The sequence below is a fragment of the Erythrolamprus reginae genome, chromosome 2 (assembly GCF_031021105.1).
Source record: "Erythrolamprus reginae isolate rEryReg1 chromosome 2, rEryReg1.hap1, whole genome shotgun sequence".
In the NCBI taxonomy this organism is placed as follows: Eukaryota; Metazoa; Chordata; class Lepidosauria; order Squamata; family Dipsadidae; genus Erythrolamprus; species Erythrolamprus reginae.
The window spans coordinates 34415695-34546287 of record NC_091951.1 but is presented as its reverse complement, the minus strand read 5'-3'; the positions used below and the strand labels follow the sequence as shown (position 1 = coordinate 34546287).

At 41.7% G+C, this 130593-nt stretch overlaps 5 protein-coding genes across 14 annotated transcripts; 1 reads left to right on the top strand and 4 right to left on the bottom strand.

Annotated features, from left to right (window-relative positions):
- Window positions 1–30641: 30641 nt before the first annotated feature.
- LOC139159312 (vomeronasal type-2 receptor 26-like) lies at window positions 30642–31931 on the top strand. The gene is made up of 2 exons (XM_070736634.1): window positions 30642–30669; window positions 31357–31931. Exons 1-2 carry the CDS (start codon window positions 30642–30644, stop codon window positions 31929–31931), a joined length of 603 nt encoding a protein of 200 aa, XP_070592735.1.
- Window positions 31932–34293: 2362 nt separating this feature from the next.
- On the bottom strand, window positions 34294–50835 carry TRIM31 (tripartite motif containing 31). 5 transcript variants are annotated; one of them, XM_070737726.1, is made up of 8 exons: window positions 50739–50835; window positions 48930–49456; window positions 48366–48461; window positions 45165–45395; window positions 41909–41931; window positions 39795–39913; window positions 36889–36927; window positions 34294–34996 (listed from the first exon to the last, which is right to left on the bottom strand). In XM_070737726.1, exons 2-8 carry the CDS (start codon window positions 49344–49346, stop codon window positions 34938–34940), a joined length of 984 nt encoding a protein of 327 aa, XP_070593827.1. In that variant the 5' UTR covers window positions 49347–49456; window positions 50739–50835; the 3' UTR covers window positions 34294–34937. The 5 variants fall into 5 exon arrangements, with proteins under 5 accessions (XP_070593827.1, XP_070593826.1, XP_070593828.1 ...); XM_070737725.1 differs by lacking the exon at window positions 50739–50835 and adding an exon at window positions 50579–50715; XM_070737727.1 differs by lacking the exon at window positions 50739–50835 and adding an exon at window positions 50617–50700.
- Window positions 50836–52725: 1890 nt separating this feature from the next.
- On the bottom strand, window positions 52726–79207 carry LOC139160127 (E3 ubiquitin-protein ligase TRIM7-like). 4 transcript variants are annotated; one of them, XM_070737678.1, is made up of 8 exons: window positions 79089–79207; window positions 70816–71335; window positions 68269–68364; window positions 66012–66245; window positions 62295–62317; window positions 58614–58726; window positions 57123–57155; window positions 52726–53819 (listed from the first exon to the last, which is right to left on the bottom strand). In XM_070737678.1, exons 2-8 carry the CDS (start codon window positions 71230–71232, stop codon window positions 53299–53301), a joined length of 1437 nt encoding a protein of 478 aa, XP_070593779.1. In that variant the 5' UTR covers window positions 71233–71335; window positions 79089–79207; the 3' UTR covers window positions 52726–53298. The 4 variants fall into 4 exon arrangements, with proteins under 4 accessions (XP_070593779.1, XP_070593782.1, XP_070593780.1 ...); XM_070737681.1 differs by having other exon boundaries at window positions 79093–79137; XM_070737679.1 differs by having other exon boundaries at window positions 70816–71355; window positions 79089–79112.
- Window positions 79208–84037: 4830 nt separating this feature from the next.
- On the bottom strand, window positions 84038–107362 carry LOC139160144 (E3 ubiquitin-protein ligase TRIM39-like). Of its 3 annotated transcripts, XM_070737722.1 has the most exons (8): window positions 107189–107362; window positions 101883–102423; window positions 99502–99597; window positions 96870–97100; window positions 96515–96537; window positions 92407–92525; window positions 88657–88689; window positions 84038–84895 (listed from the first exon to the last, which is right to left on the bottom strand). In XM_070737722.1, exons 2-8 carry the CDS (start codon window positions 102288–102290, stop codon window positions 84378–84380), a joined length of 1428 nt encoding a protein of 475 aa, XP_070593823.1. In that variant the 5' UTR covers window positions 102291–102423; window positions 107189–107362; the 3' UTR covers window positions 84038–84377. The 3 variants fall into 3 exon arrangements, with proteins under 3 accessions (XP_070593823.1, XP_070593824.1, XP_070593825.1); XM_070737723.1 differs by lacking the exon at window positions 88657–88689; XM_070737724.1 differs by lacking the exon at window positions 99502–99597.
- Window positions 107363–112854: 5492 nt separating this feature from the next.
- LOC139160147 (16 kDa beta-galactoside-binding lectin-like) lies at window positions 112855–118186 on the bottom strand. Its single transcript, XM_070737730.1, has 4 exons — window positions 117955–118186; window positions 114977–115053; window positions 114307–114478; window positions 112855–113047 (listed from the first exon to the last, which is right to left on the bottom strand). Exons 1-4 carry the CDS (start codon window positions 117961–117963, stop codon window positions 112901–112903), a joined length of 405 nt encoding a protein of 134 aa, XP_070593831.1. The 5' UTR covers window positions 117964–118186; the 3' UTR covers window positions 112855–112900.
- Between the last annotated feature and the right edge of the window lie 12407 nt (window positions 118187–130593).

The following is a 130593-nucleotide window of genomic DNA, read 5'->3' as shown; positions in this document are numbered from 1 at the left end:
TCAATAACGCAATCAGTCAATGAAATTTCCCCTTACAGCCAGCTATATCCCCTCCTCCTTGAATTCAATAACACTATCAGCCAAAGAAATTTCCCCTTACAGCCAGCTATATACCCTCCTCCTTGAATTCAAGAATACAAACTGTAAACAGCACTATTTTCCTCTCCTCTTCCTCTGTGTTCTGGAAGTGCAGTTTAAAATGGCTTTTCTGACCCTTTTATACTTCCCAATCTAGTCCCCTCCTCCCTGAATTCAATAACGCAATCAGTCAATGAAATTTCCCCTTACAGCCAGCTATATCCCCTCCTCCTTGAATTCAATAACACTATCAGCCAAAGAAATTTCCCCTTACAGCCAGCTATATACCCTCCTCCTTGAATTCAAGAATACAAACTGTAAACAGCACTATTTTCCTCTCCTCTTCCTCTGTGTTCTGAAAGTGCAGTTTAAAATGGCTTTTCTGACCCTTTTATACTTCCCAATCTAGTCCTCTCCTCCCTGAATTCAATAACGCAATCAGTCAATGAAATTTCCCCTTACAGCCAGCTATATCCCCTCCTCCTTGAATTCAATAACACTATCAGCCAAAGAAATTTCCCCTTACAGCCAGCTATATACCCTCCTCCTTGAATTCAAGAATACAAACTGTAAACAGCACTATTTTCCTCTCCTCTTCCTCTGTGTTCTGGAAGTGCAGTTTAAAATGGCTTTTCTGACCCTTTTATACTTCCCAATCTAGTCCCTCCTCCCTGAATTCAATAACGCAATCAGTCAATGAAATTTCCCCTTACAGCCAGCTATATCCCCTCCTCCTTGAATTCAATAACACTATCAGCCAAAGAAATTTCCCCGTACAGCCAGCTATATACCCTCCTCCTTGAATTCAAGAATACAAACTGTAAAACAGCACTATTTTCCTCTCCTCTTCCTCTGTGTTCTGGAAGTGCAGTTTAAAATGGCTTTTCTGACCCTTTTATACTTCCCAATCCAGTCCCCTCCTCCTGAATTCAATAACGCAATCAGTCAATGAAATTTCCCCTTACAGCCAGCTATATCCCCTCCTCCTTGAATTCAATAACACTATCAGCCAAAGAAATTTCCCCTTACAGCCAGCTATATACCCTCCTCCTTGAATTCAAGAATACAAACTGTAAACAGCACTATTTTCCTCTCCTCTTCCTCTGTGTTCTGGAAGTGCAGTTTAAAATGGCTTTTCTGACCCTTTTATACTTCCCAATCCTAGTCCCCTCCTCCCTGAATTCAATAACGCAATCAGTCAATGAAATTTCCCCTTACAGCCAGCTATATCCCCTCCTCCTTGAATTCAATAACACTATCAGCCAAAGAAATTTCCCCTTACAGCCAGCTATATACCCTCCTCCTTGAATTCAAGAATACAAACTGTAAACAGGCACTATTTTCCTCTCCTCTTCCTCTGTGTTCTGGAAGTGCAGTTTAAAATGGGCTTTTCTGACCCTTTTATACTTCCCAATCTAGTCCCCTCCTCCCTGAATTCAATAACGCAATCAGTCAATGAAATTTCCCCTTACAGCCAGCTATATCCCTCCTCCTTGAATTCAATAACACTATCAGCCAAAGAAATTTCCCCGTACAGCCAGCTATATACCCTCCTCCTTGAATTCAAGAATACAAACTGTAAACAGCACTATTTTCCTCTCCTCTTCCTCTGTGTTCTGAAAGTGCAGTTTAAAATGGCTTTTCTGACCCTTTTATACTTCCCAATCCAGTCCCCTCCTCCCTGAATTCAATAACGCAATCAGTCAATGAAATTTCCCCTTACAGCCAGCTATATCCCCTCCTCCTTGAATTCAATAACCACTATCAGCCAAAGAAATTTCCCCTTACAGCCAGCTATATACCCTCCTCCTTGAATTCAAGAATACAAACTGTAAACAGCACTATTTTCCTCTCCTCTTCCTCTGTGTTCTGGAAAGTGCAGTTTAAAATGGCTTTTCTGACCCTTTTATACTTCCCAATCTAGTCCCCTCCTCCCTGAATTCAATAACGCAATCAGTACAATGAAATTTCCCCTTACAGCCAGCTATATCCCCTCTCTCCTTGAATTCAATAACACTATCAGCCAAAGAAATTTCCCCTTACAGCCAGCTATATACCCTCCTCCTTGAATTCAAGAATACAAACTGTAAACAGCACTATTTTCCTCTCCTCTTCCTCTGTGTTCTGGAAGTGCAGTTTAAAATGGCTTTTCTGACCCTTTTATACTTCCCAATCTAGTCCCCTCCTCCCTGAATTCAATAACGCAATCAGTCAATGAAATTTCCCCTTACAGCCAGCTATATCCCCTCCTCCTTGAATTCAATAACACTATCAGCCAAAGAAATTTCCCCTTACAGCCAGCTATATACCCTCCTCCTTGAATTCAAGAATACAAACTGTAAACAGCACTATTTTCCTCTCCTCTTCCTCTGTGTTCTGGAAGTGCAGTTTAAAATGGCTTTTCTGACCCTTTTATACTTCCCAATCTAGTCCCCTCCCTCTCTGATTCAATAACGCAATCAGTCAATGAAATTTCCCCTTACAGCCAGCTATATCCCCTCCTCCTTGAATTCAATAACACTATCAGCCAAAGAAATTTCCCCTTACAGCCAGCTATATACCCTCCTCCTTGAATTCAAGAATACAAACTGTAAACAGCACTATTTTCCTCTCCTCTTCCTCTGTGTTCTGGAAGTGCAGTTTAAAATGGCTTTTCTGACCCTTTTATACTTCCCAATCTAGTCCCCTCCTCCCTGAATTCAATAACGCAATCAGTCAATGAAATTTCCCCTTACAGCCAGCTATATCCCCTCCTCCTTGAATTCAATAACACTATCAGCCAAAGAAATTTCCCCTTACAGCCAGCTATATACCCTCCTCCTTGAATTCAAGAATACAAACTGTAAACAGCACTATTTTCCTCTCCTCTTCCTCTGTGTTCTGAAAGTGCAGTTTAAAATGGCTTTTCTGACCCTTTTATACTTCCCAATCTAGTCCCTCTCCTCCCTGAATTCAATAACGCAATCAGTCAATGAAATTTCCCCTTACAGCCAGCTATATCCCCTCCTCCTTGAATTCAATAACACTATCAGCCAAAGAAATTTCCCCTTACAGCCAGCTATATACCCTCCTCCTTGAATTCAAGAATACAAACTGTAAACAGCACTATTTTCCTCTCCTCTTCCTCTGTGTTCTGGAAGTGCAGTTTAAAATGGCTTTTCTGACCCTTTTATACTTCCCAATCTAGTCCCCTCCTCCCTGAATTCAATAACGCAATCAGTCAATGAAATTTTCCCCTTACAGCCAGCTATATCCCCTCCCTCCTTGAATTCAATAACACTATCAGCCAAAGAAATTTCCCCGTACAGCCAGCTATATACCCTCCTCCTTGAATTCAAGAATACAAACTGTAAACAGCACTATTTTCCTCTCCTCTTCCTCTGTGTTCTGAAGTGCAGTTTAAAATGGCTTTTCTGACCCTTTTATACTTCCCAATCTAGTCCCCTCCTCCCTGAATTCAATAACGCAATCAGTCAATGAAATTTCCCCTTACAGCCAGCTATATCCCCTCCTCCTTGAATTCAATAACACTATCAGCAAAGAAAATTTCCCCTTACAGCCAGCTATATACCCTCCTCCTTGAATTCAAGAATACAAACTGTAAACAGCACTATTTTCCTCTCCTCTTCCTCTGTGTTCTGGAAAGTGCAGTTTAAAATGGCTTTTCTGACCCTTTTATACTTCCCAATCTAGTCCCCTCCTCCCTGAATTCAATAACGCAATCAGTCAATGAAATTTCCCCTTACAGCCAGCTATATCCCCTCCTCCTTGAATTCAATAACACTATCAGCCAAAGAAATTTCCCCTTACAGCCAGCTATATACCCTCCTCCTCTGAATTCAAGAATACAAACTGTAAACAGCACTATTTTCCTCTCCTCTTCCTCTGTGTTTCTGGAAGTGCAGTTTAAAATGGCTTTTCTGACCCTTTTATACTTCCCAATCTAGTCCCCTCCTCCCTGAATTCAATAACGCAATCAGTCCAATGAAATTTCCCCTTACAGCCAGCTATATCCCCTCCTCCTTGAATTCAATAACACTATCAGCCAAAGAAATTTCCCCTTACAGCCAGCTATATACCCTCCTCCTTGAATTCAAGAATACAAACTGTAAACAGCACTATTTTCCTCTCCTCTTCCTCTGTGTTCTGAAAGTGCAGTTTAAAATGGCTTTTCTGACCCCTTTTATACTTCCCAATCTAGTCCCCTCCTCCCTGAATTCAATAACGCAATCAGTCAATGAAATTTCCCCTTACAGCCAGCTATATCCCCTCCTCCTTGAATTCAATAACACTATCAGCCAAAGAAATTTCCCCTTACAGCCAGCTATATACCCTCCTCCTTGAATTCAAGAATACAAACTGTAAACAGCACTATTTTCCTCTCCTCTTCCTCTGTGTTCTGGAAGTGCAGTTTAAAATGGCTTTTCTGACCCTTTTATACTTCCCAATCTAGTCCCCTCCTCCCTGAATTCAATAACGCAATCAGTCAATGAAATTTCCCCTTACAGCCAGCTATATCCCCTCCTCCTTGAATTCAATAACACTATCAGCCAAAGAAATTTCCCCTTACAGCCAGCTATATACCCCTCCTCCTTGAATTCAAGAATACAAACTGTAAACAGCACTATTTTCCTCTCCTCTTCCTCTGTGTTCTGGAAGTGCAGTTTAAAATGGCTTTTCTGACCCTTTTATACTTCCCAATCTAGTCCCCTCCTCCCTGAATTCAATAACGCAATCAGTCAATGAAATTTCCCCTTACAGCCAGCTATATCCCCTCCTCCTTGAATTCAATAACACTATCAGCCAAAGAAATTTCCCCTTACAGCCAGCTATATACCCTCCTCCTTGAATTCAAGAATACAAACTGTAAACAGCACTATTTTCCTCTCCTCTTCCTCTGTGTTCTGAAAGTGCAGTTTAAAATGGCTTTTCTGACCCTTTTATACTTCCCAATCTAGTCCCCTCCTCCCTGAATTCAATAACGCAATCAGTCAATGAAATTTCCCCTTACAGCCAGCTATATCCCCTCCTCCTTGAATTCAATAACACTATCAGCCAAAGAAATTTCCCCCTTACAGCCAGCTATATACCCTCCTCCTTGAATTCAAGAATACAAACTGTAAACAGCACTATTTTCCTCTCCTCTTCCTCTGTGTTCTGGAAGTGCAGTTTAAAATGGCTTTTCTGACCCCTTTTATACTTCCCAATCTAGTCCCCTCCTCCCTGAATTCAATAACGCAATCAGTCAATGAAATTTCCCCTTACAGCCAGCTATATCCCCTCCTCCTTGAATTCAATAACACTATCAGCCAAAGAAATTTCCCCTTACAGCCAGCTATATACCCTCCTCCTTGAATTCAAGAATACAAACTGTAAACAGCACTATTTTCCTCTCCTCTTCCTCTGTGTTCTGAAGTGCAGTTTAAAATGGCTTTTCTGACCCTTTTATACTTCCCAATCTAGTCCCCTCCTCCCTGAATTCAATAACGCAATCAGTCAATGAAATTTCCCCTTACAGCCAGCTATATCCCCTCCTCCTTGAATTCAATAACACTATCAGCCAAAGAAATTTCCCCTTACAGCCAGGCTATATACCCTCCTCCTTGAATTCAAGAATACAAACTGTAAACAGCACTATTTTCCTCTCCTCTTCCTCTGTGTTCTGGAAAGTGCAGTTTAAAATGGCTTTTCTGACCCTTTTATACTTCCCAATCTAGTCCCCTCCTCCCTGAATTCAATAACGCAATCAGTCAATGAAATTTCCCCTTACAGCCAGCTATATCCCCTCCTCCTTGAATTCAATAACACTATCAGCCAAAGAAATTTCCCCTTACAGCCAGCTATATACCCTCCTCCTTGAATTCAAGAATACAAACTGTAAACAGCACTATTTTCCTCTCCTCTTCCTCTGTGTTCTGGAAGTGCAGTTTAAAATGGCTTTTCTGACCCTTTTATACTTCCCAATCTAGTCCCCCTCCTCCCTGAATTCAATAACGCAATCAGTCAATGAAATTTCCCCTTACAGCCAGCTATATCCCCTCCTCCTTGAATTCAATAACACTATCAGCCAAGAAATTTCCCCTTACAGCCAGCTATATACCCTCCTCCTTGAATTCAAGAATACAAACTGTAAACAGCACTATTTTCCTCTCCTCTTCCTCTGTGTTCTGGAAGTGCAGTTTAAAATGGCTTTTCTGACCCTTTTATACTTCCCAATCTAGTCCCCTCCTCCCTGAATTCAATAACGCAATCAGTCAATGAAATTTCCCCTTACAGCCAGCTATATCCCCTCCTCCTTGAATTCAATAACACTATCAGCCAAAGAAATTTCCCCTTACAGCCAGCTATATACCCCTCCTCCTTGAATTCAAGAATACAAACTGTAAACAGCACTATTTTCCTCTCCTCTTCCTCTGTGTTCTGGAAGTGCAGTTTAAAATGGCTTTTCTGACCCTTTTATACTTCCCAATCTAGTCCCCTCCTCCCTGAATTCAATAACGCAATCAGTCAATGAAATTTCCCCTTACAGCCAGCTATATCCCCTCCTCCTTGAATTCAATAACACTATCAGCCAAAGAAATTTCCCCTTACAGCCAGCTATATACCCTCCTCCTTGAATTCAAGAATACAAACTGTAAACAGCACTATTTTTCCTCTCCTCTTCCTCTGTGTTCTGGAAGTGCAGTTTAAAATGGCTTTTCTGACCCCTTCTTATACTTCCCAATCTAGTCCCCTCCTCCCTGAATTCAATAACGCAATCAGTCAATGAAATTTCCCCTTACAGCCAGCTATATCCCCTCCTCCTTGAATTCAATAACACTATCAGCCAAAGAAATTTCCCCTTACAGCCAGCTATATACCCTCCTCCTTGAATTCAAGAATACAAACTGTAAACAGCACTATTTTCCTCTCCTCTTCCTCTGTGTTCTGAAAGTGCAGTTTAAAATGGCTTTTCTGACCCTTTTATACTTCCCAATCTAGTCCCCTCCTCCCTGAATTCAATAACGCAATCAGTCAATGAAATTTCCCCTTACAGCCAGCTATATCCCCTCCTCCTTGAATTCAATAACACTATCAGCCAAAGAAATTTCCCCTTACAGCCAGCTATATACCCTCCTCCTTGAATTCAAGAATACAAACTGTAAACAGCACTATTTTCCTCTCCTCTTCCTCTGTGTTCTGGAAGTGCAGTTTAAAATGGCTTTTCTGACCCTTTTATACTTCCCAATCTAGTCCCCTCCTCCCTGAATTCAATAACGCAATCAGTCAATGAAATTTCCCCTTACAGCCAGCTATATCCCCTCCTCCTTGAATTCAATAACACTATCAGCCAAAGAAATTTCCCCGTTACAGCCAGCTATATACCCTCCTCCTTGAATTCAAGAATACAAACTGTAAACAGCACTATTTTCCTCTCCTCTTCCTCTGTGTTCTGAAAGTGCAGTTTTAAAATGGCTTTTCTGACCCTTTTATACTTCCCAATCCAGTCCCCTCCTCCCTGAATTCAATAACGCAATCAGTCAATGAAATTTCCCCTTACAGCCAGCTATATCCCCCTCCTCCTTGAATTCAATAACACTATCAGCCAAAGAAATTTCCCCTTACAGCCAGCTATATACCCTCCTCCTTGAATTCAAGGAATACAAACTGTAAACAGCACTATTTTCCTCTCCTCTTCCTCTGTGTTTCTGGAAGTGCAGTTTAAAATGGCTTTTCTGACCCTTTTATACTTCCCAATCTAGTCCCCTCCTCCCTGAATTCAATAACGCAATCAGTCAATGAAATTTCCCCTTACAGCCAGCTATATCCCCTCCTCCTTGAATTCAATAACACTATCAGCCAAAGAAATTTCCCCTTACAGCCAGCTATATACCCTCCTCCTTGAATTCAAGAATACAAACTGTAAACAGCACTATTTTCCTCTCCTCTTCCTCTGTGTTCTGAAGTGCAGTTTAAAATGGCTTTTCTGACCCTTTTATACTTCCCAATCTAGTCCCCTCCTCCCTGAATTCAATAACGCAATCAGTCAATGAAATTTCCCCTTACAGCCAGCTATATCCCCTCCTCCTTGAATTCAATAACACTATCAGCCAAAGAAATTTCCCCTTACAGCCAGCTATATACCCTCCTCCTTGAATTCAAGAATACAAACTGTAAACAGCACTATTTTCCTCTCCTCTTCCTCTGTGTTCTGAAAGTGCAGTTTAAAATGGCTTTCTGACCCTTTTATACTTCCCAATCTAGTCCCCCTCCTCCCTGAATTCAATAACGCAATCAGTCAATGAAATTTCCCCCTTACAGCCAGCTATATCCCCTCCTCCTTGAATTCAATAACACTATCAGCCAAAGAAATTTCCCCCTTACAGCCAGCTATATACCCTCCTCCTTGAATTCAAGAATACAAACTGTAAACAGCACTATTTTCCTCTCCTCTTCCTCTGTGTTCTGGAAGTGCAGTTTAAAATGGCTTTTCTGACCCTTTTATACTTCCCAATCTAGTCCCCTCCTCCCTGAATTCAATAATGCAATCAGTCAATGAAATTTCCCCTTACAGCCAGCTATATCCCCTCCTCCTTGAATTCAATAACACTATCAGCCAAAGAAATTTCCCCTTACAGCCAGCTATATACCCTCCTCCTTGAATTCAAGAATACAAACTGTAAACAGCACTATTTTCCTCTCCTCTTCCTCTGTGTTCTGGAAGTGCAGTTTAAAATGGCTTTTCTGACCCTTTTATACTTCCCAATCTAGTCCCCTCCTCCCTGAATTCAATAACGCAATCAGTCAATGAAATTTCCCCTTACAGCCAGCTATATCCCCTCCTCCTTGAATTCAATAACACTATCAGCCAAAGAAATTTCCCCGTACAGCCAGCTATATACCCTCCTCCTTGAATTCAAGAATACAAACTGTAAACAGCACTATTTTCCTCTCCTCTTCCTCTGTGTTCTGAAAGTGCAGTTTAAAATGGCTTTTCTGACCCTTTTATACTTCCCAATCCAGTCCCCTCCTCCCTGAATTCAATAACGCAATCAGTCAATGAAATTTCCCCTTACAGCCAGCTATATCCCCTCCTCCCTTGAATTCAATAACACTATCAGCCAAAGAAATTTCCCCTTACAGCCAGCTATATACCCTCCTCCTTGAATTCAAGAATACAAACTGTAAACAGCACTATTTTCCTCTCCTCTTCCTCTGTGTTCTGGAAGTGCAGTTTAAAATGGCTTTTCTGACCCTTTTATACTTCCCAATCTAGTCCCCTCCTCCCTGAATTCAATAACGCAATCAGTCAATGAAATTTCCCCTTACAGCCAGCTATATCCCCTCCTCCTTGAATTCAATAACACTATCAGCCAAAGAAATTTCCCCTTACAGCCAGCTATATACCCTCCTCCTTGAATTCAAGAATACAAACTGTAAACAGCACTATTTTCCTCTCCTCTTCCTCTGTGTTCTGAAAGTGCAGTTTAAAATGGCTTTTCTGACCCTTTTATACTTCCCAATCTAGTCCCCTCCTCCCTGAATTCAATAACGCAATCAGTCAATGAAATTTCCCCTTACAGCCAGCTATATCCCCTCCTCCTTGAATTCAATAACACTATCAGCCAAAGAAATTTCCCCCTTACAGCCAGCTATATACCCTCCTCCTTGAATTCAAGAATACAAACTGTAAACAGCACTATTTTCCTCTCCTCTTCCTCTGTGTTCTGGAAGTGCAGTTTAAAATGGCTTTTCTGACCCTTTTATACTTCCCAATCTAGTCCCCTCCTCCCTGAATTCAATAACGCAATCAGTCAATGAAATTTCCCCTTACAGCCAGCTATATCCCCTCCTCCTTGAATTCAATAACACTATCAGCCAAAGAAATTTCCCCTTACAGCCAGCTATATACCCTCCTCCTTGAATTCAAGAATACAAACTGTAAACAGCACTATTTTCCTCTCCTCTTCCTCTGTGTTCTGGAAGTGCAGTTTAAAATGGCTTTTCTGACCCTTTTATACTTCCCAATCTAGTCCCCTCCTCCCTGAATTCAATAACGCAATCAGTCAATGAAATTTCCCCTTACAGCCAGCTATATCCCCTCCTCCTTGAATTCAATAACACTATCAGCCAAAGAAATTTCCCCTTACAGCCAGCTATATACCCTCCTCCTTGAATTCAAGAATACAAACTGTAAACAGCACTATTTTCCTCTCTCCTCTTCCTCTGTGTTCTGGAAGTGCAGTTTAAAATGGCTTTTCTGACCCTTTTATACTTCCCAATCTAGTCCCCTCCTCCCTGAATTCAATAACGCAATCAGTCAATGAAATTTCCCTTACAGCCAGCTATATCCCCTCCTCCTTGAATTCAATAACACTATCAGCCAAAGAAATTTCCCCTTACAGCCAGCTATATACCCTCCTCCTTGAATTCAAGAATACAAACTGTAAACAGCACTATTTTCCTCTCCTCTTCTCTGTGTTCTGGAAGTGCAGTTTAAAATGGCTTTTCTGACCCTTTTATACTTCCCAATCTAGTCCCCTCCTCCCTGAATTCAATAACGCAATCAGTCAATGAAATTTCCCCTTACAGCCAGCTATATCCCCTCCTCCTTGAATTCAATAACACTATCAGCCCAAAGAAATTTCCCCTTACAGCCAGCTATATACCCTCCTCCTTGAATTCAAGAATACAAACTGTAAACAGCACTATTTTCCTCTCCTCTTCCTCTGTGTTCTGGAAGTGCAGTTTAAAATGGCTTTTCTGACCCTTTTATACTTCCCAATCTAGTCCCCCTCCTCTCTGAATTCAATAACGCAATCAGTCAATGAAATTTCCCCTTACAGCCAGCTATATCCCCTCCTCCTTGAATTCAATAACACTATCAGCCAAAGAAATTTCCCCTTACAGCCAGCTATATACCCTCCTCCTTGAATTCAAGAATACAAACTGTAAACAGCACTATTTTCCTCTCCTCTTCCTCTGTGTTCTGGAAGTGCAGTTTAAAATGGCTTTTCTGACCCTTTTATACTTCCCAATCTAGTCCCCTCCTCCCTGAATTCAATAACGCAATCAGTCAATGAAATTTCCCCTTACAGCCAGCTATATCCCCTCCTCCTTGAATTCAATAACACTATCAGCCAAAGAAATTTCCCCTTACAGCCAGCTATATACCCTCCTCCTTGAATTCAAGAATACAAACTGTAAACAGCACTATTTTCCTCTCCTCTTCCTCTGTGTTCTGGAAGTGCAGTTTAAAATGGCTTTTCTGACCCTTTTATACTTCCCAATCTAGTCCCCTCCTCCCTGAATTCAATAACGCAATCAGTCAATGAAATTTCCCTTACAGCCAGCTATATCCCCTCCTCCTTGAATTCAATAACACTATCAGCCAAAGAAATTTCCCCTTACAGCCAGCTATATACCCTCCTCCTTGAATTCAAGAATACAAACTGTAAACAGCACTATTTTCCTCTCCTCTTCCTCTGTGTTCTGAAAGTTCTGATGATGCTTTTGAGCTATAAATGCAGCCTTTCAGGAGGGGAAATTTTAAGGTATCTGGTAATAGTTCTGCTAGCTTCATTCAAAGCAATATCTATTTTCCCAGCATGTGCTGATTTATACCAGACTGTTCTCAATATATGCCAGACTGGAATAATGCCCCCAAATAGGACAGTATTCAGAAAAGGTGAAAGGGCTCAATTAGAGTCTCATATTGTCACTGAGATACTTAAATGGTCATGTTGCAGAAGGCTCCATGTTGGAGAAGATCTAGTTATCATGTCACTAGTTGTTGATACCTAAATGGGCTGCCTATAATCAATCAATGCCTGAGTACCTACTCATATTACAAACCCATATAGGGCAATATTCAGAAAATATTCAGAAAATAATGTTGGTATTAGTATATATCATAATAGAATAGAATAGAATTCTTTATTGGCCAAGTGTGATTGGACACACAAGGATTTTGTCCTAGTGCATATGCTCTCAGTGTACATAAAAGAAAAAGATACATTTGTCAAGAATGTTGGGGTAATCTCCTGGAACATCTTATCTTTGTTCAGAAAGAAGGTTTCATCAGTACCAAACAAAGTGAATTATAATGTCCCCACTGGCTAGTGGAAAAGTATTCCATTGTTTTACCATACAACAATCTTTAGGACATCAAGAATAGGTTTTTAAGATAAAAGGCAGTCAAAGGTCCCTGAATTGTTCCCCACCCAACCAGCTATGGGATTCAAATTTTTTTTACTACTGGTTCTGTGGACATGGCTTGGTGGGCGTGACGTGCCTTGGTGGCGTGGCAAGGAAGAATACTGTAAAATTCCATTTTCTTCCCACTGCAGGGGAAGGATACTGCAATATCCCCATTTCTTCCCAATCAGCTGGGACTCAGGAGGCAGAGAATAGATGGGGGAAGGGCCAATCAAAGGTGGTATTTACTGGTCCTCCAAACTACTCAAACTTTCCTCTACTTGTTCTCCAGAGCTGGTTAGAACCTGCTGAATCCCACCTCTGTTCCTTACTCTTAAATCCAGACTCTACTCCTGAGCCATGTAAAATTATTTTCTCCAACTACACATGATTGTTGCATTCCCACCTCCCATTCTAATTACTAAAATCATTGTGATTTATTCTATTTTTAAAAAGGCTTATGGGATTTCCACCACCACATTTAGCTTACATGAATGCAACAAAAACTGTACAACAACTGAGAATTGTATCTACCTCAAACACTGCTGAGTGAAGAGGTGGAATTAGGCGAGCACTGTGCCAATTTCAAACTGTGGGTTCCTCTTCTTTCTGATCTGGGACAATCTGGAAAAATCTTCACTGCACAGAAATAACTTTGTGAGCTCTGAAATCCCACACTGTGAAAGAGAGGACAATGTAGGACCTTGATCAATATACATCAAATGCTACTGTTTAAAAAAATACAGCTTTTTCTGCTTCTTTCCCAATTCCCCTGTGCAACAATGCAGGTGAAATGTTCATTGAAGACGGCAGTGGAAGGATTGAAGGAGTTTAATTTCTACAAGCCAGGAGACTACCTGATTACTTGAATTACTTCTAAAATAATTTCTCAATTTTACCCATATGTTTTCTCCAAGTCTCCAAACCACAGTTTGAGAAGGTAATTTGCTGGCATGGACAAGAATTCAAGGTGATTGAGTTCACCCTCCCCAAAGTTTTCCCTTTTCCCAACTCCTCACCCTGAGAAGGACAAGTCATTAGTGCTTCTCCCAATTTGCTTTAAGAGAAAAGATTCTGGGGCACATGGATTGATCTTTAAAAGCTGACCATTGCAAAGGGCCTTTTCAGGTTTCTTCTGCAAGGGTCTGTTTTAATCAATCAATTTTGGCAGAATTCTTCTAAGATGGCTCTTTCCTGGGTGGGTTCTTCCTCTACTCAAAATGATTCCCTTAATACTATAGAGGTTCAGGGGAAAATGTTTATATTACATAGTTATATAATTGCCCAGAATCTCATGGTCAAATGGATCAAGGTGACCTCTTGAGCTTGCTTCCCACAATCTCTTCTCCTTTCCTATCTTGCATTCAATCCTTCCTGCTTCTGTTTCCAACATTTTATTTCCAACCAATGCCTATTACCTGTTTTATAAACTTTTGGGGCTTCCATTTTACTTTTGCTTTAAATAGTAATTGCATTTAGACTTATATACCACTTCAAAGTGTTTTTATAGCCCTCTCTAAGCAGTTTACAAAGTCAGCATATTGCCCCCAACAATCCGAGTCCTCATTTTACCCACCTTGGAAGGATGGAAGGCTGAGTTAACCTTGAGCCTGGTGAGATTCGAATTGCCAAATTGTAGGCAGACAGCAGTCAGCAGAAATACCCTGCAATACTGCACTCTAACCACTGTGCCCTCATGGTTCATAAGAATAATAATTTTAAAGGCAAAATGAACAAAGGGTAGAGACCTCACATAATAAACTAATGTTTTAGCTTTATCACATGAAATATTTTTAACTAAAGGGCATTAACTCCAAAGACATCAATATTCTGCAACACAACAGTCCCTTGGTTCTAAAAATGGTTTGTTGAGTAGTGGACAGTCAGTAATATTATTTACTGAATGAATCCAGCACTTGATCCATCCATACGTCACTTTCTAGGTGATATAAGAGGATGAAATAATGTAATGTTATGAGAACCTATATGTGCATATGACAAAACTCTTCTTTGAGAATTCTGGAGGGGTGCAAAGACCTCACTCTTTCCCAGTGAAGGGCTGCCAAAAATTTTACTACCACACTGTGGATGTGGCTTATGCAGGATGCCATGCATTTTTTTTCAACATCTTTCAGTGCAAATTGGGTGCTCTAGGGTGGAGCTCCATTTTCACTACCTCACTGCGTCCACACACACCCATCTGGGTAGCAGCCCACCCCTGCTCTTTCTTCAAGGATTGGGCTATGATGGATGGAACCAGAGGTGGGCTTTACATATGGTAGCAACTGGTTCACCTAGCACTGGAAATATGAGCACACGCGCATGTGTGTGACATCAAACAACACGGCAATTCACTCATGTGCTCTGTCTGCAAATACATGTGGTGGTCAAAACCACAGTGATACAGGACAGGATTTCACCCAGGTTGGTGGTCTTCCACAGCCACAGGTCACCACTACCAGTTCGCCCAAACTGGCTGAATCGCATCTCTGGGTGGAACTGTGAGAATATCTGGCCTGGCTCCCAGAGTAGGGGAAAGTTTTAACCATGTTTTATCAATGTTTCTGAGCTGCCCAGAGTCATTCTATACAGTTGATGTTATTTTGAAGTGAGTCGAAAATATTCCATGACGTCCTGCTTTTCTTCTTGGCTGTTCATAAGATCAACCAGAATCCTAGGCTCTTACCCAACATTACTCTGGGCTACAACATCTATGATAACTTCCTCAATGCAAGAGTAACATACGAGGTTATGATGGATTTGCTCTCTACAGGGCAGGAGAATGTCCCAAATTACAGATGTGGAAGACAAAGGAATCACCTGGCAGTTTTTGAAGAGACAGATTCTGAACTCTTTCGTCATATTTCTACTGTCTTGGGCATCTACAAAATTCCACAGGTATGAAGCTAAAAATTATTCAAACTTATTTATTTATTCAATTTTTTTAATGCCGCTCTTCTCGTTAGGGCAGCTTACAACATGTCAGCAATAGCACTTTTTTTTAATAAATAATTTTTATTAAATTTCTTCATTAAAAAACATACAACATATAATAAAAAAACCTAATACAATACACAAATATAATACACAGATATACATAATCAAAAAGAAAAAACGGAAAAAAGCAAACAACAAATACAAAAAAGAAAAAAAACCTAATCACAAGTACTTAATAACAATATATTAACTTATAGTTATTTCATGCTTTGTGAGGAGAAAAAACTAAGTCTTTTTCTTGTCTTTCATCTGGCATTGGGTTATCAGTGTTCAATCATTCATCTTGGTTTATTAAAGATTTGTCCATAAGCTCATTATTTGCTTACCGCCTTATGTTAAGTTTATATTTAATATTGGTAACTTAAATTTTTTTATTTCTATAAATATATTACAAATACATAAATAATGAAATCCATTGTAATTTCCAAAACGAAGCAATAAAAAGAAAAGATATATTAGATTATTAGATTATTAGTTGTATTGTAATTTTAGTTTTCTTTTCTTTTTGCAAACCAATCATAAAAATACTTCCAAATTTTATAGTAGAACACCTCCAAAGTCCCTTCCAAATATGTTATTCTGAAAAAAATAATTGGGGGTTTATTTATTTATTATTTATTTATTGGATTTATATGCTACCCCTGTCCAAGGACTCCAAGGTCACTTCCAATTATGTTGTTGTTGTTGTTGTTGTTATTATTATTATTATTATTTATTGGATTTGTATGCCACCCCTCTCTGCAGACTATTATTCTGAATATTTATTATTATTTATTTGTTTGTTTGTTTATTTTTTATGCTGCCCTTTTCCTTAGACTCAGGGTGGCTTACAACATGTTAGCAATAGCACTTTTTAACAGAGCCAGCATATTGCCCCCATAATCTGGGTCCTCATTTTACCCACCTCGGAAGGATGGAAGACTGAGTCAACCTTGAGCCAGTGATGAGATTTGAACCACTGATCTGCAGATCTAATTACCTGCAAATCAAATTACCCTAGAAGGCAAACCCAGATAAACCTGGGGGCGAAGATTATATATTAAAAGATCTAAAATATTTTTCTTTCCATAAAGTATATACTGTAATTCTTGTATCTCCCTGCCACAACATGGGTCAAAAACAATGCTTAGGCTTTCTGACTTCTCTTTTTCTGCCACTGAAGAGTATTTTTTCAAAGAAGCAAAACCAGAATGAAGATGATCTTGGATCCCAAGGTAGACTGCCTACTAAAGTTGGAGAAAGGATGAAGAAATGTTAAGGCACTCAAATCCTTAAAGAGAATAGTAGAATGGAACCTGTTCCAAAATATGTGTTCATTGGCAACCCCACAATGGTGGGCTGTAATATTTGGGCATTTGCCAACTTTGGGAAATAAAAGTGTGAATTGACTTTGTTTCAAGTGACATTAAAATGAATTGGATGAATGGCAATTGGAAAAAAGAGAGCCAGGAATCTATGGGTTAGTTTAAAAATTGGAAAGTCAGTGACCAGTACTAAAGAGGTGGGTTTATTCATAGAAACATACAGTGAAAAACTTAAAAGATGCTGTACATTTCTTCTAGCCTAATTCCCTGCCCAGAGCCAAAATCCTCAAATACTGCAAATGGGTTTATAAATTTTCTTTCAAAACCTCCAGTAATGTAGATCCAGGAGGTAGGCTAGATCTAGCAATAATTCTCATAATCATGAACATTCTCATTTCTTTAAAAAAAAGATGCATCTGAAACTCAAAATGCAAAAGAATGCTATAAAGGAAAAATGAATGGATGATGGAAAACTGTTTAAGAGCTTAGAGAGTCATCAGCTTCAATATACTTTCTGCAATTTCATAAAACTGTGAATAGTATCTCACCATAAATTTAATCTTTCCTTTATGAATAGGAGCTTGCCAAAATGACAGCTCTCTAGAGTGCTTTAGAATGAAGTTATAGCATGAGAAATCAAGGAACTACCAAGAACAGCCCCACCAACACTGTCAGGGCAAGTCACTTGGATATAAACAGATCAAATCCCACTCCCTTCTAGAACTGATGATATTACCTTGTTGGGTAATGAAATGTCTGCAAGAAAGCAACCAACTCAGAGACCATGAAGGATCCCACATTCCATTGTAAAATTAGAATGTACCAAAGCAATGGACTGAATAACATCTATCTTCAGTTTATTATTTTATTATTTATTTTATTTTATTTATTGGATTTGTATGCCGCCCCTCTCTGTAGACAAATTGTTCAGTTGCCTATTGATGTGCAAATTGACCAGATATTGTAGATTCATAAAGTGACTAGAAACTCACACTTGAATGTTGGATTTAGCCATCATTCACAATTGGATATTTCTTTTAAAAGGGGAATGGCTGTTTTACAATTTTTTGCATAGTTTTAGTGATTCCTGGTGCTGTCCTTTTGTTTATTATTTATTTATTTATTTATTATTTGGATTTGTATGCCGCCCCTCTCCAAAGACTCGGGGCAGCTCACAACAAGTGAAAAAACAATCCAATACATAATCCAATTAATTAAAATATTTCAAAAATTTAAAAAAACCCTATACTAACATACACACACACAAGCATACCATGCATAAATTCAACGTGCCCAAGGGGAGATGTTTAGTTTCCCCATGCCTGACGGCAAAGGTGGGTTTTGAGGAGTTTACGGAAGGCAGGAAGAGTAGGGGCAGTTCTGATCTCTGGGGGGAGTTGGTTCCAGAGAGTCGGTGCCGCCACAGAGAAGGCTCTCCCCCTGGGACCTGCCAACCGACATTGTTTAGTTGACGGGACCCGGAGGAGGCCCACTCTGTGGGACCTAATCGGTCACTGGGATTCGTGCGGCAGAAGGCGGTCTCGGAGATATTCTGGTCCGATGCCATGAAGGGCTTTAAAGGTCATAACCAACACTTTGAATTGTGACCGGAAACTGATCGGCAGCCAGTGCAGACTGCGGAGTGATGGTGAAACATGGGCATACCTAGGTAAGCCCATGACTGCTCTCGCAGCTGCATTCTGCACGATCTGAAGTTTCCGAACACTTTTCAAAGGTAGCCCCATGTAGAGAGCATTACAGTAGTTGAACCTCGAGGTGATGAGGGCATGAGTGACTGTGAGCAGTGAGTCCCGGTCCAGATAGGGCCGCAACTGGTGCACCAGGCGAACCTGGGCAAACGCCCCCCTCGCCACAGCTGAAAGATGGTTCTCTAATGTGAGCTGTGGATCGAGGAGGACACCCAAGTTGCGGACCCTCTATGAGGGGGTCAATAATTCCCCCCCAGGGTAATGGACGGACAGATGGGATTGTCCTTGGGAGGCAAAACCCACAGCCACTCCGTCTTATCCGGGTTGAGCTTGAGTCTGTTGACACCCATCCAAGCCCCAACAGCCTCCAGGCACCGGCACATCACTTCCGCCGCTTCGTTGACTGGGCATGGGGTGGAGATGTAAAGCTGGGTATCATCGGCATATTGATGATACCTCACCCCATGTCCTTGGATGATCTCACCCAGCGGTTTCATGTAGATGTTAAATAGCAAGGGGGAGAGGACCGACCCCTGAGGCACCCCACAAGGGAGAGACCTCGGAGTCGACCTCTGACCCCCCACTAACACCGACTGTGACCGGCCAGAGAGGTAGGAGGAAAACCACTGAAGCACAGTGCCTCCCGCCCCCAACCCCTCCAACCGGTGCAGAAGGATACCATGGTCGATGGTATCGAAAGCCGCTGAGAGATCGAGGAGCACCAGGACAGAGGATAAACCCCTGTCCCGGGCCCGCCAGAGATCATCCATCAACGCGACCAAAGCGGTTTCCGTGCTGTAACCGAGCCTGAAGCCCGACTGCTGGGGACCAAGATAATCGGCTTCTTCCAAGGACCGCTGGAGCTGGAGTGCCACCACCTTCTCGACAACCTTCCCCATAAAGGGAAGGTTGGAGACTGGACAATAGTTGTTGAGTACGGCTGGGTCCAGGGAAGGCTTCTTGAGGAGGGGGCGCACAAGCGCTTCTTTATAGAGTGTTGGAAAAACTCCCCTCCCCAAGGAAGCATTGGTAATCTCCTGGGCCCAGCTCCGTGTCACCTCCCTGCCGGCCGAGACCAACCAGGAGGGACACGGATCCAGTAAACAGGTGGCGGAACTCACAGCTCCAATGGGCTTGTCCACTTCATCAGGTGTCACCAGATCAAACTCTTCCCAGACAGGTGGACAAGTACGTGCCCCAGTCACCTCGACTGACTCATTGTCAGTCGACTCTGTTTTACAATTGGAGTCGAGGTCGGCCCGGATCTGAGCGACTTTATCAGCGAAAAACGTGTTAAACTCCTCGGCACTACTCTGCAAGGGCTCCCCAACTCCCCCCTGGTTAAGAAGGGAGCGGGTCACCCTAAACAGAGTGGCCGGGCGGGATTCCGCTGATGCAATCAAGGCGGCATGGTACGTGCATCTTGCCGCCTTGAGCGCCACTTTGTAAGTCTTAATAAAAGCTCTTACAAGTGTTCGGTCAGATTCAGACCTACTCTTCCTCCATCGCTTCTCTAGACGTCTCTTTTGGCGTTTCAACTCCCGGAGCTCCTCGTTGAACCATGGGGCTCTACGGGGTCTAGCGCCACGGAGAGGTCGCAAAGGCGCAATCCGGTCGAGAGCCTCCACAGCAGCCGTATTCCAGGCCTCCGCAAGAGACTCCGCCGAACTGTGGATGAGTGCCTCTGGAATAACCCCAAGCGCCGTCTGAAAGCCCTCTGGGTCCATCAAGCGTCTGGGGCGGAACATCTTCATTGGTTCCGCCTCCCTGCGGGGAAGGATTGGAGCCAGGAAGTCAAGCCGTAGTAGAAAATGGTCTGACCATGACAAAGGCACTGCTTCTAAGCCCCTTAGTCTCAGACCATTACTCAATTGCTCGGAAAGGAATACCATGTCAGGTGCATGCCCCCCCTCATGAGTCGGACCCCATACTACTTGAGTCAGGTCCATGGCTGTCATGGTGGCCATAAACTCCTGTGCCAACCCAGAGGTTTCACCGAGTGACGGCAGGTTGAAGTCCCCCAAGACAATAAGTCTGGGGAACTCCACCGCCAACCCGGCTACCTCCTCGAGTAGCACAGGCAGGGCTTTTGACACGCAGCTGGGAGGCAGGTACGTGAGAAATAAGCCCACCTGAACCCCTAAGTCCAACTTCATCAAGAGTGACTCGCAACCCGCAATTTCCGGAGCAATGAGTCCACGTAGGCAAAGGCTCTCCCTGGCTATAATAGCCACTCCTCCCCCCCTTCCCTGGGGTCGAGGTTGATGCCATATCTGAAACCCAGCTGGGCAAATTTCAGAGAGAGGAACACCTCCCTCTGGGCCCAGCCAGGTTTCAGTAATACATGCCAGGTCGGCCTCCTCATCCAGGATCAGATCCCGGATGAGGAGAGCTTTGTTTACCACCGACCTGGCATTAAGCAGCAGCAACCTGAGCCCAGGGCCAGAGTTACACTCATCACCAGTACCCAAGATTGGGCTCACAGAGCCAGAACAAGGGATCGTTATTAAGCAACGGTCCCTCGTTCCCCTGGAACGGCTAACTCCGTGGCCCCCGCTATATCTGCCTCTCCCCAGCAACACAGGAATATTCCGACCCTCTGCCACCCCAGAGATCGGTGCCCCATATCCTCCCGCCCCTTGAGCGTCAGGTGGGCCAAATCTACCATTCATACTCTTACCATTCATCTCATCCATACCGTAGCCCCTCCCACCCCAGTCATCCCAATCATACCAGCCATTCAACTCATGCACACAGGTAATTCTGTCCCAGTCATCCATTTAAATTTAGAACCCCCAATATTAAAAATAGATTAAATTGATAACACTTTAAAACACTAATAAATATGTAAAAAAAGCAATTCCCAGGTAATTAATTAATTAGTTAAACATTAAAACAGATAGAAATATAAAAATATAAAAATAGCTAAGAATAAAATGTATTAAGATGTATTAAAAATATAGAAAAATATAGAAAAAGGAGTCAGTCAGCAGTTCTTAAATAGTCAATAGCGAGATGGTACCAAAGTCTAGGTAAATGGCTTCTTAAGATTTTATATAATTGTCCACTTAGCAATTTTCCAGGTTTCTGGGGGAAAAGATCACCAAAGTGCTGGCCCTGACCACTGACCAGCATCCCCAGTCCAAGTCTATATGGTTTAGTTGTTATTTCCCCCAACTTTCTCGACCTTATGTTCTTCTTTTTTCTTGTCGTTTGTTTCAATTGCCTTCCAATGCCCGCTGTTCTTCCTGGGTGGCATCTCCCCTCACAATAGTCTCTCCGGCTCCAGGCCTGCACCATGGCCTCCGTTTCAGTAGTCCCCCCGACGACAGGCGCCCCCACCATTTGGTGCCACAGCGTCCCGGGAACAGATTTAACACTGGAGTACTTCCCTCATTCTTTTTGAAAACTTCTAGTGATGGAGTACCCATAACCTCTGAAGGCAAGCTATTCCATTGGTTGATGGGTCTCAACCTTAGGAAATTTCATGCTTTGGAAAAAAGATTGACTCCCTCCTCTTTGTAGCAGCCCCTCAAATTTCCTGACAAAACAATTACTGTATTTTTTGGTGTAAAAAGTGCTTTAAAATTGAGTGCGTCTTATACATTGAATGTTGGCAACTTTTGGCGGGAGGCTGGCAGATAAGCTCTGGGGATGGGCAGGATGCCGGGCATAGCACTAACAGCAAAGCCTCTCTTTCCAGGCAGCTGCCAGGAGTTAGCCAGTGCCAGTGGAGGCAGTGGTGGTGGCAGTGGCGGCAACTACTAAGGCAGCTCTGGTGGCTTCCCTTCGAGGAGAAACAGCACTGAGAATGTCACTTTCACGCCCCAGGCCCCTGCCACCAAATCGTGAGGCTGATGAGGTTGGCGAACAGCCCTTGAAGGGGCAGAGCCATTGTCCGCACCAGTGCTGTGTTATTGGGTGGTGAGCTCACCTCGGGCAAGCGGCTGTGGCAGGGGCCGGACAGGGGCTGGCTCTCCCTGGCTGAGGCAGCTCCGTACACAGACTTCCTCAGCCTCACGATTTGGAGGCGGAGAGGCCTGGACCATGGACGTGACATTCCCGGTGCTGCTGCTCCTCAAATGAAAGCCACCGCAGCTGCCTCAGCAGTTGCTGCCTCCGCCGGGATCATCTAAGTCAGGCGGCGCACCTGCCTTGTGTTTTCCAATTACTTAGTAAGTTTGTGGAAAAAGGATGTTGTGGGGCAGGTGGAAGTGGGGGGAGAAATTCAAGTTTTTTCTGGCATTGCAGAGTGGTATGGTGCAGCATGCATAAGCAAATGTGTACAACTCTTAAGCTCACATTTTGTGGAAACTAAACTGAGGTTCTTTCCTCTCAATCTTGCAGAATTTGGCTCTATTTCATGTGCAGGAAATGCAGAAGTTCTGTGGTAGATTTCTCAGTTGGTACACACAAAAACTGAATATTCTGGCTTTGAGCCTATGTGCATTCAAAGACTGGCAGGCAAGCCTTGACTTAAAACATAACCCTTCCCCAAGTATCTCCAACCTGGAGAGCCTGAAAAGCATAGACAGATAAATTTTCTCAACCATATTTCAGAAAAAGACAAAAACAGGCTTTTCTCTGTTGCAGAAGAATATTCAGGTTTTTTCCATTTTAGATTTTGGATATATCCACAAATGAAAACCTTATCTTTCTGAGTCCTATGCAGGTAGTCCTCATTTAACAAACACCATGAGCCAGCAACTTTTTCATTAAGTGAAGCGGTTATTAAGTGAAGACAACTTGAACTTTCTTTTGCTTTATAGACCTATGGAAGTTGTAAGTGCAAGGATTGATTACCAAAGTTATTTTTCATTGTTGTTATAGGTAACTGTGAATGGTCACTAAACTAACCAGTTGCCTGTAAAACAGGCAGAGGAGAATTTAGAAAGAGGAGCCTCTTGCATTGTGATTTAAAGAAGAAATTTCTTATCACAACTTAGTTAAATTCTTGTCATTATTTCATACCATATTTTTTATTTTAAAAATTTATAAACCTTTTGCATCAACTGATTTTTTAAAGGCAAATTATAAGACACAGAAAAAGAGCCTTAATCCTTTTATTAAAGGCATCCCTCTTATTTCTTTTAGTTCTTCATTCCCACAGCAAGAGGCAGAGCTGGGGCTGTTATTTTTCTGTGGTTCACAAAAGACTGCTTCATGCTAGCCTAGTGGTTTCACCAAATGTCCTCTGAATTTAGGCAGAAAGAAGACATGAAAAAAGTATTCTGCTACACTGGTATTTTATTAAACAATATAATACTACACCATTTGGTTCAGAATACTTTTTTCCTTGTTTTCCTCCTCTAAAATCTAAGTGCATCTTATACACCGGTGTGTCTTATACACCTGGAAAGAGACTCTGGAAAGGGTGCAGAAAAGAGCAGCTAAAATGATAAAGGGACTAGAGACCAGGCCATACGAGGAAAGGTTGCTGGAACTGGGCATGAATAGTCTAGTAAAAAGAAAGGCTAGGGGGGACATGATAGCTGTATACAGGTACTTGAGGGGTTGCCAAGGAGAGGAGGGGGACACATTATTTTCCAGGTCACCAGAGGGCCGGACGAGGAACAACGGTTGGAAGCTGACCAAGGAAAGATTCAATCTGGAGATAAGCAAGAATTTCCTGACAGTGAGAGCAATCAACCAGTGGAATGGCCTGCCAGCAGAGGTTGTGAACTCCCCAACTTTGGACATTTTCAAGAGGAAATTGGACTGCTATTTGACTGGGATACTGTAGGATTTCCTGCTCAAGCAGGGGGTTGAACTTGATGACCTGTAAGGTCCCTTTCAACTCTAATAAATAAATAAATAAATAAATAAATGAATGAATGAATGAATGAATGAATGAATGAATGAATGAATGAATGAATGAATGAATAAATAAATAAATAAATAAATAAATAAATAAATACTGTAATCAGTGGAACAACTTGCCTCCAGAAGTTGTAAATGCTCCAATACTGGAAGGTTTTAAGAAGATATTAATTAATTAATTAATTAATTAATTAATTAATTAATTAATTAATTAATTATACTGTAATCAGTGGAACAACTTGCCTCCAGAAGTTGTAAATGCTCCAACACTGGAAGGTTTTAAGAAGAGATTGGATAACCATTTGTTTGAAGAGGAACAGTGCTATTTTATTGTGATATTGTATAGTTGGACTAAAAAGAAATTTCCTAAGGGTGAGACCAATCAAGCTGGCCATGCCCACCCAGTCACATGGCCCATTTCCCACAGAAAACACTGGGAGCCACAAAATCTGGGTAGGTATGGCTGATGGGGTCGTGTGACTGGGTGAAAGTGACATTGAGTTAGCCATACCCACCCACCTACGCCCACCCACCCACTTACGCCCACCCACTCACATGATCACTAAGCCATGGCCACTAAGCCACCGCTACACAAACAGTAGTAAAAAATTGAATCCCACCATTGATAAAGACCACCCATGAGGTTCATTCATAGGTTACAACAGAGCTTGCTAAGGTCAAAGGGAGCCAACAGGACAAGAATAGAGAGCACCAAGGGAGTCAGCACATTTCATAACGTGAGGGAAAGTGCTAATGTGTAAATATTAAAAGTATTACAAAGTATTACAGATAGTGTTGGGCGCACCCAACGAAGTTCGGGTTCGGCGAACTCACCCGAACTTTCTCATGAAGTTCAGGTGAGTTTGCTGAACCCAAACTCGAACCCGAACTTTTGCTTGCAGCAAGCCGCTGCGGTGTCCTTTTCTGTAAAAATAAACGAGGAGGTGGGGAATTCCCCACCACCTTTGGCTTCCTTTTATTTTTACAGAAAAGGATGCCACAGTGGTGCTGCAAGCAAAAGTTCAGGTTCGAGTTCGGGTTCAGCAAACTCACCTGAACTTCATGAGAAAGTTCGGGTGAGTTTGCCGAACCCGAACTTCGTTGGGTGCGCCCAACACTATACCCGCCAACCTGCCTTATTGCCATGCACTGAAAAGCCCAATTGGCCTTATTGTCAAGGGATGCCTTATTTTGGGCAAAACATGGTAGGCTCAAAGTTGACTTAAACTTCCATCCTTCCAAGATTGGTATAATGAGGACCTAGATTGTTAGGGAAATATGCTGACCCTGACTCTTAGAGAGCTATAAAGTCTGTGGAGAGGGGCGGCATACAAATCTAATAAATAATAATAATAATAATATTAATAATAATAATAATAATAATAATAATAATAATAATAATAATAATAATAATAATAAAGCTCTATGAAGTGGTATAAACAGTAACCTATTGCTAAAGTACCATTATCTTCTTTTTTACAGATCAACTGTGCTGCTATCAACCATATTATTCAGCAAAGTCATCATTTTCCTTTTTTCTACCGGATGATCCCAAAACAAGAACCTCCCTACTCACCCATTATCCAGTTGCTCCTGCATTTCCAATGGACATGGATTGGCCTCTTTTCTCAAGATAATGAAAGGGGAGAAAACTTTAAAAGAAGCCTGGAAACTCTAGCTGTAAAAAACAGGATTTGCATTGTCCTCTCACAAATCATCCCAGCTGCAAATCTGAATATATATACTGGAGATTTTTTTGTGCAAGAACAAAATAAAATGTTCCTTCTCCTTATTAATATCCAGATAAGAATTATAGTCTGTCAACTAGATTTTCATGCCACAGCAATGCTAATGACAGTTATAATTATTAATGAAAAGAAGAATATATTTATTGAGGGAAAAGTGTGGATTGTAACAACTTTGTCCTATTTAAGCATAAGAATGTTGTCCAACAAACTTGATCTCCAACATAAACATGTTTTGTTTTCCTTCCTCACCCGAACAAACAGGGGGCAATATTATAACTTAAATTCACATTCCTTTACTGAGAAACAGTTTGTAAAGAAAGCATTTCAGTGTTCATATTCAAAGCCTAAGTTGTCTAAAAAGATTTGGGAAAGATGTACAGAAAAAGAGAGCAGGCTATTGCCACTCCATGATATGATTACAAAAATGATAATTGAGGATGGCGCCGGTATTTCCAGAGCAATACATGCTGTGGCCTCAATCCTCAATGCTGCCTCTTCCTCCCAATTGATTAAGAGGAGGAGGATTGAGGACCATCAATCATCCCAGATTGTACAGCCATGGCAGGTAAAACATTTAAGGTTTCACTTCATACATGTTAAATTGGATGTGGCATGTGATATTCTGAAAAGCAGTTGCCCAGTTTGTAGTATTTGTAAGTGAGTGAGAGAAATTATAAGGATAACTCTTCCAAACTGAAATTACCTGTGTTGGTTTGAGATGCTGTAATGACAGATATCTCCATGGTGAAGAAATAGCAATAGCATTTAGCTTATATACCACTTCACAGTGCTTTACAGCCCTCTCTAAGTGGTTTACAGAATCAGCATATTGCCCCCAACAATCTAGTTCCTCATTTTACCCACTTTGGAAGGCTGGAAGGCTGAGTCAACCTTGAGCTGGTGGTGAGATTTGAACTGCTGAACTACAGCTAGCTATTAGCTGAAGTACTCCCCCCACCCTTTGCAAATTAAATAAGCTTCAGGATGCTCCAACAATTCTCAGATCAGGTACCAGTGATTGATAAAATACAGATCTATCCAGAGGTGGTATTCAGCTGGTTCGCCCAAACTGATATTGGAAATTGCAGGTGGGCCGGTCCACCTGCCACTGCTCTATGATTGATTGATTGATTGATTGATTGATTGATTGATTGATTGATTGATTAGATTTTAAACAGGCATACCTACAAACATACCATACATAAATTATACAGGCCCAGGGGAGATATCTCAGTTCCCCCATGCCTGATGACAAAGGTGGGTTTTAAGGAGTTTGCAAAAGGCAAGGAGGGTAGGGGCAGTTCTAATCTCTGGGGGGAGCTGGTTCCAGAGAGTCAGGGCCGCCACAGAGAAGGCTCTTCCCCTGGGGGCCACCAACTGACATTGTTTAGTTGACGGGACCCGGAGAAGGCCTAATCGGTCGCTGGGATTCGTGCAGCAGAAGGCGGTCTTGGAGATATTCTGCTCCGATGCCCTGAAGGGCTTTATAGGTCATAACCAACACTTTGAATTGTGACCGGAAATTGATCGGCAACCAATGCAGACTGCGGAGTGTTGGTGTCACATGGGCAAACCTGGGGAAGCCCATGACTGCTCTTGCAGCTGCATTCTGCACAATCTGAAGTTTCCGAACACTTTTCAAAGGTAGCCCCATGTAGAGAGCATTACAGTAGTCGAACCTCGAGGTGATGAGGGCATGAGTGACTGTGAGCAGTGAGTCCTGGTCCAAATAGGGCCGCAACTGGTGCACCAGGCGAACCTGGGCAAACGCCCCTCTCGCCACAGCTGAAAGATGGTTCTCTAATGTGAGCTGTGGATCAAGGAGGACGCCCAAGTTGCGGACCCTCTCTGAGGGGGTCAATAATTCCCCCCCAGGGTGATGGACGGACAGATGGAATTGTCCTTGGGAGGCAAAACCCACAGCCACTCCGTCTTATCCGGGTTGAGCTTGAGTCTGTTGACACCCATCCAGGCCCCAACAGCCTCCAGGCACCGGCACATCACTTCCACTGCTTCGTTGATTGGACATGATGTCCTATGTAAGGACATTTTTGAGGATGGGCACATGCATGAAAGGCATGTGCATGCAAAAAGTGCATGTTCTGAAGGACGGGGGCATTTGTGGAAGGCAGGTGCATGTGCAGAGTATGCATGGGGAACCTGTAGCTGCAAAATGGAAAATTCACCTTTGGAGTTATCCCATTACACAATTCAGTTTATTTACAGTTCATTAAGAGCAGTTTGTTACACATGTATATCTATTAAAATAAGAACCTCCAACCTAGTCATTTCAAGTATTTTTATTCTGTATCAGAATAAGTTCAGTAAGGAATTAAATTTTCAGTATTATTAAATTTTTAATTTTCCTTTAAATTATTATACTGAGCTATGGTTTAACAAGTCAGTTTAGTGATTTCTTCAATAAAATGAAAGGCATAACTGAAAAAATATTGTGTTCCAAAGAAGGAGCAAAAGAAGTTTCCACGAAAATCCCAAATCATCCTTTTCAAACAAAAATACTGAGCTAAGATGTATGAATTATTCAATACATTTCCAGAATAATAGCCAGAAGAGGTTCAAATGGCAATGTTTATGCTACTTGTATGATTTTCTATGTCTTTGCAGCTTCATCAATTCATGAGAAACTTTCAGCTTCGTAATCTTTCCAATGACGGCATTTATTTGGATGAAAATGGGGTTCCTGCAGTTGACTTTGATATCATGCACTTGAGAATGTTTCCCCAAAAGTCTTATCCTGCAGTTCTACAGTTGGGACTGTAGAAAGGGAAACCTCCTCTCAAGTCAAGGTGTTCATCAATCAGAGTGCCATCCAATGGCCAATATCATTTAACAAGGTAGCTGAAATAACCTCCAAATAAGGGGAAATAAAAATTCAATAATTCATATAATTTTAAAATAAGGGAACACGATGGATCAATGGCTAAGATGCTGAGCTTGTCAATCAGAAAGATTGGCAGTTTAGCAGTTCAAAACCCTAGTGCCGCATAACAGAGTGAACTCCCATTTCTTGCCCCAGCTTCTACCAATCTAGCAGTTTAAAAGCATGTGAAAACACAAGTAGAAAATAGGGATCACCTTGATGGGAAGGTAACAGTGTTCCGTGTGCCTTCGGGTTTTAGTCATGCTGGCCACATGACCACAGAGATGTCTTCTGATAGTGCTGGCTCTTTGGCTTAGAAATGGAAATGAGCCCTGCCCCCCAGAGTCGGGAACAACTAGCACATATGTGAGGGGAACTATAGATAGATAGATAGATAGATAGATAGATAGATAGATAGATAGATAGATAGATAGATAGATAGATAGATAGATAGATAGATTAGTTAATGGTTGTAGATTAGGCGTGATATCCTGAGTAGTTGGAACTTGCAGGCTACTTGATTGTTTTACAATGTGTGTTCTGAGTCTGGTTTCTATGGCTGGGATACGTTTGAGGGCTGGTTTCCAGATGTCTGGTAAGCGAGAGGTATCATCCCGCTTGTTCATATGAAACATATCCCAGCCATAGAAACCAGACTCAGAACACACATTGTAAAACAATCAAGTAGCCTGCAAGTTCCAACTACTCAGGATATCACGCCTAATCTACAACCATTAACTAATCAGCATACCTCAGCTACATCAACGACCCAAATTGTTACCCCACTGACTCACCAGGAAGTTTCTACACAGCAGGCAATTGCTGAGCCAGCAAACCACACCCAGCCACCAGTATTTATAGAAGGAATGCAGCTCAGGTCTTGCAGTGTTCGCCTGAGAACAAGGACAGAAACACCAGCCTGAAGATGACGAGTGAGACCTCGTCGAAACGTCGCCAGAAATTTCCAAATCCTACATGGGAAGAAACCCGAACATACCAAGACCGTCATACCTGTACCCGTGAAAATCTACGAAAACAAATATATATATATTCTCTCCTTATCTCTTATATCATATATATTCTCTCCCTCCCATCTACTTCTCTTCTTTTTTACTTTCTATTTTTATATATATTACTTAATGTCTATTCTCTTCCATATGTATTGTATATTGGACAAAGAATAAATAAATAAATAAATAAATAAATTTACCTAATGTTAAAATTAGTTTGTCACAAACTGGAACCAGCTACACTATCAGCTACACTACCAATTGCATAGAAGCCCTTACTGTCTACATTATTAAATATGATATTTTGAATTACATGAAAAAAGATGTCGGGTAAAGAATCTGTTTGGAAAAATATTGGTAGTTGTTAAAAGTCATTTTTATATGATGATACAATGTTCAACTAGAGGAGAAGAATGCAGCAACATTTGCAGTGACAAAGCCAGATTTTGGGGGTTTCCTACCAAAACAAAGATAGAGAAGAAAACACAATGTATAGCATTCCCACATGTCAGAACTACTTTTCCAATTTATCCCAGGATCCTTTCCTGAAAAATCAATGGTAGATAGTACCTTTTAGAATGAGAAAGGAAACACAATATGGGAACAGATCAGTAATTGTTATGTCAGTACTCCTTGTTTTCGGAGAGGGGCGGCATACAAGTCTAATAAATTATTATGATTATGATTATGATTATTATTATTATATCTCCATTTCTTTCCTGAACTCCATGGTTCTTTAAACAAATTCTTTGAAATAAACCCCTCTACTGTAACTTATGTGGTACCTTTATTTCCATGTTTGTTTTTTAATATTGAAGACAGTGCCTTCTTCTAGATGTACAAAAAGTTGTTACCCAGGATATGCCAAGCTCATGAGAGAAGGAGCACCTATTTGTTGCTATGACTGTTCTCTGTGTATGGAAGGAACATTCTCAGTGGAAGAAGGTAAGTGGCTCTAGAGACAAAAAGGAAACCAAGAATTTCTAATAGGATTCAAAATGGAGCACTACAGTACTTCATTGTTCAGGAGATACTCAGCTCTCTGTCCCATAGAACATCTTCCTTATTACACATTGTTAATTCATCGTTCATGATTTTCTTTTCTTCATATTCCAACTTAGGCTTTCATGAAGTCTTCTGGGAAAGTATTTTGTAGTAATATCCCCAATATCCTCTCCTACCCCATCACTTTTAAAAATGTTTTTTTTAATATTGTTTTTTAGATATTGGTTCCAGTTGCATTTTTAAAAAATGATTAGTTGCAGAAACATTTACATATAGCAAATGTTTTTTCAGATGCAGCCCATTGCAGCAAGTGTCCAGATGATCAGTATTCCAATGAGAAACGAAATCAGTGTGTTCCTAAAAATACAAGCTTCTTGTCTTATAAAGAAACTTTGGGACTCGTCCTAGCTTCCTTCACCCTTACTTTGTCTCTAATCACTGCTTTTGTTTTGGGAATCTTCACTAAATATAGAGAAACTCCCATAGTTAAAGCCAACAACAGGGACCTTACCTACATTCTTTTGAACTCCCTTCTCATTTCCTTCTTGACCGCTTTTCTATTCATTGGACGCCCCAAGAAAGTGACCTGCCTTCTTCGACAAAGCATCTTCAGTGTTGTTTTCTCAGTTGCTGTCTCTTCACTGCTGGCCAAGACTATCATGGTGGTGGTGGCGTTTCTGGCTACAAAGCCAGGCAGCAAGATGAGGAAATGGCTAGGAAAGACTCTGGCCATCTCTATTCTTGTATCCTGTTCTGGGATTCAGGTGGTCATCTGCATGATATGGCTTGGAATCTCTCCCCCATTCCCAGACGCTGATATGCATTCTCAACCAGGCTTTATCCTGCTGCAATGTAACGAAGGATCAATTGTCATGTTCTACACTGCATTGGGTTACATTGGCCTTCTGACTGCCATTTGCTTCTTGGTGGCTTTCCTAGCACGCAAGCTGCCAGGGACCTTCAATGAAGCCAAGTTGATCACCTTCAGCATGTTGGTTTTCTGTAGTGTTTGGGTCTCCTTTGTGCCCACCTACCTGAGCACTAAAGGAAAATACATGGTGGCTGTGCAGATCTTCTCCATTCTGGCTTCCAGCCTGGGCTTAATGGGCTGCATTTTTATCCCAAAATGCTACATCATCATCCTAAGACCTGACATGAACACCAAGGAACACCTAATAGTGAATTCTAAAAAGGGAACATAATGTCAATAGAATAGAACAGAATAGAATAGTATTCTTTATTGGCCAAGTGTGATTGGACACAAAGCAATTTGTTCTTGGTGCATATGCTCTCAGTGTACATAAAAGAAAATATACATTTATGAAGAATGATGAAGTACAATTATTATTGTTGTTGTTGTTGTTGTCATAGGGGTCAAATAATCAGGAAACAATCAATATTAATAAAAATCTTAAGAATACAAGCAACAAGTTACAGTCCTACAGTCATAAATGGGAGGAGATGGGTGATGAGAAAAAATTAATGGTAGTAGTAGATTTAGTAAATAGTTTGACAGTATAGAAGGAATTATTTGTTTAGTAGTGATAGTGTTCAGAAAAAAAACTGTTCTTGTGTCTAACTATCTTGGTGAGCAGTGCTCTGAAGTGACATTTTGAGGGTAGGAGCTGAAACAGTTTATGTCCAGGATGCGAGGGGTCAATAAATATTTTCACAGCCCTCTTTTTCACTCGTGCAGTATACAGGTACTCGATAGAAGGCAGGTTGGCAGCAATACATTTTTCTGCAGTTCTGATTATCCTCTGAAGTCTGTGTCAGTCTTGTTGGGTTGCAGAATCAAACGAGACAGTTATAGAGGTGCAGATAACAGACTCAATGATTCTTCTGTAGAACTGTATCAGCAACTCTGGGCAGTTTGAGCTTCCTGAGTTGGCGCAGAAAGAACATTTTTTGTGGTGCTTTTTTGATGATGTTTTTGATGTTAGGTGACCATCTTAGGTCTTGAGATATGATAGAACCTAGAAATTTGAAGGTCTTTACTGTTGATACTGTGTTGTCTTGTATTGTGCTAGGTGGTAGGATGGGAGGGTTTCTCCTAAAGTCTACCACCATTTCTAAGGTTTTGAATAAACATAATATCAATAAATAAACATAATGTTAAGACAATAAAAGCAGAGGTGGCCTTGGACTTCCAGATTGCAAGCTCTATCAAACAGCGGCAACATTAACGTGGATAAGGTATTGGGTTAATTTGGATAATACCCGTTTCTTGACATTAGAGGGCCATGATTTATTAACAGACTGGCACTCTTTTTTTATGGAATAAAGAAAAAATTCCAATTACTTTCAAAGGAACCTGGTTAGAGAGACATTTATTGCAACTATACCTGAATACTTTTGATAGAAATAAAATGTTGAAATACAAGGACATTTTAGATAAAAATGGGAAACTTAAAAATAGAGAAGAATTAAGCAACCAAATCTAGAAAGAGATTGCTGGCCATATGCCCAAATACAATCTCATTGTAAGACAGGTGAAAGATAATGTAACTGGAACTGAATGAAATACACTGCTCAAAAAAATAAAGGGAACACTTAAACAACACAATATAATTCCAGGTAAATCAAACTTCTATAAATAATTCTCACATCTGGTTTGTCTAATATACTGTATACTGATTTTTAGCTTTTATTCTCATGGTCTGGGGAATTTTTCTTACACCAGATTTTATAATTATCTGTTACAATACAAAAGAAATGAAGACCTAGTTAAAAGACCCATGATTGCATGGGAACAAAATATAGGACACTTGGCAGATTGGAAACAAATACGGAACAGAAATCTCAAATTATAGAAATTAGTATCACACAAAGATAACTATTATAAAATGTGTTACAGAGAGTATTTGGCTCTAACACGATTGGCAAAGATTTATCCAAATTTAAATCTGATTTATTGGCAAAGCAGAAAAAAATCAAGGCACCTTCTTTCACATGTGGTGGTTATGCCCCGAAACAAAAGGATTTTGGATTAAGATACACAAATGGAAATCACCGCATCACAAATAGAATTTACACCGGAACTCCTCCTCTTAGGAATATTCAGCAAAAATTACACTAAGAGCATCAAGTACTTAATACTGTATTTCATATCACCACGGCAGCTAGGATTACCTCTGCTCGTTTTTGGAAAGACTCAGAACACCACCACCCCGAAAGTACAATTCATGCGCCGAAATGGATAGGCTAACAATAGACTTGCGAGGCTAGAAAGATTCAGAATATTATGAAATCTGGGATAGATGGTATCAATGGATTGAGCATGGAAAAATAAACATGAAAAAAGAGAGCTAAAATAGAAGTATAATATATAAATATGTAAATAGAAATGTACAAGTATTCTAACTTTTGTAACAAAAATAAGATTAAGTATAATGTGGTTAAGTTTATAAAATGTGATGAAACTCAAACGAAACAAATGTAACAATGTAACAATGCAGAATTACTTATTGTACTTATTGTATTACTGTTTTTAAAGAATGGAAAATAAACTCTATTAAGAATAAGGAAATAAATGTAAATAATCATATGAAATATATGACACAGTACTGTTAAAAATGTTTATTGATATGTAAATTGGAAAAATGAAAATTAAAAGAGAAACTCTTCATTGATGAGGGATTCCATTAAAGAACATGCAGTAGATGCCCATATAACCTATACTGTTATTCAGGCCACTTAGCTGCAACATTTCCAGGAATAATCCTGTTTAGGGAGGGAAGCTGAAATGAAAACATGGGCATCTGCAAGGAGTATGAAAAAGTCAAGATGGTGGCCACAACCATGGAATAGGAGTCCCATCTTTTTTAAAAAAAATATGGGTCACATTGAACACACAAATAAAAAGGAATGGATTGTCCATTGTACAGTCACAGCTGTAATATCATGACCTCCTCCACACAAACATGCTCCGAATGGCACTGAAAAAAGAGAGAAAGTGAAGTGGAAATCATAAGCAGGGATAAAAGGCCCCTAGAAAAAAAAGCTCCGGAGAAGGTTAACAGATTTAAAAAATTTCCCTAATTTTTTTTTTTTTTAAAAATGTGATCTTAACAAACAGGTGCACCAGCCATTCATTCCAAACATGGCTTTCTCCCTTCACTGAAGTTTTTGAAAATGTACATTGCAGACATCCCACTGTGACTCCTTATCTGCCTTCAATTTCTTTCATGGATGTTGACAGGTCTCTCCTACTCCCCTAGCCTCAAGCGTTTCTCATGAATTGGGTCTGCCTCCAAAGTGGTATTTTCTGCAAGAGTTAAGAAAGAAAAAAATTAAGCCCAATAACAGGCATGGAAGGACCTGGATTTGAAGATGTTTGCTCCTCAAAAAAGAAACTAGTGTCAAAATTAAGCAGCATCAAACCTGCTAATGCTGGGAGACCAGTAAGAAATCTCATGGTTGCAGACTAAACTACAATGTCAACATCACAGCCAGGAGGAAAGCAATGGCAATCCATTTCTGCAATGTTGGCAATTTCTGGCCTTAACTAGGAGCTGAACTCAACTTAAAGCACAGGTGTTTTATCTCAGTCCTTATTTTCTAGTCCAGTGTTTCCCAACCTTGGCAACTTGAATATATCTGGACTTCAACTCCCAGAATTCCCCAGCCAGCATTTGCTCTTTGCTCACGCCAAGTGAATCCACAAATGTTCAAGGGCTGCCACAAGGCAGTTTTTTAGAGGATTCAAGATTTGTATTTTAATAGGGCTTCCTTCTCCAGAGCAAACTTTAGTATTTTGTGAGATTTGTAATCCCTTATGTAATCATAAAGCCTTCTCTATAAATAACCCTCAAATGAGCAGTGACAGAAAACCTGGGCTATATTTAACTCATAATTCAGTAATTATAAAGCCCTTCATGGCATTGGACCAGAATATCTCCGGGACCGCCTCCTGCCGCACGAATCCCAGCGACCGATTAGGTCCCACAGAGTTGGCCTTATCTGGGTCCCGTCGACTAAACAATGTCATTTGACGGGTCCCAGAGGAAGAGCCTTCTCTGTGGCAGCCCCGACTCTCTGGAATCAGCTCCCCCTGGAGATTAGAACTGCCTCCACCCTCCTTGCCTTTCGTAAACTCCTTAAAACCCACCTCTGCCATCAGGCATGGGGGAATTGAGACATCTCCCCCGGGCCTATACAATTTATGTATGGTATGTTTGTGTGTATGTCTGGTTTAATAACGGGGGTTTTAAATGTTTTTTAAATTATTAGATTTGTCATGAATTGTTTTATTGTTGTTGTGAGCCGCCCCGAGTCTACGGAGAGGGGCGGCATATAAATCTAATAATAATAATAATAATAATAATAATTATTATTATTATTATTATACATGATAATAACTGAATATATACTTTTTCTTTTTATAGATTAATAGGAGTATCACAAATTTTATAGATGCATAATCTTAGGTAATATTTTATTCATATTATTATTCATATTATTATTCATATTATTATTATTATTATTATTATTATTATTATTATTATTATTATTATTATTATTATTCTTATTATGCACTGATACCTGTTGTATTCTTTTCCCTCCTGGGAAATCCTTTCTTTAAAACTTTACTATCCAAAAAATTGGATTCAGTTTTTTCCCTCACTCTCCACTGACATCTTTTTATTATTATTATTATTATTTATTAAATTTGTATGCCGCCCCTCTCCGTAGACTATTTTTGCCAAACCTTATCCTCTTCTTGAGGGAGGGAAAAGAACATTTTAAAGCTTTAGTGGCATTCAGCCCCTTCATTTATCCAGCATCACTGGAGCTTTCAAGAAAAGACTGGCCAGCCGCTTGTCAGAAATGGTATAGGGCAGGAGTGTCAAACTCACATCGTCATGGTCCAAGGTCCCTTAGCTCTATTATTCTTTTATTGATTTATTTTTTAAAAATCCATAATGCTACTTTCTAAAAGTTGTGTTAAAATAGTCTCAACTGCCTTCAGGAAATATGGCCATTACCACCTTGTTGTCCATCTGATGCCTACAAACCCCAGATATTTACCATTTTGTTTTTAAAAATCCATAATGCTACTTTCTAAAAGTTGTGTTAAAATAGTCTCAACTGCCTTCAGGAAATATGGCCATTACCACCTTGTTGTCCATCTGATGCCTACAAACCCCAGATATTTACCATTTTGTTTCTTCAGCTGATATCCGGATGTCAGAATTTCTTGGAAAGGGAGAAGAAAGAAATGTATTTATTAGGTTTGTGTCCTAGTGTAATACAGTATATACTGCCCTTGCTGCTGCTGCTGTTGTTGTTGCTCTTGTTGTTTGCCTTAAAATTACCCCTCACAATAAGTTGGGCAGATAGTGAAAAAGCAACATTGACCCCAGACATTCTATAGACCTGTTTTGGATCCAAGATTTTCACTATCTCACGCTGACTACACCAGTGTGACACTAAAAGGAGTTTCCCACTCCATACATGTAAGCTGCATTCACTACTAATCCTATAAGATAACACACACACACACACACGCCCCATAGCTTAAAGTGCTCCTGTAACAAAACAGTCACAAAACGCTGAATTGATCTTGAATGGCAATATAGTGAAGAATCAGACAGGGATTGTTTATATTCACTTATTGTTTATATTCACTGATCATCATATCTCAAAGATAATATAACTGCCATTTTGACCTAATAAGACATCATATGTCACGCAGAAAAACTATCAAATCTTTTGAATAAAAACCATTTGCTACGCAGTAATACACAAAGGGGTAGACATTGTGTAATGTTGAGTCAAAGGTGCCTAAGGTACATTCTTTGGGACCGCTTCCTGTCACAAACCTCCCAACAGCTGATAAGAGCTCAGAGAATTGGCCTTCTTTGGGTCCCGTCAGCCAAACAATGCCTGCGGGCGGGCCCGCAGGGAAGAGCCTCCTCTGTGGGGACACCGACTCTATGGAACCAACTGCCTCCAGAGATTCGACCCCTTCCCACCTTACCATACTGCTATTCCAGCAGGCCTGAAACTGTTGAGTGAATGGAATCCTAGATTTTGTTAGGAATGTGAGTGAGAGTACTGTATGTATGCTGCCTGGGTTTTATAAATGTTTTTATACTGTTTTTATGTATTTTTTATTCATTGGAAGCTGCCCAGAGTCATTCGAGAGTTGAATGGCATACAAGAACAACAAACAAACAAACAAACAAACAAATTCTGGGTTTTTTATCAGGGTAGCTCAGTAAGCAGCTAATATACTGAAAGACCAATTTATACTATAGTTTGCATGCTTAATAAATTTTATCATCATTGCGATTTGGTTGCTTTAAGTAAGGCGTGTTTTAGTCAGGAAGCAGAACTTTTTTCCAATGAAGGAGAATATTTGTAACCCAGGGTTGAAATGAGAGTTCCTTGGTGCTTTGGTTGTTTTCTTGCAGACATTACATCTCCCAACTAGGTAACATTATCACTGCCACCAGAATAACTTACTTTCTCCTTCCACAACAAATACAAGTTTCCCTCCAATCAAAGGGACAAAAAAGTAAATGAAGGATTCAGAATGGGATCAGTGGAAGAAGCTCTGTGCTCTTTCCTCTCTGCTTCAATCAACACTGGCTTCTCTCCTTCCCATAGAAAGTCTCATCCCCAAACAAAAGCAAATGGGCTGTTTTGAGATTATTCTTAATGAGGAAAGATATGAATTGGACAATAGCCTAGGGCAGTGATGGCGAAACTGTGGCACACGTGTCATAGGTAGCACAAAAAGCCATATCTGAGGGCACGTGAGGAGTTGCCCTATATAAGCTCCAGTGTACTTCTGAGGGCTGGTCAGCAGATTTTTGGCTTTTTCGGGTGTTTTCATTCTCCTCAAGCTTCAGAAAAGCCTCCTGAACCCTGAAGGTGAAAAAAACAGTCCATCGGGCCAACCAGAAGTTTACCATGACGACCAGGTCATAAAGGGGCCCCAGACAGTAACCAGTAACTTCACTTCTGTCCTTTGCTAAGAGGATGCTACCTAGCTCTCTCTCTCACACGCTTTTGTGAGGACCAATCTGATTGGTTTCCCAAATTTTTAAGGATTACCATGTTGTGAGGCAGGAAGTTCCACCAGCCAATTTAGCAGCCCAGAAATTTGATCTGGAGACCAATTCTCCTTCTTGTGAAGAGGGTTGGACTAGATGGCCTGAGGTCCCCTCCATCTCTATCATTCTGTATCAGTCTCCTGCTTGAGCTGGGGGTCAGACTAGGTGGCCTCTGAGGTCACCTTATCTCTATCATTCTGTTTCAATCTCCTGCTTGAGCTGGGGGTCAGACTAGATGGCCTCTGAGGTCCCTTCCATCTCTTTCATTCTGTTTCAATCTCCTGCTTGAGCTGGAGGTCAGACTAGATGGCCTCTGAAATCCCTTCCATCTCTATGATTCTGTAACAGTCTCCTGAATGAGAAGGGTGTCAGACTAGAACTGATGTGTGTGTGTATGAAAGAGCTCCCAAAGCCCCCTCCCTCATTTTTGGGGACCCTCAAGATGAACTGGTGTGTGTGTGTGTGTGTGTGTATGAAAGAGCGAACTGTCCCATTCTTTCCTTCCCAAAGTAGCATTTTGTTAGGACCTTTCTGATTGGATGGTGGCGAAGTGTCCCATGTGGCCAAAAGGCTGTGGCTGAATGTGGATTTTTGTGATGAAAGGGCTGGGACAAATAGCTAGCGGCCTTTTTGCAAGGGAGAGAATGCAGCGGCCGATCAGCTGCAATGGAAGAAAGAGCTTCATCCAACTGGCGGAGGCAAAAAATCCTAAACCCCTATGGAAGTCCAGAGGCTTCAGTGTGGCCTGTGTGCATGCGTTGCAGGGGAGGTTATGCGCATGCACAGGAAGAAGATTGGGGCTTGTGCGCATGTGTGGGAAGGGCATTGCATTATGGGCGTGGCCATGCTCATGCACGCTATCACGCATGCTCTCTTTTGGCACGTGAGCCAGAAAAGGTTCACCATCACTGGCCTAGGGAGTAAGTACAGTCCATTTTGTAAACTATTATTGACTTTCTAATTGTGGCATCCAGTTAAAGTAGGACAAAATCCTTCCATTACCCTTAAGTTGTTTCACAGCATCAGGCAGAAAAGCATTGAAGTCCTGCAATCCCCAGATTTCATGTTTAATCTCTGGTGGAAAGCCCATCGGATTCTCAAATTTCTTCTTCTTCTTATACCTGCAGAGAAACAGACAGCAATCAATTGTCCTTCCAGCCTATAATTATCAGAAGCTTTCTTAAAAAGTGAAGAACTAGAGTTTTCCCAAAAACATGACCATCTTATTTTCTTTTGGGCCCCAAAATAAGCTCCAGCTCATTTTTTTTATTTTTTTTATATATTTTATATTTTTATTTTGATTGATTGATTGCATTTATATGCCGCTCACTCCAAAACGGGCTCATTTGGGGGGAATGTCTTAACCCCTTACCTTAGGACCACTGCAGCCAGGACTCCCATGTCCCTATATCTCTCGTGCCACTGCCTGACTTCTGTGGCTGCTCACGGCCAGATGCTGTGCAGCTTGTGCCAGTGCTGCTGCTTGTGGCAGGTTGTATGATATACTGTTTCACATGCGAGTGGCAGCACCCGTGCAATACGCCATGTGGCATTCAGCCCCAAGTGGCCACAGAATACATCAGGCAGCAGGGCAACAGGTGTCAGGGCATGGGAGGCCCAGTTGTAGCTGCATATGGGGCAGCTCCAGCTTCCAACCCCTGCTCTAGCTTGATTTTTATGCATAGCACCTCGCCCTACCTTGTACAACCAGGTGGCGGGCGGGACTTATTTGGGGGTGGGGGTAGGAGTAGACTTATATTAGGCAAAGGTGTGAAAATCAGGGTAGGGCTTGCTTTTGGGATACATTACATTTTCAAGGAAACACAGTAGAAGACAGACCTCGGTTTAGTATGTCTGATCCAGAATTTCTCCAGAGAGATAGAAATGTGTTTCTCTCTCTCTCTATTTCCTTGTTGCATAGAAGAAATGAAGCAAGAAAAGGAGCCACAACTGGGAAAGCCATACTGCGTTAAATATTTCCAAATCCAGATATTGTAATCCTAAATTTTGGTGAATGTTCACAAGCACATATGGGCCTCTTACAAGACCTGATAAACCAGGATCAGTCAACCTGACTTTTTTCCGTACATTTCTACAAATGTTAATTGAGCACTTCATGTAATCATGAACATTTAATTAATTAATTTATTTATTCAATTTTTATGCCGCCCTTCTCCTTAGACTCAGGGCAGTTTACAACATGTTAGCAATAGCACTTTTGAACAGAGCCAGTGTATTGCCCCCACAGTCTGGGTCCTCATTTTACCCACCTTGGAAGGATGGAAGGCTGAGTCAACCTTGAGCCGGTGATGAGATTTGAACCGCTGACCTTCAGATCTACAGTCAGCTTCAGTGGCCTGCAGTACAGCACTCTACCTGCTGCGCCACCCCAGCTCTATGCACTATTCAGTCTATAGGTTCAATTAATCCTTCCTTGTTATGGCTATAAAATATGTCCTGCACAAAGCTATAGATAGTGGGTTGCTAACAGTACACTAAAGGGTCGTGCACCAGTAGCGATAGCTGTGCATGCAGCTTCAATTATCGTGCGTGCGTGCACATCCCAATATGTTTTTACTTCTCCACATGCACAGGAAGCAAAATCTCATGAGGGGACACATGCAAGCATGGGATTTTTTGCGCAGAAGCAAAAAAATCACTGAAATTACACATACACACCCATGTCCCTTTGCGAAATTTTGCTTCCTGCGCATGCACAGAAGCAAAAACACACTGGGACGTGCTCGCACGTTAACCCAAGCTGCATGTGCAGCACACCTGTAAAGATGATAATAGGAATCCACCCCTAATAGTGGTTTATATCAAAGCTTCTAATCCAACTCTGATTCATACTTCTCTTTGAAAATAACATATCCTCTGTTTCAGCCAAACCATTTAACTTCAAATCATTTTCACCCCAATTTCTAAGGTAAGCAAATTGGTTACACTTTCTTATACTCCCATCTAGATGAATTACTATATTAAAATGTCATTTTTGTATATCAGAGAACCTGGCAGCTTTCAATATGTATCCATGTATCCATCTATGTATCCATCCATTCATCCACATACAAAATAATTATTGACCTGGCCATTTCAAGGAGAGATCAACTTACTGTTCCAAGATGCTTTGGACATCCTAAAATTAAAAAAAAAGAATGAACACTCATTACTCGCTTGTTCTGTCTGGGTGCCCCCAGACTTCAACACCAACTGGAAAAAGCAGCCAGACACGCTGGTAAAAGCAAAAGCACTTTATAGTTTGAAAAATAAACACAGAGAAAAACCTGTTCTTCCCAACAGGCAGGCTATGAGGCTTCACAGCAAAGTCCTGATGGCCAGACAATACAACAGACTTCTTGCTGGCACACACACCACTGTAGAGAATAAGCCCCCACGCCTTTTTCCCCAAGGTTTCAGCCTTCAAGGCCACAAGCCAGAATCAGAGACGCCAAAGATCACAGCCAGGTCCCAGGACTCCCAAAGATAATACTCCACAATACAGGAAGGGTGGGTCTGCCTTTTCAGCCTTTCTGGGGAGAACCACACCCAAACCCAGCTGTTACCTATTTAGGACTGGAAGTACCTGGCTAATTGTCCCCTTCGTTGTGCTGCTCTTCTCTGCCTGTGATCGATGATGGCTTGAGCATTTTCATCCTTAGGACTCCAGGCTGCTTGCTGGGGAGAGCTCCACCCCGGGAGATTCTGGCTGTTCTCCCTCTCCCTCGGCCTGATATTCCTCCTCCCCTTCTGCCTGGGCCTCCTCCTCCTCCTCCTGTTCCTCATCCTCCCCCTCTGAGCAGGGAGCCGGCAGAGGTTCAGCCATTCCCTGAGGAGCCTCAGACGGAATCACAACACTCGCTTGTCCAAAATCCTTCTTAAAAGCAGGGCTAATAACTAAAAAGCCTTCTAACTGTTGCTATGCAAGAGCAACCAATATTTCTCACTACAAAGACTTCTAGGAACTGTAGTTCAGCAATATATTGTATTTAGCAATGTCCAGATTCAATATCAAAGATTCTAAAGGCATCCTTTAAAATTTCAGTAATACGCTGAAACTCTCCACCCATAAAGACTAGGAAAACTCACTGACCATCTTAGATAAACCAGATTTTGAAAGGCAATATTCAAACTTTTAAAAAGTAAAATAAAATGTTCTTGGGGAAAAAATAGGTTAAACATGTTCTGCAAATTGGGTTACACTGACTGGGAACTAGAGAACGAACTCACTGAGTCAGTCCTGTACCTACAGACTAACATTGTAAATCACACTGAAGCCTGAATGAGTAAGAAAGTACCATATTTTTTTAGAATATAACACGCAGCTTTTTCCTCCCAAAAGAGACTGGAAGTTTAGATGGGTCTTATGGTCCAAATGTAGCTTTTTTGAAGCTGTTTTTCCAGCCCTAATGAGGTGCTAGTGATCTTCCCTGCTTGCAGGCTTGTTTTCATTACTACTCCAAAGTTTTTTCCAGCCCTAAGTCTTCGCAGGCTTGTTTTCATTGCTATCCCCTCCAAAAAAGGTTTTTCCCCCCCAGCCCTAACCAGGGGGTATAATGATGTGCTGAAGCTGACCAGACTAAGGATGCTAGCAAGCTAAATACCTTGGTAGGCAGATTTCCCCCCCCTATTTTCCTCCCAAAAAACTAAGGTGTGTCCTATACTCTGAAAAATACGGTAATACCGGTAGTTCTTGACTTTGATTCATTGAGTGACGATTAAAAGTTACAACAGCATTGGAGAAAGGGACTTATATGATTATTTTTCACACTCATTTGGCAACTGGCATGTATTTATGATGGTTGCAGTGTCCTGGGGTCATGTGATCAATCACCTTTTGCAATGTTCTTAGCAACAAAGTCAATAGGGAAGCCAGATTCATTTAATAGCCATGTTATTAACTTAACTGCAATGATTCACTTATTTATTTATTTATTTATTATTTAGATTTGTATGCCTTAACACTTAACAATTTAGGGTCATAAAAGAGGGCAAAATTCACTTAACTCTTGCTTCAAAAGAAATTTCGAGCTCAGTTGTGGTCGTAAGCCAAGGACTATGTATATGAAGGTGAATCCAATTTTTTAAAATATACCCAAACAATTTAATGTTAGGTATGTCTGTAAATTTATTCTGTGGATTAAATATAGAACTAAGAATGATTCCTAGGTGTAGAAAGAACATCTGGTTATATTATCATTTCGTTTTGTAGCACATTCCCCGAACATGCAAATTGATTGTGTAGGTTTTCATAGAGCCATGATGGCGAACCTATGGCACATGTGCCACAGTGGCACGCATAGACATATTGGAGGGCACACCAGGCATTGCCCTATGTTAGCTCCAGCATGCATACGTGGGGAAGGTTGTTCCCTGAAGCCCCAGAGTGCAAAAAAACGCCCAATGGGCAAACTGGAAGTGCTGTTTTTTTCACCGTCCCAGGCTTCAGTAAGGCCTGTATGCGCAGGGATGGGGAGATTGTGTGCATGTGCAGGAGCAGCATGGGGGTGCGCATATATGGGGGATGGAATGGGTGTGAGCTAGCGCACACACACACACACACTTTGGGCACATAAACCAAAAAGGGTTTGCCATCACTGTCATAAAGTCTTCTGTTTCAGATATGTTCATCAATACTTCTTTGGAAGAATGAATCAAGCCATTGGCCTATCTAGTTCATCAATTTAACACTGGAAGTAACTGTCCAGATGTTTAATCTTATCTGCAGATGCCAAAGACTGGACTTAGGTCTATCGTGAGTAAGACTCTACCTAAAGTGAAGACGTTAGCTGAAACACAAGGAAACATGCTAAACATGGTGCCTGAAGGTATCAAGTGACCATAGATCCCTTTGTTGGTATCTACCAAGCTTCCTGCTTCATATCCTGCCTTTCTTATGCACTCATCGCATTTGGGCTACCATTTTGTAAAAGTACACACAACAAATTCTCAAAATACTAAGTGTGCTTACAAAGATGGAAGAATGAATGAGCCCACTTACCCGAAATTCCTCTTTGTTTAAGCAGGGTCCTTCGTTTGTCTATGGAGATTCTCAATCATCCAGGTCATGATTGTCCCATGACAATTTTTTCAAGATGCAACTGGATTTTGTTTTTTCTTGAAATTCAGAGCTGGAGAAACTTCTTGGATGAGAAGCAAAATGTTTTCAAAGAAAAACCAGAAAGTCCAGTTGCATCTTGAAAAAAAAGCACCTTTGGGACAGGGTCCTTTCATTGTTGACATATTCTATCATGAAAGCCACTTCCCCAAGCTCAATAACAATGGTAACAACATTAACTAGCATCTCTTTCACTCCACAATCAGGGATAAAAAAATGAGAGCACCCTCTACTACTGTCCTAAATTTTCTTACCTCTAGTAATTCCAAATTTGGCTGATCACATTTCTCAACCATGTCCCGGATGATGTAATCAAGAACAAACAGCTCCTGGGAAATTACTGCCATCTGGTCATTTGTTTTCAATGTGATCTCTGTTGTTACCTCTTCAACCTTAGCAAGCCAAAAGGTGCTTTCTTCCAATACAAGTTCACGCAGATGTTCAAACCCATCCATCACTTTCTTTTTCTCTGCTTCTGCTAGTTGCTGCAATTTAAAAAAAAGATTGGGTGGGGGGAGACCTTTTTTATTAATTATTAAGAAACATGGATGTCACTTCCAGCAGAACAATCACTGGCTGGGTTCAATCAACGTTCTAACCACGCAGTCCAGTTTGATAACATTCTGCTCCTGGGTTCATCTAACCTGCTGACTTGATGGTCCTGTTCACACAGGATACTGAGGAATCAAAACATTTTATTTTAGCTTCTTTACCTACCATGTTTCAGAATAAAATACGTACCCTTTCCCCCCCCAAAAGAGGCTGAAAATTTGGGTTTGTCTTATACCCCAAATGTAGCTTTTTTGAAGCTTTTTTCCTCTGCCCTGACAAGGTGCTAACTTTTTTTCCTGGCTTGCAGGCTTGTTTTCCCTCCAAAGATTTTTTTTGTTCTAACCAGGGGATAAAATAATGTGCTGAAGCTGATCGGACTACGGACGCTAGCCAGATGAATACCTGGTGGATAGATTTCCCCCCTATTTTCCTCTCAAAAAACTAAGGTGTGTCTTAACTCTGAAAAATACCATATATTAAAGGTAACAGTAGCAGGAACTATTAGCTTGGGAATACTCTGCCTTTAGCACCAAAGACAAGTCTGAAACAGGAAATCACTGATGGTTATATTTAATAGTTAGACGTGGGTTCAATCACTTGTAGTTCTATTCGTTCCAGTCCATATTAATGTGGCAAACATAATCATTATTGTCTCCAAAGCTTGAGAAAGGGGTCAGCCTGACCTCAGTCCGACTAAACAAATGCATAATGGGACCAAGATAAGGGAAGGGGAGTACTGAAGTGTCAGCAGAAAGTTATATATGGGTCCTAAATCTGCTTAAGCAAGGCAATTGCAACAAACAGGATGTCTGGCTTGTCAATGCATGTGATGTATACTGAAATCTGTTAATTTCCTAATTTCCCGTAATTGTATTACCATATATGGGGAAACATGTTATGCTGAGATACTGTATATTTGAATAAGTATATAAGGAAGACTCTGTAATTTGTTCGGGGTTCAGGCCGTTTATTTTGTAGTTTGTGCTTTGAACCTGCGCAATAAACTTTCCTTTGCTGAAAGAGCTGGCTTATGTCTCATCACTTCTACAACAATATAGTGAGAGATAATTGTTCTTTGCTAAAAAGAGTTATAAAAAGGATATTGTGCAGTCCTTGATGCTCTCGGAGCTTGGTTGCTTGCTTGCAGGTGTTTCATTATCCAACTAAGTAACACTAACATTATCTGGCACTGCTGATATTACCTGGGTATAAACTCCTTGCAAGCAAACAACCAACCTCAGAGAGCATCGAGGACTGCACAATATCCTTTTTATAACTGTTTTTAGCGAAGCAAAAATATCTCTCAGCATATCAATCAAACAACTTCAGAGAGCACCAAGAACCCCGTGGTTCGGGGGGTGGACGCATTTCCACTTAGGTTTGCCACCGGTTCACACTGCAATATTTCACTTGCACACAAGCATCCCCTCATGCAATTTCATTCCCGCACATGCTCAGTAGCAGGAGTCAGTCCAAAACACAGCTGAGGAGTTGATCAGCTGTGCTTTGGGTGAAGAAATAAATTAACCTGGAGGCAGGCAGAAGGGCTCTAGAAGAGAAGTCATCCAAACATGGAAAAATTTGCCAAAAATTTCCCCCAAAAAAATGGTGTTCACAGACCAGCACCGACTGAACCAGATCCACGACACCATTGTCATGTTACCAGTGGGTCACATGGTCTGAACCTGGAGGAACCAACCCCTGCCACGGTTCAAAACCCTGTCACATCTTTTGATAGTATTGGAAATATGATACAGTAATACCTCATCTTACGAACTTAATTGGTTCCAGGACGAGGTTCGTAAGGTGAAAAGTTCGTAAGATGAAACAATGTTTCCCATAGGAATCAATGGAAAAGCCAATAATGCGTGCAAGCCGATTAGGAAAATCCAAAACATTAAGGCTTAAAAAAAAAAAAAAGCTGCCGGCAGACGAAGCTGAGGCGAATGGAGTGGGGGGAGGGAAACCCATGGAGATCCAGAGGGGAGAATGGGGCAGGACAGGGTGGGGAAAAATGGGAGGAACCCATGGAGATCCAGAGGGGAGAATGGGGCAGGACAGGGTGGAGAAAAACGGAGGAAACCCATGGAGATCCAGAGGGGAGAATGGGGCAGGACAGGGTGGAGAAAAACGGAGGAAACCCATGGAGATCCAGAGGGGAGAATGGGGCAGGACAGAGTGGAGAAAAACGGGGGAAACCCATGGAGATCCAGAGGGGAGAATGGGGCAGGACAGGGTGGAGAAAAACGGGGGAAACCCATGGAGATCCAGAGGGGAGAATGGGGCAGGACAGGGTGGAGAAAAACGGAGGAAACCCATGGAGATCCAGAGGGGAGAATGGGGCAGGACAGGGTAGAGAAAAACGGAGGAAACCCATGGAGATCCAGAGGGGAGAATGGGGCAGGACAGGGTGGAGAAAAACGGAGGAAACCCATGGAGATCCAGAGGGGAGAATGGGGCAGGACAGGGTGGAGAAAAACGGAGGAAACCCATGGAGATCCAGAGGGGAGAATGGGGCAGGACAGGGTGGGGAAAAAAGGAGGAAACCCATGGAGATCCAGAGGGGAGAATGGGGCAGGACAGAGTGGAGAAAAACGGACGAAACCCATGGAGATCCAGAGGGGAGAATGGGGCAGGACAGAGTGGAGAAAAACGGAGGAAACCCATGGAGATCCAGAGGGGAGAATGGGGCAGGACAGGGTGGGAAAAAATGGGAGGAACTCAAGTCTGGAGGTGGGGCATCCCAGCGGCCGGCGGCAGGTTCGTAAGGTGAAAAAAGTTCGTAAGAAGAGGCAAAAAAATTCCGAACCCTGGGTTCGTATCTTGAAAAGTTCGTATGACGAGGGGTTCGTATCATGAGGTACCACTGTATTATGATTATTCTCAGTAGTAGCAATACCTACAATCAAGTCTTGACTTCGTTTTTCTGTATCTGAGAGATGCTTCATAACCACTTCTTTCTCCTTCTTTAAATTCTCAATACAGTTTAAAAATTGACCCTGAAAGAGAAACAAACAAATGGGAGCAAATATACTGCTCAAAAAAAATAAAGGGAACACTCAAATAACACTCCTAGATCTGAATGAATGAAATATTCTCATTGAATATTTCATTTGTACAACTATTCCATTTGCACAACAGCATGTGACATTGACTATCAATCAGTGTTGCTTCCTAAGTGGATAGTTTGATTTCACAGAAGTTTGATTTACTTGAAGTTATATTCTGTTTTTTAAGTGTTCCCTTTATTTTTTTTCAGCAGTGTACAAGAAATAGCACACAAGCAGGCAGCTGGACGATGAGTTTTAAAGCAGTAGGGACATTTTTCCTAAATGCTATCTTTGTGTTATTCCACATCCAAATTCTATATTCAAGCCCCTAAAGATTCTCAGGTTTCTCCCATCATCTCTGTTAATGGTATTATATGAAACCAACATCTTTTTTCAACTCCCAGGCAAACGCCCCACCTTGTACTCTTCAGCAGCTTGTGCCACAGAGATAACATCATGAGTCTGGTGCTCCTGGGATCCATCACAATGTATGCAAAAGAGGACAAGATCATCTTTGCAGAAAGACAATATTGCCGGTTCATGTCCCTGGCAGGTTTTGCTCTTCCTTGACATCCGCTTTGCCTGATCAGTCAGTTGCATGATTAACTGGACGACGTTAGCCAGTTGCCCATTTAGCTTAAAATTCAACCGAGGAACTGCTACTTTGCATTGAGGGCAAGCGGTCTGGTCAGAAACCTGCTCCCAGTACTTCACAACACAGGCATGGCAGAAGTTGTGCCCACAGTCAAGAGTCACAGGACGTATGAGGTACTCCAAACACAAAAAGCAAGTTATTTCTGACTGCAGCTTCTTCCCAATGTTCCCAGTGGCCATGCTGTACAAAATTCACAATAAAGCAAAGTTGAGCAGAAGGTCTTTGTTTCCACAAAAGCCCCTATGCAGTTTTAGCAAGCACAGCTGCAGCAGGTCCACCAGAAAGTAAGCTGAGTGGGGGGAAAAGAGAGAGAAAATAGCAATGGAGTGGGAGGGACACAGTTCCATCTTCAGTTATTCCATCCCTCCAAAAGGTTCTCAGTATTAATCAGAATAGAGCCGGAAGGGACCTTGGGGTCTTCTAGTCCAACACCTTATACAAAAGGGTCCCCAAACTTGGCAACTTTGACTTGTGGACCTCAACTCCCATGGAGAATTCTGGGAGTTGAAACCCACAAGTCTTAAAGTTGCTAAGTTTGAAGACCTCTGCCCTATACTATTTCAGACAGGCAGTTGTTCAGTATTTTCTTTAAAACCCTCCAGTGATGAAGCACCTACAACTTCTGAAGGCAACCTACTCCATTGGTTCATTATTCAGACTGTTAGGAAATTTCTCCTTAATTCCAGGGAAGAAAAGTGGGGAAGGGGAGAAAAGAATAGGCCTTAGCTTCCTACATACCAAATATCAGAACTAGGGGTGAAATTCAGCAGGTTCTAGAGAACCGGTAGCGGACATTCTGAGTAGTTTGGAGAATTGGCAAATACCACCTCTGGTTGGCCCCAGAGTGGGGTAAGAATGGAGATTTTGCAATAACATTTCCCCAGGAGTGGGGAGGGAATAAAGATTTTGAAGCATCCTTACCCTGGAGCGGGGTGGGAATTGAATTTTCGCAACAACCTTCCCTCAGGAGTTTTTGCAATATCTTTCCCCTGCCATGCCCACAAAACCGGTAGGGAAACAAATTTAATTTCATCCCTGGTTGGAGCCAAGCATATTTTTTAAAAATTATACTATATAGAGTATAAATATATCCCTTAAAAATACAGTATAGTGATTAAGATAAAGAAACCAATATTCGCTTAACAGGGATTTGGGGCAAATTGGTCTCTCAGCCCAACCTATTTTACAGGGTTGTTGTTGTGTAGAATAAAGAATGCACTGAACTCCTGAATGAAAATAGGAGGGAGACAGACAGACAAATGTATCCCACCTATGCTGGCTAGGGAATAATGGGCACTGTAGTCAAACACAGCTGGAGAATACCCAATTGTGGAAGATAGTTGGTGCATAATTCCGTCACACAAATTACTACTTCTTGGTATCCATAGTTGCCATCCTACTAAAGACTTACGCCAAAGACGTTGCTACAACTAGGGCACACACAAGCACCTGCTAGGGAACTCTGTTAAAAACAACCACCACCGAGAGCGCCGCCGCGTTTAGCAGAGCCAAGGGGTTTGTAAATCTTCGATAAAACCATGGAACCACAATTCTCGAAATGACACGCTCACCACTTTCCAACCGCTTCGCCCTCTCTCCCGTAGATTCTGCAAGCGCGCCAGCCGCCTGGTATTTTATAATCCTCTTTTCTTCCAATTGGAAAGAGCTACGCCCTCTTCGCTCCCTTTCTATCCCCCCCCCCACTCTCTTATTAGTTCTTTCGACAATTGCTAATTGGCCAAGATAGGCGGCGCTCCATCCAATGGAATCTTTAGTTCCCTTTCATTCGACCGTTCTGATTGGCCAGCAGCATTTTTAGAACCGGCGTTCCCGTGGGATCCATGCTTTCGCTTTGTAAAAATAGCCATCTGTTTTGAGATAGCGCGGCTAGGATTGTGCAATAAAGGAAGATTGGCGGCTGGCCTCTCTTGGACGTCGATCTCTAAGGGTTTGAAAGAGGCAGGCAGAGTAATTTTTGAGAATGCTTGCAAGCCGCTACGGATCCGAAGACGCGTCTCCAACGTTCCTTTCCCCCCCCTAAAATCGTCCTTCCGAGAGAGAGGGGTCGACATCGCTGTCTTCGCACAATTCTTTTATAAATTAGACAAATCCTAATGCAGTTTACTTTTGTCTCTCCACCAATCCACCCCACATGCTCTAAAGGGGATGGTTTCTGTACGATTCTTTTGCATCATTCTCTAGCCAGAATGTAGAAAATGGGACCCTGTAATCTTATTTAGCGTTTAGAATAGAATTCTTTATTGGCCAGGTGTGATTGGGCACACAGGAATTTGTCTTGGTGCATATGCTCTCAGTGTACATAAAAGAAAATATACATTTGTCAGGAATCATGAGGTACCACACTTAATGATTGTCATGGGGTCAAATAAGCAATGAAGAAACAATCAAAATTACTAAAATCTTAAGGATACAATACAAAGTTACAGTCATAAGTGGGAGGACATGGGTGATAGGAATGATGAGAAAAAAATGTATTAGTAGTGCAGACTTAGTAAATAGTTTGACAGTGGTGAGGGAATTATTTGTTTAGCAGAGTGATGGCATTCAGGGGCGGGGAAACTGTTCTTGTGTCTGGTTGTCTTGGTGTGCAGTGCTCTGTAGCAATGTTTTGAGGGGAGGAGTTGAAACAGTTTATGTCCAGGATGCGATGGGTCGGTAATTATTTTCACAGCCCTCTTTTTGACTCATGCATTATACAGGCCCTCAATGGAAGGCAGGTTGGCAGCAATTGTTTTTTCTACAGTTCTGATTATCCTCTGAAGTCTGTGTCGGTCTTGTTGGGTTGCAGAACCAAACCAGACAGTTATAGAGGTGCAGATGACGGACTCATTGATTACCCTGTAGAACTGTATCAGGAGCTCCTTGGGCAGTTTGAGCTTCCTGAGTTGGCACAGAAAGTCTACCACCATTTCTATGGTTTTGAGTGTGTTCAGTTCTAAATTGTTGCGGTTGCAATATGAGGCTAGTTGTTGAGCCTCCTGTCCTGTGTTTGTATGAGTTCTCCCAGAAGCAGTGTAAAAAATTAAGAACCAAAGCAGAAGGGTAATATTTCCATCAAATCAAATTCAACTGTTTGATATTCATCAAAAATACAAAACTGTTTCACAAGTCTTTCAGATTTTTTTTAAAATTTGCCAGTCTAGCCTCAGATGGTCTTTGTAATCCCCAATTCATATACAGTACTATAAATGGCTAACCCCGCTCACTCAACCATCACCTTCCAACGTTCCCTGAGGAAGATTAGGGTCAGAAGCATGGAAGGAATGAACAACCAGTAGCCAGAAAAAAAGTAGCAAATTACTTTTGGCCTCATATGTAGCAAGGTAGAAAAAAGAAAAGGCAAAGATGTGATAGTTTTAAAGAACCATCTTTAAAAATGAAGTGAGGCCTATATGCATACGCTGAGAGACTATATACTAAAGACAAATTCTTTGTGTGTCCAATCATACTTGGCCAAGAAAAAATTGCATTACATCCCATTCCATCCATTCATTTAGTGATTGAAATGTTTGAAAACAAAAAGAACCACAAAAGCAATGGGGGTATAATAATTCTTTATTAAAAACCACATATTAAATTCAAAAAATAAAAAACCAAATGGTTTACACTCTTATTATATAAAAGAATGGTGTTTTTAAATGTGACTATCCTGATCTATGTACGCTTAACTACAATTCAACTCATTGTGATTAACAAAAGTGTTTGTGTGTTCAAAATAGCACCCCGTGAAACAATTGCATTCAGCTCTATTTCTTCATATTAAGAGCTGCTTCCCACAACTAAAACTTTAATCGGAAGCCTTCACTAAAGATTAAAATGATAAAATACAGCCAAGACAGTCTTCCTCAACGTAGCACCCTCCAGCACTACCAGGGAATTTTGATCCCTCCAAGTCTGGTGGATTTCACACAACATGTATGGCTCCATTAAAAAGCACGTATAGCAACTTTGTAAGATTAATTCAACATCACACCAGTTTGCAGCTGAAATTCACCCCAAGTATTAGGCATGGAGGATGAGATGGATAGGAAGAACAGAGACAAAGGGAAAGTGATAATAAGAGGGTCCAGAGATCTAAAGACAGAAGGATCTGGTGATGGATTTTCTGCCTTAGGGACAAAGCGAGAGACGGGTTTTCTTCTCAAGCCAAAATAAAGGGCAAATGGGTTCTCCAGCAAATAAAGTTGCTGAGAAGGCACAGAGCAGGTTTCCTGTCTCGACATCACAAAAAGCCACCCGGCGTCCAGGATAGTTCAGAGAGACTCGAATCTTATTGATCTCCCAATTTATTGTGCGAGAAACAAATGATGTGGGGTTCGTGTACACCCACAATCTGCTATAACTTATTCCCATTACCCAGACCCCTTCCATAGTACCAAAGGCCAAAGAACCCCTTCTCTTCACTGAACTTCGTGCAACTCCAACAGCCCAGCTGCCCTTATTTTCCACAGCAACGTCCCAATAATGCCTGCCACTAATGAACATCTCCCGTCCCAACACACACGTCATTTGATCAAATCTCTTGTCATTCTCGACGAGATTTTGGCATTTTCTTCCCAACCAGCAGCTTTTAAGATCTTCTGAGAGAATGAGCATGGGGTGAGCTGTGTCAGGATCCAGAGTCACATTTGCTACAAGGAAACAATTAAAGTAAGTCATCTCTAAGATAGAAGCTGTCCATCAAAAGCTCAAACATGATTAGAGAATACTATCAGATACGTCTTTTGCTATGCCATGAGATTTATTATTTTTATTTTAAAAAATTTTATTTATAGGTTTTTTTCTTTAACATCCATAAGTGTTTAGTTTACAGTGTATTATCTGGGTCAATATATTTTGCATACAGTTCTGATAGTGATATTACTCTTTACATATAATCATACTTTTTCAACTTCTAACATTTCTGTACACATAATAATCATAATATGTTCTATTTCATTTTAGTATACATATCATTTTCCTAATTTCTACTTTCTACTTCTTTTTTTCTAGCACTTCTTAGAAAAACTTCTTAGAAAACTTCTTAGAAAAACTGCCATTACTTCTTAACTACTCCATCCATCCTCTCTTGTCCTTTTTAGAATTTCAATTCTTATTGGCTTTTGGGTGAATCTGTCCTCCTTCTCCTCTAATATCTTGTAACTCTTTTTGTCATTTTTATTTAATCTAAATATTTTCACTATCACAGCATGTCTCATGCTGTTGGATCTCTAGATTACTCATCTTCAGTTCGCCCATCATTTTTAAAGCATTTTTCTCTTTATTCTGTTTTGAATTCTTAAAAAATGTTCTACTTGTTCTACTTGTTCCATGTTCAAAAATATTGCTCTCTTCTTTTTGTCTACTTATACCTTGCTTCTCCCAAAATAAGAGATCCCCTGATAATCAGGCTTTCGAGTGCATGACAATAAGGCCAAGTACTTATTTCAGGGTTCAAAAAATACATAAGATAGGGTTTTGTTTTCAGAGAAACACAGTATCATTTTTGGAATTATCTCCTCTTTTTTTCCCCCTCAACACTTTGTTTTCTCTACTTTCTGAATTTTTGTACATTTTTTATTGTCCTTTGCTGAGTTTGTTTCCTCTTGGTGAGACATTTTGCATAGAGATGCTACTGTGAGATTTATTCTTAGCAGTGAAGATGCAGAAATGAAAAAAGAAAGATTTGTGTCTCCTGGAAATTGTAAATAAGAATTAAGAGGATCCAGGTTGGAAAAGACTTCTCTAAATTGGGTGGGGAGGGGAGAAGAGAAGGTGCAACCACAAAGCTTATAGTTTGAAGATCTTAAACAATAATCCTCCTGTATTAAATATTAATATAGGCAGAAATCATAGAGAATGGGGTGGTGACCTAGAGGTGGAGCTCTTGCCTCATAAACAGGAGGCTGTGATTTTTATCCTAGATAGAGGTTGATATTTCTCTCTCTGGCTACAAAGAGAATATATCTGCTGCAAAAGCTCTGCAGTGGTGACAGGAAGGGCACCCGGCCAGTAAACACTCAGCTCCATTCTACCCAACTCTACACTACAAAGGATTACTGGATCATTAAATGACGAGCATAGGCAGAAATCACAGGACTACATAGCAGTGCTACAAATGTTTTGTTCCTTTTTTTTAAACAAACATTTTTATCCATTTATAAAGTTTAAAAACATAAAAGAAAAAACAAACAAGTAAAACACTGTACAATACAAACCAAAAAACAAAACATACATACACTCATTTATACCTCCTAGAATTATTTTACGATACTTATATCAACAAATATTTTGTGCTTGTTTACCAGTTTTACCTATTTCTACTATCATTGTAATCAGTACACCTCTAAGAATTTAATTATAATACCATTCCTTAATATATATATTTCTAAATATTAATATAATAAAATATACAGTGGTACCTCATCATACGAACTTAATTGGTTCCAGGAGGATGTTCGTAAGGTGAAAAGTTTGTAAGATGAAACAATGTTTCCCATAGGAATCAATGTAAAAGTAAATAATGCGTGCAAATCCTTCAGGAAAATCCTAAACTTTAGAAGGGAGGCGAACAGAGGGCAGAGAGGAGCAGCTAAAGGGGGAGGGTGGAAGAAGCAAGGCTAGGCTAAAGGGTGAGTGGGAAGGAAGAAAGGCAAGGGGGGCGCCCCTCCCTTTTCTTTCTTCAAAAGACACCGTTTCAGTTCCTTTGCAAGCACGTTGTTCTCTGCAACATTTTTCCTCCCCCAAGCTGCCCCTCCCTCCTCCTTTTTCTTTCTTAAAAAGACACCCTTTCAGTTCCTTTGCAAGCACGTTGTTCTCTGCAAAATGTTTCCTACTCCAAGCAGCCCCTCCCTTTTCTTTCTTCAAAAAAGGGGGAAAAAAGAAACCCCTTCATCCCAGCAGCAGCTGCTTGCGTTCGTAAGGTGAAAATAGTTCGGAAAAAGAGGGGGAAAAATCTTAAACACCGGGTTCGTATCTTGAAAAGTTCGTTAGAAGAGGCGTTCGTAAGATGAGGTACCACTGTATAAATATTTGTCCTTGCTATATTAATAACAATATCCTATGCTTGTACTAAATTAATCATTAATATACTATTTTATTTCCTTCTGTCAAGCCACTCATAAAATAGGTTCCAAGTTTCGTAATATTCCAAATCTTCTTTCTCTTTCAATTGTAAGTCAATTTATCTAGTTCTGCACATTCCAAAATCTTTTTAATTATAACATTTCGGTTGGTACTCTTCCTTGTTGGTTTTCTTCCAATTTAAAGGCATTGTAATGATCTCTCATTTTTTTCTAATAGAAAAGGCTCATTCTTGTTTTGGGCAAGGGACACAGGATCAGGGGTGGGCAGCAGGCAGGACGGGGTGGAACACAGTTCCACCGGTGGAAATGAAGCTGTGTGCCCAGCTCCAGCTGACTATCCCCCCTCCCATCCTCTTCCTCCTCGGAAAGCAGCAGGGAAACCAGCACCGGCAGGAGTTGCAGGGGGGCCATTTCCTCCCCCCTCTTTTCTCAACAGCTAATCGGCACCCATTCGCCTAGTTACCCAGCCTGAGGCAGGGGGCGACCCAAGGAGAGTGCGGGAAACGCAAAGCAAATTGTCACCCCAGAGAGAGACACTGGTGAGATTGTAAGTCAAGGACTTAACAGTTCACCTGAACAATGATTGTTCAAACCACTCCCCCCTGGTCACATGGCCGGAAAGCCACTCCTACACAATCACATGACCGTCAAGCCACACCCACAAAATAAGCCACACCCAGAGTGTGGCAGTAAAAAAATTGGCTTCCCATTATTTATTTATTTATTTATTATTTGGATTTGTATGCCGCCCCTCTCCGAAGACTCGGGGCGGCATTACTGCACAGGATGGATATATGGTGAATCCCCATGTAAAATTTAAGCAAAGAAGTTTGTGATGATTTAACTATCCCTCAGCCCCAGATAATATACCTTTATGAATCCGAAATCCAGATGCCAGGAAACCTAAGGGAATAGAGAAACAGATTAAGTAACCCGACACTACACTTTGAACAAAATATAATTTGCTGTCAAAGTATCATTGACACTTCATTTCAAGATCACCTAACTAAGCAATATTTGAGCAAATTCTGAAATATTAAATGATGTTTTCAAGCCTTCCAAATGATAAATAAAAAGTAGAAGAGTCGTGTATCCTATGTTATGTGAACTTAATTAATCAACAACCAGAGTTAAACAACATGGTGTAACATGATACCTGAATCCAAACTTTGCCTTCTCTAAATATGAAATGTTTTCGTATTTCTTATTCCTAGCTATGGGTATGCAAATAAATGTCTGATGTCTACTTAAATACAGGGGGGGGGGGGCACAAACAAATGGAAACACATTGCAACTCTTCCATGGAATCCAGGTTTGTGAAGCTCCCTTCAAACAGTTTTTGTGGAAACTAGGTTCTGTACGTGTCTATTGAGCTCTGCAGTGATTTTAGGAGCTGTGGTCTTGTGATCCGCTCTAACAATTCGCTTTAGAGTCCGATGGTCTCTCTCAGACAGCTTCGACTTTCGACCAGACCTGTGCTTGGCTGAGAACATTTTCCCTTCTCTTTCAAAAGCAGTCATTACTTTTGAGACTGCTTTTGAAATGCCTCTTGAAATGCCAAACATTCGGGCACTTTCTGTTACACTAGCACCTGCCATTCGAGCACCAACAATTTGGCCTCTTTGAAAGTCTGAGAGGTCTGCAATTTCTAGAAGGTTATAACCAATTTCCTTAAATTTCTGTTAAAAAAAAGGTAGTTTGAAAAAACATATCAAATAACAGATTTTTTTTAAAAAAACATTAAAATATGTCAAGTTTTGATTGATTTGAACATGTTCAAACATTATGATGCCAAAAAGTCAAGTGTTTCCATTTTTGTGTCCACCCCCTGTACATACTGCCTTGCAATTCATCAGCACAATCTGAAATTACCTACAAATACAAAACATTGTGTAATTCAAATATCAAGCAATTCCCTAAAATGCCTTCCTCTTGGAAATTTCAGGAAAAGAAGTCCTTCCCAATAATTACTGGAGATGCCAAGAATAGAATCCAGCTGGTTTTTTTTAATTTTACTATTTTAAATTGAGTATTTTTTTAAAATGTCAGTGGGTCTCTTAAAGGCATTGCATTGATTTCAGTCTGAAAAAAATCCTTGCTACTTCTCCAGCCTTCTCCATTCCTTCGTCATGCCAATCTTATTTCCACTTATCAACTTTGATAGCAGAGTTCTGAAATAAAAGCCATTGTGGCCGTTTCAAATTCCACAAAAAAAATTAAACTTTCTGCTCAGGTGGCCCTTAAATTCCCTACTGATCAGGCCCTTTTAGTTTTTCAATGGTCCCAGAATTTACAGTACCAACTTCTAACTCAGCATCTCTCCATCGCAATGTTTATGTTTTGTTTCAGTCCTTTTCTTACCTCTGAATTGTTTCATGAGTCCCCCTAGGAGGGCAGTGAAATCAAATAAATCCCAGGCTTCCAATTTCAGAGATGGAGGAAGTGTTATTGGATTCATAAGTGTTTGCTGGCACCTAAGGAGAAATAAACTGATGGGGCCATCTTTGGAAAGATAGAAAAATCTGGCAGAAGAACTGCTTTTATAGTGTTGAATGTCCTCAGATCCAAAACTGCCCAGTAGACTCACATGAAAAATGAACATTGTTCTCTGTTCCACAGATAAAAGGAGGAAAGTTAATAGGTTGCAACTGAAATAGACCAATGAGGGCGAACCTATGGCATGCATGCCACAGGTGGCAGGTGGACCCATATCTGAAGGCACGTGAGACGTTGCTCTATGTCAGCTCCAGTGCACATGTGTACACTAGACAGCTCATTTTTCGCCTTCCTTTTCGCTGTTTTCACTCTCCCTAGGCTTCAGGAAAGCCTCCTGAACCCTGGGGATGGCGAAAGACGACCCAATGGCCCAACATTAAGTTCAGAACATAGGTTCAGACTTCAGGAGACTTTCCTGAACATGAGGAGAGCGAAAAACAGCCCGATGGGCCTATCAGAAGTCCGGAGGCTTCAGTGATGCCTGTGCACATTCATTCATTCATTCATTCATTCATTCATTCATTCATTCATTCATTCATTCATTCATTCATTCATTCAGTCCAATACACAATAACACACAATGAAGGTAATAGAGGACATCTTTGAGGAAATAGATTTAGAGAAAAAATAGAAGATGCATGAGTGGGGGGAAGCATGGGGGTTGTGCGCATGCATGAGGGCTATTGCATTATGGGTATAGGCACATGCGCACATGCTATCGTGTGCATGCGCACCCTTTTGACACCCGAACCAAAAAAGGTTTGCCATCACTGTTATAGGTGATCAATATCTGTTAAATGAGCCAGCCTCCAAACTATGGTTCCCAGAGCCTTTCCTGAAGCCTGAGAGAACTACAATTATCAGTCAGTTGTTGAAAATGTTAGGGCCTTTTAAAACTACCCAAGCTTAACAAAATATGAGCCCAAAAAAAGAGTATGCAAAAGATACTCTACAAGGCTCAAGGCATCCATATAAACTCTTCAACTATCCCTCTTCCAAAGTACAGGCTTCATTCATGCCAGTGAATTCGTATCAGCCAGGTAAAACATGAAGACAACATGCGATCCCAGACTCAAAAGGTCTGCTCACCCCTGCCCCAAACTCTCATCCCTGTTCCCACATTTGGGTGGATAGTTCCAGCTGGTTACTCTTTTTTCTTTGAGAAGTCACATGAGACTTGGTAGTCTAAGTAACAGGCCTATTTTATTGATGGCATTTGCATCCCACCATTCTGCCAAAGAATGGTGATCTAGGATAAAGCAGGCAAGAGGGGCCAGAGTAAAGTCTAGTTGACCTAGGACAGTGATGTAACCTTTTTCTCGTTGCGTGCCAAAAGTTTGCATACCTCCTGACCCCATAATGCAATGCGCCCACTGCCTGTGCATGTGTGCATGACCCCCCATGCTCCCTGTTGTGGTTGGCTCTGGGCCAGCTCCTGCCCCAAGGACTGTGGGGGTGGATGTGGGTGAATCCTCCCAGTGTCAGAGGCTAGTTTTACTGACAGCGAAGCGTTTGAAGCAGATAGTGGAAGTGAAATGGGATCCTCAGAGGGGGTAATGGCAGACAGCCCATTAGGTAGTCGCCCCATGAGTGATTCATCATCGTTATCATCACTGGATTCTGAAGGAGAGACATTCATTGATATGTGCAGCCTCAGGGCAATGTCTAGGAAAGAGCAACTGCGTAAATACTACAGGAAATAAGGTAGATCCCCTGTGGCTGGGTGTAATTAGACTAATTGGGGCTGCTGTTAAATAGTCAGCGTTCTGGCCTCTGGGTGTGGAAGTTTATCCGTTTGGTAAAGGAGGATGTGTATTTTGTAACAGGATTCTACAAGGACTCTCTTTGAACTGTTTCCAGGACTTTTGAACTAAATCATAGTCAAGTTTGTGACTTTGCGAACTCTTGAAGGAGAGTGACTGTGACGTCTTCACAGCTGCTTGTTATCTGCTTTTTGTTTGTTTATTGTTCTTCACAGCACTCAAAGCCGTGGCTTTGAAGGTGAGCATTTTGCCTGACTAAAAGTGTGCTTGGCTCCTATTTTACTTTCAATAAAAAACAGTGTCATTGACTTACATCTGTGTGTGTCTGAATTCCTACCTTTGATCTTAATTGAGGGTTCATGCCAAGAAGCCCGGCAGAACACTCCCCCTCTGCATGATTCCCCTGCCCCCCATTTTGGGCCTAGCAGGTCTCCCTGCAGCCTCCTGGGGTCATGGGGGGGGCGCTTCACCCACCCACCCCATTTTGGACCTATGTGGCCTCCTTGAAGCCTTCTGAGACAAAAAACAGGTCATGAGGGGTGCACTGCAACTCCTTAGGTCCCCCACCCCTGCTCATGCATGCATGATCTCCACCCCTGTGCATTTGCATGCAGCCCACCACACATGCCCATGCATCTCTCTTATGTGCCCCCCCCCCACGCACATCCCAAAAATCAGTCGGCCAGAGGGAGGCACACATGCATAGTAAAGCTGAGCTGGGTGATGGCTTGGAAACCTACAGAGAGGGCTCTGCGTGCCAGTTGTATTATGCATGCTATTGGTTCACCATTACGGACCTAGGCCAGTGATAGTAAACCTTTTTTTCCTTGGGTGCCAAAAGAGCGTGCATGCACGCTATCGCACAGGTGCGAGTGCCCACACCCATAATTCAATGCCTGGGGAGGGTGAAAACAGCTTCCCCCGCTGCTCGGAGGTCCTCTGGAGGCTGCAAATTGCCTGTGGGCCCAATAGGCTTGTGTTTCACCCTTCCCAGGCTCCAAAGGCTTCCCAGGAGTTGAGGGAGGGTAAAAACACCTCCCTCATCCCTCCAGAGGCTCTCTTGAAGCCAGAAATGCCCTCCTAGAGTCTCTGGGTGAGTCAAAAATCAGCTGACCGGCATGGAGCTGAGCTAGGGCAACAGCTCATGTGCCAGCAGATATGGCTCCACATGCCACCTGTGGCACACATGCCCTTGGTTCGCCATCACTGACCTAGGCAGAAACAAAAAAGGGAGGAATAAAACTAGTAGGAAAACTACTCAGGAGGTCAAAATTCCCCCAAGAATTGATATTTTAAAAAACCTGCATTCAAAGTGGACTCCAAAACATGTCTCTTAGCTAATCTATCATAAATAATTCTCGTTGCCTTCTCTTAAGATCATCACTATCCTCAATGATCTTCTGTTAAGATCATTGGATCATCATTTAAGTCATGAGCAATGAGGTTTAACTTAAACTCTATTCAAGTAACTGGGCTCGAATATGTGTAATATAATTTGTATTTGATTGTCTACTGTCAACCAATTATGCAAATGTTTTATAGTGATAATCAAATAAACTTGGTTTGATTTTTGATATGTCAAAACAAAAAAATAGATGGAATGCATGATTTTACAATTTGTTTTTTAAAGATCTCAAATTGGAGCACCAACAAAAAAAAACTTGGGTTTCTATTATTCCACTAATTTGCACTTATAACACACATAAAAACAAAGTTTGACTGTGCTCTGCCTAGCCATTCTCCATGCAGTCCACAATTCCAATTTAGGGAGAAGTCAGCTTACCTGTTTAGAGTGCTTTCCGCATCCTAGAAGAGAAAAAAGAGTTAAAATGTGGAAAGGAATTAGGGTTCATAGTAAAAGTGCCTCTCAAATCCCAGACTGGAATAATACTTGGAAAGGTTACCATTGTATCACTATTGTTGTGAGCCACCCCAAGTTCCATGGAAAAAGACGAAAGGGCCGTACATTCATCCTTCAGCAGAAAGCTATACCCATAAAGTAGGCCATGTTGCTAGGATGCCAGACCATCGCATCCGTAAACAGCTCCTCTATGGTGAGCTGTCTAAAGAAAAGCGATCGCATGGGGGACAAAGGAAGCATTACAAAGACATGTTCAAAGCCTCCTTCAAGTTCCTCGATATTGACACCACCTCCTGGGAAACCCTGGCACAAGATCGACCAACATGGAGCATGCTGATCCACCAAGGCTACCAGACATCTGAGGACAGAAGAACATTCAGAGCAGTAGAGAAGCGAGCACTCTGCAAAGCCAGGGCTGCAAATGCAAATGCTATGTCAGTGGTGCCCACACATGTCATGCCCATATAGGCCTCACCAGCCACCTGCGGACACATCATGCACAGCCCACAACTCATTAGATATCAAGGTCCTCGTCGAACACAATGGACAAACATCATACTCATAAAGTAGGCTGCCCTCTTTGCTGATGGCTATCCTCTCGCTATTGTGGGTCATTTGCTTCTCCAAAGATCATCAATGAAAACATCTGGCAGATTCTATACTCCTAGAGGTTGCTCTTGGATGGTGTCGGAATAAGGTGGAACGTGTTATGTTGACACCAGCATAGCTAAGGATGCCCTGCATCTGTCTCTCCAGTGTTTGAGAATGAGATGAAAGCAACCTCAGGAGGACAAAGCAGAAAAGTAGAATCTACGTGCCACAATTAGGTCCAAGTAGGACCACCTACCACACTCACAGTCCATCTATATTTCTTGGACCATATGTTGGGAATCATGGATATAAAGTCTGCTATAAACTATTGTGGTTGGCTTCAGGCCAGCTCCTTTGGCTGCTGATTTGACGCAGAGGAGTGGGAGCCGTCTGTTCACAGAAGACCCATCTGGCTGGAGGACGAATCAGACAGTGAACCAGGAGAGGCAGAGGGGGAAGTGGAGCAGGAAGAGACTGGAGAGACAGAGAGTTTATCTGAATCAGAAGGGGAAGAGTTAATGAACAATCCTGTTCTTAATGTTCGGGTCAGGAGAATGCTGGGAAGACAAGAGCAGCTGTGCAAATGCAGAAACAGATTATAGGTCACAGGTGATAAGAATTAATGACGCTGCTGCAACCTTGAAAAAGGGGAGGGTTGGAGAGGCCTGTGTGGGAGTGTATCGTTCAGTTTGAAGAAAGTTTGTTGAACTGTGGTTTCGTGTTTGCTGTGGATTTCTGGACATTCTGACATTTAAGCTCTGAGTTATTTCTGGCTGACGTAAGGCTTCTGCACTGACTGGAGTAATTAACTTTGACCTATTGAACTATCTAATCTAATAATAAATAAATATAATATCTAATCTAATAATAAATAAATAAATAAATCTAATAATAAATAAATAAATCTCAACTGTCTCAACGAATTGCAAATGAATATTGGAAGACTATTGCAGAATCAGGAAGGCCTCCATGGAGAATTACACGGAGATCTATCTATGGCAAAGATGGCTAAACTTTCTTTCTTTTTCTTGTCATGTGCCTGTGCATGTGCCAGACCCCATAATGCAATGCGTGTGAGACAACCCCATGAATGCTGCCCTCAACGCATGCATACATGACCCCCCCATGCTCCCTTGTCTCCCACGCATACACATGCAACCTACACACACACACACACACACACCTGCATGTGCATCCTCCTCCTGCATGATGCATGTACAATCTCCCTCTGCTCCCCTCCCCATGCGTGTGACCTCCACTGCCACATTTTGGGCCTAGCAAGCCTCGCTGCAGCCTCCTGAGAGGTGAAATACCAGGCGACTCAATTGTGATTAAGAAAATCATTGACTGCACGGAGGCAGACCTGCTAACATTAAGATTGAGAGATAAAGAGGACTCTGAGTATTACGAAGTTTGGAACCCATTTTATGATTGGTTTAAAAAAAGGAAGGAAAACTAAAAGTATAACACAATAGTGCATGAATTACAAATATCCAGAAATTTAAGAATATTAAAATATCAATTCTTTTTTTTTCTTTTTTTAAATTATATATTGAAGTTGACTATTTTAAATGCACGAACTCTTGTATTAATGATTAAGATAGGCAGTAGGAATGATAACAAATGTACATATTCAGAGAAATTAATAACCAAAACCTTTTATTTTTTGCCCAATGTATTTGCCAAAACAAGGAAATAAAACAAGAAAAGGAAGGTGTTTGATATAATATTGTTTTTGTTAATGTATCTATTGTTATGTGCATGTATCTGTTTGCTTTCCTTTATCTTTTGTGTTTTGTCTTCTTGTATGTCTATATTTTCTTTTAAATTTTAAACTTCAATAAAAATTATTTTTTAAAAAAATTAGCTGGCAGGTGGGAGGCATGTCCATATAGTCTTATGCATGGTAGGCTTGTGTTGTATGTTCTTTTTAAATAATGGGTTTTTAGATTTTTAAATATTAGATTTGTTCTCAAATCATTCAATGGGTCTGAGCTGGGTGACAACCTGTGAGCCCACAAAGAGGGCTTTGTGTACCACCGGTGGCACGCGTGCCATAGGTTCGCCATCAAGGACCTAGGGCAGTGATGGCGAACCAATGGCATGAGTGCCACAGGTGGCGTGTGGACTCATATCTCAGGGCATGCAAGGCGTTGCACTGTGTCAGCTCCAGCATGCATTGTGTGCTGGTCAGCTGATTTTTGGGCTTCTTTTCATCCATTTTCGCTCTCCACAGGGTTCAGGAAAGCCTCCTGAACCATGGAGATGGCGAAAATGTCCCAACAGGCCTACCAGAAGTCTAGAGACTTCAGTGAGGCCTGCACGCATGCGCAGGGGGGCAGTGCAGGGGATTGTGTGTATTTGCGAGGGAGGGCATTCCATTGGCTGCCGATCAGTTTCCGGTAACAATTCAAAGTGTTGGTTATGACCTTTAAAGCCCTACATGGCAGTGGACTAGAGTACCTTCGGAACCGCCTGCTACCGCACGAATCCCAGCGACCGATAAGGTCCCATAGAGTTGGCTTTCTCCATGTCCTGTCGACTAAACAATGTTGTTTGGCGGGCCCCAGGGGAAGAGCCTTCTCTGTGGCGGCCCCGGCCCTCTGGAATCAACTCCCCCCGGAGATTAGAACTGCCACCACCCTTCTTGTCTTCCGTAAATTACTCAAGACCCATCTATACCGCCAGGCATGGGGGAATTGAGACACCTTTTCCCCCAGGCTTTTTATATTTTTATATTTATGTTTGGTATGCATGTGCTGTTTGCTTTTTAATATGATAGGGTTTTATATGCTTCTTTTAATATTAGATTTGTTTTGCGTTAATATTGTTTTATTACTGTTGTGAGCCGCCCCGAGTCTTTGGAGAGGGGCGGCATACAAATCTAATAAATTGAATTGAATTGAATTATGGGTGTGGTCATGCACGCACACGCTATTGCATGCATGCACACCCTTTTGGCACCTGAGCCAAAAAAAGGTTTGCCATCACTGATCATGGGGAAGCTGTTCTCTCAGATCTCTTTGTCCCAGTTTTGGAATCTCTTACCTGCAGAAGCTCAACTGCTGATTTTTGGCACTTCTCCTTGATTGTCTGGATAAGTTCATCAAAAGCTGAGGCTTCCCGGAACAAGATGGCTGCATGTTTAGCCTTTTTCCCCTGCATCCCTTTCTCTAAGTTTTTCCAAACTTTAAGCAGCAGAAATTTCTCTTGTTCTTCCAAAAATTGGCGTATTGCGTTAAATTCAGCTACGACATATTGTCTCGTGTATTCTATTTGCCTCTGCAAGCAGCAGATGGAAAGAAGAAAAGATGCTTGGTCAGGAACCAAATCAGCTTGGAAATGTCACCATGAGAATAACTTCTCATAAGAAATAGCATCAATTAAACATGAGGCGCAAATTCACAAAATATACACCTCTCCTTGAAGTGTAAGAAAGCAGATAAGAGGGCCAACAGGTTTCTCATTTGAAAACAGAGTACTGATTGACTGATGGTACATCCAATGGAACAGATGGATAGGATGCAGCTTAGCCCAGAGAAGGAATGTGGGTGTGGCAAATGTCTCTTTTGAATGGATCTTCCCTCCTTTTTTAGGCCGTAAAGGTGATGGGGCAGAATTGTATTTTCAGACTTGCAAGGTTTTATTAATGTAAACTTATAGTAAAGTAGAGTTAAGTCATCTGAGTGTGTGTCTTGTCTAAACTGCCTTGCAATGCTGACTAACATCATGGAATATTTGCACACAGGAAGTAGTGACTGGCATCATAGCTTCTGGCGATCTTTTTATGGGGTATTGATGACATACTCAACAACCTTAATATGCTACCTTCCAAATATGCTACCTTTGAGCCTTCCAAAGATTATCTACTCTTTGCTTAGCCTTAGCAGTTTTTCAAACGTTTCACATTTTACAGATGATTTTCCAGCAGACACCAGCACCAAGTCAGTCTTGACTAATCTTTAGAAAAAAAAACTAAGCATGTTTGGACCTAGTTAGAACTTGAATATTTATGAAGATTCTCAATTATGTTTGCTTTTTTTTCAAGAGGCAGTTGGGCTTATTTTGTTTTTCTTTGAAGATGTTTCGCTTCTCATCTAAAAAGCTTCATAAATTCTGAAGAACTCAACTGAACTGAAGAATGTTTTTTTTTTTTTAAAAAAGGAAAAAGAATCAGAACACCAAATAAAAGCTGAATAGACAAGACCTTGTAGATGACCCTCACTCTGTCAAAGACCTTGGAATACTCATATCAAAGGACCTAAGTGCCAAAGCCCACTGCAACAACATCACCATTGTAGCTTTTTCTCCAGTATTATCATACTACTAACCAGAGCATACAAAACATTCGCCAGACCAATCTTTGAATACAGCTCATCTGACTGGAACCCACATAGATTAGAAAGTATCCAGATATACTTTACGAGAAGAGCCCTCCACTCCTCTACTTGCAACAGAATACCTTATGCAAACAGACTTGAAATCCTAGGCTTAGAAAGCTTAGAACTACGTCGCCTTCGACACAACCTAAGCAAATCTCATAAAATCATCTGCTACAACGTCCTTCCTGTCAATAACTACTTCAGCTTCAACCACAACAATACACGAGCATATAACAGATACAAATTCAAAGTGAATCGCTCCAAATTTGACTGTAGAAAATACAACTTTAACAACCAAGTGGTCAATTCCTGGAATTCACTAACTGACTTTGTAGTTTCGTCACCAAACCCACAAAACGTTATGCTTGGACTGTCCACTGTTGACCTCATGAAATTACTAAGAGGTCAATATGGGGAGTGCATAAGTCCACCAGCATGTCTACCATCCCTGTCCTAATGTTCCCTCTTGTCAGTATGCATCTCATGTATATAAACAACGTTATATCTGTATACTGTATTACCAATATGCATGTAAATAGACAGACAGACAGACAGACAGACAGTCTTGGACAAGAAGCGAAATATTTCCAAGGAAAAACAATGTCCAGCTGCCTCTTGAAAAAGTACCTTTGGGGAAAACGTGGATGGAAGAACACTAAAGAATCCAATGGTTGTAAAATGGAAAATAAACATGTTCAAAATCCCATCTAGGCAAACCAACATGGTAAATTACTTCCATATGGTTGAAAACAATATGAAACTGCCTACTTAGTCTCCAGGAATCAAATTCAGGGGGAAAATTTGCAAGATTTACAAAATGCTGATCCTTAGAGTATCCGTGGAGAAAACTAAACTATTTATATATTTTAGGCAAGTATATCAAACAGCATTAAAAAGAAAAGGCATTTCTTAGTAACACATACAATTAGGTGCTCAGCGTGGGTTTCTTCTTCTGTGTGATGTTGTGATCTCTCTTTTTTCTCTTTCACTAAAGTCCCCATGACTTTTAACAATTGGCCCTGGTGGGGGGGAAAGATATTGAGATAATCGTCGAATACTACGAGAATATCATCACAAGACCATCACCAAATAGTATGAGGATAGCATCAAATATTGTAACTTCTCTGCCACTTCTGCTAATCGCTCTGAATAAGGTTTTTTAAGCCCTAACCTGAGAATAAAATAATGTGCTGAAGCTGACCAGCTAGCCACATGAATACTAGGTAGGCAGATTTATTTTCCTCCCCAAAAACTAAGGTACATCTTATATTCCGGTGCTTCCTTTACTCCGAAAATCACGGTACAGTACTTGAATTTTTGAGTGCAATGCTATTGAGGATGGCCTTGGGAGAGAGAAGGAAGAGAGACAATCTACATCAGTGGTTCTCAACCTTTCTAATGCCGCGACCCCTTAATACAGTTCCTCATCTTGTGGTGACCCCCAACTACAGTATAGGTTTAGCACCAATTATTCCAACAGATCTTTAAGCTGATTGGCAAGAGGTCAGAGGGACACCCCCCTGTAAACACCTGATTGGTTGGATTGTAAAAATATGTTCTGAGATGCCAGAATAGAAGCTTTAGTTGTTAACATCATTGGAAATTTGTCTTTTCCCATGGTCTTAGCAACCCCTGTGAAATGGTTGTTCGACCCCCAAAGGGGTCCTGACCCCAAGGTTGAGAACCACTGATCTAGATAATCATCAAGCAAAAGATATCTTAGCTCACAGTTTTAAAAATGGCATGGGTAGCATTTCAAAACGAACCATCCCTAGTTTTCAGGAAAGGGAAAGAAAACTTTTGACCTTGCCAGGTTTTGTTACTATACTGCTCAAAAAAATAAAGGGAACACTCAAAATAACACATCCTAGATCTGAATGAATGAAATATTCTCATTGAATATTTCATTTGAGCAACTATTCCATTTGCACAACAGCATGTGAAATTGATTGTCAATCAGTGTTGCTTCCTAAGTGGACAGTTTGATTTCACAAAAGTTTGATTTACTTGAAGTTATATTCTGTTTTTTTAACGTTCCCTTTATTTTTTTGAGCAGTGTATATTCTTACAATAAATATAATGCTCATGGTTTGTGCTTCTTGTCTAGGCCATCAACTACCAATCTTTTGGGCACCAGTTCTGTGGAGAGAGATTTTTCTGTGAACTGGAGGGGGCATGATTTCAGATGTTTTCTACATCTAACATGGATGGGGCTTCACTTGTTTGCGCAATCCAGTTTCTGGCATGCTGCGTACCAGCGCCGGTCCATAGACTCAGAGTTGGGGGACTCCTGAGTTATATGACTACACTGGAGTGTTCGCTGCATTGGTATCCCATTCCTCTCCCAAAGAAATTTTGTATTTACTACTCCCACCACCATGCTTGTGATAAGAGTGTGAGTTCTAGTTTTTCCATAGGGACAAAGACAGCTGGGTGACTCTTTGGCCAGTCATTTTCTCTCAGCCCTAGGAAGAAAGCAAAGGCAAACCACTTCTAAAAAAGTCACCAAGAAAATTGCACGTCCTATCCAAGCAGGTGTGAAGACTGATGGGAAGGCACAGAAACTAAAAAACAATAAACACAAAATTAATCTGCAATTCAAAGTGTCGGTAATGACCTATAAAGCCCTACATGGCATCGGGCCAGATTACTTGTGGGACCGCCTTCTGCCGTATCAGTACTGGTTAGGTCCCACAGAGTTGGCCTTCTCCAGGTCCCATCAACCAGGCAATGTCGCTTGGCAGGATCTACGGGAAGAGCCTTCTCTGTGGGGACCCCGGCCCTCTGGAATCAGCTCCCACCAGAGATTCACACTGCCCACACCCTCCTTGCCTTCTGCAAGAGTCCTAAGACTCATTTATGTCACCAGGCTTGGGGCAATTAAACCTTGGACCCCTGACCGATGAATGTTATGTATGGTCAATGGGTACTATTTATTTTTAACATAAAAGTTTGGGGATTTTAGATTAATTTATCTAGTTTTAATTAACTGGAGTTAGCCATTGCATTTCATTGTTTCCTTTTATATGTTACAAGCCGTCCCGAGTCTTTGGAGAGGGGTGGCATATAAATCCAATAAATAAATAATAAATAAATAAAAGCAGAGCTCAGCAATCCAAACCACAATGCCTGGGTCAAAACTACGTTCCATATTAAATCATCATCATCATCAACAACAACAACATTTGAAGAAGCAGAGCTCAGTTAAACCTCCCAGTAAGAATACTTGGGGGAACAGCGACCTCTTTAATATCTTATAGTAGAGTTCGCCAACCTTTTTGCCTTTGCAGAGTGGCGGGGGGGCATGGCGGGAGGGAATGCATGCACCCACCAGTGCTCGCTTGTCCCCTCCATGGACCAGTTCCGAATGGCTCAAGACTCGGTAGTGGACCATGACCCAAAGGTTGGGGATCCCTGATCTAGATGACCTCCAATGACTGACATGGGCAACTTCCATCAAAGAGTCCCACCTTATACTCTTGGGCAGCTTCAGCCATAGGCACAACATCGTGAGTCAGATGCTCCTGAGATAAATCACACATCGAACAGAAGAGGACTTGCTCATTCCTGCAGAAAGCCTTGGGAGCTGAAGGGTGCTTCTTACACACATGGCCCTCTGCTGTGGTTTGCTTTATCTCAGCACTCAACTCTTCGACCAGTTTTGTAATATTCAGCAGCAGCAGGTTTGGTATAAATTTCAGCCGAGGAATTTTCTCCTCACACTGAGGACAAGCAGTCTCGATGGGAAATTGGCCCCAGTAACTCACAAGACAGCCATGGCAGAAATTGTGCCCACAGACAAGCGTTGTCGGATTTAAGAAACCATTGGAACAAATGAAACAGGTTAGTTCCCGTTGCAGCTGCTGTACAATGTGCTGTAGGTCCATGGCGCTTCTTCTACCAAAATCGGGAAAGCTAATGCAGTTGCTTCACTTGGGTGGGAAACAGCAACAGCTGAAGGAATTAATAGCAATATTCTGTGCTCTCGAGCTGCAGAAAAAGAACAGATTCTGATATGGAAGAGAAAGGAACTAGGATCAGCATATTACAATTCCTCCACTGGAGAGCACATCCCTCTTTCCCCAAAAATAGTATGGTATATATACTATATATATTATATAATAACAGGACATGAAATTGACTTTGACAGAACTAAATTAATTTCCAAAACTGAATACTACAACAAAAGAATAATGCACCATGCATTGCAGAACATAAGAACGCAGTGAGAAAAGAAGAAAAAACTTCCTCCCTTTTCCAACACCTCAAAACTACAGGACATGAAATTGACTTTGACAGAACTTAATTAATTTCCAAAACTGAACACTACAACAAAAGAATAATCATGGAAGCCATTGAAATAGACAAACACCCCCACAATATGAATACATGTGATGATGCCTCCCGCCTACCAGGCATCTGGAAACCAGCCCTCATCAACAAACGTATCCCAGCCACGCAAATTGAAACCAGACCCAGAACAACACAGGACACCACCACGAATCACCCCCACCAGACCCAAAGCCATACGCACCCTACAGACCAAATACAACCACCACCCAAAAACCAAACCACAGCAGCGCCCCCAACTGCTGCACATGCACACAAAGCAAACTGACAAACACCATAAACACATGACCAGACCACAAACTCGCAGCCATACCAAAACCCAGGATGTTACACCACAGACACACATTACAAAACAACTGAGTAGTCTGCAGGCTCCAACTACTCAAGATATCATGCCCAATCCACAAACATCAACTAATCAGCATACATCAATTACATCAATGACCCTGGTGTAACCCCACTAACTCACCAGGAAGTTTCAACACAGCTTGCAGCTGCTGAGCCACCACTCCACACCCACCCACCAGTATTGATAGAGGGTAGGCAGATCAGGTCACGCCATGTTCACCCTTGAACAAGGCCAAAAGCACCAGCCAGAAGATGACGAGTGGGACCTCGTCGAAACATTGCCAGGAATCTCTGAAATTTACACGGGAAGAAACCCGAATATGTTTTCATAGATTTTCACGGGTACAGGTATGACGGTCTTGGTATATTCGGGTTTCTTCCCGTGTAGGATTTGGAAATTTCTGGCGACGTTTTGACGAGGTCTCACTCGTCATCTTCAGGCTGGTGTTTCTGTCCTTGTTCTCAGGCGAACACTGCGAGACCTCAGCTGCCTTCCTTCTATAAATACTGGTGGCTGGGTGTGGTTTGATGGCTCAGCAATTGCCTGCTGTGTAGAAACTTCCTGGTGAGTCAGTGGGGTAACAATAATAAACCTTTATAATATAGTATCATGCATATATTATATATTATAATAAATATTATATTATTATTATAAAGTACAGTGGAACCCCGACATAAGAGCTGCTCTACTTAAGAGCAACTCGAGATAAGAGCTGGGAGGGGAGAGATATTTTTGTTCTACTTACAAGCCCAAATTCGAGATACAAGCGCCAAGGAGCTGTCTCCTGAAGCCAAACGCTAACTTCCGCGTTCGGCTTCAGGAGACAGCTGTGAAGCGGCGCGCGTGTTTTAAAAGGTTGCAGCCGGCCTGGGGGGCTCGGGGGGGTGCTTGCAGCTTTCTTTCTTGTTCTTTTTCTTTCTCTCTTTTACCTTCCCTTCCTCTATTTCTTCTTTTCTTTCTCCTTCCCACCTTCTTCCCTCCCTCCCTCCCTTCACTCATTCCTCTCTTACTCTCCCCTTTCATAAGTTTCCTTGCTTCCTTCTTCTGTTCCTGTCCCTTCCCCCTTTCTTTCTTTCTTTCTTTCTTTCTTTCTTTCTTTCTTTCTTTCTTTCTTTCTTGCTCTTTTTCTTTCCCTCTTTTACCTTCCCTTCCTCTATTTCTTCTTTTTTTTCTTCTTCCCACCTTCTTCCCTCCCTCCCTCCCCTCATTCCTCTCTTACTCTCCCCTTTCATAAGTTTCCTTGCTTCCTTCCTCTGTTCCTGTCCCTTCCCTCTTTCCTTCCTTCCTTCCCACCCTCCGTCCATTCATTCACCCATTCCTCTCTTGATCGCTTAAAGCCGGTCCCTGGTGCAAAAAGGGTTGGGGACCTCTGTCCTACAGGATTGGGTGGCAGAGAAGTTGAACATATGTAAATTTAAAAGTTTAAGAAAGTTTACAAGTTAAGTGAAAGAAACTTCATTATTCATTTATATGTACATGTACATTTCTTCATTAAAAACATGTCTTTCTGCATAATTTAGACTAACTTTGTGAGTTTTTTGAGGGCTGGAACCAATTAAAATTATTTACATTAATTCCTATGGGGAAAAGTCGTTCGAGATAAGAGCTGCTCGACTTAAGAGCCCAGGTCCGGAACGAATTAAACTCGTATCTCGAGGTACCACTGTATTATATAATATAGTATCATGTATATAAATATTATTATATCTTTGTATACCACCAATACATATTTGACAAAACAAACAAATAAAAATAAAATAAAATAAAATAAATAAATATGTGATTTTCCGTTAAAAATACGTTAAAATGTTAAAAATACATGAATAACATTTTCAGTGTTTGGGTAGTATGCCAACCATTGCCTTCAAAAGAACGAGAGCCAAGCATTAGGCTTCTCCCACTGCTAGAATAACCTAACAATCCAAAGCACCTGAAGGAAGAACAAGAAACAATGGATGGATTCTAACTTACTTCACCACTGGCTCGCTTCCTCCTGTTCCACGTGGGCATGCACACATCGCCGCGCAGCCATGCCGCATGAATTCACACATGGGCATGCACAGTACTGAAAACCAAGCTTCTGGGCATGCGTGGAAACCAAAAACAAAATAGCGCTGCCTGTGGGGCCACCATTGGAGCCAGTTTGGGGGCGTAGGCAACTGGCAATTGTTCCTGGTTCGGCGAGCAGGAGGAAATTCCTGCTACCGGTTCTATAGAATCGGTTCAAACAGGGAGCAACCCACCTCTAATGGAAAGTAATCAAGGAACGAAGGAGCCTGGATTTAAGAAGAAACTTCTTAACAGTGAGAACACTCAACCAGTGGAACAGGGTGCCTTCAGAAATTGTGGATGTTGCATCATTGGAGGTTTTTAAGAGATCAGACAATCTTTCAGGACTGCCTCCACTCTATCCCCAGGAAAAATCTTTGACTCCATGCATTTAAAGAAAATATACTTTTATATATTCATTCTTTCATTCATTCATTCAATTTTTTATGCTGCCCTTCTCCTTAGACTCAGGGTGGCTTACAACATGTTAACAATAGCACTTTTTAACAGAGCCAGCATATTGCCCCCACAATCTGGGTTCTCATTTTACCCACCTTGGAAGAATGGAAGGCTGAGTCAACCTTGAGCTGGTGATGATATTTGAACCGCTGACCTGCAGAGCTAGCAGTCAGCTTTAGTGACCTACAGTACCGCACTCTACCCACTGCGCCACCTCGGCTCATTTTATTAGGAATGAACTGAATACAGCAATGATCAGGCAAGATCTGAAGAAAATTCACACAAAGAAGCAAGCTGAAACAAACCCCAGAGCCCATCAAGTAATAGCCAGGCAACTAGAGTTCAATCATTGGCCAGAAATATGTTTTGGGAAAGTCTCTAGGTGCATGGTTCCTCCTTCAAACATTCTGAAGCCAGGACAGTTGGCCTTGAAAAACATTAAACAACCCAAGAGGCCAGGTCTCCTCTCCTCAGAAACTTCATTTTGATCTCCTGCAACTCTCCCACCATCATTTCCATAGCAACTGGCAAGAATCTTAAAAGAAAGTAAAGATGTAGGCTGATACAACCACTTGTCTGAAATGGTACATCAAGGGGTTGCACTAGAAGACCTCCAAGGTCCCTTCCCACTCTGTTCTGTGCTAAAAAGGTACAATCAGTGGAAAAGGTGTTCTCCGAATCCTTCTGATGTTTTACTACAAGAGACTATTGTGATTCTCCTCCTACAATCTCTATTACTATATAAACTGGGGGAGGGTGATAAATCCACAATATCTTGATTCCAGACAATCACTTTTCCAAAATGCTGTTTCCCTTTGTTTTTTCATAGCTCTGTGTCATTAAGCAACTAGCATTTGCTCCATGACTTTTTCAATAAATTAATTTGGAAAATTCCCATTTTGAAAGATGACCCTTGTTTACTGTTCCCCCAAAACCTGAAGGTTCCACAGGTTTATGTATTTAAGATTCACTCACATGTACGGAAGGCTTCCATTTATCAATCTTACTGCCACAAACCCAGTTTAGTTTATTACTAGTTTGAATGACTATCATATAATTTCAGAAAACCATAGCATTCAGAAATTATCTTTTGTTTGTTACAGCAAAAATAAGGTTTTGTGTGTCTTTTTATTTTACAAGTTTTTTAATTTTAATTTTTTGAAAACATATCAACAGTGTAGCACCTGAGTATCTTACATTTTAATACAAATAAAATAATATTAATCATATTTACTATAATTGGCAAGCCTATATAGTTCTGCTAATAGTACACTATTTTTTGAATTATAATCTTTCATTATTTATTCAATATTTCAATGTTATTCAATATGCTAATCACCATATCCCGAGTGTCATTCCTTTTACTACAAATAAAACAATTTGTTACATTTAACAAATTTATATGGTTCTAATAGTAATACATATGTTTATTTTAAATTATAATCTTTCATTATTTAATTATTCAATATTTCAGCATGTTATTTTTATGCCAATCACCATATTGTTCAAACATTCTTAATCGTACCATGGTTCAAATTCTGATTTCCCCTATTATTACTTCACCTTATTAAATAAAGATATGTATTCCATTAATCCTCTCTCTCTAGTTTCTATCCCCTTTCTAGATTTTAATTATGACCACTATTATATTTAAAGGTTTTGTAGTGTATTGAAGATCAATATTATAACAAATGATGTGATTGTGTTACTTTTGAAAACCCAATTCCATTCCATTTATTTTTATATATATATTGGTTTGTTTGTCAAACATGTGCAAGATATTGGTAGAAACAAAAACATTAGCAGAGTAGGTACAGGTAAATTAGGCAATAGGACTAAATCCACAAATCAATTCAAATCCATAAAGTATTACTGTGTGTTAGGTGTGTGTGTTGCCTTTTAATCAAAATGGTTAGTTAGAAAAGGTGCTAACTAAATTTAACACACAAACTCCACCTTCCTTCCTTTTGGGAGATGAAATTAGTAATCTGTAGAAACAAGGTACCATAGATTAAAGGCAGGCACTGCAGTCAGTTTGCATTATCTGTAACCATAATAACCATCCACAAAACATCCAAATTTATCATGCCTATTACTTGATAAAGCAGATAACACTTGGTTTTCTCTTCCCTTGATCCATGAGTAACACTAATTAAAGAGATTAAAATCTACTAAATTACCGTAGTTCTCTTTGGCATCTTTTAATTGGTATTCCTAAATAGCATTTAGACTTTTGCCATTCAAGCAGCCACTACCAACATAAGTTAAGAATGTATTATTCTTTCTAGCTCAACATTAAAAGGATGCATCTAGGGTTTTTTAAAAAAAATAATAAAGGCAGGGTAAAAAAGTAAATTAAAACACAAGAAAATCAAGAAAATCAAATTCAATTCAATTCAATTTGGTCTAGTGGTTAAGGCACCAGGTTAGAAGGGAGGAGACTGTGAATTCTAGTCCTGCCTTATCCATGAAAACCAATCACTCCCTTTCAGCCCTCACAGGGTGGTTGTTGTAGGAAAAATAGGAGAAGTCTGGTCTATTGGATATATTAAATAGCCTTGAGTTACAGTATTTGCAAATGTAATAAAGGCAGGATACAAATAAGCAAACTCTCAAATTTTAGATCTCCCTAGAAATAGCAGAAACAAACTCTGGACTTTCTCCAAGAGGTGCAATTTCCGTTGGAACACATATTTTGGACTACGTAATATCTTTTCAGGATTAGCAATTTCTGCAAGCATCATTGGTTTAAAGCAGAGGTCCCCAACCGCCGGTCCGCGGACCGGGACCGGGCCGTTGGAGCTTTTCAGCCGGTCCGCGGCGCCAGGGCCCCCTCGGCCTTTCCGCATCACCAGCGGCGCTCCCCCCGCCAGCCAGCCAAGCCCCGCGCCCGCCGGAACCGGCTCCTCGCTCTCCCCCCGCCGCCCGCCGCGTTTGCAGGAGGTGGGGAGGGTTGGGCGGCCCGCCAAGGCCAGGAGGGACGCCGCTGCCCCCCCCCCCCTCCTTCCCTCTCTCCGCCCGCCGCTGCGCCTCCTTGACAACGAGAGGAAATGCCGGCAAAGGCTTTCCTCAGCGGAGGCCGGCGAAGGTGATATTGAATGTCGGGGGAGAACGGGTATTTGCACGCGCTCCCTATCTCCCTGCTAGCCCACTCGGAATATTCAAAATAAGAAAAACCTTTGCCGGCGAAGGCTTTTCTTATTTTGAATATTCCGAGTGGGCTAGCAGGGGGATAGGGAGCGCTTGCAGCCGCCCGTTCTCCCCCGACATTCAATATCACCTTCGCCGGCCCCGCCTCTCCTCCAAACCCCCTTGCTGAGAGCCCGGGGCGAAAGTGCTCTCGCAAAGGTGAGGCGGGCAGGGCGTGCGCGCGTCATCGCTGAGAAGAATGGAGAGAGAACGAGAGTGAGTGAGAGCAACAGACAGCAAGATAGAGAGAAAGTGAGAAAGAGAGAGTGAGAAAGGGGGGGGAGAGAAAGAGATAGCAAGAGAGAGAACAAGAGAGAGAAAGAGCGTGAGAAAGAAAACAAGAAAGAGTGAGAGAGAGAGAAAGCAAAAGAGACAGAAAGAAAACAAGAGAGAGAAAGTGAGAAGAAGAGAGAGAAAGAGGGGGAGAGAGAGAGAAAGAGAGAGGGGGGAGAGAGAGAAAGAGAGGGAGAGGGAGAAAGAGAGAGGGAGAGGGGGGAGAGATAGCAAGAGAGGGAGAGAGGGAAAGGGGGAGAGAGGGGGAGAGAAAGAGAGAGGGAGAGAGAGAGGAGATAAAGGAAGAGGAGAGAGAGAAAGGAAGAGAAAGAAAGAAAGAGGGATAGAAAGAGAGAGAGAGTGAGAGATGCTCAGTGAGCCTTTCTTTGAAGTTGCCTTTCTTTCTTTCTCTTTCTTGCTTTCTTTCTTGCTCTTTTTCTTTCTCTCTTTTACCTTCCCTTCCTCTATTTCTTCTTTTCTTTCTCCTTCCTACCTTCTTCCCTTACTCTCCCCTTTCATAAGTTTCCTTGCTTCCTTCCTCTGTTCCTGTCCCTTCCCCCTTTCTTTCTTTCTTTCTTTCTTTCTTTCTTTCTTTCCTTCCTTTCCTCCCTCCATTTCTTGCTTTCCTTTTCCTTCCTCCCTTCCTTCCTCCCTCATTCCCTTCTTTCACTCCTTCCTCTCTTACTCTCCCCTTTCACACCTTTCCTTGCTTCCTTTGCACCCTTCTTTTGTTCCTGTCCCTTCCCTCTTTCCTTCCTTCCTTCCCACCCTCCGTCCATTCATTCACCCATTCCTCTCTTGATCGCCCCTTTTACGGCGCCGCTGACAGCTAGCTCCCCCCCCCCCCCACCGGGCCATGGAAAACTGGTCTAGCTTAAAGCCGGTCCCTGGTGCAAAAAAGGTTGGGGACCTCTGGTTTAAAGCATTACAGTACTTCCTCAGAGTTTAGGGATACTAAAGGAAACCGGAACAAAACAGAAAGAGCTCTGAGTCTGAGGAACAGACGGCAAAGAAATCTATGTCATAAATAAATAAATAAATTTAACACTTCATATGTACATGAACATCACAAACCTACAAGGCGGCGCTCTTTCCTTCTACATAAAAAAACCCTTTCCTGCCCGTGCCTTTATAGGAAAATATTAAACTACCATTCCCAAAATGCTCTGCTTGCGTCTGGCCCCGCCCACGCCGAAGAGCCGCTTCGGGATTGGGCTTTAACAAGAGAATTAAGCAAAAAGACAATTATGATTGGCTGAAACTGGTAGCACACGTGCTGAGGGGATCCTTGCCTTTCTTTTGAGAGACGCCCCGTTTCTTTCGATTTTGCCAGTTTGACTGTTTGGATGACATATTTGGGGAGGGGGGTATTTTGCATAGGGCTTTTGCATGCAGTAGATTTTTTTTTTTTAAATGCAACTAGTGTGGGATGACTCAATAATTGGAGGTGCTTTTATTTTGTATCTCTTAAGTAGTGATTCTGATTTCAAACCTAAGAATTACCGTAGTATATCCGGATTAACGCAAGAGAGGTAACTTTTATCTGCTTGCTAGGAAAACTTTACTTCAACTTTATTCTGAGGAGCAGTGGACAAAAATTGAAAATGAGCAATAAAAAAATGGTAGCCGTGACACTTCCATGAGGTACCCAATTCCCTTTACTCAATTGAGGATACATTATCCTGAGAACAGAACATATACAAAAAAAATATGTGTGATAATTTAAGACAGTGTTGGCTAACCTTTTCGGCACTGGGTGCAGAAAATGCGCATGCATAGGGGAAGCACCAGAAACTGGAAGAGCAGCTTCCCGAGGCGCATGCGCTGGTGCGCCATAAACTAGAAGAGTTCAGCTTCAACCGCAACAACACAAGAGCATGCAACAGCTTCAAACTCAATGTTAATCGCTCCAAACTTGACTGTAAAAAATATGACTTTAACAATCGAGTCATCGAAGCGTGGAACTCATTACCGGACTCAATAGTGTCAACCCCCAACCCCCAACATTTCTCCCTCAGACTCTCCACGATTGACCTCTCCAGGTTCCTAAGAGGCCAGTAAGGGGCGTACATAAGTGCACTGATGTGCCTTTCGTCCCCTGTCCAATTGTCTTTCCTTTCCCTTTTACCATATACATGTATATTCTTTCCTTCCCACCTACTTCTCTTCCTCTTTACTTCCTATCTTTTATATATCACTTAATGTCTATTCCCTTTTATATGTATTGTATATTGGACAAAGAATTTTTTTTTAAAAAAGAGCATGCAAGTGCCAAGAAGCTATGCTTCTGGCATGTGCATGCGTATCACTCACCTGGTCTTCCGGTTTCTGATGGCTATGCATGCGTGAAAACCAGCTAGCCAACGTGCATGTGCACAACGGAAACCGGAAGCTCAATTTCCCAGCATGCAAATGTGTGCCAGGGAACTGCTCTTCCCCTTTTTGATGCTCTCTCATACATGAAAAACAACCAGCCCACACACATGTGCGCACCGGAACCCGGAAGACCAACAGGTGACGGCTGATGTGCCTGGCAAGACGGCTGCATGCCACTTCTGACATATGTGCCAAAGGTTCAGCATCACAGATACCATTGTTGTTAGCCGCCCCGAGTCTACGGAGAGGGGCAGCATACAAATCCAATAAATAAATAAATTTAGGATGTTTTTAATGTTAATGTGTATTAACGTAGATCTTGAAACTTTCACATTTTGTTTATGATTTACAGCTTAGCACCAATAATTAGTGATGTTTAATGTTTTTAGTTGTAAACCTTTCAACTGAGATTTTGCAAGGCAACTTTACTTTATGTACTTTTTGTAAATATTTAAAATCCTTCAGTCATTGCTATCTATAACAGTTGAATTAGTCTGCATCAATCCAGTATTGAATGGATGCCTGTTCATTCAATAGCTCATTAATAGTGGACACATTGAGTTTTTCATAATTATTCAATCTAGGGCTGGCCCAAAGAACTGGCCCAAAGTCCTCTTCCCCTTTTTGTATTTAAACCAGTATGGCCCCACTCCTGTATCATCATGTTAATACAGTGGTGCCATGACTCAGGCTGCCACAAAGAAAGGGGTCAATCTATTTTCCAAAGCTCAGGTGCCAGATAAGAAGCAATGGATGGAAACTAATCAAAGAGAGAACTAACCAAGAACTAAGAAGAAATTTCCTGACAGAACAATTAATCAGTGGAACAACTTGCCTCCAGAAGTTTCAGGTTCTTCAACACTGGAAGTTTTTACAAAGAGATTGGACGAGTTGATTTTTACAGTAATAAATTAAAGTCCAGGCTGTCTAATTTAGTTGCTCCTTCCCTTGAGGCAGCTTCTCTATTCATCGACTGCCCTCATCAAAAAAGCCTCTTGGAAAATGGTCTTAAAAGTAACAGGAGTTAGAGTTGGTATCCAAGCAATGTTTATTGGTTTTGTAGATTGCAGTTTCAAACCCCTGAGTACTTAACAGCAACAGCTATATGGATTAGGAACAGACTCGCTGCGGGACCATGTTCTGCCTCATGCATCACAGCAGCCGGTTAGGTCCCACAGAGCTGGCCTTTTCAAGGTCCTGTTGGCCAATGTCGTCTGGCAAGGCCTAGGGGAAGAGCCTTCTCTGTGGTGGCCCCGGCCCTCTGCAATGAACTCCCTCCAGAGATATGTAATGCCCCCTCCCTCCTGGTCTTTCGTAAAGCTCTGAAGACCTATCTCTGCCGGTGAGCATGGGGACCATGAGCCACGAGATTGTCCCCAGCTGATATGAATGATTGAATTGGATGTAGATGACTGCATAAGAAGTTTTAGATTTTTTATTAATTTTGTGCACCAGTGTGCCTTCCATCCCGTCCTAATGCTTCTCTTTTACTAGTATCATGTATATAAATATTATATCTTCGTATACCACCAATACGTATGTGACGAAACAAACAAATAAAAATAAATGTTTTTCTCTAAATAGATTTCTCATATATATTGTTTGCATTTACAATGTTGTACGCTGCCCTGAGTCACTTCGAGAAGGGCGGCACAGAAATCCAATAAATAAATAAATGGAAGGAGGGACTTTGGGGGGGACCTTTGACGTAGTCATTCAGTCTTACCATATTTAATTCTGGATTTAAATATGAATGGGTTATAGGTCTGGAGAGATTCTCAGTCATCTAGGTCAAAGAAAACATCTTTGGGATATGGGCAAGTTTATCCAAAAGAAAAATCCTGATCTTAACATTGAGTCTTGTGGAAAGAATGACCAAACTCAGAAAGAATCTCCAGCCATTGCATGAAAGGATAGAGCAGTGATGGTGAACCTATTGCTCACGAAGCTATATCTGAAGGCACGCAAGGCATTGCCCTATGTCAGCTCTGATTTTCGGCCTTTTTTTCAGCTGTTTTCACTCTCCCCAGGGTTCAGCAAAGCCTGTTGAACCCTGAGGATGGTGAAAAACAGCCCAAACAGAAGTTCAGAAACCACTCTGGCTGCAGTGGGTCAGCTCAAGCAGGCGGGGTGTCGGGTGCGTCTCCGGGCCGAGCAGCTTGGAGAGGGGGCCGATATAGCGGATGGCCAGGCGCTGTATGCGGAGCTTCTGGTACTGGCTGGCGTTCTGCCGCTGCCTGCCGCCAGCCGCACCTGCCTGGCAAGGAGCCGCAGGAGTCCGGAGAGGAGACTGGCAAGGTGTTGCTGGAGTCCGGGCCACCCTCAGCTGGGTATAAGCAGCAGGACGGCCGTGGGAAAGGGGGTCTGAGGTCTGGAGAGGGACAGGCGCCGTGGGTGCCATGGGTCATGGCTAGGGCACTTTGGGTCTGGGGCTCCAGTGCTGTGCTTCAGGCCTGACCACCGCCGGAGCATTCCAGTAGGGCCACAAATGGCTGCCCTTTACTGCTTCAGTGAGTCCTGTGCGCAGGTGCAGGGAGTTGTGTGAATGCACGTGGGCAGCGTGGGGGTTGTGCACATGCATGGAGGGAAGGCACGCGTGCGCTGCCATGTACAAGTGCACTCTTTTGGTTCGAGAGCCAAAAAAGGATAGAGGATTTCAAAACAAAACCAACAGTGCTTCTGGTAAGTCTGAATGGTCATGAAACAAATTGTTGCAGGTCTTTTAACAGTTCATTTAATGACTGTTTCACAGTAACGACAATGCTGAAAATAGTGACCTATGATCCTTTTCTCACTTACAACCAGGGGTAGGCAGCAGGCAGGACGGGGTGGAACGCAGTTCCACTGGCGGAAATGAAGATGTGTGTGCAGCTCCAGCTGATTGGCGGCTGTCACTTCTTGGATTACTGGTCTCGTCTTGGCTCTCCTTTTTTTCCCTGCTGCTGCATCTGTGCTCCCTGCTTTTTTCCTCTTTCCTCCTTCCTGGCCTCGGACGAGCTTCCCTCTCTCCTGCCCGGGTCCCCTCCAGCCTCACGCAGCCACCTCCTGCCTCAGGTGCAAGCAGAAGGCGTGGGTGGAAGCAGCGCTAGCAACATTTATGCTTCTGGCAGCAGCCATTCGCCTAGCTACCCAGCCTGAGGCGAGGGGGTGACCCAGGAAGCAGAGCGCGGGAAACGCGAAGCAAATTGTCACCCCAGCAAGCGACACTGGTAAGGTTGTAAGTCGAGGACTTAACAGTTCATTTGAACTATGATGAACAGTGTGGCAGTAAAAATGTTGGCTGCCCATTACTGCTTACAACCATTGCAGCATCCCGTGATCACATGATCAAAATGCAAACGCTTGGCAAGTGACTCATCTTTATGACGTTTGCAATGTCCCAGGGTCACGTGATCGCCTTTTGCGACCTTCTGGCCAGCAAAGTCAACAGGGAAGCCAGATTCACTTAACAACTACGTTATTAACCTAACAACTGAAATGAATCACTTAACGACTGTGGCAAGAAAAGTTGTAAAGTGGGGCAAAACTCATTTAACAAATGTCTCACTTAGCAACATAATTTTTTCAGGACAGTTGTGGTCACAAGTCAAAGACTAACTGTACCTGCACAATATTTTTCTAAAGCTGAAAAAAAAAGGAAGCAGATAAAAACTCAACCAGTTTTAATACATCTCGACTTTGAAAACCACAATCATCCCACCACCTCAAGTTTCAGATACACAAACGTAAACATTAACCCGTGCTCCATGTGAAGTATACATTTAAAGTTTGCTTTAAAAGCTTCCCCCTTTTAAAAAAAAATCCTTTGAAAAGATGCTGGTTTAGAAGCAAGAAGCTGCCATTTTGAATGAATTTGTTTTGGACAAAAATAAAAAAGGCAAACTAAAGGTGTGATTGATGTGTTGCTTGTCTCCTTGGTGTGGATGCATCATGAAAATTGGAGTGGGAGGCTTTTAAAAGCCACCGACATCCTTCCTTCTAGCCAATTTAGGGAGTCAAGGTGAGAACAGCTTTGTGAGAGAGGTGAAAAAAAGGAACAAAACCCTCTTTGGAAACCGTGTTTGTGGAGGTATGATGAAGTAATTTTGCTTCATCGGCATCAAAGAAAGAAACGTGCTTCCCGGGGTAATTTAAAAAGATCCGAATCTTTCTCAGCTCCCGATTGGGTTGCAGCCGAGAACAATTTGGAGAGTTAAAAGCAAAATATTCATTGGCACGCTTCCCTATGGCCCAAATGCCACTGTGGGGCTCAATGGCGATTGAATTCTTCCTCCTCACAGACTTTCGGGCCACACCCACTGTCCATTCCCCCTCGTTGCCCACGGAAATGTCCCAATAGTTTCGACCTCCGATGAACTCCTCACAGCCCAGCACGATGTGGCTCGTGTCAAATCGTTTACGAGTCTTTGGAAATAGTTGAATTTTGTCTCCCAGAGAAACACTTTTGCAGTCCTCCGATACGATGAGCAAGGGGTGAGCCGTCTCCTTGTCGAAAGTTATCACCGCTGGAAGAGGGAAGAAGTAAAAGATTGAGATAAGAAAGCATGACATTGGGAGAGCAATCTTGGAGGCAAATTCCTAACTGCCCTCATTTAATTTAATTTAATTTATTAGACTTGTATGCCACCCCTCTCCGAAGACTCGGGGCAGCTCACAACAGCAATAAAACTGTACAGTACAAATCTAATATTTAAAACTATAACTAAAAACCCACTATCTTAAAAAACAATCAATACTATATAGTCACAACCACACAGGTCCAGGAGGGAAGTGTTTTTCATAGGAAAGTGAACACAAGAACAAGGGGACACAATCCGAAGTTAGTTGGGGGAAAGATCAAAAGCAACATGAGAAAATATTATTTTACTGAAAGAGTAGTAGATCCTTGGAACAAACTTCCAGCAGACGTGGTAGATAAATCCACAGTAACTGAATTTAAACATGCCTGGGATAAACATATATCCATCCTAAGATAAAATACAGAAAATAGTATAAGGGCAGACTAGATGGACCATGAGGTCGTTTTCTGCCATCAGACTTCTATTTCTTAATGGTCTGTTTCTTAATGGTCAGAGAAGGGAATACATTAATTGCCCCCATGCCTGGCGACATAGATAGGTCTTCAGGGTCTTGCGGAAGGCAAGGAGGGTGGGGGCAGTTCGAATCTCCAGGTGTCAGGCCGAAGTTTTCATGTGGAGTTAGAGAGTTCAGCCTGACACAACACAAGGGGGGATGGGAGGGGTAGTGAGTTGTCAGAGGGGAAAGTTACTAGACACAAACAAAGATTCCTTTCTCCAAGCCAAGGCTACCGTTTGTTCTGCCTCAACTGAGGAGAAGACGAATTTGATAAGCCCCTACACACAGACTGGCTCTCATGATAAACCTGTGGATGTGGGGGATGTAGATGAACTTTAACCTAGGTGGGATTCTGGGAAGTACTCACAATCGAAATGACAATGGCATAGCTAACATGGTTCTGTTAATAAATCAAGCTCTGATTGAGAAAATTGGACTGGGACTTGTTTTATTTCTCAGATGCTATTTAGAACGCTGACATCAAGGGGACTTGATTCCAGAGGGCCGGGGACGCCACAGAGAAGGCTCATCCCCTAGGGCCTGCCAGACGACATTGTTTTGTCGACAGGACTTGGAGAAGGCCAACTCTGTGGGACCTAATCGGCCACTGGCATTCATGCGGCAGAAGGCAGTCCTGTAGGTATTCTGGTCCAATGCCGTGTAAGGGCCTTATAGGTCATCACCAACACTTTGAATTGTGTCTGGAAACTAATCAGCAACCAATGTAGGCTGCGGAATGTTGACGAAACATGAGCATATCTGAGAAGACCCATGACTGCTCGCGCGACCCCATTCTGCATGATCTGAAGTTTCCAAACACTCTTCAGAGGTAGCCCCATGTGGAGTGTTGCAGTTTATCTATATTTACTGTGTATGTTTATGTTTATACCAAAACCTGCTATCGTGTATATATTCTGACTACAATAAATAAATGAATACAGTGATCCCTCGATTATCGCGAGGGTTCCGTTCCAAGATCCCTCGCGATAATCGATTTTTCGCGATGTAGGGTTGCGGAAGTAAAAACACCATCTGCGCATGCGCACCCTTTTTTCATGGCTGCGCATGCGCAGATGGTGGAGTTTGCGTGGGCGGCGGGGAAGACCCAGGGAAGGTTCCTTCGGCCGCCCAGCAGCTGATCTGCTCGGTAGCGCAGCAGCAGCGAGCAGACGAAGATCGGGGTTTCCCCTTTGCGTGGGCAGCGGGGAAACCCCGATCTTCGTCTGCTCGCTGCTGCTGCGGCCGCCCAGCAGCTGATCTGCTCGGTAGCGCAGCAGCAGCGAGCAGACAAAGATCGGGGTTTCCCCGCCGCCCACGCAAAGGGGAAACCTCGATTCGGCTCCTCGCTGCTACCGCGCTGCCGAGCAGATCAGCTGCTGGGCGGCCGAAGGAACCTTCCCTGGGTCTTCCTCGCTGATGCCCCCGCTCGCCCGCCCGCCCACCCGCCGCCCACCAGCAAGAGGGGGAGAGATAGAGAAAGAGGGAGAAGGAAAGAAAGAGATGAGAGAGGGAGGAAGAGAGTGTGAGAGAGGAAGAAGCAAGATAGAGAAAGAGAGAAAGGAAGATGAGAAAGGAAGGAAGAGAGTGACGCCATCGGGTGGGAAAAATCACGATATAGCGTTTCGCGAAGAACGAGATCGCGAAAATTGAGGGATCACTGTACATACATACATTACATACAGTACATACATCATGTTTCCCCAAAATGAGACCTTCCTCCAAAGTAAGCCGTAGCCTGATTTTTAAGTGTGAGCCTAATGTAAGTTCTACCCCCAAAATAAGCCGTAGTGAAACAACCACAGGAGGCGTGTCTTCACGCATAAGCACCAGCTGCCTGGGCTATGGGAAACTGGAGAGTAGGTAGCCCCAACGAGGTGCTTACGATCTTCCTGGCTTGCAGGATTTGTCATTGCTACTCTCTCCAAGAAGGTTTTTCCCCCCCAGCCATAAGTCTTTGCAGGCTTTTTTCATTGCTGCTAAGGTTTATTTAAGCCCTAACCAGGAGATAAAATAATGTGCTGATTTTTTTCCTACTATTTTCCTCCCCCAAAACTAAGGTGCATCTTATACAGTGGTACCTCTACCTAAGAATGCCACTACTTACGAACTTTTCTAGATAAGAACCGGGTGTTCAAGATTTTTTTGCATCTTCTCAAGAACTATTTTCCACTTACAAACCTTAGCCTCCGAAACTGGAACCGGAAAAGGCAGGGAGAAGCCTCTGTGGGGCCTCTCTAGGAATCTCCTGGGAGGAAACATGGCCAGAAAAGGCAGGGAGAAGTCTCCATTGGACCTCTCTAGGAATCTCCTGGGAGGAAAAAGGGCTGGAAAAGGCAGGGAGAAGCCTCTGTTGGGCCTCTGTAGGAATCTCCTGGGATGAAACAGGGCTGGAAACGGCAGGGAGAAGCCTCTGTGGGCCTCTCTAGGAATCTCCTGGGAGGAAACAGGGCCGGGAAAGGCGGGGAGAAGTCTCCATTGGACCTCTCTATGAATCTCCTGGGAGGAAAAAGGGCTGGAAAAGGCGGGGAGAAGCCTCTGTTGGGGCTCTCTAGGAATCTCCTGGAAGGAAACAGGGCCGGGAAAGGCAAGAAGCCTCCATTGGGCCTCTCTAGGAATCTCCTGGAAGGAAACAGGGTCGGGAAAGGAAAGAAGCCTCCATTGGGCCTCTCTATGAATCTCTTGGGAGGAAACAGGGCCTCTACCCTCCCTGTGGTTTCCCCAATCACTCTCATTATTTGCTTTTACACTGATTCCTATGGAAAAAATTGCTTCTTCTTACAAACTTTTCTACTTTAGAACCTGATCATAGAACAAATTAAATTTGTAAGTAGAGGCACCACTGTACTTTGAAAAATGTGGTAACCTTTTTAAAAATTAAATGCCATTAAGATGGAAAGAAGGAGTAGTGCGGTAGCCTAGAGGTGGAGTCTCATCTCACAATCAGGAGACTGCGAGTTTGATTCTAGATAGGGGCAGGCATTTTTCTCTGGGCACAGTGAGAATATATCTGCTGAACAAAATTTCACATTGGTGACAGGAAGGGCATCTGGCCAATAAAAACTCAGCTCCATTCAGTTGCCCAGATGCCACCCTGCAAGGGGTGTTAAAAGATGGTGATGAAGGTGGCAAAAAAGAGGTCTGAACAACCCCCCTTTTTCCTAATTTCATCTGTTCTAGTCTGGAAACTTACCTTGCTGCAGGGACAACCCCAATTTCAGACTTTCTGGAGAAGAAAACAAAGTTTGGTCACACAATTGTCTTCATTTGTTCTTTTTAATACCCTCTATTACTCCCCCTGCTTCCTTACCAACGTGCAGATGGTCCTTTTTAAGTCAACAGTTCCAGGGGCGGATTGCTCCTGCAGCCACGACTGGTGCACTGTGCGCACAGCTTAAGGTTTCTTGTGTGCGCATGCATGTGCCCTAGCATGTTTTTGCTTCTGTGCATGCGCAGGAAGCAAAATCTCATGAGGCAATGCATGCACGAGAGAGATTTTGGCATTTTTTTGCTTCCGCGCTTGCACAGAAGCAAAAAATCGCCGAACTCTCATGCATGTGCGCATCCACTTACAAGATTTTGCTTTCTGCACATGCACAGAAGCAAAAACATGCTGGGGTGCGTACATGCACACGCAAGACACCAGAAGCTGCATGCGCAGCTTGACTTTTACTACCAGTGTGGCTTACTTTACCATTACCATTATCATTATCATTATCATTATTATTATGTCAGTGCAACACAGCAAACGAGATCACTATGCTGGATTTCATATTTCATCACCAGTTGGGCGCTTCCCAAGCACCTAGGACTGCATGATGTAGCGGTGAATTATGTTTGCCGATCCCAGTAAAGCAGCCTTTTGCAATTGACAGATGGAGATTTTGTCAATTCCAATAGTTTTCAAATGCCCGCTGAGATCCTTTGGTACTGCGCCCAGCGTGCCAAGTACCACTGGGACCACTTTCCCGGGCTTATGCCAGAGTCGTTGCAGCTTGATTTTTAGATCTTTGTATTTCACTAAATTCTCTAGCTGCTTCTCCTCAATTCTGCTGTCTCCTGGGATTGCGATGTCGATGATCCATACTTTCTTTTTCTCCATGATCACAATGTCTGGTGTGTTATGCTTCAGAATTCGGTCAGTCTGAAGTCAGAAGTCCCACAGTAGTTTTGCTTGCTCATTTTTGACCACTTTTTTGGGCTTATGATCCCACCAGTTCTTTGCCACTGGTAAATGGTAGTTCCGTCATTATTATTATTATTATTATTATTATTATTAATAATAATAATAATAATTGGATTTGTATGCCGCCCCTCTCCGAGGACTCGGGGGCGGCTCATAACATGTCAAAAACAATATACCATATACATATCTAAATGTACCGATTGCCTTCACTGTGACTACAGTGGGAGACGAGAAAAGACCGATATGTTTACTGTACTGGCAGCAGACAGCATGAAGCCAAATAAATTAAGGCATCACTTAAACGTGGTTTAAGCACAAGTTCAACCATTACACCCCAATCATGCTGATAAGCCATTTGAGTTTTTTCAGCAACAGTGTGCTGAATATTACAAACAATTGTCCCAGTGGAGAGTTGAGAGCATGCAAAATGTTTACATCTTTGGGGGTGGGGGTGGAGGTAACAGAAAATAATTGAGAAGCACTGTCCTAGTCTGATATATTCTCTGTGTTCCTTCTGTTAAGTAGTAAACAGCACCATCTAACGGAATCCAGGAGGTATGCCTTCTGTGTTTTAGTGCCTGCCTTACAGAACAGCCTGGAATTTGCAGTGGGAGGTTCAGCAGGTGCCAAAGAGAGCCAAGAACAGTGTTTCTCAACTTTGGCAGCTTAAATATATGTGAACTTCAATATAGTTGGCTAGGGGATTCTGGGAGTTGAAGTCCACAAGCCAAGAGGGTCATCTACAGAATGAACTGGCTGGTGGAACAGACTGTGGTTTTAGAGCTCAGCAAGGACTTTGAGAAGTATTGGAAATTCAGAAGTTGAGAAAAGAGTTGTTTTTCCTTCGTTCAGAATCTCTTATCACCCTCGCATTTTAATTATAATAATAATAATTATTATTATTAATTAGATTTGTATGCTGCCCTTCTCCAAAGACTCGGGGCGGCTCACAGGGTACAAAAGCAACACAACAACAAATCTAATTAATTAAAAGTTACTACTAAAATCCCATATATAATAAAAACAGTCAACCAATTCATTCACAACCACACATTACATCTTGTAAACAGAAGAAGGGGGCTTGATCTAATTGCCACATGCCTGGAGACATAAATGAGTTTTGAGGCTCTTGTGAAAGGCAAGGAGGGTGGGGGCAGTACGAATCTCTGGAGGGAGATGATTCCAGAGGGCCGGGACCACCACAGAGAAGGCTCTTTCCCTGGGCCCCGCAAGATGACATTGGCCGACGAGAGCTGAAGAAGGCCATCTCTGTGGGGCCTAACCGGTCACTGGGATTCATACGGAAGAAGGCGGTCCCGTAAGTAATCTGGTCCGATGCCATGTAGGGCTTTATAGGACATCACCAACACTTTGAATTGTGTCCGGAAACCAATCGGCAACCAATGCAGTCCGCGGAGTATTGGAGAGGAATGGGTGTATCTGGGATGACCCATGACCGCTCACGCAGCTGCGCTCCGAGTCTTTGGAGAGGGGCGGCATACAAATCTAATAAATAATAATTCTGTAGCAACCCACTACTGAACAGTTCCCTTCATAAAGCTTGCAAATCATTTTAGTTCAATGTAGCACCAAATAAGAAAATAACTTGTCTGACTCTATAAAGCAGGTATGCAACATAGCAACAAATAAATAAAATCATAAACTACAATATAAAGGAATTTGTTTAATGGGGCTTGAGGTGGTTGGCATAAATAAATAAATAAATGTGGAAGTGTGACAATCGAGAGAGCCTCGTACAGCTAGTCCTTGACTTATACAACTGTTCATGTAAAATGACCATTTGAAGTTAACAACAGTACTGGGAAAAGTGACTTCTGACTGTTTTTCACGCTTACAACCATTGTAAGCTTCTGCATGGTCACATGATCAAAATATGGGTGGCTCTTCCTATGTTCTTATATTCTTATGCAGAGTCCCGTAGTCATGTTGGAGACCTTCTAACAAGCAAAGTCAATGGGGAAGCCAGATTCACTTAACAACCATGGTTATTGAGAACTGCAGGGATTCACATAACAATGTTGGCAAGAAATGTCGTTCAGTGGGATAAAACTCCCTTAACAACTATCTCACTAAGCAACAGAAATGTTAGCCTCCATTGTGGTTGTAAGTCAAGGACTGCCAGCAGGGGTGGGCAGCAAGCAGAATGGAGTGGAACGCAGTTCCACCGGCGGAAATGAAGCTGCATGCCCGGCTCCAGCTGATCGGCAACTGTCACTGGATTTCTGGTCTCTGCTCAGCTCTCCTTTTTCCCCCTGCTGCTGCTGCATCTGCGCTTTTTGCTTTTTTCCTCTTTCCTTCTTCCTGGCCTTATACGAGCTTCCCTCTCTCCTGCCCGGGTCCCCTCCAGCCTCACGTGGCCATCTCCCGCCTGAGATGCAAGCAGAAGGTGTGGGTGGAAGCGGAGCTGGCAGCATTTATACCTCTAGCAGCACCCGTTCGCCTAGCTACCCAGTCTGAGGCGGGGGGAGAGACCCAGGAAGGGGAGCGTGGGAAACATGAAGCAAATTGTCACCCAGTGAGCGACAGTGGTAAGGTTGTAAGTTGAGGACTTAACAGTTTACTTGAACGATGATGATCTTTCAAGCCACTCCTACCCACATGGCCGGCAAGCCACTCCTACCCAGTCACATGACCATTAAGCCACACCACAAAATAAGCCATACCTACAGTGTGGCAGTAAAATTTTTGACTGCCCATTACTGACTGCCAGTATTTATGGGCCAGCGTCCTCTTTACCTTGGAAGTGATGGATGGCATTCTTCAGAAAGATGATAGCATCCCATATATTCCATATTTCCCATTTATTGTTCAGAGGAAAAAGTTTGAGATGTTGCAGAATCTCCTTCTTTTTACACCTGATAGAAAATGGGGTATTAATTCATTTTCTTTTTTTTAAAATTTATTTATTTATACTTATCAAGAATATTCATATAGTAAAAGACTACAGGAAAAGAAAAAAGAACAGGACAAGTGCAAGAAATCAGGAAAGACTTCATGAACTCAATCTGTATAGTCTGGAAGACAGAAGGAAAAGGGGGGACATGACCGAAACATTTAAATATATTAAAGGGTTAAATAAGGTCCAGGAGGGAAGTGTTTTTAATAGGAAAGTGAACACAAGAACAAAGGGACACAATCTGAAGTTAGTTGGGGGAAAGATCAAAAGCAACATGAGAAAATATTATTTTACTGAAAGAGTAGTAGATCCTTGGAACAAACTTCCAGCAGATGTGGTAGATAAATCCACAGTAACTGAATTTAAACATGCCTGGGATAAACATATATCCATCCTAAGATAAAATACAGAAAATAGTATAAGGGCAGACTAGGTGGACCATGAGGTCTTTTTCTGCCGTCAGACTTCTATGTTTCTATGTTTCTATGTTTCTAAGAAACAAAAAACAGAAAGGCAAGGAAGATATACAGTACATGATTTCCAATCTACCCTCCATAAATATTTTACAAATCCCTTCACCCCCCTGGTTTAATCCACATTTTTAGTCATTTTCAAACTCATGAATCATCAATTCATTTTACTCCTTTCAATAAAAGTCCATATGAAGGTTCCTATCTTCCAAAAAAGTGTTTGTTGCTTGTACTTTAACCAATCAAATCAATTTTTCCTTTTCAGCAAACTCTTTTCATTTTTACCATCCATTCCTCTATTGCCAGGGATTCTGAGAGTGAAAACGCACATGTCTGGAAGTGGCCTGGTTGGGAAATAGTATTCTAGAAGGGCAATATACTTAATTATTCAACTTCTAATTTTATTTTTATTTGCATAGCAACCCTAAGATTAAAAATACGAGAGTTAGAGAGATGAGAAGGAAAATCTTTACATAAATGGTACTATACACCAGTACAAATTGCACACTTCCAGGGGAAAGAGAAGGGTAAATGTTGGCATGGGTGCCAGGAAAAGGGAATTTTTATGCATATGCTCTGGGAGTGTGCAGAAATTCAGAAATTTTTGAATGTAGTGCAGAACGAAATTAACAAAATGTTAAACATTAACTGGATAATCACAAAAGAAATAGCAATTTTAATTAAATATAGGGAACTAGGAGAATTTAAGGAAATCAAAGCCGCAGCATTGGAAAGTGCCCAAGCGGTGATGGTATTAGGTTGGAAAGATTCTACAAAATGGACATTACAAAATTGGTACTGGTACATGGTGGACCACATATATTTTGAAATCATGGAAATAAGATTAAATAATTTCGATGAGAACAAATTGGAGAAGTTGATGGTGCGATGGAATAAGGTAAAAGATTATATGTTAAGTAGAATCTGTGATGTAAATATGAAAAATAAATTGCAATCACTCTTTTAGTAATACTTGATGCAAGATAGAGCCAAGGAATAACAGATAAATAATTAAATTTTCTTGAATCCTCTTGTATGGGTGGTGGGGGTGATGGGGGGGTGTTATTGTTAGGTGATGGGCACATGCACTGTGCACTGTTATATGTTTGTTCTATGTAAACTTTTTAAAAATCAATAAAAAATTATTTTAAAAAAAAAACCCTATGAGGAAGAGTAGCCTGAGAGATAGTCAATAGCAATAACAATAGCATTTTAGACTTATATACCACTTCACAGTGCTTTTACAGCCTGGGTTTTAAGATGTTTATGAAAGGCAAGGAGGGTGGGGGCAAGTCCTGGTCCAGATAGGGCCGCAACTGGTGCACCAGACGGACCTGGGCAAATGCCCCCCTCGCCACAGCTGAAAGATGTTTCTCTAATGTGAGCTGTGGATCAAGGAGGACGCCCAAGTTGCAGACCCTCTCTGAGTGGGTCAGTAATTTCCCCCACCCCCAGGGTTATGGATGGACAGATGGAATTGTCCCTGGGAGGCAAAACCCACAGCCACTCCATCTTATCAGGGTTGAGTTTGAGTCTGTTGACACCAATCCAGACCCTAACAGCCTCCAGGCACCGGCACATCACTTCTATTGCTTCGTTGACTGGACATGGAGACGTACAACTGGGTATCATTGGCGTACTGATGATACCTCACCCCTCACAAGTCTTTAAACCCTATGCAAAGTGACACTTTCTCCCCTTCCTCCTGTAATGACCTTAACATAGTAAGAGTCTCTCTCTCTCTCTCTCTCTGTCTCTTCCCCTCCTCTCTCTCCCCACACTTGCAAAGGAAATCCTGGAAAGTGTGCTTGCTTTCTTCCAGCAACACGCACACACACAAACACGCACACACTCAGAAGGCACTTTAGATTCAAAGGAAGAATTCTGATAATTGCCAGATAAGTGCAGGCTATCAATGGCTGACTAGCAGGGAGATGAACAGTTATCTTCCATACCTATTCATCTCAACCCCCTGCCTTTTATCCCCAGAGCTAGGGTGGGGCTTAGCTAGTAGCAGTGGATCTTCCGTCCCAAGGACCAGTCCGTAGATTCCCGCTGCTCTCCTCTGCCTTCTGCGCATCAGGCACTGGACCCAGCTGTTCCTCCTCTTCCAGATCTGGAGGTTGTTGACTCCCCCATCTCAGGGCTAACAGACAGCCCAGGTTCCGCCTCTATCTCTACCCCTGGCAGCGCCATTCCCTCTTCCCCCTTGGAGCTCTCAGATTGTTTTGATGCTGGCTCTGATTCCGCTGCCCTATCTGATTCAGCTATTGGAGGGGCTGGTGGCTGGAGGCGACGACACATGTTCCATATCATGGGTGTCAAACTCAAGGCCCAGGGGCCAGATGCAGCCTACAGGGTGCTTAGATGTGGCTCACAGGACTACCCAGAGAAAGACTGGGCCGCAGTACTTTAACCAGTGAAAATAGAGCTTGAGAAGAATACACATGACCCTCCTGGCCTCCGTTTTTGCTGGCAGGGGATTGCAGGAAACCATCACAGTCAAAAAATGAACTTGGGAGCCCAATTTTTGTAGCAGAGCGCTTGAGCCGCTACAGGCACCCCAGACACGAGTGACATAGATCTGGCCACACCCATCTGCCCCCCCCCAAGGTCAAACACAATCCTGATGCAGTCCTCAATGAAATCGAATTTGACACCCCTGCCGTATATCATCCCAAGAAGTTACTTTCATCCAAAACTAAATGAAAAAAATGTAGATCTATACAGTATTATTCTCCCAAACAAATGCAATCACATTACTTCCAGTAAGGACAGGTCTTTAACTGCATGATTGTGGCTAACATCTTAACATTTGGTGTGTGTGCATGTTTTTAACCTCTGCTACAGGTTAGCCTGGTTGGATTAACCTGCATGCTGGAAACGAGCTGCAGTTTGAGAGCTGACATAGTTCCTGAACAATTATGTACAATCCAGCTTCATGATATCAGTTATCATAAGTAGATACAGTGATACCTCGTCTTACAAACCCCTCATCATACAAACTTTTCAAGATCCAAACCCGGGGTTTAAGATTTTTTTGCCTCTTCTTCCAAACTATTTTCACCTTACAAGTCCAAGCCGCTGCCACTGGGATGCCCCGCATCCGGAGTTTTTGCGCTGCTGGAGTTCCCCTGCTGGGATTCCCCTGCAGCATCACAAAAACACGGACATCAGGAGGTGGGGTTTCCCATGGCGGGGAGCCTCAGGGGAATCCCAGCAGACAAAAACGGGTGCTTCGGCTGGCAAAAGGGGTGAGTTTTGGGCTTGCACGCATTAATTGCTTTTCCATTGATTCCTATGGGAAACATTGTTTCGTCTTACAAACTTTTCACCTTACAAACCTCGTCCCGGAACCAATTGAGTTCATAAGACGAGGTATCACTGTAGTTCCAATGCATTTCAAGAACAGCATTTCAAGAAGTATACAATTCAGCATTGCTGCAGAGATTATCTCTTGTTTTTTGGATCAATTTACCTTTCTAGAGTGCTGCTTATATCCTAGAAGAAAAAGAAAACAATTTCAGTATTGGTCACAAACCATTCTGAAAGTTAAAATGTTGATAGCAACTCATATTTGGGCTGACCACTTAGCATAGGAAGAACAGGTTAATCCTGGAATTATGATCATAATTCGTTGCAGTCCGGTTGAAGAATTATGGGACCAAATTAAAAGTTACAACATTTTTTATGACTGTCATTACATGAAAACTATGAACATTTTTTTTGCTGTAAATTGGAACTAAACACAGCAAGAAAAATAATAATCAAAAATTGCAGTCAAAAGGTTCTTTTGATAATAAACCACTCCTAGGAAATATATACCAGCTTACCTGCAGGAGGTCATTTCCTTCCTGGCCACATTTCTTTTGCAAATCTCGCACCATCTTATCGTAAAAGGAGAGTTCCTGAAAAAGCTCATCCATTCGTTCTTCCCGTATCTGGGAAATATGCTTCTCAATCTCGCTGATTTTCCTGATCTGAGTAAACTCTTCGATGTTCAGAAAGCGGCGTAGCCCCTCAAACATATCCCGCATCTCTTTCTTAAAGTTCTCTGTCGCTTTCTTTGGGAAGTCCACAAAAAGAAAAGGAGGTCAATCCTGAAGCTGGCCCGACTGAGGCAATTTTGAGATTTCAGTACTGACACGCCAGAAAAGAGGGATAGGTAGGAGAGAATAGAGATAATTGGGGTGTTGTGGTCAAAACAAAATACTTTCTCATGGGAACCAAGGACATTCCTACATGCGCTCAAGAGGAGGAGACTGGAGTCACCTAGCAACTGGACAATATACTGATTGGATAATGTGACTGACTGTTTTGAGAAAGTGACACGCTTTTACTTTTAATTAGGTGAAAACCGTGGAAACATTCGGAGTTGGTTTTCACCAGCCTGTGCCAATATGACAGATCCAATAAACCTATTCTTTGAGGACATTGCCTAGCTCAGAGTTTTGTTTGCTATTGATATGTTACTTGGAACCAGGGGTGGGCTGCTGCCCGGACAGGGGAGAATGCAGTGGGGTAGCAAAAATAGAGCTCCACCCCAGAACACCCAACTTGCACTGAAAGTTGAAAGAAAATGCAGGGCATCCTGCATAAGCCATGCCCACAGTGTGGTAGTAAAACTTTTGGTAGCCCTTCACTGCTTGGAACCCTGACAAAAGGCATGTCAGATGCCACCAATGCATCAGTATGCATGAAAGGGATTTAACAGTGAAACGTTTGATGCAAAAAGTGCATTTGAGCCTTGGGAATTTCTTTACATTTCCCGCAGGAATCATTCTACATACAGTCCTCAAATTTCAAAACAGTTCGTTTAGTGGTCATTTGAAATTATATTTATCACACTTAAGATGGGTTGCATGTGATCATGTGATCAAAATTCAGATGCTTGGCAACAGATTTGCATTTGTGATGGTTGCAATGTCCGAGTCACTTGATCCCCTTTTCTGACAAGCAATGCAATGGGGAAGCCAGATTCACTTACAGACATGTTACTAATGTAACAACTACAACGATTCAACTTAACAAGCATGGCAAGAAAAGTCGTAAAATGGGGCAAAATTCATTTAACAAATGCCTCACTTAGCAACAGAAATTTTGGGCTCAGTTATATTTGTAAGTCGAGGACTATACCTGTAATTTTGCAGAAAATAAGTAATGTTAGGTGCTGTATGCCAAGCCATTATGGATCTCTGTGGCTTTTGATCCAATTATAAATTTGCTATTCATAAGGAACAAAGAATCCCCCCATCTCCGCACATGTGCACAGGCCTCAATGAAGCCTGGGACAGTGAAAAAACAGGCAAACAAGCAAACCAGAAGTTCAGAAAAATGGACTTCCGGTTTGCTTGTGCTGTTTTTTGCAATCTGGAGCCTTCAGGGAAGCTTCCCGAAGCTCCAGAATGCAAAAAACAGCACAATAGGCAAACCGGAAGTCCATTTTTACAAACTTCCTGTTTGCCCATTGGGCCATTTTTCACACTCCAGGGTTTTAAGAAGCTTCCATGAAGCCTTTGGAGGGCAAAACAGCCTTCCCCAAATCTGAAAATTAGCTGCTCAGTGCCTGTATGCATGCTGGAGTTGACATAGGGCAACGCCTTGCGTACCCTCCGATATGGCTCCATGTCCCACCTGTGGCATGTATGACATAGATTCGCTATTACGGTCCTAGCATTTTTCCATAAATGAGAGGTAGTCCTTAACTTATGGCTAAAGCTGTGTATATGTGTGTATACATATATGTGTGTGTGTAAGATGTATGTGTGTATACCATTTGTGGCCAGCTATTAAGTGCCTAATATGCCTTAGCTAATTTATACAACAAATGTGGCAACCTTGTTTATTCCTTTCCCTAATAGTATCAAACTGAATATAGACTTCACAGCTTATGGACTGTAATTTTAGTAGCATTGACAATTCATAATTGATAGACTGGATTTTATCATGGATTTTATCTGTTATTTATCATTTTATCCCACAACTTTAGATTGTGTATTCACTAAGTGTTTTTATTTGCTTTGGTCTATGACTGTAATAATAAATTTGATTTGGACCAGAATTTCCATTACTACTAAGCAAGGCAGTTTAGTGAGTTGTGTCCAATTTTATGACTTCTTTTATTTTATGGCCATGGTTGTTAAGCAAATTGCTGCCACTGTTAAGTGAATCATATTATTGTTGACTAGCTCTGATGATGTTATCTAGTTTGGGTAATGAAAAATCTACAAGAAAATAACCAAGCTCAGAGAGCACCAAGGACTGTTCTTTTCAACCTTGAGCTACAATCACTCTTCATCAATCAGTCATGATTTAAATTTGTTCCATATCAGAGACCAGATTTTGAATACATCAGGGATCAGATTCCTCCAAGTGAAGGATGTCATTCTTCACGTATACGTATTAAAAGCAATTCACTTAAAAAAAACCCTTACATAGTGACTCTCCAGCAACATCAACACTTACGATTGCATCTTGACTTTCTTTTTCTATAGACGCCTTATGCCCCAGAATTATACTTTTCTGATTCTCTATATGAATAAGGAACTCGCGGAAAAAATCCTGGGGAGGAGGAAACATAAGCTTGTTCAAAGGTCATTTGTCATTAATAACAGGTTCTTTCATTAAAGTCAAATTGTTTTAGTTCCGTCTCTTTTGGTTTAAAAAGCCACCTCCTTTCTTTACCACAAATAAATATTTCTTGATCTACGGCCTATTGTTCACTTTTTCATTCTCAAGACTTCTTAGCTTCCCATTCACTTGGGGCCAACTGAAGATCAAACAATCACACAAAATTACAATAAAAATGAGGAATACTGGAAACTTGAAAACACACAAAATGATGAAAAGATATTAGCATGTGCAGAGATGTATAGGCTCACATTGGAAATAAAAGGCAAAGAAGAAACGGATGAGGTTTGGAATATATTGTATGATTGGTTAGAACAGAAGAAATAAAGATGTAGAGAAATAAATGGAAATGGAAAAGTAAATGTAAATAACTAAACTGTAAACAACCAAGTGAAACACACAACATAGTGCTCTTAAAATGTTTATTGACATGTAAATTGGAAAAATTAAAAATTAAAATTAAAAATGCCAGCAAATATGGCTCCACGTACCACCTGTGGCACCCATGCCATAGGTTCGCCATCACTGGTTTAGGGCAAATAATAGGAGGAAATGGAACTACATACGGAATTTTCCATCAGCTTATCAAATCATTACACCATCATGTAATAAACTCTTTTGGAAGGAAAAATATATGCAACGGACTATCTGGCTTTTTGGTATTGTTATTCAGGAAGTCAAAATTCTCCAACTAGGCATTTTGGTTTTTTGCTCAATAAATGGAAAAGAGTTCAGTTTTTAAAAGTTTTCTTATAGTTTTTTTTTTAATCAATCCATTTTCAAGTCACCACCCCCCACCCCCGGGTAACTTTAAGATGTGTGGGGTCCTTGGTGCTATCTGAGTTTGTTTTCTCGCAGACGTTTCATTACCCAACTAGATAGCATCATCAGTGTTAGTTACCTAGTTGGGACAGCAAAAGAAGTCTGCATCAAAACAAGCAAGCTCAGAGAGTGCCAAGGGCCCTTCATTTCAACCCTGAGCTACAAATATTCTCCTTTAAGATGTGTGTCAGGCCGAAGCCATCATTTGAGTTGGAGACTTCAAGCCTGCCACATATTATGCATTAGGCTGTATTAGTGCTGTAGGAATTTGGGAGGCATTGGACAGGGAGTCATTGCTCACAGTCGCTCATGCCCTTATCACCTCGAGGTTCGACTACGAACGCTCTGTACATGGGGCTACCTTTGAAAAGTGTTCGGAAACTTCAGATTGTGCAGAATGAGGCTGCAAAAGCTATCGTGGGGCTTCCTAGATTCGCCCACATTTCTACAACACTCCGTGACCTGCACTGGCTGCCGATCGGTTTCCGGTCACAATTCAAAGTGTTGGTAATGACCTTTAAAGCCCTTCATGGCATTGGACCAGAATACCTCTGGAACCGCCTTCTACCGCATGAATCCCAGCAGCCGATAAGGTCCCACAGAGTTGGCCTTCTCCGGGTCCCATCGACCAAACAATGTCGTTTGGCAGGCCCCAGAGGAAGAGCCTTCTCTGTGGCGGCAACTCTCTGGAATCAACTCCCCCCGGAGATTAGAACGGCCCCCACCCTCCTTGTCTTTCGCAAGTTACTCAAGACCCACCTATATCGCCAGGCATGGGGGAATTAAGACATCTCCCCCAGGCTTTCTTATATTTTATGTTTGGTATGTATGTGCTATATGGTTTTTAAATTGTTGGGGGTTTTTAATATAATTTTATTATTAGATTTGTTCCATTGTTATACTGTTTTTATTATTGTTGTGAGCCGCCCCGAGTCTTCGGAGAGGGGCGGCATACAAATCTAATAAATTGAATTGAATTGAATGAGGGGCATAGAGATGTAGCCGTAACAAATTCCTTCTAGATTCTCAAAGGTCATTCTTTGTTTGACACCTGCCTGATGGGAGTAACAGACATGTTGGCATGACCTGGACTTTTGGGTGGGGGAAACAAAGGAATGAACCTTAAAGTGGGGGGAAATACCCACCGGACTTCAGATTCAGGTTTCTCACAGATGTGCCAACATGGCTTTGCTAATAAATTGGAACTTTGAGGAAGTCTATGCCTCGGACTCTGATTTAATTTCAGATGCTATTTGGAACCCTGACGATGTTTGGATTTCATTTCCCACAATCCTTCAGTCAGCTCTCATCCCAGTTTTTTTAATTTTTTTTTAAAAAACAGACCATTATTATTCCATTATTATTTTAGAAACAGAGGATTCCTGTCCACCCACCTTAAATTCTTTGGTTGCTTGCTCCAAGGGGATCTTGACGTGACCTTCGTGATCACTGGATCCAGCACACAACTTGCAGAAGAGGGCTTGGTGACCCCTGCAGAAATATTTCCAAGGCACCTGAGGTTTATCGCAGGCCTCTTTGCCTTCTGCCTCCTGCTTCAGCTGTCCGAGCAACCTTACAAATGTCTCCAGGCATTTGTTCGGGAGAGCACCCACCGTTTCGGTGTTCGTTTTACACCGAGGGCAAGTGTACTTCAGTGCAAACTCCCTCCAGTATTTCATAATGCACTCGTAGCAGAAATTGTGACCACACCGAAGCATCACGGGTTCTCTGAAATACTCCAAGCAAATGGAACAGGTCACTTCTGCGGAGAAGGTCTTGACGGTTATGATCTCCTGACTCATGGTGCTGATGCTGAGAAGCTGAAGGCTGGTTTTGTTCTTCCCAGAGAAGGTAATAATGCTTGAGCATCAAAGTTTAGGGAGAGCTCTGTTTTTTATTTGTATTTACTTATTTGCCACTCCCGCAAAGGTCAACCTACAGAAGGGAAAGGAAAGTAGGGTGAGATGGGATTGTCACCCATCTTGACAATCCCACCAAAAGGCTTCATTGTTAACACAATAGCAGAGTTGGAAGGGACCTTGTTAAGGGTTAAGGAGTGTGCAGAGTAATATCTTAATAGTCAAAGATACACGTACACAGAGGAAACGTGGAGGTCTAGCAGATACCCAGCTGATAGTCCAGAGATACTAGCAATAATTCAGTAATACAATACCAGATACATTCAGTATGTAAATATTATTTACTTTGGCAAATATAGAAACATAGAAGATTGACGGCAGAAAAAGACCTCATGGTCCATCTAGTCTGCCCTTATACTATTTCCTGTATTTTATCTTAGGATGGATATATGTTTATCCCAGGCATGTTTAAATTCAGTTACTGTGGATTTACCAACCACGTCTGCTGGAAGTTTGTTCAAAGGATCTACTACTCTTTCAGTAAAATAATATTTTCTCATGTTGCTTTTGATCTTTCCCCCAACTAACTTCAGATTGTGTCCCCTTGTTCTTGTGTTCACTTTCCTATTAAAAACACTTCCCTCCTGGACCTTATTTAACCCTTTAACATATTTAAATGTTTCGATCATGTCCCCTCTTTTCCTTCTGTCCTCCAGACTATACAGATTGAGTTCATTAAGTCTTTCCTGATAAGTTTTATGCTTAAGACCTTCCACCATTCTTGTAGCCCGTCTTTGGACCCGTTCAACTTTGTCAATATCTTTTTGTAGGTGAGGTCTCCAGAACTGAACACAGTATTCCAAATGTGGCTTCACCAGTGCTCTATATAGCAGGATCACAATCTCCCTCTTCCTGCTTGTTATACCTCTAACTATGCAGCCAAGCATCCTACTTGCTTTTCCTACCACCCGACCACACTGTTCACCCATTTTGAGACAGAAATCACTACCCCTAAATCCTTCTCTTCTGAAGTTTCTGCTAACACAGAACTGCCAATACAATACTCAGATTGAGGATTCCTTTTCCCCAAGTGCATTATTTTATATTTGGAAACATGAAACTGCAGTTTCCATTGCTTTGATCATTTATCTAGTAAAGCTAAATCATTTACCATATTACAGACGCCTCCAGGAATATCAACCCTATTGCACACTATAGAGTCATCGGCAAATAGGCAAACCCTCCCTACCAAACCTTCCCTTATGTCACTCACAAACATATTAAAAAGAATAGGACCCAGAACAGACCCTTGGGGCACACCGCTTGTAACCAGCCTCTGCTCAGAATACTCGCCAGCAATCTCTGATGTCTACACTTCAGCCAGCTAAAAATCCACTGAACTATCCAGGGATTAAGTCCAATCTTCACTAATTTGTCTATCAGATCTTAATGTGGAACCATATCAAAGGCTTTGCTGAAGTCCAAATAGGCAATATCCATGGCACCACCTTCATTCAAGAGTAATCCTAGTCCTACACAATTAAATCAGTCAATAACTCTCTATACATACTACAAGCCTTACTTGTTCAGCTTACAAATACATTAAAGCATCATTTAAACCAGTGTTTCCCAACCTTGGCAACTTGAAGATATTTGGACTTCAACTCCCAGAATTCCCCAGCCAGCATTCGCACACAGTTCTACAGCATAATCCACAAAGACAAACTAGCAGAGAATAGCAGAGCGAGTGAAACACACTTCTGGCTCTCTCTTATGGCAATCCATAAGACTAGCTCTTAAAGCAATAGTGTTCTAATACATGTAAGCATACATTCTTGGTTTGTGTTAGGTATTATATACATGTATCACATAAACTAGTTATGTACATAGTACTAACAAAGGTTTTCTATTCCATGCTCGACAAATATAATAAATAAAAACAAATCCCCTTTTGCAACTTTCTGAAGAGCAAAGTCAACAGGGAAGCCAGATTCGCTTAACAACCCTGTTACTAACTCAATAACTGCAGTGATCCACTTAACAACTGTGACAAGAAAGGTCATAAAATGGGGCAAAACTCACTTAACAGAAATGTTGGCCTCAACTGTGGTTGTAAGTCGAGGATTACCTGTACACCTAAAAATGCTTACCAATCTCTGTCCATTACTTCAAATACAAACTTCAAATACTTCAAATACAAACTTAATAAATACAAACTTCAAATACAAACTTAATAAATTATCACAGATAACCCCCACTCGGTTAAGGATCTCGGAATACTAATAACTAAAGATCTAAGTGCCAAAGCCCACTGCAACAACATCGCTAAAAAGGGCTCAAGAGTTGTTAATCTAATCCTACGTAGCTTCTGCTCTGGAAATCGCACACTACTTACCAGAGCTTACAAAACATTCGCCAGACCCATCCTCGAATACAGCTCATCTGTTTGGAACCCATATCGCATCTCAGACATTAACACCCTTGAAAATGTTCAAAGATACAAGAAGAGCCCTTCATTCCTCCAATCGAAACAGTATACCCTACGAAACTAGACTTACAATCCTGGGTCTTGAAAGCTTAGAACTATGACGCCTTAAACATGATCTAAGTATTGCCCACAAGATCATATGCTGCAATGTCCTGCCTGTCAAAAACTACTTCAGCTTCAACCACAACAACACAAGAGCACACAACAGATTCAAGCTTAATATTAACCGCTCCAAACATGACTGTAAAAAATATGACTTTAGTAATTGGGTTGTCAAAGTGTGGAACTCATTACCGGACTCTGTAGTATCATCCTCTAACCCCCAACATTTTACCCTTAGACTATCCACGGCTGACCTCTCCAGATTCCTAAGAGGTCTTCTAGTCCAACCCCCTGCTTAGGCAAGAAATCCTAAACCAGACAAATGGTTATCCAATATCTTCTTTAAAACTTCCAGTGTTGGTGCATTCACAACTTCTGGAGACAAGCTGTTCCACTGATTAATTGTTCTAACCGTCAGGAAATTTCTTCTTAGTTCTAAGTTGCTTCTCTCCTTATTTAGTTTCCATTCATTGCTTTTTGTTCTACCCTCAGGTGCTTTGGAGAATAGCTTGCCTCCCACTTCTTAGTGGCAACCCCTCAGATATTGGAACACTGCTATCATGTCTCTCCTAGTTAAGTTTTTCTCCTCTTTTTAAAAAAATATTTTACTGTCTGTCTCACAAAATCCTTTCCACCCCTGCAGCTCCATGGGGATAGAATTGGAGCAGATAAATACATTTTTAATAATCTCTCAGTTCTTTCCATTCACCATTTGACTGCCCTAGTCAAAAAAAACAATGTTGGAAAATTTGATTATGACATTTGAAAATCCTCATGAGAGAACATTCATTTATTTATTATTTTTAAAAACGTTTATATGGCCTCTCCATCTTGTATCAAATTCTGGGCAGTGCACAAGTATAAAATAAACCATTTAAAATAAAACACATTTACATTTAGGCAGGAAAAAAAATCAAAGGTATACCGTAAGTACAGATTAGGCAAGAACCTGACTCAAAAACAGCAACTGTGAGCAGGATCCACTCAGAATCCTAGTGGATGGTATCTTATTTATTTAGTTATTTATTCAAATTTGTATGGCGCCCAACTCCTGAGGGATTCTGGGCAGCTCACCACCAAAAAAAAGGAAAGCATACAATGTAATAGTAAAACCCCTTAAAGAACAATCTAAAACAATTTAAAACCAACAATTACAAACAGTTAAAACACTTAAAAACCATGCAAGTCATTATTGATTATGAGCCAGCTGTCTGCAGCAGCAGAAAGAGGCCCAAAATGCTAATATAATCCTGGGTTGTATAAACAGGGGCATAGAATCATGTGAAATATTAGTGCCACTATAAAACCCTACTAAGACCACACCTGGAATACTGCAACCAATTTTGGTCATCATACTACAAAAAAAGATGCTGAAGACCTTGGAAAAAATTAAGAGAAGAGCTACTAAGATTATCAAAAGGCCTGGAGACTAAACCATAAGAAGAATGGCTGCAGGGTTTGGGTTGTTCTGAGTTCGGGTTTTGCCCCGTGTAATATTTTGAGTGTCTATGCGACGTTTCGGTGAAATCACATTCACCATCATCAGGCTGAAGTTGTAAGCTTCTTGCTGCTGTAAATATAGTTTATATACTATATTTACAGCAGCACGAAGCTTATAACTTCAGCCTGATGATGGTGAATGTGATTTCACCGAAACGTCGCATAGACACTCAAAATATTACACGGGGTAAAACCCGAACTCAGAACAATATATATATATTTCCATAAATTCCATGTTTCTAACAAAACACAAACTCCTTAAAATATATCAATAAAACACATATACATTTTCAATATTTCATAAACCAATATCTAATTTTGCATCTTTTTCAACACCTATTATCTAATCCAACACTTCCAGTATTTGAGGGGCTGCCACAAAGAAGAGAGCGCTCAAATTATTATACAAAGAACCAGAGAGGGCAGGACAAGAAACCATGGTTGAAAACTAACCCAAGAAAGAAGCAACCGGAAATTAAGGACAAACTTCCTAACTGTGAAGGCAATTAACTAGTGGAATAACTTGCTTTCAGAAAATCGTAGGCGCTCCATTACTGGAGGTTTTTAAGAAGAAACTAGATAGCCACTTATCTCTTGCTTGAATAGGGGAGCTGGACTAGAAGACCTCCAAGGTCCCTTCCAGTTCTATTCTATTCTAAGGCAACCAGAAAACCCCGGACCCATTCAACAAACCAGATGTAAGAACGAGAGAGTATAAGAGTATAAGAACTATATATACTGTATACAGTACTCAAAGCAAGAAGCAAAACGTCCGGAGCCGGCTGATGGAAAGAAAAGGGCGGAGCGCGTTCAGAGACGCGGAAGATGATACAGCCGCCACGGCACGCGGGGGGGAAAAATCGAAATCGCCACGAAACCGACCCCTCCCTTTCATAGGGACGCCCCGCCCAGCCATTCGTTGGCCACGCCCGTCTAGAATTCTCAGGCTAGAATGCTTGGGGATTTTCCCCGCCCCTTGCCTTTGATCTTTCCGCTCACCAGCTCCCATCCACGCGGTCGCCCGCCGCGGTTAAGACCTGGACTGCTTCCCCGTCCCATCGGTGCACCTGAGCCAGGTGGCCTTGGAGTCGCGATTGGCCAACATTAGCAACACCGGACACAGACGGAGTGCTTCTTTTCAGTCTTTTAGGCTTTTTTGTTGCTGTTGTTGTTGTTGTAGTAGTAGTAGTAGTCTGGGCATGGAATTTTTTTAAAATATAATTTTTTATTGGTCAAATGTGATCAGACACACAAGAATAGAATATAATTTTATTGCCCAAGTATGATTGGAATCATAAGGAATTTGTCTTAGTGCATATGCTCTCCTACATTTCTTTTTTTAAAAAAAAAATATTCTCTGTTTTGTAATTCCCCTCAAAATATTAGTGCCATCATTAAGATTTCTCACAAGGCAAGTAAACAGCTTTAAATCCAGATTGGCAGATTTATGCTATAACCCATTCCTATTTATCTGCTGAATTGTTGAGACAGGCTTAGAGTAAATAGGATGGATAGGATAGGGTAGGATAGGATAGGAAATTGAATTGAATTTTTTATTGGCCAAGTGTGATTGGACATACAAGGAATTTGTCTTGGTGCAAATGCTCTCAGGGTACATAAACAGACAAGATATGTTCATCAAGAATCATAAGATACAACACTCAGTGCAAGTCCCAGTACAAATAAGCAATCAAATCATATTAGAAACCAATCAATATAGATGTGATGATGTTCGTCCATTGTGTTCGAAGAGGACCTTGACATCTAATGGGTTGTGGGCTGTACGTGATGTGTCCGCAGGTGGCTGGTAAGACCTATACAGGCATGAAATGTTCTACCACATGTTGGGCAGACGTGTGTGGGCACCATTGTCACAGCACTTGTAGCTTTGGCTTTGGGGAGTGCTCACTTCTCTTCTGCTCTTCTGTAGCAGAAGAGAAACAATATAAATGTAAGGATACAAGCAACAAAGTTACAGTGTTACACTCATTAGAGATAAGTGAGAGGAACAATGAGAACATTAATAGTAGTGCAGTCTTAGTGAATAGTTTGGCAGTGTGAGGGAATTATTTGTTTAGAGTGATGGTGTTTGGGGGAAATGTTTTTGTGTCTAGTTGTTCTGGTGTGCAGTGCTCTATAGCGATGGTTTGAGGGTAGAAGTTGAAACAATTTATGTCCAGGATGGGAGGGGTCTGTAAATATTTTTACGGCCCTCTTTTTGACTTGTGCAGTATACAGATCCTCAATGGAAGGCAGGTTGGCAAGCAATTGTTTTTTATGCAGTTCTGATTATCCTCTGAAGTCTGTGTCTGTCCTGTTGGGTTGCAGAACCAAACCAGACAGTTATAGAGGTGCAAATGACAAACTCACATGGAATTGGAATTAGTCAGTCCTCAACTTACCACAATGGAGCCCAACATTTCTGTTGTTCGGCAAGACATTTGTTGAGTTTTGCCCCTCTTTCTCACCTTTCTTGCCACGGTTGTTAAGTGAATCATAGCAGTTGACAGGTTACTAACCTGGTTGTTAAGTGAATCTGGCTTCCCCATTGGGTTTGCTTGTCAGAAAGTTAATAAAGGGGATTCACATGACCCCCAGAACCCTGCAACCATCATAAACCTGAAGCAGTTGCCAAGTGTCTGAATTTTGATCACCTGACCATGCGGATGCTGCAAAGGTTGTTACTCTGAAAAAGGGTCTTTTTTTCAGTGCCATTGTAACTTTAAATGAACTGTTGTAAGTTGAGGACTACCTGTTTTGAAGGAACAATTCCTCACACCCACCTCAAAAAATGCAATAAGTAGGCCTGGAAAAGCTGCCGTCTCCTGTTTTCTAAGGATCTTTGAACTTTATTTATTTATTTATTTATTTATTTAATTAATTAATTAAATTTGTATGCCGCCCCTCTCCATAGATTCGGGGCAGCTCACAACAGTAATAGAAAAACAATGTACAATACAAATCTAATAATGAAAACTAAAAACCCATAATTTAAGAAAACATACACACAACTTTGGTGTTGGAGAAGATTTATAAGGACTGGTGGACAGTGTTAGTACTATATACATAACTGGCTGGGTTTGGCAATATATAAACAAGCTAACAATGAATGCTTTTATGTATTAAACCACTATAGCTTTAAGAGTTATTGTTGGAGATTGCCTTAAGAAGGAGCCAGATGCGTGATTCTCTCTGTTATCTCTGTTATTTCTCTTTTTGATATTGTTGATTGCTATGGTAAGAATTGTGTGTTTGATGCTAGTTTATGTATGTGTAAGCTGTACAAGTAATGGTTATAGTATTGTTAAAGTATTGAGAGTTATTGACTGATTTGACTGTGTATGACTGGACTGTTTAACTTGACTACGATATTTGTTAAAGTAAATACTATTTTATATACTTTAATGTATCTGGCTTGTATGACCACTGCATATATCTCCTGACTATCTACTGGATATCTGCTAGGATTCCACGTTTCCTCTGTATATGTGCCCGTATATGACCCTTCCTTGGACACATTGGGAGAATCTGACCGTCTACAGAAGACTCTGATACTGGGAAAAGTGAACAAAAATAGGACAAGCAGCAATGGGAATGAACACAGTGATGATGGGAGAACCTCTACAAAAATCTGAGGGACCAAGTTAAGGATAGTCATCATGGAGAAAACCTATGTGGTCATTAGGAATAAGCAGCAACTTAATAGCCCACAATCAATTTTGGTTATCTTCCATAAACCTTGGAGATGCCCTCAAGACACCCATCCATGGGGAAAATGTGGTTTCTTCTGCTTTAAAGAATGGGGATCCAAACAAAAGAAGAACTAGGGGTTCATTGGCAGAATGAACCATCAGTAGCCAGTGGTGGGGAAAGTAAGTGGCAAGCCAGAATTAGTTCAGCTTCATTGCCTGTTAAGCATTAATTATAGGTTACACAACCCATAATTAGCTGGCTTTCAATATATACCAGAATGGGGTCCTTGGTATAGGGCCAGGGCAAAGTTGGCTCTTCTATGACTTGTGGACTTCAACTCCCAGAATTCCTGGGCCTAACATGCTAGCTCAGGAATTCTGGGAGTTGAAGTCCACATGTCATAGAAAAGCCAACTGGTATAGGGAGTGGTTTTCTTGCAAAGTTTCATTATCAAATGAGAAATGGCAGATGTTACTTAGGTGGGTAATGAAATGTTTGCAAGCAAATTGCAAGATGATTACGAAACTGAAGGCTAAAAGATATGAAGAATGGTTTCAGGAACTGGGCATGTCTAGTTTAATGAAAAGAAGGACTAGGGGTGACATGACAGCAGTGCTTCAATATCTCAGGGACTGCCACAAAGAAGAGGGAATCAAGCTATTCTCCAAAGCACCTGACAGCAGAACAAGCAATGGGTGGAAACTAATCAAGCAACTTAGGACCAAGGTGAAACTTCCTGACAATTAGATTAATTAATCAGTGGAACAGTTTGCCTCAGAAGTTGTAACTGCTCCAACAATGGAAGTTTTTAAAATTATGTTGGATAACCACTTGTCTGAAGTGGTATTGTTTCCTGCCTAAGCAGGGGTTGGACTAGAAGAGCTCCAGAGTCCCTTCCAACTCTGTTATTCTATTCTATTCTATATTAATACACAGGTCTAGTGTGGCCTCTGCAGAAATTCAGTACTGTCAGGGGTCAATAGCTTGTAAGTGGTAGTAAATAGATTAACATCAAGTTCACATTTCATATTTCTACTCTGCTATGGAGATTGCAGGCCTCCAAGATAATCTTTTTCACAAAATTTGGTGGGAGTTTAGGGAATGGCAAGAAGACAACAGGAGAAAAGACAAGATTTATAAGCTATGAGAAACCTCACTGAATTTACCTCTAGTGATTCCTATTGAGAGGCAAACTATAGGTAGTTGACTCTTCCTGCAGTATGTCACTCAAAATATGCACTGTGCCCAAGAATATGCCACTTGTAAATGTAGCAGCCTGTAGAACACTACAATTCCTAGCAGCCCTAGCCATGAGGTGTAGCACAGCAACGTCAGACTCCTTGCTCCCTTTTAGAAAACTCTGTTGCTAAGTAAAATTGTCCACCTGGTTTGAATTTGTCCAAGCTCAAGTTATCCCAACAAGTTTCTTTCTTTTTTTTAAAGTTTCACTATGGTAAAAATATGTTTATTGGTTATATACATTAAAAACAGGGTACAGAAAAATAAAGGGAATATATATAATGCATATTCTAATAATTATAGTTTATTTATATAGCATGCATGATTGGGGAAGGAGAGAGAAAGAAAGGGAAAAAGATTTAGAAAGGAAAGAAATACAAGAGGAAAAATGGAAAAATAGAGTAAGAAAAGAGTAGTAAGAAGACTGTGTGGGGCCAGCGTTAGAGCTGGGGCTTCTATGTTTTGTGGCCTGGGGTTTAAGCATGTAGGTGGTGTAGATTTTCCTGAAGTTTTATCCATATGTATTTGACGTAGTTGCTAGTGCCATCATTTATCAGTAGTTTAAGGGTTTGTTCATTCCGTTTCTTTGTAGTTCAAAATTTGTGTCGATCGATGTTTACAGTTTATCATTTCAATTTGGTATTATGATTCATGTCGTAGTTTACTGGTTTTACATGTTGTTTTGGTTGGACATTTTTCTTGATGTATAATTTTTAAGTAATTTCTTTTTTTTAACCAATGGTACCATTTGTCCCATGCTTTGCAGAAATCTGTCTCATCCTTATTTTGCAGTTCCATTGTTATCTTGGACATTTCTGCACATTCCTTTATTTTAATCAAAAGAGATAAGACGGTTGGTTTTTTTTCCTGTTTCCAGTATTGTGCATATAGAATCCTTGCGGCTGTAATAATGTGAATTATAATATATCTGTTTTCTTTATTAAAATTTTGTCTTATGATTCCTAATAAGAATAGTTCAGGTTTTGCTTGGATGATTTGGGAGGTAATTTGTTCTAGTATCATTTTGATTTTGTATACCAATATTTTTGGGTGGTTTCACATGTGCACTAGATGTGGCAATATGTGCCTGGTTTTTCCCTGCACTTCCAACATAGTGGTGATAAATTTGGATACATTTTTGCAAGTCTAGCCGGTGGCAGGTGCCATCTGTAGAACATCCCAACAAGTTTCATAGTTAGATTGTGTAAAAAGTGATTTGCTTCTTACTCACCTCTCCCAGGCAGCCAAAATTTAGGAAGAGTTTGATGACATATTTTAAAACTAATTTTTATTTAAAGCACAGGTTGTTATTAACAGTATCAGATGCCTTGCTTCACAGAATTAGTGTCAAAAGATTCTAGCACACTTTTCTTCATATTTGAACAGGAAGCAAAAGTGGAATTACTTCATCCAAACAAATATAAAGCAGCAATCTGTACAGGGGAGCAAAGACTGGATGACAAAATCAGACAAGGAGAGACTCACTTTATTCATGCATGTTTTATTTCAGGTTTCAAAACAAGGGATGGACTCAATCAAATTTGACACTTTTAACTTTCACATCACCAACAATAGAAAAGTATTCCGCAGCATTGATTTCCAGTCTATTTGGGAACTTGAGTTCTTCTCCCTTGTGCATTTTCACAACGATTTCTTTGCCATCAAAGCAGATAAAGAGCTGGAAGATACAAAAAAGGAAATCTTTTAAAATACTGTTTACTGTATTGCTGAGATGCTCTAAAGTTCGTGAAAATAGTACATCCCTTTGGTGTCATTCTTGAGGCTAGAAATGGGAAGACTATGAGTTCTAGTGCAATCTTGGGCACAAAGCCAGATGGATGACTTTGGGCCGTTCTCCCTCTCTCAAGCCCTGGGAAACAGGCAAGAGCAAACCTCTTCCAAACTCTTGCCCCCAGAATTGCCAAGACTTCTACAGGATAGTCAACCAGAGCAGAAGGGCATGGCCAACATCACATGCTCTGCTGGGAGTCCCGAATCCCAGCTACTAGGAGACCTGGAGCCAGTTAGAAACAGGTCAGACCTGCCCTGGAGGGATGGTGAAGAGGTGGACGAGAGTTACCCCCGCCACCACCAGCCTCTCAGCCAGCAGCAGCTGAGGAGGACAACTCTGTTGCCATTAGCTGGGACTGGGTCACAAATGGACTGGTTGAATGGAGAGATCATGAATTGCCTGGGGAACAAGAGCTAAGCGTTTGTACTGGAGTGAGGAGAAGTGATACTGAAGCTGGTGAGTGTGTGGCCGACTAAAAGAAGAAATTTAAAATTCAAAAGAAAACAAAAGAAGTTTTAAAATGAAGTGGGCGGCTAAAACCAAAACATTTCATTGGCTCCCTTGAATGTTCATTTGCTGGGGTACAAATCAAGCCAATAAGTACAGCAAACCTTGGTTAAAAGCTGCCATTACCAAGAAAGCAAATGTCCAACTTTAGACAACACCTAAGCCGATTGCAAATTAGCTTGCAAGGTCAATGTAAATTCATAAAGGCATTTTTGCAATGGCAAACTACCAGTGCAATAGGCTGGTTTCTTTTAAAAAAATATTTAATCCAATAAGACATGAACGGATTTTCAAGCAAAACCATTCTCTCCAATACAGCTGCCCCCAATCTTGTCCAGTGATATAAACCTTTTTGTTTATCTTGATAAGCTACTTTGTTTTTATTGTGATTAGTTGTAGTTTGGTTCTTCTCAACCTGGTGCCAACTCCAGGCCTTATAACCATGCGGCCATTTGTTATCTAGAACAGTGTTTCCCAACCTTGGCAACTTGGAGATATTTGGACTTCAACTCCCAGAATCCCCCAGCCAGCATTCGCTGGCTAGGGGATTCTGGGAGTTGAGGTGCAAATATCTCCAAGTTGTCAAGGTTGGGAAACACTGATCTAGAAGATACCAAGTGGAGGGGAGTTTTTCTTACCTTGAAATCTTCTCCTTGCTGGAAAGGAAATGTTGCCTCTCTGACTTCAATCCCCCATTCTCCACATGTTTTGGAATTGCAAACAATGGTTCTAACATCCCCATCACTGTCAAAGCGAGGGTTGAAGTGAAGGACCAGTTCAGATTCACTCTGGCCCACGTTGATGGAAAAACTGGTAAGAACAAGTTTTGATCATTAGTAGATAATCCAAGAAATCTATTGTCACATTCAGACCTCTACATCCATGGTACATAAAGAGGAGATTTCCAGAGCAGTCCTATTTACAAAGGCTACTCTGGGCTTTCATCTTTATTTCCCAGGTCCACAGGAAAGGATTAACCCTCAATCTGACTGCATTAGAATACTACCCAATAATTACCCTTAGAGTAATTTTGGATCTGATGCAGAAATAACCAATTAATGAATACATGTTGGATTTTTGAGTCATTCAAAGGTTAGACTCTATATCTATCATCTATCTATCTATCTTTTTTTTTTTGCTACCCCACTACGTTCCCCCCCCCCGTCCAGGCAGCAGCCCACCCCTGGCTCCCCCTATCCACTGAACAAAAATGAATTCAGTGTCCCTTTATCACAGAATGAATTCAACCCCAAATCCATCCAATCCAATATTCTTTGCAATGTAATTACAGTTCTATTATTGACAAACCTTTCCGCATCTATTCCTATCTGGCCTTTCACTTTGATGCAATCGCCAGATCTGATTGTCCTGTGAGCAACCAGTTGCTAAAAAAGAAGAGCAGGGGGTGAGAATTACATTTAATTTATTAGATTTGTATGCCAAGAATTGCCAAACTTCTAGCCCAAAACAGAAAAGAACATTAATCAATATTGTGTAATTACCTCATGACCAATAAAAATTGAAAAAAGTCAAGAAAGAAAGCTTGGTTTTTCTTTTTTTCTTTACTTCTATGTAAAGCAATATATATGATTTCTCTGAGCAGCAAACATTGTACTACAGTTAAAGTATTCTTCCAGTTCTTTTTTTAAAGAAGAAGAAAAAGAAAAGAAAAGCACTTGTTCCTCCTTGGTGCTTAGAATAGAACATAGTTGGAAGGGACCTTGGAGGTCTTCTAGTCCAACCTCCTGCTTGGGCAGGAAACTCTACAATACTTCAGACAAATGGTTATCCAACATCATTTTAAAAACTTCCAGTGTTAGAACATTCACAACTTCTGGAGGCAAGCTGTTCCACAGATTAATTGTCTGTGCTTATATGTGTTTCCCTTGTTATTTTTATAGATTAAAAGACAGAAGACAGATGTTATTTTAAAAAATACACATAAAATTGTTTTCCCAGTAACCTGATTGTTTTTCAACCCACTTCAGTATTTCCACAAATTTGCCATCTCTACTGTAGACCACATGCACATTCTCACATCACACTGTGGTTTCACATGGATTCATGAATAAACCACAATTGACTAGATTTGTACATCCAATGACTTATTTTGTTTGCTTTCCCAGGCAGAACAGAGAGGAAATATGACTGGATAACTAATTCTACTTTGTTGTAACTCTATACTAAACAGAACCTTTCAAGTGTGAAAAAAGGAATTTTTCCCCTGTCTTCTTTACAGCCTGAGAAATTAAGGAGTGTCCCCTGGCTGAACCTCTTTCTCTGACCATTGGGGACCTACAGGGTATGCCTGCTCTTATCTGACCGTTCCCTAGGCAGCATTTCTTCGTTCCACATTTCAAGGTCTTTCTCACATTCCATTACAATTTGTATTTTGAAACCTAAAAAACACATTTGGGTTGCACATGTTAAGCCAAAGATAAGCAAACCCAATTAATGTTCAGCATAATCCTTGTTTTGTTTAGGCTAAGTTCTTTTAAACTTAATTGCTTATGAATAAAGTTACCCTAACTAGGTAAAAAACAACTTGCATGCAGGAAGCTCAGCATCTACTGCTTTCCATAAAAAGTTTATGTAAGGAACAGAAGAAAAATGGGCTTGCAATTCCATATGAGACTGCAGCTGGGTTGAAAGCCAAGAGATTAAGCAATGGGGTAATTTCAGATAACAATTTAGAAAGCATGAAGCATTTATGCAAAGGTATGTAGTACAACGTTTGTGCACACTGCAGAGAAGAAAGACAATATTTTCAGACAGTGAGAAGCCAAATCTTTCTAAGGAGATTAGTGGGAGATCCAAAGCAGTGGAAAATATCTTTTTGTTCATTGCATAATCCTATTACACTCATAAGGTTAATAATCAATTCACATTGGATCAAAATGTGGAAAAACAACACCACAGGCTAAGTTCTATTACCCTCAGCGTCTCATATACTACAGCTGTGTTTCTCAACATCCACTGTTGACCTCACCCTATTCCTAAGAGTAAGGAGTCAGTAAGGGGCGTGTATAAGTGCACCAGCGTGCTTACCATCCCTGTCCTAATATTTCCCTCTTATTAGTACCCATCTCATGTATATAAACAATGTTAGGTCTATGTAAACTACCAATACTACCAATATACTACCAAGTAAGTAAGTAAGATGGGTGGGCTTCAGTTCCCAGAATTCTGAGAGTCAAAGTCCACCCATTTTAAATTTACTAACATTGAGAAATGCTGCACTGTAGACTCTCCCACCAGGGCTGTGGAAGAGGGAGGAGACTACCTTAGCGTACTTTTCTCCAACTTGTACAACACAAAGGGTCTCCCACCCAAAGTTCTTTTCAGCTTGGATAAAGACTTAGTACCTGGAGTAGTGCATCCAGGTTTGGTCACATTACCAAAAAACGTGTTGATACTTTGGAAAAAGTGGAAAGAAGAGCAACTAAGATGATTAAGGTGCAACCTGGAATTAAGGAGGAACTTCCCAATAATGAGGACAATTAACCAGTGAAACAAGCTTGCCACCAGAAGTTGTAGATCCCTGGTTCTCAACATGGGGGCCACGCCCAACAGGGGGCAATTTGATTTTTAATAGGGGCAATTGGAACCTTGTTTAAACCAAGTTAATGGCCTTTTTAGGCTTCCTCCGCATGAGTAGGAGTTCACTTTTTGAATAGTAAGACTTATATGTGGGGGGAGGAGCATGGGCAAAAAAAGAACCACCGTTGTAGATGCTTCATCACTGGAGGTTTTTAAGAAGAGACTATACAGTCACCTCTCTGAAATATGTAGGGTCACCTGTTTGTGTAGTGAGTTGGACTAGAAAACCCCCAAGGTCCCTTCCAGTTCTATTCTGATTGAAATCTCACCAAGACTGGACTGACATCCAATAAAATGTTCCCTTTAGTGTATTTTAGTATGAGTTCCAGTATAATTTTTGGGCTTCTGACAAAATGCTTAAACTTGCTTTACACCAAACTTCTAAACCAACGTTTGTTTGTTTGTTTTCCCAACTTTGCAAACTCGAAGATGGGTGGACTCCAACTCCCATGCTGGCTAGGAGATACTAGTAGGAGTTGGGACTCTACTCTTCAAGTTGCCGAGCCTCAATAAAACTGTCCTAAACGGGGTTGGACTAGATGACCTACAAGGTCCCTTCCAACTCTAGTAATCTAACCTAATCTAAACAGTACAGTCATATTACTCTCATCTATCCCTATCGCAACATCAGCACTTCTCTATCTCAGAAAAAAAAATATATTATATACATTATTTTTTTTACTCACCATTGCCATCGTTTTACGATTTCTCGGAGAAGTCGCAGCACACTGTGTAACCCAAACCAACACCCTTAATTGTCTCAGGCTTTTCCTCCGCAACCTTGAAATAGCTTTCAGCTGAAAGTGGCCCCCTCCCTTTTTTTTACTACCAGCCAATAAGGAGTGAAACGCCGACCACCAATTAACGAGATGGGAAAATGGATCTACGGCTTTTTCTCCAGGTGGGATTATGAGCGTTTTCATCAACGGAGCCGTGAGAGGGCGTAGGTGTATACCTGGGCGTTAAATAGACATTTTTAAAAAATAGAAATGATTTTTTAAAAAGTTTGAAATTTCCACGATGGGGGCAGTATGGATTTTGGAAGATATGTAGAGGAAAGTCTATTTAGACTTCAGCTCGCAGAATTCCCCTTGATCATACAGAGAAATGTATTTTTATTGGGGGGGGGGGGGCAAAAGGAGAGGCATGAGACTACAGTTCCCAGCAGCTTTTCGGAGCACGACTACTCCGTGGTTTTCGTCATGCTGCAATTTTGATTTGTTGGACAATGAGTGACCTGTTGTGGATTGGCTGCATTGGGAGCGGGATTACGGTAGATTTGCCCGAGGAGAACCTCTTAAGGGGAAGGGATGCGTTTTTGCAAAAGGCGCCAGGTTTTAGGCATATCTCAGGTGGAATTGTTAATTATTCCTCTTAAATGAAAGAATTACAGAGACTGCAGCCAGAATTGCAAGCATAGGTATTGCAGGAGAGTCTATGGTAGCCCCTCAAAAATTTGACACCTCCGTTTTACATTTTATTTATTTTATTTATTTTGTTTATTCTTTGTCCAATATACAATACATATGAAAGAGAATAGACATTAAGTAATATATATAATGATATAAAGTAAGAAAGAAGAGAAGTAGGAGGAAAGGAGAGAAAATGTATGATATATGAGATAAGGAAAGAAGATTGGACAGAGGACGATAGGCACTTCAGTGCACTTATGTACGCCCCTTACTGGCCTCTTAGGAACCTGGAGAGGTCAATCGTGGAGAGTCTTAGGGAGAAATGTTGGGGGCTGGGGGCTGACACCACTGAGTCTGGCAATGAGTTCCACGCTTCGACAACTCGATTGTTAAAGTCATATTTTTTACAGTCAAGTTTGGAGCGTTTGATGTTAAGTTTGAATAGAATAGAATAGAATAGAATAGAATTTTTATTGGCCAAGTGTGATTGGACACACAAGGAATTTGTCTTGGTGCATATGCTCTCAACGTACATAAAATAAAATATACATTTGTCAAGAATCATGTGATACAACACTTAATGATTGTCATAGGGGTCAAATAAGCAATGAAGAAGCAATATTAATAAAAATCTTAGGATATACGCAACAAGTTACAGTCATACAGTCAACATGGGAGGAAATGGGTGATAGGAATGATGAGAAATACTAGTAGAATAGAAGTGCAGATTTAGTAGAAAGTCTGACAGTTTTGAGGGAATTATTTGTTTAGTAGAGTGATGGCGTTCGGGAAAAAACTGTTCTTCTGTCTAGTTGTCTTGGTGTGCAGTACTCTGTAGCGACGTTTTGAGGGTAGGAGTTGAAACAATTTGTGTCCAGGATGCGAGGGGTCAGTAAATATTTTACCCGCCCTCTTTTTGATTCGTGCAGTATACAGGTCCTCAATGGAAGGCAGATTGGCAGCAATTGTTTTTTCTGCAATTCTGATTATCCTCTGAAGTCTGTGTCGGTCCTGTTGGGTTGCAGCACCAAACCAGACAGTTATAGAGGTGCAGATGACAGACTCAATGATTCCTCTGTAGAACTGAATCAGCAGCTCCTTGGGCAGTTTGAGCTTCCTGAGCTGGCGCAGAAAGAACATTCTTTGTTGTGCTTTTTTGATGATGTTTTTGATGTTAGGTGACCATTTTAGGTCTTGAGATATGATAGAACCTAGAAATTTGAAGGTCTCTACTGTTGATACTGTGTTGTGTTGTCTAGTATTGTGAGAGGTGGAAGGGTGGAAGGGTTTCTCTTAAAGTCTACCACCATTTCTACGGTTTTGAGTGTGTTCAGTTCTAGATTGTTCTGGTCACACCACAAAGATAGTTGTTCAACTTCCCGTCTGTATGCGGATTCATCATTGTCTCGAATGAGTCCGATCACTGTTGTATCATCTGCAAACTTCAGTAGTTTAACAGATGGATCGTATGAGATGCAGTCATTAGTGTATGTTGCGTGCTCTTGTGTTGTTGCTGTTGAAGCTGAAGTAGTCATTGACCGGAAGGACGTTGCAGCATATGATCTTGTGGGCAATACTTAAATCTTGTTTTAGGCGTCGCAGTTCTAAGCTTTCAAGATCCAGGATAGTTAGTCTATTTTCGTAAGGTATTCTGTTTCGAGTGGAGGAGTGAAGGGCTCTTCTGGTGAAGTACCTTGGGACGTTTTCGAGAGTGTTGATGTCTGAGATGTGGTGTGGGTTCCAGACAGATGAGCTGTATTCGAGAATGGGTCTGGCATAGGTTTGGTAGGCTGTAGTCAGTAGTGAGAGATTGCCAGAGCAGAAGCTACGTAGGATCAGGTTAACAACTCTGGAAGCCTTCTTGGCGATATTGTTGCAGTGGGCTTTAGCACTTAGGTCATTTGATATTAGTATTCCAAGGTCTTTTACTGAGTGTGGGTTGGCTGCGAGAATTTGTTTATTCAGTTCATAAGTGTAGTTTGGATTCTTTTTGCCGATGTGGAGGGTAGAGCATTTGTTGGTTGATATTTGAAGTTGCCAGGTGTTAGACCAATCTGAGACAAAGTTGAGGTCTTTTTGGAGAGTGGGTGTGTTGTCTGTGGTGTTGAAAAGTTTCACATCGTCAGCAAAAAGCACACAGTTGCTTGCGATATTATCACAGAGGTCATTGATGTATAGGATGAAAAGAGTAGGACCTAGTACGCTGCCTTGGGGAACGCCGCTTTTGACAGGGACGGGGGAGGAAATGGCGCTTCCGATTTTGACAACTTGTTGCCTGTTTGACAGGAAAGCAGTAATCCAGTTGTGGAGGAGTTCTGAGATGCCATAGGATTTGAGTTTTAGGAAAAGTTTGTCGTGAACCACTGAGTCAAAGGCTTTGCAGAAGTCGATATAGATTGCATCGATGGATTTTCCTTGATCAAGGTGGGTAGTCCAGATGTTTTTGCAGTGAAGTAGTTGAAGGTTGCAGGATAGTTTCTTTCTGAATCCAAATTGTTTTTTTGATAGTAGGTTATTAGATTCTAAGTAAAGGGTGATTGATCTATTTATAATTGATTCCATGATTTTACAAGGGACGCAGCATAGTGATATTGGTCTGTAGTTGTCAACTAGTGATGGGTCTCCTTTTTTGAAAATGAGGATGACTACTGCTTTTGACCACAACTTGGGGAGAGTGCTGGTCCTGAAGGATTTTTGGAAGATAATGCTTAGGGGTTCAGCTATGGTAGAAGAAAGTTTTCTTAGGAAGTATGCAGAAAGGCCGTCTGGTCCAACGGCTAGGGAAGGTTTGAGATCACGGATTGCTTTTTCAAAGTGGTCTATAGTGAAGATGATTTGGGTTAGGTTTTTTAATGAGTTTGGAGTGCGATTTGCGAAGAGGGGGGATGAGCCATTGCTGTTAACAAAAACAGAGCCAAAAAAGGAGTTGAAGAGGTTCGCTTTGGATGGGTCATTGTGGTATTCTTTGTTGTTGGGACCTACGAGAGGTGGAATAGGTCTGGAGTCGTTAAGTTTGTTGTTGACGAAGTTGTAGAAGGCACGGTTAGATTTGGTGAATAGGAGGTTTTCCTCTTGTTCACTGTGAAAGTTGAGACATTCTACTTTTATTTGTTGGCATATACTTCTGTAGCGGCTTTTGAAGTTGGTTACTGGGCCTTTTTTGTTTCTACGCCAGAGGGATCTTTTTTTGGTTTGTAGTTTCTTTATCGAGACAGATACGTTATTTTTTCGTTTTCTTCTGGGAGAGGTGATTGGAACATGCAGATCTATAAGTCTATTAATTTGGTGTAAGAATGTGTTGTAGAGGTCATCAATTGTGATGCAGGTAGAGAACAAGGATTGCCAATTAATAAATGAGAGGTTGGCGTCTATGAGTTCGTAGTTGGCATTCCTGAAATTGTACTTAGGTGCTGCGTTGTTCTGTTAAGTGTTATGATGGTGTAGGTTGAGGTTGAAGTTGATCATACTATGGTCGCTGTTGGAGAAGGGTTCTATGATATGCAGTCCATAAATAGCACTTTTGCTATTACAGAATATGAGGTCAAGACAGTTGTTGAGTCTGGTATTGTTTGTGACTAATTGTTCCAGTCCTAGGCTGGTGACGGTGTTGTAAATGGCGGTATGTATGGGTTCGGTGGAGCATTCATTTAGTGTCCAGTTGATGTGTGGTAGGTTGAGGTCACCTAGGAATATAAAGGGATGGGGGCAGGAGGATGCCCATGTTAGTAGGGAGGTAAATTTTGATGCATGGGTAGTGTCGTAGTTTGGAGCTCTGTAGCACAGTAAAAGAGTAGTGTTGAGAGAAAGATCGCAGATTAAGGTTTCAGGAAGGAATAAATCATGTGCAACTTGAATGTTTTTTAGATTGAGTGAGCTTTTATAGAATATGGCTACACCACCTCCTTTGCGGGGTTCGCGGTCGGACCGGAAAACCAGGTAGTTATTTTGTGTGATGATGGAGTCAGGATAGGAACAATTCAGCCATGTTTCACAAACATGACGGAAAACTTCAACTAAGCGTTTAATGGATAGGAAAAGAGAGGCAAAAAGGAAAGCATCCAACATTTCTTTAAAAATTATTCTCTGTTTTGTAATTCCCCTCAAAATATTAGTGCCATCATTAAGATTTCTCACAAGGCAAGTAAACAGCTTTAAATCCAGATTGGCAGATTTAAACTATAACCCATTCCTATTTATCTGCTAAATCGTTGAGACAGGCTTGGAGTAAATTGGATGGATAGGATAGGATAGGAAAGGATAGGGAATAGAATTCTTTATTGGCCAAGGGTGGACACACAAGGAATTTGTCTTGGTGCATATGCTTTCTGTACATAAAAGAAAAGATAAGTTTGTCAATAATCATAAAGTACAACACAATGATAGTCCAGGTAAAAAGGATTTATATGTGGGCATGAACAATTTTGGAAATGATTCCCTTACACATTCTTTTTTGCCAAGCTGTCTAAAAATGGTAGGCATGTTGCTGGCAATAGAGAGAGAGATGCTAGTCCATATGCATCCTTGTTTATTTGAAGCATTTTTCTGCCCACTCATTGAAAACCTTTCAAACGTTGTGTACATTTGAGTAGGAAGTCAGCTCTTGGAACCAGGCTAGAGCCTGCGAATTCCCATTAAACCAGTTTGTTAATCTTGGGCCAGCCAGTCACTGTCAGCCCTAGGAAGCAGGTAATGGCAAAACATTTCAGTTTTAGTTTCCAAAGATTAAGAAAAATACTGACACAAAAATACACACGCACAAAAAACCCCATTCAGGATTCTGGCATTGGGAGTCCAACACCACTGAAGGACTGATTTAGAATAGTTTATAAAGTAGAATAATACTTGGAATAAAATAGTTTGAGACTCCAACATACTGTAAAGTGGATATTTTTAAGGTAAAGTATCTTATGTTGGGAGCCCATCCTTGGTGAGGGCCACATAGAATAGGTTTTGTAGTATTGTTGCACGGGCTAACTAACATGGCTTATATATTAATTGACCTTGTTTGTTCTCTTTTTTAAATGTATTGTTCATAAATGGCCATAAATCTATCCTAACAAGAATAATGTAAGAAGACTTCCTTTTAGAAACTAGGACCTTGCCAAAGTGCTCAATAAATAATAAAACAATTTCCTTTTCAGCTGTTCCCAAGCTCATTTATTTTGCTTTTATTCAGAATACAACGCTCTTTTCAATTCTTATACAGTACTTACATATTGTGGGATGTCTAATTTTTCATATGTAACTGGACAAGTGACCTTTCCTAAACCAGGAAATGTAAGCCTTTATTTCCAGGTTCATTCCTCAGAAAACCTTTTAAATTGAAATGTTTCAACTAAATCATGAATTAAATCATTCTTGTTTGCTAAATTGGGGTCCAGCATTCCAAGGCAACCTAGGAGCCATATTTGACTATCATTGGCCAAAGAAAATGTCACAGAAATGCACACTGGGTAAGAGATAGGGGAAGGTTTTGTCCACCACACATGAGATTTTGCATAATACAGTTATGGACAAAAGAAAAAGTCCCTGGGAACCAAAACTTGGTTTCAGAACGGTTAGGAGGATTTGGAGATCAGAAACAGAAACATAGAAGATTGATGGCAGAAAAAGACCTCATGGTCCATCTAGTCTGCCCTTATACTATTTCTTGTATTTTATCTTAGAATGGATAATATGTTTATCCAAGGCATGTTTAAACTCAGTTACTGTGGATTTACCAACCACGTTTGCTGGAAGTTTGTTCCAAGCATCTACTACTCTTTCTGTAAAATAATATTTTCTCAAGTTGCTTCTGATCTTTCTCCCAATTAACCTCAGATCGTGCCCCCTTGTTCTTGTGTTCACTTTCCTATTAAAAACACTTCCCTCCTGAACCTTATTTAACTCTTTAACATATTTAAATGTTTCGATCATGCCCCCCTTTCCCTTCTGTCCTCCAGACTTTACAGATTGAGTTCGTTATGTCTTTCCTGATAGAAACATAGAAACATAGAAGTCTGACGGCAGAAAAAGACCTCATGATCCACCTAGTCTGCCCTTATACTATTTTCTGTATTTTATCTTAGGATGGATATAGAATAGAATAGAATAGAATTTTTTATTGGCCAAGTGTGATTGGACACACAAGGAATTTGTCTTGGTGCATATGCTCTCAACGTACATAAAATAAAATATACATTTGTCAAGAATCATGTGGTACAACACTTAATGATTGTCATAAGGGTCAAATGAGCAATGAAGAAGCAATATTAATAAAAATCTTAGGATATAAGCAACAAGTTACAGTCATACAGTCAACATGGGAGGAAATGGGTGAAAGGAATGATGAGAAAAACTAGTAGAATAGAAGTGCAGATTTAGTAGCTATGTTTATCCCAGGCATGTTTAAATTCAGTTACTGTGGATTTATCAACCACATCTGTTGGAAGTTTGTTCCATGGATCTACTACTCTTTCAGTAAAATAATATTTTCTCATGTTGCTTTTGATCTTTCCCCCAACTAACTTCAGATTGTGTCCCCTTGTTCTTGTGTTCACTTTCCTATTAAAAACACTTCCCTCCTGGACCTTATTTAACCCTTTAACATCTTTAAATGTTTTGATCATGTCCCCCTTTTCCTTCTGTCCTCTAGACTATACAGATTGAGTTCATTAAGTCTTTCCTGATACGTTTTATGCTTAAGACCTTCCACCATTTTTGTAGCCCTTCTTTGGACCCGTTCAATTTTATCAATATCTTTTTGTAGGTGAGGTCTCTGTGAGGTCTCAATGGACATGTGTTGGTTTAAGCCAGGAATCCTGGGCAATTTTCCCCCCAGCATTTCAAATGCAAAGTGCCTCTTGAAACACCTGCTTCCTGGTAGCATAATTTTTTGAGAGATCCATCATTTAATCCACACATTGTTTCCTGTGTCAAAAAAGCACCACAAAGAATGCATTCAATCCCATCTGGGCAAACTGCCTCCCTCCCACCCCGATCTCTCCCTTTCCATAACGCTGCTCTTCCACCACAGCCCCCTTTCTTCCTATTTGCCTGCGCCCTCCCCAGGATTATCTTAACACATAGGTCTGATGGATACTTACCTGTGGACCCCAGGAACTTCATACAAATCTGTGTATGTTAACCCTTCAATGCACCTTGTATCATATAAATACAACTGTATGGCTTACTGAGTATTCTGCTTTTCAAGCCTCATACAATTTTTTATCATGTTGATTACTTGTTAGCATGTTTTAAATGCTTCCAACAGATAATGTTGTAAGTGACAATAAAATAAATATAAGTTTAATTTTATTGACAATTTATATTTTTATTCCTGTGAGTAGTCATAGGGGCCCCAATACTCTGCTTTGCCCGGAGCCCACCTTGTTGTTGTTGGAAGAAATATTCTTCTGGGATATTCCGTTCCAAGTGGGGAAAAAGATACTGGATTCATAGAGGTTGCTTGGAAAGGTTTAATGATGGACAGGATCACATGCCTTGAAGATGTTGGGTAAAGGAAAAAATGGGAAACAGATGCTGAGCTTACCTGAGTTTTATACCTTCTGGGCTTTTGAATTTTTGCAAGGGCAACTCTGTAAGCTATCCTGAGTCTCAACCTTGGTTGAGCCTGCTGGGTGATGTAATCTTCCCAAGTGTCATGTGGTGAGTTCTGTTGCTAGATGGGGAGAGGGCTAATTCTACCTTTGTTGGATCTTGGGTGAGGTCATTTGCCTATGAATAGACCTAGCTATCTCTTTATCTCTCAAGTACAGGACATCTGTTGTGGGCTATTGTGGAAGGTGGGGGCTATTAAGAGTGAGTCTGTTTCCTGCCTTAAAACATGTTGTTCCATTTTGTCATCCAGGGAAATATAATACTGTATTCTGCCTTTTTAATATTGCTCAAAATATTTCATTTTTCTAGGAGAGAAGTGGGTGCTAACTTCCTGCACTCTTAAGACGGTTATGTCTGTCCCCCGCCATTGCTCCGCTCTGCTAGAACTGCCTCCGCTTGAACAGAAGGTGCAATCTGGTATTTAGAGCTGATCTCGCAACTTTCAAGGCCAACAGTTTAAATAGAGGTTAATAGAGGGTTAAATAAGGTCCAGGAGGGAAGTGTTTTTAATAGGAAAGTGAACACAAGAACAAGGGGACACAATCTGAAGATAGTTGGGGGAAAGATCAAAAGCAACATGAGAAAATATTATTTTACTGAAAGTGTAGTAGATCCTTGGAACAAACTTCCAGCAGATGTGGTTGGTAAATCCACAGTAACTGAATTTAAACATGCCTGGGATAAACATATATCCATCCTAAGATAAAATACAGAAAATAGTATAAGGGCAGACTAGATGGATCATGAGGTCTTTTTCTGCCATCAGTCTTCGATGTTTCTATGAGATGACTTAAATAAAGGCCTCGATAAATGTATCTTCTTTTCCATCCACCATAGCCTGAAAACGGAATAGAATAGAATAGAATAGAATAGAATAGGAGCTGGAAGGGACTTTAGAAGTCTTCTAGCCCACTCCCCTGCTCAAACAGGAGAACCACATATGCCAGTCTGAAAGGCTTTTAAGCGTCAGTGTGAGAATTATCTATAGAATCTAGGCATCTAAGGCCTAGATAGATACAAAACACACTCTTATTAGAGTACAGTGATCCCCCGCTCGTTGCGAGGGTTCCGTTCCAGGACCCCCCGCAACGAGCGGGTTTTCGCGAAGTAGCGCTGCGGAAGTAAAAACACCATCTGCGCATGTGCAGATGGTGTTTTAAACTTCCGCAGCGCTAGCGAGGAGCCGAAGATTGGGGGGCGGCGCGGCTGTTTTAAAACGTCGCCGCCGACATGGGGGGCTCGCTAGCACCCCCCCGAACCCCCAACCCGGGTTTGGGGGGGTGCTAGCAAGCCCCCCATGTCGGCGGCGATGTTTTAAAAGAGCCACGCCGCCCCCCAATCTTCGGCTCCTCAGCGGCGAGCGAGCGAAGCCAAGCCGGCAGCAATGTCGCCGCCGCTGCAGCCAACGTGCGCTACGATCTTCCGGGCCAGCCAGGCTCAGTCACGGAAGGCAGCCGCTTGGTCCGGGATGCTGGGCCGAAAGGAGCCGGGCTTGATCCGCTGAGCCTGGCTGGCCCGGAAGATCGTAGCGCGCGTTGGCTGCAGCGGCGAGCGAAGCCAAGCCGGCAGCAATGTCGCCGCCGCTGCAGCCAACGCGCGCTACGATCTTCCGGGCCAGCCAGGCTCAGCGGATCAAGCCCGGCTCCTCTCGGCCCAGCATCCCGGGCCAAGCGGCTGCCTTCCGTCACTGAGCCTGGCTGGCCCGGAAGATCGTAGCGCGCGTTGGCTGCAGCGGCGGCGACATTGCTGCCGGCTTGGCTTCGCTCGCCGCTGCAGCCAACGCACGCTACGATCTTCCGGGCCAGCCAGGCTCAGTCACGGAAGGCAGCCGCTTGGCCCGGGATGCTGGGCCGAAAGGAGCCGGGCTTGAAGATCGCAGCGCGCGTTGGCTGCGGTGGCGAGGGCTTGCGATGGAGGGTGGAGGAAGCGGCCATGGGAGGGCGAGCTGCCTCAGGGAGGAGGATTGGGCGGGACCAGGTGGGGAATGGAATTTCTCCGCTGGGAAGAAGCGGCCAGGGCGAAGGGCGGGCGAGCGGCGAAGGGCGGGCGAGCGGGTGCTGGGGAGGGCTTCTCGCCCTCCCGCCAGCAAGAGGGGGAGCGAACGGCGTGGGCAGGCGAAGGGCGGGCGAGCGGCAGCGAGGAGTTTGCGTGGGCGGTGGGGAAACTCCTCGCTGATGCCAGCAAGAGGGGGAAGACCCAGGGAAGCCGCCCAGCAGCTGATCTCCCGGTTGCCATCTACGCATGCGTGCCCATAGAAAAAAAGGGCACACATGCGTAGATGGTATTTTGACTTCCGGGTTGAAAAATCGCGAATTACCCTGTTCGCAATGGTCGGGGACGCAATAACCGGGGGATCACTGTATTGAACTTCCAACCTTTTGGACAGCGGACCTTGCCAGAAAATGCAAAAGAACACAAAAACATATTTACATCCTGTATCAGAGATGAAGAAATCCTATTTTCCAGGCCAAGAAACATTCATAAAGGGAATTAAAACTTGATGAGAATTCTGAGGAACTATGATGAAATTGGATGCAAGGCAACCCCATATATGGACAAATAATGGACAGGAAGGAGGGGTATAACCAAGACATAGAAACCCTATATGAGATGATTCTTGTAGTTAGGTACTTTGCCTTCAGAGGTTCACAGGTATTCTTCCCGTGACTTCTCCAGGCCGCTGTATGATCCTGTATGATCATGCCCGAAACTTTGTTTATGTTATGTTGTGTTAGATATATGTTTCTATGTTTTATATCATGTTGTTAATAAAGACTTTTAGCTTTTATTCTCTTGGTCTGGGGAATTTTTCTGACAGTCAGTCATACCCAAATGCTGTGTAGGGTGCTTCCCTGCTGCCGGAGGGAAAATCTCAGGTCCACGTTGCCTCATTCTCTTCATGGGTTTCTCCAGTCCACCTGTTTCCATGTCATCTGAGCATCCAAGCAACTGAAGCGCAATGACACTATACTAGGGTAGGCAAAGTTGGCTCTTCTATGACTTGTGGACTTCAACTCCCAGAATTCCTGAGCCAATCATGCTAGGTCAGGGATTCTGGGAGTTGAAGTCCACATGCCAAAGAAAAGCCATCTTTGCCTACCCCTGCACTATATGATCCACCACAAATTCTTAAGAGAAATGGATAGGGCTGCTGAGATTCATGCTCCTTCTCCCCTTAGCTGTGTTGAAAGAGACAAGGCTTTTTAAGTCTAACTGCGGGGAACGTTGGGAGTTGTAGTCATTCCAGGCGTTTTCACACTGTTTCGGTTCATTATAATTGGACACAAAGAAGCTGCCACTGACAATTAAGTTGCTGAAAATTTATTTCCATTTATTTCCTTTTAGCATTTGGAGGTACAAACATCAGGAAGAATGCCAGCCTACTCTGTGGCACATCCAAGGACACACCCACGCAAAGCATCACTGGTGAGATTTAAATTACCTGTTTTTGTTAATTGTTATGTCCAGCAGCAATTCAATACTGCCTATCTTGTATTTGGTTCTTATTGTATGTATTCCTATTTCCCCCTAATTTTACCACCCTGTTCCTTTAATGAGGTGATAAGCCACCTGGGAAAGCAAAGGGAAACCATAAAAAAGCAACAGTAAGAATATTTTGGACATGTGATGGGAGAGATAGGTAGGCTTAGCTCAGGGGTGAAATGCTCGTGCCTGTCAGTTATTGGAGAGCTGGTCACGAAGGGAGTGCGAGGCTCCGCCCACCTGCCCACATGCCATTTCCGTTCTTTTACCCTCTGCGCATGCACAGAGGATAAAAGAACCCAGGCAGGTGGGCGGAGCCTTGCACTGCCTTTGCAACCAGCTCTCCGACAAACGACAGACATGAGCGAACTGGGATCATAGTATTTGCCTTTTATATGTAGCGCCATATTCTGACAACAAATGCAGTAAGCCAGTGGTTCCCAAACTTTTTCAGTCCACTGCCCTTTGGTGCTACAAACTCATCCTCAGTGCCCCCCACCCTCACTCCCTTAAGGTGGCCATGGCTTGGTGGTCAGGTACTGGCTGGGCGTGGCCAACTTGAAAAATATGGTGAAACTCACTTAACAACACTCTTGCTTAGCAACCAAAATTTTATTATGCCAAGAGTGGTCATAAGTCTTTCTTTCTTTTTCTTTCTTCCTTTCCCTCCCTTTCTTTTTCCTTCTCTCTCTTTTTTACCTTTTTCTTCTGCAGTAGAAAGCAACCTCCTCCAAGACAAGTATATTGTGACAGCAGCTATTAGGTGCTCCTAAAATTCCAAAGTACTCACCAACTCCCAAGATGGCGATTGACATAGAGTTTATGACTTAT

Excerpts from the sequence above, each read along its gene's own strand:
- LOC139160144 (XM_070737722.1), bottom strand. The coding sequence starts at position 102,290 with ATGAGTCAGGAGATCATAACCGTCAAGACCTTCTCCGCAGAAGTGACC. Across the intron at positions 99,598-101,882 it reads AAGCAACCAAAGAATTTAAG|GATTTTTTCCGCGAGTTCCT; the intron begins GTGGGTGGACAG and ends CCTCCTCCCCAG. Across the intron at positions 97,101-99,501 it reads AAGAAAGTCAAGATGCAATC|AAAGCGACAGAGAACTTTAA; the intron begins GTAAGTGTTGAT and ends GACTTCCCAAAG.
- LOC139160147 (XM_070737730.1), bottom strand. Across the intron at positions 114,479-114,976 it reads ATAGGAATAGATGCGGAAAG|TTTTTCCATCAACGTGGGCC; the intron begins GTTTGTCAATAA and ends TGTTCTTACCAG. Across the intron at positions 113,048-114,306 it reads AGCAAGGAGAAGATTTCAAG|CTCTTTATCTGCTTTGATGG; the intron begins GTAAGAAAAACT and ends TGTATCTTCCAG.
- LOC139159312 (XM_070736634.1), top strand. The coding sequence starts at position 30,642 with ATGGAAGGAACATTCTCAGTGGAAGAAG. Across the intron at positions 30,670-31,356 it reads AACATTCTCAGTGGAAGAAG|TTGCTGTCTCTTCACTGCTG; the intron begins GTAAGTGGCTCT and ends TTGTTTTCTCAG.
- LOC139160127 (XM_070737678.1), bottom strand. The coding sequence starts at position 71,232 with ATGGACCTACAGCACATTGTACAGCAGCTGCAACGGGAACTAACCTGT. Across the intron at positions 58,727-62,294 it reads GCGGAAAGCACTCTAAACAG|GTGCCAGCAAACACTTATGA; the intron begins GTAAGCTGACTT and ends ATTTCTCCTTAG. Across the intron at positions 57,156-58,613 it reads ACTCATGAAACAATTCAGAG|GTTTCCTGGCATCTGGATTT; the intron begins GTAAGAAAAGGA and ends CTATTCCCTTAG.
- TRIM31 (XM_070737726.1), bottom strand. The coding sequence starts at position 49,346 with ATGGCCACTGGGAACATTGGGAAGAAGCTGCAGTCAGAAATAACTTGC. Across the intron at positions 41,932-45,164 it reads CAAATTTGGAATTACTAGAG|GATGTCCAAAGCATCTTGGA; the intron begins GTAAGAAAATTT and ends TTTTAATTTTAG. Across the intron at positions 36,928-39,794 it reads TGCTGTGAAACAACTTAAGG|AAATTCTGACATCCGGATAT; the intron begins GTAATGGAAGGA and ends TCCCTTTCCAAG.